At 64.5% G+C, this 132987-nt stretch overlaps 5 protein-coding genes and 1 non-coding gene across 13 annotated transcripts in view; 5 read left to right on the forward strand and 1 right to left on the reverse strand.

Moving 5' to 3' along the window:
* The first annotated feature begins 5117 nt into the window (after positions 1–5117).
* Positions 5118–24561, forward strand: LOC133762745 (tumor necrosis factor receptor superfamily member 10A-like). 4 transcript variants are annotated; one of them, XM_062195635.1, is made up of 12 exons: positions 5118–5252; positions 12653–12752; positions 14305–14433; positions 16463–16577; positions 16919–16974; positions 17730–17803; positions 18379–18453; positions 18560–18674; positions 18754–18779; positions 19411–19680; positions 21150–21192; positions 23149–24561. In XM_062195635.1, exons 1-12 carry the CDS (start codon positions 5217–5219, stop codon positions 23466–23468), a joined length of 1359 nt encoding a protein of 452 aa, XP_062051619.1. In that variant the 5' UTR covers positions 5118–5216; the 3' UTR covers positions 23469–24561. The 4 variants fall into 4 exon arrangements, with proteins under 4 accessions (XP_062051619.1, XP_062051620.1, XP_062051621.1 ...); XM_062195636.1 differs by lacking the exon at positions 16919–16974 and having other exon boundaries at positions 5119–5252; positions 18552–18674; XM_062195637.1 differs by lacking the exon at positions 16919–16974 and having other exon boundaries at positions 5120–5252; positions 18576–18674.
* A 587-nt stretch (positions 24562–25148) lies between these two features.
* Positions 25149–66871, forward strand: CARS1 (cysteinyl-tRNA synthetase 1). Of its 2 annotated transcripts, XM_062195639.1 has the most exons (23): positions 25152–25223; positions 29143–29391; positions 33056–33147; positions 35303–35391; positions 36323–36419; positions 36788–36886; positions 37410–37559; positions 44840–44980; positions 45447–45535; positions 46081–46202; positions 49869–49981; positions 51069–51197; positions 51814–51943; positions 54062–54165; positions 54319–54416; positions 54870–55059; positions 56042–56110; positions 58428–58509; positions 63458–63538; positions 64168–64235; positions 64846–64905; positions 65096–65179; positions 65265–66871. In XM_062195639.1, the coding sequence occupies exons 1-23, from the start codon at positions 25199–25201 to the stop codon at positions 65397–65399; spliced, it is 2496 nt and encodes an 831-aa protein (XP_062051623.1). In that variant the 5' UTR covers positions 25152–25198; the 3' UTR covers positions 65400–66871. The 2 variants fall into 2 exon arrangements, with proteins under 2 accessions (XP_062051624.1, XP_062051623.1); XM_062195640.1 differs by lacking the exon at positions 29143–29391 and having other exon boundaries at positions 25149–25223.
* Positions 66872–72667: 5796 nt separating this feature from the next.
* Positions 72668–110186, forward strand: NAP1L4 (nucleosome assembly protein 1 like 4). Of its 4 annotated transcripts, XM_062195642.1 has the most exons (16): positions 78105–78179; positions 80855–80885; positions 81391–81449; positions 82549–82648; positions 87675–87816; positions 88015–88101; positions 90371–90502; positions 93594–93665; positions 98168–98307; positions 100018–100163; positions 103753–103775; positions 104209–104328; positions 106059–106088; positions 106374–106427; positions 107511–107548; positions 109427–110186. In XM_062195642.1, exons 2-15 carry the CDS (start codon positions 80872–80874, stop codon positions 107514–107516), a joined length of 1125 nt encoding a protein of 374 aa, XP_062051626.1. In that variant the 5' UTR covers positions 78105–78179; positions 80855–80871; the 3' UTR covers positions 107517–107548; positions 109427–110186. The 4 variants fall into 4 exon arrangements, with proteins under 4 accessions (XP_062051627.1, XP_062051628.1, XP_062051625.1 ...); XM_062195643.1 differs by lacking the exons at positions 78105–78179; positions 107511–107548 and adding an exon at positions 72668–72751; XM_062195644.1 differs by lacking the exons at positions 78105–78179; positions 107511–107548 and adding an exon at positions 76332–76481.
* LOC133764974 (small nucleolar RNA SNORA54) lies at positions 94077–94202 on the forward strand. The gene has a single exon (XR_009866539.1). It is a non-coding gene; the product is annotated as a small nucleolar RNA SNORA54 (small nucleolar RNA).
* A 7523-nt stretch (positions 110187–117709) lies between the features above and the next one.
* PHLDA2 (pleckstrin homology like domain family A member 2) lies at positions 117710–118491 on the forward strand. The gene is made up of 2 exons (XM_062195645.1): positions 117710–118127; positions 118238–118491. The coding sequence occupies exon 1, from the start codon at positions 117734–117736 to the stop codon at positions 118118–118120; it is 387 nt and encodes a 128-aa protein (XP_062051629.1). The 5' UTR covers positions 117710–117733; the 3' UTR covers positions 118121–118127; positions 118238–118491.
* Positions 118492–119583: 1092 nt separating this feature from the next.
* The window catches only part of SLC22A18 (solute carrier family 22 member 18), a 15499-nt gene continuing 2095 nt past the window's right edge, over positions 119584–132987 (reverse strand). The window contains exons 3-11 of the mRNA XM_062195646.1: positions 130283–130380; positions 129877–130037; positions 129510–129642; positions 124787–124905; positions 123936–124043; positions 123262–123362; positions 121301–121402; positions 120961–121081; positions 119584–119808 (exon numbers count right to left, since the gene is read on the reverse strand). Of these exons, the coding sequence (XP_062051630.1) occupies positions 119627–119808; positions 120961–121081; positions 121301–121402; positions 123262–123362; positions 123936–124043; positions 124787–124905; positions 129510–129642; positions 129877–130037; positions 130283–130380 (1125 nt within the window). The 3' untranslated portion in view covers positions 119584–119626. The remainder of the gene's footprint in view (positions 119809–120960; positions 121082–121300; positions 121403–123261; positions 123363–123935; positions 124044–124786; positions 124906–129509; positions 129643–129876; positions 130038–130282; positions 130381–132987) is intronic.

The raw sequence follows: 132987 nt of genomic DNA on the forward strand, positions 1-132987 counted from the left end.
GATTCTGTCCCAGTTGCCCCTCTTCCAGGCCAGCTCTCTGCTGTGGCCCGGGAAGGCAGTGGAGGATGGCCCAAGTGCTTGGGCCCTGCACCCCATGGGAGACCAGGAGAAGCACCTGGCTCCCGGCTTCGGATCGGCACAGCGCTGGCTGTAGCAGCCATTTGGGGGGTGAACCAACAGAAGGAAGGCCTTTCTCTCTGTCTCTCTCTCACTGTCTAACTCTGCCTGTCAGAAAAAAAAAAAAAGAATTGTGTGAAAGTGTGGAATCAGCACTATGAAAACAATGTAACAAAATTAAATATTACTACGTTGAACCCTTTCCTAATTTTAACTCAAAAATAGAAATCATGAATCTTCTATAACATTTATTTTACAAACACACTGACGTGAAAAGTGCCGTTTTTCAAAAAGCACAAATTTCCCTCCTGTCCAGCACACGGAATGACTTCGGTTCCCTGCACTAGACGCCGGCCGTTTTAACCAGCAGGGCTTCTGCTCCGGCTGGACCCTGATTCACCTTCGGACTCCTCGTTTGCCTCCGGGACCTTTTGGTTTTGGGAAACCCTGCTTGTGTGCGTGCTGCTTGGGCTGCCGTCTTCGTCAGGGAGTGTGCGGTCAGCTCACCCCCACCCCCACCTCTCTCCGTCTCTCTCAGCCCCCCCCCGTCTCTCTCTGTCTTCTCGCTCACCCCTCATCTCTCTCTCTGTCTCTCTCAGCCCCCCCACCTCTCTCCGTCTCTCTCAGCCCCCCCCCGTCTCTCTCTGTCTTCTCGCTCACCCCTCATCTCTCTCCGTCTCTCTCAGCCCCCCCATCTCTCTCCGTCTCTCTCAGCCCCCCCATCTTCTCATTCACCCCCCATCTCTCTCCGTCTCGCTCACCCCCCCGTCTCTCTCCGTCTCTCTTAGCCCCCCGTGTATCTCCATCTCTCTCAGCTCACCCCCCCGTCTCTCTCCGTCTCGCTCACCCCCCCATCTCTCTCTGTCTCTCTCAGCCCCCCCGTCTCTCTCAGCTCACCCCCCCATCTCTCTCAGTCTCTCTCGGTCCCCGTCTCTCTCAGCCCCCCCCTCTGTCTTCTCGTTCACCCCCCATCTCTCTCCTTCTCTCTCAGCTCGTCCCCCGTCTCTCTCAGCCCCCCCCCGTCTGTCTCCGTCTCTCTCCATCTCTCTCAGCTCACCCCCCCATCTCTCTCCATCTCTCTCGTCCCCCGTCTCTCTCCATCTCTCTCAGCCCCTCCCCCCATCTCTCTCCATCTCTCTCAGCTCCTCCCCCCCGTCTCTCTCCATCTCTCTCAGCTCGTCCCCCGTCTCTCTCAGCCCCCCCATCTATCTCTGTCTCTCTCAGCCCCCCCTCTGTCTTCTCGTTCACCCCCCCATCTCTCTCCATCTCTCTCAGCTCGTCCCCCGTCTCTCTCCGTCTCTCTCAGCCCCCCATCTCTCTCTGTCTTCTCGTTCACCCCATCTCTCTCCGTCTCTCTCAGCCCCCCCATCTCTCTCCGTCTCTCTGAGCCCCATCCCCGTCTCTCTCCGTCTCTCTCGTCCCCCGTCTCTCTCCGTCTCTCTCAGCCCCCCCCGTCTGTCTCCGTCTCTCTCCATCTCTCTCAGCTCACCCCCCCATCTCTCTCCGTCTCTCTCGTCCCCCGTCTCTCTCCGTCTCTCTCAGCCCCTCCCCCCGTCTCTCTCCATCTCTCTCAGCCCCCCCCCCCCCCCCCCGGTCTCTCTCCGTCTCTCGTTTCCCGCGGAGGGCTCTTGATCTGGAAGGCAGCGCCCGTTCTCTGTCGCGGCACGTGCATCCAGGCATGGAGTGGGTGACAACTATGGCCTTAAAGAGCTCCCTCCTGGGATGTTCACACGGAAACGGTCGCGTGCTGAATCCCTAGGAATCCTCCTTGGCAAGTCTTTTAGCTCTGTACTTGTGTTGGCCAAAACGCTTACTTCATTTCTGTGTCCGTTTCCAGCGGCGCACAGCTCAGCTGTCCGTCATTCAGCTTCCCCAGCGCTGACAAGCTCCTGGAGAACAGGACACGCCTCTCCCGCGGTGTCGGGCGCTGAGTCCCATCCGCCGTAGCCCTGCGCCGCCGTCCGTGGGGCAGCGAGCGTTTCTGTACCCAGGTGAGCGCCTTCTTCCCTCACTGCTCCAGACACTGTATGGCCACGTGGCCACCTGCAAACCCCTTTCTCAAGGCTGCTCTGGGTGCTGCACACAACACGAGAACGGCCCGGGAGCAGGCGGGGAGCATCCACTCCCATCCCTGGGCGTTCTGAGGCTCTCACCTGAATAAGGAGCAAGGCCGCTTGTCCTGCAACAGGGAGAAACAGAAGGATCAACATCCTCACCCCAGGAGGCAGAGAGAGAGAGAGAGAGAGAGGTCTTCATCCGCTGGTTCACTCCCCAACTGGCTGCAACGGCCAGAGCTGAGCCCATCCAAGCCAGGAGCCAAGAGCTTCCTCTGGGTCTCCCACACAGGTGCAGGGCCCAAGCACCTGGGCCATCTTCCACTGCTTCCCAGGCCATAGCAGAGAGCTGGATTGGAAGTGGAGCAGCCGGGACTTGAACCGGCGCCCGTATGGCATGCCGGCACTGCAGGTGCAGCTTTACCCACTGCACCACAGCGCCAGCCCCATCCTGTCAGTTTCTATTCACTGAATAGGTAGACAGAGAGGGCTCGAGACGACTGCTGAGCTGGACAGTCCCGTCCCAGGGACTTGTAGACATAGGCCCTCGGGGAGGACCTGAGGGGCCAAGCTCTTGAGGAGGGCAGAGAGCTCATCTAAAGTGTGGATGGTTTACTAGTCTGTCCACCCACCCGGGACTCTAGTCTTGGACATTTAATGAGCACCCCCGGCCTCCTGGCAGAGCGTAGGCGCTGGTGTCCAAGGAAAAGGCACAGCCAGTCTGGCAGGAGGTCAGCCACGTGGGGCTGGTCCTCACCTCCAGGAACAGAGCCGGCCCCAGACAGGACACAGGCCGCCCAGCACACGCCCCCTCCCACAACCTCAAGGCAGCGCTGGCATCTCTCACACTAACCGGCTGTGGGTCCCTAGGTGGGGAACAGCAAAGCTCGGTACCAGGCTCTCAGGGGCCCCTCCTTCGAGAAAGAGAACCAAACACAGCCTCTGCCAGGGAGAGGCCGCCACGGCCAGGGCCCCAGGGATGGCTGCCAAGCGCAGGCCTTCCGGCAGGCGGGCCCCAGCCATGCCGACTGCTGCCCCAGGGGCCTCCGTGCCACGCTCCAAGAATGCCGGCTCTGGGTCGGACTGGACAGGCACAAGCCATATTCGCCGTTTCTTGGGTGAGGCCAGACAACTCCAGGACCAGGCCCGACAGGGCTGAACTCCAGCCTGGCACTGGGCCATGGACATTCTGGCTCTTGCCTCTCCACGGCCCCGTGGCTACCTCACCCTCTTCATTCACTCGCTCGTCTTTCTCTAACAGAATACTGGCTGTCCAGCCGCAGACGCACCCGTGGGAACATGTGACCAGCCCGCTGGACTGGGCGAGACGGACCTCCGAACCCCGCAGGGCGGACAGCAAGAGAGCGCCCAGGCCTGCTCTACCCCAAGTGAGGGAGCCCAGAGACGGCCCTTCCCCCACGCTGCCCCGGGGTTCGGCTTTCTCTGGAGGGGGTGTCAGGTAGCTGGGCAGCAGTGCCCACGTGTCAGAGGGGCCGAGGGAAACGGGGGTTTCTGTGTGGCTGACTGAGGGAGGCGCTCAGCAGCCAGCCCCCCCCCCCGCCCGGCCGGGGACAGCTTGGGGGGCTCTTCCCCGAGTTCTGCAGGGGTTCAGGAATTCCGTCCCAGGAAGGGGGGCTGGGGCGAGACGGTGGGCCAGGCCCAGTTTCTCTAACAGCCCCAGCCCGAATGCAGAGGTGGGCCAGGCCCAGTTTCTCTAACAGCCCCAGCCCGAATGCAGACTGCGGCCTCGACTTCTGCCGCGCTGAGACAGGAACTGAACACCTGCCCAGAGCCCCGCCCAGAGCCCCACCCAGAGCCCCGCCCAGAGCCCTGCACAGGCGGAGCCGGCCGGAGGACAGCGGAGGAGGTAGGCGCTCAGGTAGCCTCAGGGTGGAAGACAACTCTCACCAAACGCGGAAACACTTGTCCCGGAGGGAACCTGCTCTCTCTGTTACCGGAGAAATTGCAGGGTTCTTGTCTTCGCGCAAGAAAGAATTCAGGCGTGAGACAGAGAGTAGTGGGAAATAAAATAGCAAGGTTTATTAGGTAGGGACATCTGTAAGGACGGATGGGCACCTCTCCAGACAGGGCCTGAGAGACTGGGGTGGGGGGGAGGAAGGAGGGAGGAGGGAGGTTTGAGTGGAGAGGTTACACCTGGCCAGGCCAGGCGGGCGGCTCAGCAAAGATGCAGAGAGCTGAGCGCGCAGTCCAGTTGAGGCTGGGGGTTTTAAGGAGATGGGTCTTGCTTCCCCCACCTCTGCTCCTCTTGGAACAAAGGGCTTTTTGGATGTAAATAGAAAAACTTCTCTTGAAGGTCTGACACAAAGGACTTTATGGATGCAAATGTTATCAGACTGGAGGAAGCGAGTGGGGTGTTTGAGATGCAGATACTGGGCTGCACCTGGGAGATGGTGGAAGATTTGTCAGGTAGAAGGGGCGGGGACCCCCACCTGGCAGGTTATCAGGTAGAAGAGGGCAGGGCAGGGTGCGAGGGCCAGGCTGCCCCTGAAACATTACCGGGATGACTTTGAGATGCAGATGCATATGCTGGACATAGGCCTGTTACACACACATAAGCTCATAACTGACTTCCTACCTAACATCTCCACCCCAGAGGGGCTCCAGCTGGGATGCAGAAGCCCAAGGGTCCAGGGCTGCCCAGGGCCCCTCAGCCCTGCTCCTGTGCGGCACCGCGGCCAGCCACCGGCCACGGCGGGGGCGGGGGTGGGGGTCCATGTCCCCTCACCCTTAGAAAGGGGAGGGGGCGCTTGGACACGGGGAAGAAGCCACAGGCTGTATTTATAAAGATTTATTAAAAAACCAGACTTTACTGACGTGAGCGGCAGGTGCACGCCCCCCTGGCGACAGCGGAAGCCGGGAGCCTGGGCGGGAACTTTCTCGGGCGCCTCTCCCAGTCGGGGCTGGGCCTGGGCAGCGGCCATTTCTGCCCGCAGTATTTCCCGGGCGGCGAGGCGGCAGCGCGTGACTTCCCGGAACCGCACTGGCCGGCGCGGGCCCCTGGGCGCCTGCTCCCGCGGCCGGGCCATGGCGCGCGCGGGGCTGCTGCGGTTCGCGGCTTTGGTGAGTGCGAGTCGGCCGCTCGGGCCGGGGGTGCGAGTCGGCTGGGGGGGCGCTGAGCACACCCGGGAGGAGCGGCCGGGACCTGGCCCTGGGGGTGCGGGGGACCCCCGGGAGGACCCGCGGGTCGGCTGGGGGGGCGCTGAGCACACCCGGGAGGAGCGGCCGGGACCTGGCCCTGGGGGTGCGGGGGACCCCCGGGAGGACCTGCGGGTCGGCTGGGGGCGCGGGGAGCGGCCGGGACCTGGCCCTGGGGGTGCGGGGGACCCCCGGGAGGACCTGCGGGTCGGCTGGGGGCGCGGGGAGCGGCCGGGACCTGGCCCTGGGGGTGCGGGGGACCCCCGGGAGGACCTGCGGGTCGGCTGGGGGCGTGGGGAGCGGCCGGGACCTGGCCCTGGGGGTGCGGGGGACCCCCGGGAGGGCCCTGGGTCGGGGGCCGGAGGAAGGAGTGGGGAGAGTGGGACGGGGCAAGCCCGGGCAAGCTGGAAGTGCCCAAACCAAGCACAGCCTGGTGAGAGGTTGAATTAAAGTCTGCGGCCGAAGCTGTGGCGTAGTGGGTAGGGCCGCTGCCTGCAGTGCCGACATCCATGTGGGTGCCATTTCAAGTCCTGCTGCTCCACTTCCGACCCAGCTCTCTGCTGTGGCCTGGGAAAGCAGTGGACAGTGGCCAAGAGCTTAGGCCCCTGCACTGCGTGGGAGACCTGGAAGAAGCTCCTGGCTCCTGGGTTCAGATTGGCTGAGCTATGGCCTCTGCGGCCAGTTGGGGAGTGAACCATGAACTGGCAGATAAAAGACCTGTCTCTCTCTCTCTCTCTCTCTGCGCCTCTCTGCTGTCTCTCTCTCTCTGTCTCTCGGTCTCTCCTTCTCTGTGTAACTCTTTCAAATAAATAAATCTTAAAAAAAGATACGTTTATCTGGTATAAAAGATTTCTAAAATCCATGTGTAGAAAATATATCTTAAGAAATCAATGAATTTAAAAGTTTTGGGCACCAAAATAAATGTATCTTTTATCTCTGTTTTCCATGATTTTTTTAAAAAGTAATTAATTTGAAAGGCAGAGGAAGAGAGAGAGAGAGGGAAAGAGAGGGAAGAGGAGAGAGAGAGAGAGGGCGGGGGAGAGGGAGGAGGAGAGAGAGGAGGAGAGAGGGGGAGGGGGAGAGGGAGGAGGAGAGAGAGGAGGAGGAGAGAGGGAGAATGAGTCATCCGCTGGTGCATTCCCAGGTGGCCACAACAGCCAAGGCTGGGCCAGGCCAAAGCCAGGAGCCAGGAGCTTCCCCTGGGTCTCCCATGCAGGTGCAGGGACCCAAGCCCTCGAGCCATTTTCCTCTGCTTTCCCAGGCCACAGCAGGGAGCTGGATCGGAAGAGGAGCAGCCGGGACTCTCATGAGGGCTGCAGGCGGTGTGGTGCCTGGGTCTCGAGCTGGGGCTTAGGTGGCTTTAACTCACCGCTGGCCCCGGGGACTTGACTTTTCTTCTCTTTTTATTTTCTTTCTTTTAAGACTTATTTATTTGAAAGGTAGAATTACAGAGGCAGAGTTACAGACAGAGAGAGGTCTTCCATCCTCTGGTTCACTCCCCCAGATGGCTGCAATGGCCGGAGCTGTGCTGATCTGAAGCCAGGAGCCAGGAGCTTCCTCCAGGTCTCCCACGTGGGCGCAGGGGCCCAAGGACTGGGGCCATCTTCTACTGCTTTCCCAGGCCACAGCAGAGAGCTGGGTTGGAACTTTTTCAAGCCACCGTTTCTGAATATCAGGATTTTTCAAATGTAGCTATTTTTCAAAACTACAGTGCCACAGAGCTTTCCCATTGTCCCAGCAAGATCACCCGTTTCAGAGAGCGGGGAGGTTTGGTTAACCTCAGATCAGAGCGATGTGAAGCTGGTCCCGTCCCTGGCTCCTCCCGTGGTCGGTGAGCAAACCCAGCAGCCGCATCCTTCCGCCGGCCGCGGTGTCTTGTCTTCCTTCCTTCCTTCCTTTCTCTCTCTCTCTTTCTTTCTTCCTTTCTAAGATTTATTTATTTATTTGAACGAGTTACAGAGAGGGTGAGGTGGAGGCAGAGAGAGAAGTCTCGCATCCCCTGGTTGGCTCCTCAAGTGGCCACAGCAGCCAGGGCTGGGCCGGGCCAATGCCAAGAGCTGGGACTGTGTCCTGGCTTCCTACGTGGGTGGTGGGGACCCAGGTACTTGAGCTGGAGGGGTGGGGGAGCTGGCCCCCCCAGGCAGCGTCTTCACGGGGGTGTCCAGCGCCTCCCCGGGCTCTTCACACCCCGGGCCGTGTGTGGAAGTCCCAGTGGGTCTCTGCTTGGAAGGCGCTTGGCTGTTTCTCCGCCCTCCGGGAGGTGGTTTGTTCCGGCTCATTGCCCCTGCTGCTCTGGGATCCCTCCGTCCCTCCCCCTGCCTGCAGCCTCGGGCTTCCTCCGTGCACCTTCCGGCCCGCCTGGGTGCGCAGAGAAAGCCTGCTGTGGCCCGAGCTCCCCGGCCCCAGCGGGAGCCCCTGCTCTTTCCCCAAGTTGAGTGGCCGAGGACCTCCAGCCGGTGCTGGCCCGCAGAGCCTGGGGCCTCCGCGGCTCTGCAGGCAGCACTTGTCGCCTGGGCTGTGACTGCCGCGTGGCAGGTGGAGTCTAGGGCGAGTCTCCAGGGATGTTGGGGGGGCGGAGGAGGGGCTGATGGCCAGGAGCCCTGGAGGGAGCGGCAGAGCCGGGACGGCCCCTTGGGCCCCACAGGGCGAGGGTTACCAGTGAGAGGTGGGCCTTGGGGGGATGGTGGGGGCAGCAAAGAGGTGAGCAGGGGTCCTCGTCTGGTGTAAAATTTAAGGAGGAACCCCCAAAACATCCCTCAGGTATCAAGATAAATGCTATTTATTTATTTGAAAGACACAGAGAGAAGGAGAAGCAGAGAGAGAGAATGAGAGACAGAAAGAGGTCTTCCATCTGCTGGTTCACTCCCCAATTGGCCGCAACGGCCAGAGCTGCACCAATCCAAAGCCAGGAGCCAGGAGCTTCTTCCGGGTCTCCCATGTGAGTGCAGTGGCCCAAGGACTTGGGCCATCCTCCTCTGCTTTCCCAGGCCACAGAAGAGAGCTGGATGGGAAGTGGAGCAGCCGGGACTAGAACCAGTACCCATATGGGATCTGCAGTGCCGGCTTACCCACTACACCACAGGGCTGGCCCCAAAGCTATCTTTTTTTTTTTTTTTAACGTTTATTTATTTATTTGAAAGAATAAGAGAGAGGTCTTCCATCTGCTGGTTCACTCCCCAGATGGCTAGAATGGCCAGGGCTGGGCCAGACTGAAGCCAGGAGCCAGGAGCTTCCTCCAGGTCTCCCACGCAGGTGCAGGGGTCCAAGCACTTGGGCCATCCTCCACTGCTTTCCCAGGCCACAGCAGGGAGCTGGATGGGAAGTGGAGCAGCCGGGAACCGGGGCCCTATGGGGTGCTGGCACTGCATATGGTCGCTTAGCCCGCTACACACAGCAGCAGCCCCCGGTAGATGCTACCTTTATACTGTATCTTGAAAGATGAGAATCCATGAGGAAAAGGAACCGGGACGTTTTCCCGGAAGACGGAATGTGGCCTGCACTGTGCAGTCCTGGTTTGCACGCCGGCCTGCGTTCGCCAAAGCTGGCGCAGTCAGCCTGTCTGGACTTCCGTACTGTTTGTCTGGTGGGCGGGGGAGTCGGCCTGCCAGGCGGGGGCAGGGTTCCAGTGGGTGCTGGCCAGGCCTGGTGGAAGGAGCAGTGCTTGGTAGGGGCTGGGCTGAAGTGGCCGGAGGCTGGGTGGGTGGTTCCCGTGGGGAGGAGAGGCGCCTCCACCAGTCCAGCCACAGGAAGCCACGCCTACTCGGCTGATGCAGCCCCATTGTGTGGGCCGAGCTCCCCGAGAGACAAACTTCCACCGTCTGAGATTTATCTCTTTTGAGATTTTATTTATTTTAAAGGCAGAGTTACAGAGAGAGAGAGAGAGAGGTCTTCCATCCTCTGGTTCATGCCCCAGATGGCCACAACAGCCAGAGCTGGGCCAGGCCAGGAGCCAGGAGCTTCCTCCGGGTCTCCCACGCGGGTGCAGGGCCCAGGCACTTGGGCCGTCTTCCGCTGCTTTCCCAGGCCACAGCAGAGCTGGATCGGAAGTGGAGCAGTGGGGACAGGAACTGACGCCCATGTGGGGGCCGGCGCTGCAGATGGAGGCTTTACTGCTACGCTACAGCGCCAGTGCCTCAGGGCTTTTTCGTTTTTGTTTGTTTTTTTAATTTAAGATTTATTTTATTTATTTGAAAGAGTTACAGAGAAAGAGAGAGACAAACATCCTCCATCCTCTGGGTCACTCCACAAATGGCCACAATGGCTGGGCTGGGCCAGGCCAAAGCCAGGAGCCAGGAGCTTCATCTGTTCTCCCAGGTGCATTAGCAGGACCAGGAGCCCGGTCAGAAGCAGAGCTGTGGCATAGTGGGTAGAGCCGCCGCCTGCAGCACCGGCATCGCGTATGGGCGCTCGTTCGAGTCCCCGCTGCTCCACTTCCGATCCAGCTCTCTGTGTGGCCTGGGAAAGCAGTGGAAGATGGCCCAAGTGCTTGGGCCCCTGCACCCCCGTGGGAGACCTGGCTCCTGGCTTCGGATTGGCCCAGCTCCGGCCGTTGCAGCCATCTGGAGGAGTGAACCAGCAGATAGAAGACCTCTCTCTCTCTCTCCCTCTCTCTCTCTGTCTGTAACTCTGCCTTTCAAATAAAATAAATAAATCTTTAAAAAAGAAGTGGAGCAGCCAGGACAGGAGCCGGCACCCATGTGGGATGCCGGCATTGCAAGTGGTGACTTCGCCTGCTATGAAAGGCTCTTAGTGGGAGCTGGAGCTGGAGGAGGAGCGCCCCCTGGTGGCCCTCGGCGGCGCGGTGCCTGTCGGGCGACAGAGCTCTCTGGACTCCGGATGGCCACAGAACTGCTGTGGCCTTGGGGCTACCGGTACATTGTGTCCAGAGAGTGGGTGCCCAGTCACAGAGCCCTGGGGGCAGCTGTCCCACCCGCTGCATCTCTGCACGCGTCGTGGAGTCGGGGGCAGTAGTGGGGGTGGTGGGATGCGGAGCCTGAATCCTGGGGTGACCAAGTGCTGTGCTTCCCAGCGCCCCCTCTTTGTGTGCGAAGGCTGCGGGGAGACGAGCGAGGGGAGTGCTGTGTGCGCTACAGCCGGGGGCTCGGGTCCAGAGCAGAGCGCCTGGCCTGCGGAAGCTGCCCATGGGGAGCAGCACGCAGCGGGGAGAGGCGCGGCCGCTCCGGGAAGGCGACGTCCAGGCCGCAGTGGGAAGACCAGAAAGGCCGGGAGCGGAGCTGTGCCGTCCCGTGAGCTCCTCCGCTCCCCCGGGGGAGGGGCGTCCGCGAGTGACCCCTCCGTGGCGGTAACTCTGCGGCCTGCGGGTGACTGGACTGCAGCCCCAGCCAAGGCCGGCCCCTGCGTGGCCGCCCAGAGTGTGGGTTCCCCGCGGAGGATCATGCAGACCACAGGGAGCCCTGTGCTCCCGCTGGAGGCGTGCACGTGGCCCGGGGCGCTCGCCTGCACCGTGGGAGGCCCCCAGGTCACCCGACACCCGTGTCCCCCGTGCGTGGAGCGCCAAGTCCACGCGACGTTTGTGCGAGTTGGAGCCGTGCTGTCCGGTCCGCCTCCGGAGGAGAGCCCTGCTCTGTACCTGAATTGTCCCCACCGCGTCCTAAGGTTCCTGCAAAGAATTCCGCACCTGGGCTGGTGCCGGTGGAGGCAGTGGCGCTGCCTGGGTCCCCCGGGCAGCCCCGTGCGGGCGTGGCACTGAGGGGGAGGGAGGAGCCTGGAGGATGTTACCTGTGACAGGAAGGCCACTTCCTGCTGCTTCTAAGCGGAGAGGGGGATGGCTCCCTGCCTCTCTCACTTGTCCCCGCTCCGCATCGCCTGCGGTGTGCTCATGACGGGAAGAGGGGCCTGCTGTGGGGTTGGCAGGCTGTGTGACTGACAGGTGGCAGGCTGTGTGACGGTACAGGTGACAGGCTGTGTGATGGGTGACTGGCTGTGTGACAGGTGGCAGGCTGTGTGACGGTACAGGTGACAGGCTGTGTGACAGGTGGCAGGCTGTGATGGGTAACAGGCTGTGACGGATGACTGGCTGTGTGACGGGTGACAGGCTGTGTTACAGGTGACTGACTATGTGACAGGTGACAGGCTGTGATAGGTGACAGGCTGTGTGACGGATGACAGGCAGTGTGACAGGTACAGGCTGTGTGATGGGTGCAGGTGGCAGGCTGCGTGACTGACAGGTGGCAGGCTGTGTGACGGTACAGGTGACAGGCTGTGTGACAGGTGGCAGGCTGTGTGATGGGTGACAGGCTGTGACGGATGACTGGCTGTGTGACGGGTAACAGGCTGTGTTACAGGTGACTGGCTATGTGACAGGTGACAGGCTGTGACGGATGACTGGCTGTGTGACAGGTGACAGGCTGTGTTACAGGTGACAGGCTGTGACAGGTGGCTGTCTGTGTCACAGGTGCCCCCAGGCCTGGTGCCTAAAGTCGGGAGCCTGTCCTCGGCCAGGGCTGTGTGCCGTCCCCTAGGTGTTGCGTGGCTGCCCACGCAGTGGAAGACGGCGGCTCCCCCCACGGTTTCTGTGTTTGTGTCCTAATGCGCGTTTTAACACAGCAGACGAATGCGCTGTGTAGCCCAGCTTTCCGGGAAACTCATCTCTAGGAATTGTTTTTCAGGTCTTCAATACATTTTGCAAGTTTACTTTTAATTTTTTTTCTTTTTTTTCCGTCTTTTTGATTTTTTTCTTTTATTTTTTAAATTTTTAAAAAAATTTAAAATTTTTTGTTTTTTCTTTTTATTTGTTCTCTTTTTTACTTTGTTTTTAAATTTTTGCTTGTTTTCTGTCTTTTCATTCATTTTTAAAGTTAAAAAAGAGCCACGGCACTGTGTCTGTCATAGCTTTGAAACACGAGAAGCAGACACAGTTTTGTGGTGGAATCCGTAAACCCATGTTGCTAGGTTTTCGGGTACCGCAGAGCCCCTCAGTCACGCAGACAGAGCAATCGGTGGTCAACAGGCACTGGAGCGTGTCTGTGAACACGCGTGTGTGTACACACGGACTCAGAATCCCAGCTGCCGCGGGACGGGCTGGCTCCTTCCTGGGACAGACCACGCTGTTCCCAGGGGACGCTGTGTGAGGACACATCCCGCGGTGTGGGCAGGGGAGTGTTGGTGCCGAGGGCGGTGGGCAGAACCACACGGGTTTGGACCTGGAGAAGTCCCCAGAGCAGTGCCTGCAGGGCAGAGCATCCAAGTGTCCAGCGCATGTCTCGAAGGAAGGCCACTTGTGGCCACCGCCCGTGTCTCCTCCTGTGCTCAGGCCCTGTGTCGCGGCACCCTGGGTAACACCTGTCTCTCCTCTCCATTGGAAGGTGGCTTTGGCAACCGTGGCAACCGTGGCAACTGGTATGATTGTCTGTGAGCCCGATGAGTATCTCTCTGAGGACCACTGCTGTAGATTCTGCCCAGCGGGTGAGTCCAGGGCGTCTTCTAGAACCTTCCAACCTGGAGAGCCTTAGGTGGGGGAGCCCGTGGCCGAGGAGGGCTGGGCCGGCCTCTCCCGAGCAGCCGCCCGCCCGCCGTCCCCCTCACCCCACCTGGGGAGGAGTTTTCCCTGGGCCCCTGCTTGGAGGAGCACCATGGGACCAGGGAGGGGGATGTGGGCTTGGGGACCAGGGAGGGGCCCAGGCCAGACTGGGGTCTCCTGCTGAGACAGGGCTTGACCTCACACTCCTCAGGATGCTTGGAGCTCCAGGTCAGCCCTGGAGAGCAGGTGCAGGTCAAGGGCTTTGCTTTCCATTGCCTGACGGCCAGTGACCACCATTAGCACCTGGGCCTTCCTGGAGAGTCTGAGGCCCAGACACCTGCAGCCCTCCCCCAACCCCCATCAGCACCTGGGCCTTCCTGGGGACTCTGAGGCCGGACACCTGCAGACACCTGCACCCCTCCCATACCCCCCAGACCTGTGTGCACCTGCAGACACCTGCACCCCTCCCCCACCCCCAGACCTGTGTACACCTGAGACACCTGCACCCCTCTCCCACCCCCGGACCTGTGTGCACCTGCAGACACCTGCACCCCTCCCCCACCCCAGACCTGTGTGCACCTGCAGACACCTGCACCCCTCCCCCACCCCCAGACCTGTGTACACCTGCAGACACTCCCCCACCCCCAGACCTGTGTGCACCTGCAGACGCTCCCCCACCCCCAGACCTGCGTGCACCTGCAGACACCTGCACCACTCCCCCACCCCTGACTTGTGTGCACCTGCACCCCTCCCCCACCCCAGACCTGTGTGCACCTGCAGATGCTCCCCCACCCCCAGACCTGTGTGCACCTGCAGACACCTGCACCCCTCCCCCACCCCAGACCTGTGTGCACCTGAGACACCTGCACCCCTCCCCCACCCCAGACCTGTGTGCACCTGCAGACACCTGCACCCCTCCCCCACCCCAGACCTGTGTGCACCTGCAGACACCTGCACCCCTCCCCCACCCCAGACCTGTGTGCACCTGCAGACACCTGCACCCCTCCCCCACCCCAGACCTGTGTGCACCTGCAGACGTTCCGTCACCACCTCAGTGCTGAAACTCCTTCACAGCTGTCCCTTTTTTTTTTAAGATTTTATTTTATTTTTTGAGAAGCAGAGTTACAGACGGTGAGAGACAGAGACAGAGAGAGGTCTTCTATCTGCTGGTTCACGCCCCACATGGCCACAATGACCTGGGCTGGGCCAGGCAGAAGCCAGGAGCCAGGAGCTTCCTCCGGGTCTCCCACGTGGGTGCAGGGGTGCAGGGGCCCCCTCCCCCGCTGCTTTCCCAGGCCGTTAGCAGAGAGCTGGGCCGGAAGTGGAGCAGCCGCAGCCGGGTCTCACCTTGCTCATATGGGATGCGGCGTTGTAGGCGGGTCCAGAAAGTTCCGAGGAGGACGGAGGCTGAGGAGCAGGCACTGTGGTGCTGTGCCTGCCTCTGGGGCGGACATGATGGGCCCTGGCCCCCTCACCTCTGTCCCACTTGTCACACAGGCCACTTCGTCAGCGGGCTGTGTTCACAGAACCACAGCATTGGAGAGTGCGAGCCGTGCAGGCCTGGGACGTTCATGGCCTACCCCAGCGGTGAGGCGTCCTGCTCCCCGTGCAGCCCCTGCAGGCCCGGTAAGTGTGCAGCCTCGCCTGGGGGCACTGGCTCCACTGGTTTTTTGTTTTTTTAAAGATTTATTTATTTGAAAGGCAAAGCGATGGAGTTCTTCCATCCCCAAAAGGCCGCAACAGCCAGGTCTGGTCCAGGCCACAGCTGGAAGCCAGGAGCTCCGTCCTGGTTTCCGGCATGGGTGGCAGGGGCCCAAGTACTTGAGCCGTCGTCGGCTGTGTTCCCAGGTGCACGAGGAGGAGGCTGGATCGGAAGCAGAGTAGCCAGGACTCGAATCTGCGCTCCCGTGTGGGATGCCAGGGTCGCAAGCGTCCGCTTACCCTGCCACACCCCAGTGCCAGCCCCTAACCGCTTAGTTGCTGCAGACGGTATTAATATATGAGTCGTTGAGTTACCATAGCAACGACAGATCGTTTTGTTTTTGCTTTTAAAGGTGTATTTGTTTATTTGAAAGGCATAGCGTCTTCCGTCCTGGTTCACTCCCCAAGTGGCCACAGCAGCTGGGTCTGGGCCAGGCCGGAGCCAGGAGCAGGGAGCTCCTTCCTGGCCTCCCAGCTGGGTGGCAGGAGCCTAAGTGCTTGGGCCATCGCTGTCGCCTACCCAGCGCGTGAGCAGGACGCCGCACTGCAGAGCAGCCGGGACCTGGCCTGGCACTCGGGTACGGGATGTGGGTGTCGCCGGCAGCAGTGTAACCCACTAGCCACACGCTGGCTCCGGTAACTTGTTCCTTAGAAAAGATACTGTTTGCGTTAGCAAACAAGCAAACAGCCCGCGACACCTGGAACGAAGCTTAGTAAGGGGTGCATAAAATGTCCCCGTGGACAAGCAGGTGAGACCCCCAGCACGTAGAGGGGCAGTGGGCGCTCGGCCGTGTCCGTGGGGGAGTGCCTGGTGCAGCCCCCAGCTCTGACTGTAGCTTCTGCGGTGCTGGTCGGGGAGGCAGTGGTGCCGGCCCCGCGTGGGAGACCTGGACGAGTTCCCAGCTCCCGGCTGTGGCCCCGGCTGTTGGGAGCAGCTGGGGAATGAGAGCACTGCCATTCGGTTCCCCTCTCTCTGCCTCTCTCTCTGCCTCTCAGATAGAACAAGCTAATAGAAATGCATATGATGCAAAAATCATGAGTCTAAAAAATTTTTGCACCAAAATGAACTTACCTTGTCAGTCCGTTTTTCCGCGAACTTTTTGAAGGAACCTTGTCAGCCTGCAGAGTCGCTGGGAGGGCGCGGCACAGCGGGGAGGAGGCGCTGGGGCTGCCTGCACCCCGCGTCCGAGCGGCCGGGTTTGCCCTGGCTCTGTTTCCGACTCTGGCTTCCTGCTGATGGGCACCCTGGGGGCTCAAGTCCTTAGGTTTGTGTCGCCCGTGTGGGAGACCCGGACTGTGGTCCCGGCTCCTGGTTTTGGCCGGGTCCAGCCCTAGCTGTCGCGGGCATGGGGACTGAGTCAGTGGTCGGAAGATGGCCGTTTGTCTCTGTCCCTTTGCCTTTCAAAGACATGAAAATGAATAAAGGTTCACGGCGAGCGTCCACAAGGACCCTGACAGTAGGGGCGAGCGGGGATGGGGCGGCCAACTTGGAAAATCTAGAATGAGGAGACATTGCACAGAGGAGATGGAGGCTGAACCTGGGGGAGGGGTGTGGATGGGGCCTCCTGTCAGTCCTCTGTCTCGGGTGTGATCCCGCAGGTGGGCGGAGGTGTCTGCCGGCAGGTGTGCAGGGGGCGGTGCCGCCAGGACGGGAGCCCTGGGCGCCCGGGGCCTGCAGAGGGTGTGCGGGCGGCGGGCAGGGAGGGCCCAGAGACTCTGCAGCCGCCTTCCAGCTGAATTCTGCTCTCACAGAACACGCACTGGGGGGCTTGTCCCTGGGGGGCTCCTGAGAGGTCAGCCCTGTCGCCCTCAGCCCGGGCTGCAGGCAGGGGTCCCGGTAGAAGACAGGGCAACGGCAGACCCTACGCCCAGCCTGAGGGCGGGGACAGGCGGCCTGCTGCCTCCAGCACGAATCCACACCTGTGTGTGGCCCTGGGCCTTCTCTCTGCGACAGACCAGGAGGTGGTGGCCAACTGCGCTCTGACCAGCAACACCCGGTGCCAGTGCCGGCCGGGCCACTTCTACTGCGACTCTGAGGACTGCGTGGAAAACTGCTTCCGCTGTAGCAGGTGCCGCCCTAACTCTCCCGCTGCTCGTCCGGGTCACTTAGAGCCCAGCCTTGGCCTCCCGCGTGTAAGACGGGCTAGTAGGGCAGCCTCTAGCGGATCACCCGAATGCCCTCCCGGCCGCCTGCCCGGAGTCTGCTCACCGGTCATTCCTTCACTCTTTGAGCAAATTGTCCCAAGCCCCACTGTGGCCGCAGGCAGCGCCGCAGGCCTGGGCCCCGTCTGGCCCTGAGGGCTGTTGGGTGGGGGGGGGCGGCCCCCTCCGTGGGGCAGGGAGTTCCGGGGAGAGAGCAGGACGCCTGTCACTCACACAGCGAGTCAGACCGGTGCCTGTTCTTTCGCAGTTCTGCAGAGCGACGTCAGGAGCGAGAGGCGCCCCTCGCTGCCTCTGCTGGCCCCGGTAGCGGCCCTCGGCGTGCAGACGCGGCGCTCCAGTCTCGGCCTCCTGTCCTGTGTCTGTCTCTGTCTTCACGCAGCCTCCTCTCTGTCTGAGTTTCCCAAGCTCTCCTCTTCCTCCAAGGACGGCACCCACTGGGTGAAGTCCGCCGCCCCGCCCAGTGCGGCCACCCCATCTTCAGTCCTTGGGCAGTCCAAATAAGATGACGACAGAGCCAGAGGTCTTCCCTCCCCAGATGGCTGCAGCGGCCGGGGCCGAGGAGGCTGGGACCCTGTGCGGCTCTCCGCGTGGCCCTGAAGCCATCTTGCGCTGCTTTCCCAGGCGAAGCAGCAGGGAGTTGGATGGGAAGTGGAACAGCCGGGGTGCCAACCGGCGCTGAAACGGAGGCCAGGGTGCTCTCGGGGTGCCGGTGTCGCAGGCGGCAGCCCAGCCTGCTGTGCCCCAGCGCCGGCCCCTACGGTAAAGCCGCCTGAGAACGAGCTGGCGGCCAGGGGCATGCTGGGGGCTCCTCGGCGGCCTCAGGCCCTGCTGTCCCGCCTGACAGGTTCCCGGGGGCTCCTCGGGGCTCTCGCTGCTTCTGCACTCGCTTTTCCTTCCTGCGTGGCCTGGCTCCGTCTCTGAGCTGACTTCCCTCGTGGTGGGCATGCAGCCGGTGCAGGCCTCGAGCCGGGCGCCGCTCCCCGAGCCCTTGCAGGCGGCCCCCCAGTGGGCCTGGGCCGAGCCTGGGCCGGGAGCGTGACCGCGGGCTTTCCCCTCAGGTGCCCCAAGGACAAGGTCACCCGCAGGCCGTGCACACCCACCAGGAACACGGAGTGTGCCGACCCCTCAACAGGTAAGGCCGCGTGGGGCGTGCACCCTGGGAGCGGGCCTTTCTGGAAGGGTCAGCAGCTTGGGCTTTGCCTCCACGGCCACTCAGCTCCGCCGTGGTCGTAAAAGCAGCCGGACAGCGGCCGAATCTCACACAAAACCCACTGTCCACGGCGCGCGTCTGCAGTGGGCAGCGTGCTGGGGTTGGCTGTGGCCCCCCACCCTGCCCTAGGGCCGCTGTGTGGAGTTAGGGTCCAGTGGGCCGGGCTGCAGGCAGCACGCTGAGGTGTCCAGGACACAGCGCTGTTCTCAGCTGGCCGGTGTCCACGCAGCCTGCAGACCCCCCCCCCCCCCATCGCTAGCACGCCCACGTCCTCTCTCCCTGCGCGCTGCCCTCCTGCTGGGTTAGGGATGGAGGTGGCCGCACTCTGCCTCCGCCAGCCTGGCTGCGGGTCCTGAGTCAGGAGTTCTTGTGGGAGCCTGGCCACCAGTCTTCCGGGACCTGCGCGCCCCCCAGCCCCGGGGCCTGCAGGAGTGTGCCGCGGGCGCAGGCCGGCTGGCTCTGCCCTGCCTCACCCTGCCTGCCGTGCCTCCTTCCAGGGTGGTGGCCCCTGGGCTTGCTGGCCATCCCGATCGTGCTCATCTCACTCATCCTTTGCTACTGCAAAAGCAGAGGTAAGTGAGAGCCCGGCTGCCCCAGGACAAGGTCGCAGCGTGGCCTCGCCATGGCTCTGAGCTGGGTGGGCGGGGGCGGCATCTGACGAGGCCCTCAGCCTCTCAGGGGGCGTCTCCTACAGGCTGGAGTCTCGGGCAGCCGTGCTGGGCAGCCAAGGGCCTCGCCGGCCTCCCGTCCCCCGTCCCGGGTGTACTGCGGTCGCTGGCCAGGATCTTTAAACGTAAGTGTGCTCCCCCGCGGGGATCAGGTGCCCCCGCCCAGGAAGGCTGCACTCACGCCGGTCCCTTCTTTGCTTCCAGGAGAGTCCAGTGAGCCAGGTGGCCATGTAAGTATCGCCTGGGGTTTGGGCACGCACTCCCCTGCCCCCGGCCCCGGAAACGGCTTGATGGTGGCTGGGGTCCCGGCCCGGAGCTTAGGGAACAGGCTTTGGCAGCATGACGCTCCAGGAACCTCCAGGAGTGGGTGAGGGGCAGGCACCATCCCGGAGCCCCAGCTGTGTGCTGCCGGAAAACCTGCCGCGCCGAAACGGGCCGAGTGGCGGCCAAGGGCTGCTGGGAGCTTCTAGGGCCACCTTCCCAAATGACCCCAAGCCGGGCTCCCCACAGCGGGACCGGGCGTCTGCAGTCGGTGGGACCCCCTCCGGGCGCTGGCCCCAAGCCCTGCGTGATCATCACGTGGTCTCCTGTCCTGCCTCTGGTCAAAGCACCGGTCACTGGTGCCGGCTCCACCCCACGGCAGCGTGGCCTCCTGCTGGTGGCGACGGCTGGCAGGGGCGGGAACAGGGATACGCTTCTGGGGGCTGCAGCACACCCGCTGCGGGCTTGTCCTCGGCCCTGCAGGGAATGGTGGTGGAGTGGGCCTGGCTCCAGGACTGTAGGCGTTGGCTTCTCCACACGTGGCTGGGGCAGGGCTGGGCTGCGGGCTCCTGTGAGCACAAGGGGTGGTTTTTCCTCCAGGCACTCGGGCCCCTGGAGCCCACTGAGGCACTGCTGTCCGCGGAGACCAAGGGCAGCGAGCTGGGCCCTGGGAGGGAAGACGTGCTGCTGGTGATGGAGGAGGAGACCTCAGCCTCAGCGCCCCGAGCCGGGCCCTGCCCTGCGCCCACAGGCCCTGGGGGGAGCCCCGAGCCGCAGGCAGCAGCGCCTGGCCCTGGGCAGGCACCGCGCCTGGATCCTGGGGCCCGGAACCAGACTAAGGCGGCAGCCTCCCTGGAGGAGCTGGAGCAGGTGAGTGAAACGTGTGGGTGGGTGGGAGGAGCTGGGAAGTGTGCACTCACTGAGCACCTGCTGTACGCAGGGTGCTGGGGCTGGCCCTCCCCCCGCTGCGAGGGAGCCGCCCCCGGCCTCTCCTGGCTGGAGGCCGTGCCTGCCCTCCTGTGGGGTGTCGCTGTGCAGACCCCCTGGTCGGGAAGAGCCCGTCACACAGGGCTGCATCCTGTGACTTCATCCTGTGGATGCGAGGGCCCTGTTTTTTTCCTGAGGTTTGTTTGTTTCATGTGAATGTAAAGTAAAGAAATCTTAGATTTACAGAGAGAGGGAGAGGCACAAAGAGAAAAATCTTCCGTTGGGCTGAGCCAGGCGGAAGCCAGGAACCTGGAACTCAGTCTGGGTCTCCCAGTGCGCAGAGGCCCGGGCCCCTGGGGATCGTCCGCTGCCTTCCCAGGCTGTAGCAGGGAGCTGGGTTGGAGGAGGAGCGGTGGGATTTGATCCGTGCTCAGAGGCGATGCCGGCATCGCAGGGGGTGCCTCAGCCCGCTGCGCACGGCCCCACCGCGGCCCCACCATGGCCCCACCGCGGCCCCACCACGGCCCCTGTCCTAGACAAGGCCGCAGTCACAGGCACTGGCACTTGGGCCTCAGCATCTTGGTGGGGGCACAGTTCAGCCCGGGACAGTTCCCCAGCCCTGCCTGCTGTCCCTGAGGGTGCCGAGGCCCTGGCCTGGCTGCCGGGATGCAGCAGGAGTCGGGGGGTGGGGGCTTGCCTGCACCAGACCGCGGGGCACTCTCTGTGCCGGGTGGCGGGGGGCAAGGGAGGGAGGGAGGGGCGCGCACACACATGTCCGCGGGGACAGAAGTGGGTGCCACGTCCAGCCCCACACAGGGCACAGTGACCCTCTCCACTTTCCATCCTGGGGCTCTGTCCCCAGCTGGTGACACTTGAGTGGCTCTGGCAGGATGGGCAGACACCTGCTAGGGTGGGGGCACAGCGTGTGCAGCGTCTCCAGGATGCCTGCGGGGCCGCGGGAGCCCCTGTTGTGGGTTGTGCGGGCAGGCGCAGAGGCGTCGGCCCTGGGCTGGAACTCGGAGCCGCTCACCCGGGGGCCTGTGTCCGTGCAGGGACGCGGTCTCTGACACATTGGCCAAAGGGCCTGAGACAAGTGAGTAACACAAAACCCAGGAGGGCTGGGCTGGGAGCTGGGCTCCGTGGAGCCGGGCGGTGAGGGCGGGAGCCGCCTTGTCCCCGTTCTCAGGGAACGCACAGCCCGGACGGCAGCCGGCACTGCAGAGCTGCGGCTGAGCCGTGGGGCCTGGCTCAGCCCTGGCTGCCGCGGGCATGGGGCAGTGAGCGGGCAGAGGGCTCTCCCAGCTCCCATCAGAATCTTCTGGAAAGAGGGATCACGTCCCAGGGTTTCTGTGGCCTTGCCGGGGCTGCGCGGGCGACCCCGCACTCACCGTTCCCTTCTCTTCCCCGCTCAGGAGTATGCAGAGCAGTACGTCCTGACGGACACGTCCGGTCCAGGTCAGTACTGGGGCTGGGCCTGGGGTGTGGGTGCGGGGCAGGGCGGCTGTGAGGGTCCTGGGCACGGGGCCAGAGGGGGCGTTAGCGGCACGGCTGTTGGGTGTGCGCTGCAGGGCCTGGTGTTTCTGAAAAGCCTGAGTGGGCGCCGGGGGTGCGTGGACCCAGGAAAGTAGCGACTTTGTTTCTCAGCAGGTTTCATTCATTCCTGTGACTCTGTTACCTAAAAGGGGTTACTGTGTGAGCTTACAAAAATGGGACAGGCTGGCGCCGCGGCTCACTAGGCTAATCCTCCGCCTGCGGTGTCAGCACCCCAGGTTCTAGTCCCGGTCGGGGCGCCGGATTCTATCCTGGTTGCCCCTCTTCCAGTCCAGCTCTCTGCTGTGGCCCGGGAAGGCAGTGGAGGATGGCCCAAGTCCTTGGGCCCTCATCCGCATGGGAGACCAGGGGAAGCACCTGGCTCCTGGCTTCGGATCAGCGCGGTGTGCCGGCCACAGTGGCCATTGGAGGGTGAACCAAAGGAAAAAAGGAAGACCTTTCTGTCTCTCTCACTGTCCACTCTGCCTGTCAAAAAAAAAAAAAAAAAAGGCGGGGGGAGTCCCTGGTGGAGCTCCTGGCTCCCGGCTCCGGCCTGGCCCAGCCCTGGCTGTTGCCGTCATTTGGGGAGTGAGCCAGTGGATGAAAGATTTCTGTTTCTCCCTCTCTCTTGGTAACTCTGCCTTTCAAATAAATACATCTTTTTATTTATTTTTGTTTCTTGTGTTTTAAAGGCAGAATTACAGAGAAAGGGAGAGACAAAAAGAGACAGATCTTCCATCTGCTGGTTCACTCCCCCAAGTGGCTGCCATGGCTGGGGCTGGGCAAAACCCAAACCAGGAGCCTGGAGCTCCATCCGGGTCTCTTATGTGGGGGCAGGGCCCAGCACTGGGGCCGTCTTCAGCTGCCTTCCCAGGTGTACCAGTAGGGGACTGGATCAGAAGTGGAGCAGCCGGGACTCGAACCTGTACCCACGTGGGATGCCAGCACTGCAGGCGGAGGATTAACCCACTGCGCCACAGCGCTGGCTCTGAAATCATTCTTTTGGAAAGTTAATGAAATTGAGTGACAGGAAATACGAGTGAGAGGGGAAAGGTGAGGCAGGAATAAAATTAATCGCAGAACGCGTCCTCTGAGGCTGCATTCGCAGGGGACACTGCGCGGGGACAGTTTTGGCCCTGTCTTCCATTCTTCACTCGGGAGACTGAGGATGTGTCCACGTTAAAGCTAACGACGTGTCCCGGGCACGTGCAGGACAGAGCCGTGCTGGCCAGGGGAAGGGAGGCTTTGCAGGCCACGGGGCTGCGGCCCGGCGCTCCCACATCCTCGCCAACACGGCAGGAAGCCGTTCTCATTTACAGACTGGCCCGGGCCTCGGCCCTAGCGCTGGGTGACCCTAAGGCCAGGCGGGAGGAAGGGAGCTCGGACTTCCCTGGGTGCCTCTGTGCCTTCCCCCGGAAGGCCGCAGCCACATGGTGCATGGTCCTTCTAACCGGCAGCTTTTCAGGGGCACAGCCAAATATCCGAGGCAGCTGACCGAGGGAGAAGAGGTTGTTCAAGTATGAGGTCGGGCAGCCCCACAGGTTGGGCCTCTGGGCGGGCAGTGGATGGCAGCAGCCAGAGGCAGCAGTCAGCCTGGCTTTCACAAAACCCTCCCCCGGGGAGCCCCGTCCCAGGGCATGCCGGGGGCGGGGGGTGCTGGATTCGGTCTCCACCCTCTCGTGCCATGAGCTCACCCTTGGGGGTGTCTGCGTGAGTTCAGGGACCCAGCCACGCTGAGTGGTGACCAGTTGGCAGGCGGGGGTCAGGCAGGTCCCAGCCCAGGCTCGGGCTGCCGGGAGCCGCCGGGGACGCTGCCGAGGCAGCCGGTTCCGGTGCCCCCTGGCGCGTCGGTGACCTGTCTCTGGTTTTCCTGTTTCCCAGGCATCTGTAGGTGTTACTACCACTTCGCGTGTGAAGTTCCGGGAGACAGATGGAACATGCTTATGCGGTTTGTCGGGCTCCAGGAAAACGAGATTGGCAATTGTGAGGAGGAGAACCCCAGGAACGTGGTGGAGCAGCGCTACAGGATGCTGGTGCTGTGGCGGGATAGGCAGGGCAGCCGTGCCACGGTGTTCCGGCTCATGGCCGCCCTCCAGAAGCTGCAGGCGGACATGCCTCTGCAGAACATCCTGAACAAACTGGTGGCTGACGGCATTCTGGAGAAACGCCACGGCGGAGACACGCCACCCGCAGCCTCGTGACACGAGGCCGTGTTCCCGGGACCTGGGTCCGAGCTCCGCGGCCCCCTCCCCGCGGCAGGCCTTCCTCCGGCTTCCACAGGGACATCCATGCCGCTCTGCTTGTGTCCTGCGTGGCCTCCGGGGGCCCCGTGGTCCTCAGAGCACCTGCTGTCCCGTGTGTGTGGTGCTTGCGTGGCCTGGGTAGCTGTGAACACTCGGTACTTCCCACACGCGTGTTCTGGCATGGCAGGCAGGCCACCACTTGCGTGCCAGCACTGGTGTAGGAGGGCCGGTGTGAGTCTTGGCTGCTCCACGTCCCGTGCCAGGGAGGTGGCAGCCGATGGCCCCATTTCCCACTCGGGAGACCTGGCTGGGCCTCAACCACGGTGCCATTTGGGGAGTGAACTGGCAGGCGGAAGCCCTGTCTGCTGCCTGTCCTGTGCGGGACTGGCCCTGTGCAGTGTGCGTCCCAGAACTCATCTTCCTAGTTTATTTATTTCAAAGAGTTAGTGAGAGCAAGCTTCCACCCACCGGTTCACTGCCAAGTGGTCGTGTTAGGAAGTTAGAAATCCAGCCTGTGTGTGTGTGTGTGTGTGTGAGAAGCGCCTGAAGAGAGGTCTTCCATCTGCTGGTTCCCTCCCCCAATTGACTGCAATGGCCAGAGCTGCACGATCCGAAGCCAGGAGCCAGGAGCTTCTTCCGGTTCGCCCATGTGGGTGCAGGGGCCATCCTCCACTGCCTTCCCAGACCATAGCAGAGAGCTGGGTCAGAAGTGGCGCCCATATGGGATACCAGCCCTGCAGGCGGCGGCTTTACCAGCTATATCACAGCGCCGGCCCCACAGTTTGCACTTTAATTCCTGCCCAGGTAGCCCTTCCCCCAAGGAGAGCTCCCAAGAGAACTCTCTCCCAGGAGCAGATGGGCTACCTGACCTGATAACTTGAGCAGTGAAACCTCAGGTGTCCGGCTCTGACCACACACCTGGGGAGGAACTTGCTCGTCTCCACCCCGCAGTCCCTGCCAGGCGGGGCCAGGAGGCAGGAGCCGCTTCTCTGATCCTGCACGTAAGAAATGCAGGAAAGATGTGTAGCTTCAATAAAATATATTTGTCATAGAGTTTCCTCTCATTGCAGGGGGGTACAGAAGCCTGGTGGGGGGGGGAGTGCGCCCACGGCCGGGGACGTCACGCCCAGAGGAAGCAGGAGCCCGTGTGCCGGCTACTGCCCGGCAGGCCCGAGAGCCCTGGCTCGCCCCGCTCCCCCACCGCCGGCGCAGGCGTCATCAGCTTCGGGCTCCCGATCCCGAGCACGGGCCAGGACCCCCTGCCAGTCCTGGAGCCCGGGTGCCGGCCCCGGCGCGCCCCACAACAGGCAGCCTTCGGGAGCGCGGCTGTCCAAGATGCCTGCACTCCGCTGCTGCCCGGCGGGCCCCCCAGCCTGGGCCGCCGCCCCTGTCGCTGTGCCTGACGCGGTGGGTCCTCCGTGCCGGTGTCACCGTGCCCGGACTCTTCCGGGGCCTGGCCTCCGCGTCCCGACCCGTAGTGCGGGGTCCCGGGGCACCCGGGAGGCGATGAGGAGTAAAAACTACAACTCCCGGCGTTCCCTGCGCCGGCGGCGTCCGAATCCCGCGACGGTTGCCTAGCGACTGGGCGTGTCCCGGAAGGCGGGCTCGGCGTGGGGCGGGACTTCCGGGGCGGTGGTTGCATCAGATTCTGGGAAGTGTCCGGCGGGCTGCGCGTCGGGTCTCTCGCGATGGCAGGTTCCTCCGGGGAGCAGGGTGAGTGGCGGAGCCGAGCGGGGCTGGGGGCCGCGGGCGTCGACGTCCCGGTGCGGGGCTGGCTTGCGGCGCGAGGCCGGGCTGTGAGGGGCCCCCGCCGGCGCCGCCTCCCCTGGACGTTCCCGCGCGAGGCGGCTGGGGCCGCGCCGGGGAGACCCGAGGCCCGAGCGGAGCGGGTGTGCGCCGCGCCAGGCCCGGCCCCGGCGCCCAGGTGACAGCGGTGGCCCCGGCCCGGCCGTGCGCCCGCCGGGGCTGAGCCCTGCTCGGCCTTCCCGGAAGGCGTTTCCGGCTCCTCTGGTGTAGACGCCGAAGCGGCTTGTTCTGTTGGAGTGGCTGCTAGGCGCTCAGTCTGGTCGGCGTGGCCTCGCTTGCGGAGCGTTGCCGTGCGCCGGGGTGAGCAGGGGTCTGAGTCCGAAGCCCCGGGCCCGCGGCTCCAGCCAGTGCTCCGTCGCCCTCGCCGCGCCTGGTCCCCTTCCTTTGCTCGCGCACACACGGGTGCACACGCGCCACAGTGCACCACGCACATGCTTGCACGTACACGCGTGCACACACATGCACACGCTTACACACATGCGCATGCACACACATGTACGCGGGCACACGCGTGTGAGCTCGCTCGCCCTGATCGTCCTGATGCAGGACCAGAGGCCGCTCTCTGAGGAAGAGGACGGACGCCCGGAGGCGTCACGTTGCCACCAGGGTTCTGTGGCCTCCAGTTTCTGGCTTTGTTGTGGTCCCCAAGGTTGAGTTCAGGAAACCCCTGTGCTCCCAGATCTCTCTGGCCGCGTCTTCCATGTCCTGACTCGGAGCGCGTGTGTCTGCCCCGGGGTCTCCCGGGGTCCACGGCCTCTCCTGGGTCGTCTGGACCCTCCAGTGGGGAGCCCCTGGGACCCTGCAGGCTGGGGTGCGGCGCGGCTGGCTCACGTTTCCACGCGGTTCAGTGGAGCGAGTCTGGTGGGCGCTGCTGTGTCTCCCAGCCGGGGAGTTGGGCTGCAGCGGGGCCCCTGCCCCCGGCGCGGGTGCCCTGGGTGGTTCTGTTGGGAATGACCCAGACAGCGCCAGTTCCCAAGCAGGAGGACAAAGCTGCTGCTGGCTGGGCTCCCGCCAGCGAGATGGGACCCACGTGTGCCCCCTGCACACGGCCGCTCGTCCCCCAGGCCGAAGGAAAGTGGGTGCTGCTAACCAGTCGCCTGTTGCCCCCTGGGGAGGAAGGGGGTGGTGCTCAGGGGAACTGCGGTGCCCGGCCTGTGCCAGGAGGCTCCGGCTCCGGGGAGTGGGCAGCGTGGCCTCCCAGGGGCTGAGAGCAGGGCGCGCAGGGCTGTCCCCGCCAGCTCCGTGGGTGAGCGCTGCAGGCCCCTTCCTGAGGGCAGTGCCAGTCCGTGCGGGTGAGTGGGAGCCGGCACAGGGCGCGTGGGGCCTGAGGAGCAGGGGCGTGTGCGGGACGGGGCTGTGTGGGACCTCCGCTGCAGCGGGCTCAGTGGACGGAGGCCGGGGGGGGGGGGGTGCAGCCCCACACGCGGAGGCCCACAGGTCTGCTAGAAGGGCTGTGTTTCAGCAGGCGCTCGCGCGGGGCTTGAAGACCCTGGTGCAAATGCCAGAGTCCCCCGGGGCTGCCTGGCTCTGGCTCAGCTCGGAGACTACTCTGGCAGGGGTCGGGGGCCCGTGAGTGGCGGAGCGGCCGGTGCAGGGCGGGCATTCGGCTGCCCGCGTCCGTAGGGCGTGCCTGGGAGTCAGTCCTGCCTGTGCCAGCCACACAGCGCCCTGCTAATGCAATTCTGGAGGCAGCGGAAGATGGCCCAAGTGCCCGCGTCCTGCCACGCACGTGGGAGACCCAGAAGGAGTCCAGACTGGCTCTGGCTGGCCCAGCCTGGCTGCTGCAGGCATGTAGGGGTGAGCCAGAGCATGGGGGATCTCTCCCTGTGTCAGGCTGCCTTCAGATACGGACGCAGAAGCGGGTGCGGAGGCCTGGGAGGGTGGTCCCGCTGAGGCACGTGCGTGGCTGTAGTAAGCGCTGTGAGAGCTGCTGTCCAGCCTTGGGAGAGTCGCCCGTCGGGGTGTCCACCCTGGACGGAATTGCACGGACCTTCCCCCGCAGGCAGAGCAGGGGGCTCCACGGTGAGCGGGGGGTCTCACACCCTGGAGGTCGGGCGAGGGTCCCAGGAGGGGGTGTGCCCTGGGTGCGCTCCTGCCACCTCCCCTCCCCTGGGGGTCGGGCCCAGGTCTGGCCTGAGCCTGTGACCACTTGAAAGCTGGCTGTTTGATGTGTTTCCTCCAGACACGTCAGTGCTGCTACCATATTACCCGAATGACCGCCTCCGTCGCCCGGGAGCCTGCGGCCACCTGCGCTTCCCCCGCTGGTCTGGTCCCCTTTGGAAGGGCTCGGCCACTCAGACGGCGCCCCAGGCACCTGTATGAGCAGGGAGCCCCTGGAGTGACCCAGCAGCGCCGGCTGTGCGCCAGGCAGTTTACGAGCGGGCGTCCTACACAGGAATGCGGGCCACGGGGCGCTGGGCCCGCGCCCAGCGACACAGCTCCTTCCTCCCGCTCCTGGCACTTTGAAGCCGGCGTCGTCGTTAGAACTTTTTATGTGTTCTCCCCACGATAAAAATAGCAGCAGCTTACCAGAGACTCGGGAAACGCGGCACCTGCTTCCCCGCCCATCAGGTCCCTGGGTCCCTTCCAGTGCGGGAAGCCCCTGCGGGTCCTGGCTGTTGGGGTTCAGGACGCCGTGTCTCCGAGCGTCTCTCCACCTCGTCAGCCTCGCCCGATGTGGGGAGGCAGCCTCTGGTGGATGGCCTGAGCCACGAGGTGCTGTAGCCCTGGCGAGTGTGGCCCCAGCTGTGAGGGCACCGTGCAGGCGGAGGGCAGGCGGAGATCCGGCCCTGGCCGGCTGGTGCTCAGGAAACTCGCCCCATCCGGGTCTGCTCGCGGGTGCCTGGGGCTTGGCGGCCCCTCTGCAGGAGTCCCGGCAGTGCTGGAAGAGCCCCGCTGGGTCTCCAGCGTGACCTCACCTGCTCGGGGTGAGGTCGGGGACCCAGGGGAAGCTTCAGGCACCGGCCTCGCCTCCGAGGCCACCTGCCAGGTGTGGGGAAAAGCCGGGGGTGGTGCAGGTGAGGGGACGGGGTGCTAGGTCCCTTTGAAGCCGGACAGTCTGGCCCTGGGGGTCACAGGGTGTGAGGGGTTGAGTCAGGCTCGGGGTAGGTGCGCCGAAGCCCTGCGCCCCCCAGGCTGTGCGGAGGAGTGGAGTCAGGTGTCTCGGCCCCCGGCCGTCGCTCAGCCTTCCCCCAGCACAGCACCCACCCTGAGTTCAGGAGGTTTCTCCCCACACGGGGGCTCTGCAGCGGCACAGGCAAAGATCAGGTGCCAGGACCGGCCTGGGGCTGGGCGCGGGCAGCGTGGAAGGCCGGGGAGGAGCTGGCCGAGGGCGCCGGGAGGGCCTATCTCTGCCGACACGGCTGTGTGCGGGGCGTTCCCGAATTGGCGAGGAGAGGTCTGGGTGGGATGGGTGGCAGTGAATGTGGGGGAGAAGGACAGTGTGGGGCACTGGACTGTGTCTTCCCACTGCAGGGCGGTGGAGGCCCACGTTCACAGCTTGCCCCTCGTGGTGGACGCACCGGGGAGGGGTCAGGTACCGGAGCTTTTCAGGCGGGCTGGGATGCGGCCCTGAGCCTCTGGAAGCAGTGGGAGAGCCTGGCCATCTCTGGGGCGTGGACAGCCTCGGCCTGTGCCGACCCCTCACCTCCCAGCGCCGCTGCAGAAAAGGGGTTGGCCTTGGTCTTGGTTTTGAGGTTCTCAACGTTGAGGCGCCATTCACGCAGCATGCAGTCGACCACGCTGACGTGCGCGGCTCAGGGGCTCGGCGCTCTCGCCGCCCGCCCGCGCTCTGCCGCCTGACGCCCTGTCCCCTCTGTCTTTGCAGCTCTCGCCTACACGTGCCTCCTGAGCATTAGGGACGAGGCAGCCCGGGCGCGGGCCCTGAACGAGCACCTCAGCACGCGTAGCTATGTCCAGGGGCACACGCTGTCCCAGGCAGACGTGGACCTGTTCAGGCAGCTCTCGGCCCCGCCCGCCGACCCGGGGCTCTTCCACGTGGCTCGGTGGTTCAGGCACATAGAAGCGATCCTGGGTGACCCCCGGGACAAAGGCCAGCCCTGTGGGCTCCACGCAAGTGAGTAGCAGCGGCCTCCTGCCGTCCAGACCTCCCCCACCAGCGCGGGCCGAGGCCGGGCGGCATCGCCCTGTGGAGCTGCGTCTTGGGAACTCCGCGTGCCCATCGGCACGGGTGGCCGGGTGCGGGGGCCGTGTCCAGGCTGGGGCTGTCGGTGGGCGTCTCGCCTGGCTCTGCCTGACGCCAGACTGCGGGGCATTTCTGCCCCAGACCGGGAGTGGTGCTGGTAATCGGGTCGGCGTGGAGCTCTGTAAGTCGGGAAGAAGCCGCTCCGCGCAGCCTGGTGTGGTGTGTCTCCAGAGCACTGGAGAGAGTCCCGGGCGCTCACGGCCTCCGTGGGTGCCGGCTCCCATTGCACCCCTCCCGTGGCTGCTGCAGGCTGTGGGCGTTCACCCTCCGTTGTGTGGGGCAGGCTGCCTGGCTTCTTCTGCCCCCACCCCGGGCCAGATGGCCTCCTGGGGCTCCCAGGACTCCACTAGGTCCCTTGGACTGGGGCAGGCGTGGCGTCGAGGCTCCTGGGGTTGGAGGTGTTTGGTTTCTGGGTGACCCTGCAGCAACCACCCCTCCCCCAGCGCCATTCCCACCTGTGACATCCGCGGCATGAGGTGGGCCCCTGCCAACCCTAACTGAGGTGCAGCCAGCGGGCCTGAGCCCATCCCCGGGCGAGAACCGTGCGGCGTGAGGTAGAGGAGGGCTCCCTCGTAGAGCCCAGGACGGCCGCCCCAGCAGGGCCACGCGGCCACGGCCCAGGCTCCAACACACACTCAGGGGCAGCCACAGCCCAGGCTCCCACACGCACTCAGGGGCGGGCAGGGCCCAGGACGGCCGCCCCAGCAGGGCCACACGGCCACAGCCCGGGCTCCCACACGCACTCAGGGGCGGCCACGGCCCGGGCTCCTACACGCACTCGGGCGAGCAGAGTGGTAGACCACGGGTGGCACCAGCAGGATCAGCCCAGCTCCTCCCTCTCCAAGTTCCCTGGTTCTCAGGCTGCCAACGAAGCCGCTGGAGCCCACGTGTAGACAGGAGTGACGAGCCTTAGGTGGGCGGCCCTCCAGCCAGGCGCGTGGCGGACTGGGGCTCTAGGCAGAGTAGACTGGTGCCCAGGACTGCCACTCAACCTCTGGTGGCCGTGGGTGGGTGGCCCTCGAAGTCCCCTGTCCTCACTGTGTGGGTCTCGGCTGCCTCTCATCCGGGGTTCCAGCCCCAACGCTGCCTACAGTGCCCACCTTCCCCGCCTGTGAATGGGGAGTAGCGCCTGCCCCTGCTGCCGTCCCGCCCTGGCTGCACCTGTCTCCAACCCCGCCCCAAGGCCCCAGGGACCCTCAGCGAAGCCAGGATGTCGCTCGTGGCTCTGCTTCACCCCTGGCCCGGCCCTGTGCAGCCGGGCCCCTTCTGAGCGCCTGGGCTCTCCTGGCCTGCAGTCGCTTCCTCTTTCCACCCCTGCGCCTGAGCTGGGACTCACCCGCCTGCCCCTCCGGCTCCCCAGGAAGGGGGTCGAGGCCTCGCCTGCAGGATTGTGCAGGTAGCTCCGTGCTGGGCCCGGCCAGGCCAGGTGAGCGCCCCTGGGTCCATACCTCCTGTGTCTGTCTCCACCCATTTCCCTTCAGTCTCCCCATCTCTGTCGTGCAGGGGTGTCCCCCTGCAGGGCACAGCCTGTCGGGTTGGACGTCATTTCCCCGTGGTGTCCACATGTCCACGTGCCCAGGCGGGGTGGGGTGCAGAGCCCCTGCTGAGAGAGGAGGTGGTGGAGGGTGGGAGACACTGGCTGAGGTGAGCCGGGAACCTGAGGGAGGGGAGGAGCCGAGCGATAGCTCCAGCTGTCCCCTCGGTGCCGTCTGAGTTTGGGGGCCTGGACTTCCCTGAAACCTGCGGTGCTGCAGGCGTCCTGGAGCCCTGAGCTTCGTGTCGGGCGTTCTGGGATTTTGACGAGGACTGGATGGATCACAGGGGCAGGAGCATCGCCTCCCTGGAGACTTCCTGATCCTGGAGGCAGAGTTAGAGAGCGAGCGAGCGAGCGAGTCTCCCCGCTGGGGCACGCGGGCCAAAGCCAGCAGCCTGGGGCTTCCTCTGGGTCTCCCACCCAGAGCGGCAGGGGTCCAAGTACTTGGGCCGGCTTCACTGCCTTCCCAGGTGCATCAGCGGGGGCCGGGTCAGAGTGGAGCCGCCGGGACCCGAGGTGGCGTTCGCCTGGGATGCTGGGGCCGGGCGGGCAGCTTCCAGCCTCTGGCCTCGTGCTTTGCCGTGGAGTTGGGGTTTTCCCTGCATCAGGGTCTGTGGCCGCGTGGGAGTGTCCTGGGGGAAGGTGCTGCTTCGGCCCCGGCTGGCCCACGTGTGTGGCTTCCCCTCCCCTCCCCGCCCTCCTAACTTTCTTACCTCCTAGCCGTTGGTTACCAGCACCCTCCGTCTGGGCCCCCGGGGACGGCCAGCACCCGGGGCTGGCTCCACAGCGGCTCTCCGGGTGGACTTGGTAGGAATGAAATGAATGCTGGCCACTGTGTTTGAGGCTCCGGTGGCGCCCGGTCAGGATGTCCCCTGAGGACGGAGCCTCCCCTGCACAGGAGGTGGAGGCAGAGGGACAGGAAGCGAGGTGCCTGGCCGTGAAGACGGGCAGGGCGTTCCGTGTGGCTGGCAGGCGCTGTGCTGGGGTCGAGGCACATCGGTGTGTAGTGGGTAGCTGCAGTGAGGGCCTTGCACACAGGTGTGCCCTGGGCGCGGACCCAGGGAGCCCCGCTTCCCTGCCTGCCACACGGGCGCAGGAGCTGCCTCACCGTGGAGTCGCTCCCTGTCTGTCCTGTCCGGTTCGTGCAGAGGCAGCCGTGTGAGGACACCTGCCTGCTTCAGCGGGATGGAGCCTGGGCGTGGCTGGGCAGCCTGGCCCTGGCCACCTGCTAGGGGCGCACAGTGCCCTGTGGTTGGGCAGCCTGGCCCCGGCCACCTGCTAGGGGCGCACAGTGCCCTGTGGTGGCCTGGGCAGGGCTGCCCCAGCCAGTGAGGACCCAAGTGGGACCTGGGGGCCCCGGGGCTGTTTCTGAAGGCAGGAAGAAGCGATGTAGATGAGACTGGGGGCTGCAGCGTGTGGGTCAGCGTCAGCCGGGCTGAGGGGACCCGCTCCGGGAGCCAGCCCCCTGCACTCCACAGAGGACAGAGGTGTGGAGGGCTGGGTGGCCATGGCTGGGGGAGGAGAGGAGGGCGCCCCAGGTTGCCACGCACGGACTGTCGGGGTCAGTGAGCCTGACCCACAGGCCAGGGGCGGCATGGCGGTGGGAGGATGTGGGGGAACAGTGGAGCAGGACAAGCAGGGCTGTCTTCCTGCCCCAGCTGGGCTGGTGTGGTGGCCGGCGGGAGCCGCTCTGCTCGGCCTGCTTGGCGCCGATGTCGTTAAAACAGAAGTTCCTGGGCAGCCTGTCGGGTGCGGTCCCTGGGAGGCAGCACGGTGGTGGGGTCCCTGGGAGGCAGCACGGTGGTGCAGTCCTGGGAGGCAGCACGGTGGTGGGGTTTTGACGCCCGAGTAGGAGGCGGTTGAGCTCCCAGCTCCTGGTCCAGCCCTTTCTCTGCCTCTCAGATAAGTTCTTCGTTCATGAGAAAATGAGCAGTTGCATTGCTGAGGGGGCTCGAGATGGGGTGCAGCTCACGTGACCTCACAGATTCCTTGTGCCCCCAGGTAAGGGCCGCCGGGTGCAGCCTCCGTGGTCTCCTCCCGCCGGGACGGCGCCGTGCCAGCTGCGCCTATACAACAGCCTCACCCGCAGCAAGGTAGGCGCCGGCGCCGGCGAGCGGGGGCAGGCAGGAGCAGGCCTGGCCGTGGGCGCGTGGGCGCCAGACCGGGCTCCCTCTGTCGCTCGCTGTGTTACGGTCGCTGCGGCCCTCTGGCACCCAGGGCCCCAGGGAACAGGTTGCCCTGAGCAGCATCTCGGCTCTGCCCGAGCGGAAAGGCTGGGGCAGCCCACACGGGCTCCCGGGCAGCGTGGCTGACGCAGCCCACATGGGCTCCCGGGCAGCGTGGCTGACGCAGCCCGCACGGTCGGGTCCTGGCTCAGTGGGCTTCGCTGGCCTTGCTGTGCGGGCGTGGCCAGGGCTCCGGAGCTTTCAGGGAGGGCCGTGGGCTGCTGGGACTTTGGATCTGCGCACAGCAGGCGCACAGGGAGGAGAGCGCCCGCCTGCTGGCCTTGTCCCTGGAAGGGGCCGTGGGCAGTCTCACTGGGCTCCAGCAAAACTGTTGGGACGGTTAAGTTTGCCTTTCAGTTCGTTTTCATTGTATTTGAAAGAGACGGGGCTGGCGCTGTGGCGCAGGGGGTTAAAGCCCCAGCCTGCAGAGCCAGCATCCCATATGGGTGCCGGTTTGAGTCCCGGCTGCTCCACTCTGGTCTGGCTCCCTGTTGATGCACCTGGGAAAGCAGCAGCAGATGGGCCAAGTCCTTGGGCCCCTGCACCCGCGTGGAGACCTGGATGGAGCTCCCGGCTCCTGGCTTCGGATCGGCTCTGCTCTGGGCATTGTGGCCATTTGGGGAGTGAACCAGCGGATGGAAGACCTCTCTCTATAACTTTGCCTCTCAAATAAATAAAATAAATCTTTCAAAAGAGAGCGAGTGACGGGCAGTGAGTCTTCCATCCGCTGGTTCACTCAAGTGCCTCGACAGCCAGGGCTGGGCCAGGCACTGGAGCTCCATCCTGGTCTCCCAGCGTGGACAGCAGGGACCCAGGCACTGGAGCTCCATCCTGGTCTCCCAGCGAGGACGGCAGGGACCCAGGGACCTGGAGCTCCATCCTGGTCTCCCAGCGTGGACGGCAGGGACCCAGGGACCTGGAGCTCCATCCTGGTCTCCCAGCGTGGACGGCAGGGACCCAGGCACTGGAGCTCCATCCTGGTCTCCCAGCGAGGATGGCAGGGACCCAGGGACCTGGAGCTCCATCCTGGTCTCCCAGCGAGGACGGCAGGGACCCAGGGACCTGGAGCTCCATCCTGGTCTCCCAGCGAGGACGGCAGGGCCCAGGGACCTGGAGCTCCATCCTGGTCTCCCAGCGAGGACGGCAGGGACCCAGGGACCTGGAGCTCCATCCTGGTCTCCCAGCAAGGACGGCAGGGACCCAGGGACCTGGAGCTCCATCCTGGTCTCCCAGCGTGGACGGCAGGGACCCAGGGACCTGGAGCTCCATCCTGGTCTCCCAGCGAGGACGGCAGGGACCCAGGCACTGGAGCTCCATCCTGGTCTCCCAGCGAGGACGGCAGGGACCCAGGGACCTGGAGCTCCATCCTGGTCTCCCAGCGAGGACGGCAGGGACCCAGGGACCTGGAGCTCCATCCTGGTCTCCCAGCGTGGACGGCAGGGACCCAGGGACCTGGAGCTCCATCCTGGTCTCCCAGCGAGGACGGCAGGGACCCAGGGACCTGGAGCTCCATCCTGGTCTCCCAGCGAGGACGGCAGGGACCCAGGGACCTGGAGCTCCATCCTGGTCTCCCAGCGTGGACGGCAGGGACCCAGGGACCTGGAGCTCCATCCTGGTCTCCCAGCGAGGACGGCAGGGACCCAGGGACCTGGAGCTCCATCCTGGTCTCCCAGCGAGGACGGCAGGGACCCAGGCACTGGAGCTCCATCCTGGTCTCCCAGCGAGGACGGCAGGGACCCAGGGACCTGGAGCTCCATCCTGGTCTCCCAGCGAGGACGGCAGGGACCCAGGCACTGGAGCTCCATCCTGGTCTCCCAGCGAGGATGGCAGGGACCCAGGCACTGGAGCCAGGGTCTCCGTCAGCAGGAAGCGACACTGGAAGTGCAGAGCAGCACTGGGGCGTGGGAGTGGAGGCCTGCGTGGTGACGCGCCCAGAGGCCTGTGGCTCCTGCCGACCACCGTGCTGTTGGGCCCCGGGCAGTGCTTCTCTCACCTGCCATGATCCCCCCTTCACCCTGCACAGGATGTGTTTGTACCTCAAGATGGGAGGAAGGTGTCCTGGTACTGCTGCGGGCCGACCGTGTACGACGCCTCGCACATGGGGCACGCCAGGTAGGCCGGCGTGGTCGCGGCTGCTGTAGCACGGGCAGAGGCCGGCGGGGCCGCGTGGCTCTGCCCTGGGGACCTGAGGTTTGCAGGGAAATTGGGAAACCCCGAAGTTTCCTTCTCTCATTTTTAAGTTGAAAAGGTTTTAATTCCACAAATGGAACGGTAACCCAAAAGAGAAACACTGAGATCCTGGGTTGTAGCCAGACGCCCCTCCCTCCCTCAGGCCGGGGGAGGGCAGCGGGGTGCTGGGTGCTGCGTCCTGGCCACGAGCCCCACAGAGGGTGGCCATGGCGTGGGGGGAGGGCCACAGCCGTACACTGCCCGCGGCTGCACCCGGGGCTCGGAGGGGCTCAGGTTTGGATTTGGGGATTAGGCACGCAGCAGGGAAGCACTTGGCACTGGGACCATGGACGTGTGATGAATGTACTTCACACACGCCACACGTGTGTAGCTGCTGGTGACTTCCCACGTGTGAGACAAAGTTTCTTTTTCTTTAAAGGTTTTATTTATTTATTTGAGAGGTAGAGTTACAGACAGTGAGGAAGAGACAAAGAGAAAGGTCTTCCTTCCTCTGGTTCACTCCCCAAATGGCCGCAACGGCTGGAGCTACACCAATCAGGAGCCAGGAGCTTCCTCAGGTCTCCCACATGGGTGCAGGGGCCCAAGGACTTGGACCATCCTCCACTGCCTTCCCAGGCCATTGCAGAGAGCTGGATGGGAACAGGAGCAGCCGGGACTCGAACCGGCGCCCATGTGGGATGCCCGCACACAGGCAGAGGATTAACCTACTGCGCACGGTGCCGGCCCCGTAACACAGTTTCATGGAGTCTGGTCTCTGGCCTTCACAGAGCTGGGGTGTGGGGCACTGGGGCTCCCGCTGTTTGGGTCGCGTCCACGCATTCCCGTGGGAGACACTGTTTTCCTGTGGTCCCAGGTCCTACATCTCTTTCGACATCTTGAGGAGAGTGTTGAAGGATTACTTCAAGTTTGACGTCTTCTACTGCATGAACATCACCGACATCGACGACAAGGTAAGCGAGGCTTCGAGTCGGTGGGGGGACTCGGAGGCAGGGTCTCGGGCTGGCAGGGTCTCGGCGGGGTGGAACCCCCTCGGGGGTGGCTGGCGTCAGGGCCAGATGGGGTGTCTGTCGGCGCCCCGGCAGCGCCACAGAAGCGGGGTGGCTCTGGGCGGGAGCTGGGCCTGGGGCCTGGGGCTTAAGTGTCCGGAAGCTCATGGAAGACCTTGGCCCTGCTTGGTGGTGTCAGGGAGGGCAGTGTTCGTGGTGACGACGCCTCGTGTGTGTGTGTGGGGACCCCCCTGTTGTCCCGGGCGTGAGGGCGGCCGGGGTGGGTGGAGCCCCCGCCTCCCCGTCCTGGATGGCGCCCCCTCTCCCTGCAGATCATCAGGAGGGCCCGGCAGAACCACCTGTTCCAGCAGTACCGGGAGAGGAAGCCGCCGGCGGCACAGCTGCTGCGTGACGTCCACGCCGCCCTGAAGGTGGGCCCCTGGCCGGCTGCTCGGGCTCCGCGCCCTTTGCCTGTCCCCGTCCCCGGGTGCTGTGTGTCGTGGCCTTTACCACGCGTCCAGCGCTCAGGCCACTTCCGTCGGGGTGCGGAAGTCTGCAGAGGTGTGGCCCTGGCCTGCGAGAGGGTTTTCTCTAGAGTAGTGTGTTCTTTCTGACAAGCATGACTGGGAACACGGGGCGTCCTGTGCCGCGCACCGGGACCACAGTGAGCCGCTGCGCTGCCTTCGGCCCTCGCTGGGCCGGCCCGTGAGCTTGGAGCTCAGCAAGGCCTCCCCGGCGGGGCCGGCCCGGGACCCGCCCTGCACGGGAGGACCGAGGCTCGCAGAGGCTGAACGCCCTGCCAGTCACCTGGGAGGAGGGCTTGAGTCCAAGCCACTGGCGCAGCTTCTGTAGTGCCGGGGCAGTGGGAAAACCCAGTGCGGCTCCCGCCTGGGCAGCTGTGCGCGCTCGGGCAGCTGCACGGCCGGTGCTAGCTTTGTCTCCTCGCGGCTGCAGCCGTTTTCCGTGAAGCTGAGCGAGACCGTGGACCCAGACAAGAGGCAGATGCTGGAGCGGGCTCAGCAGGCGGTGAGGCTTGCCACTGAGCCGCTGGAGAGGGCGCTGGAGGCGCGGCTGGCCGAGGAGGAAGTCCAGAGCTGCGTGCAGGTGAGCGCCGAGCCGGTCCCAGCCCGTCCTGCCGCGTGGGTGCCGCGTCGGCCGCAGGACGGGTCTGCACTCCAGCACAAACTGCCCCGAGCCTGCCAAGGCCAGGTGGCAGAGCTGGGTCCCACCGCAGTGAGACGTGGGGTACCCGGGAGTCCTGCTCCTGCCCCCCGGGCCCCTCCCTCACTTCCAGCACACAGGCGGCGCCCATGGGACGGGGGCGTGGCCTTTGCGGGGGTCACCCCAGAGACAGGAGCAGAAGGTGTGGCTGGAAAGGCCTCCCACGCCCTCCCCCAGCTCCCGTCTGTGCCGGGGTCCCCCGCTGTTGAGGGAGGCTGCTGGGCCAGCAGGGGCAGGCAGGGCACCTCTGTCCTCCCCTGAGGGCTGCTTCCCCGTCTCCCTCCCCAGGCGTCCCCCGGCAGACACGGGTGGTGGGGCATGATGGGAGTTGTGCGCACGGCCTGCAGGCCTGCCCCGCTCAGAGCACAGGTGCCGTCCACCTGCCTGCCTGGGGCCGTGCCGCTGGTCTGCTGTCCTGACGCCCCTGGGCTCTCTGTCCTCCGGCTGTTCCACTGAGAGCCTTTCTTTTAAAACCATGGTAAAATGCGTATACAATTTGCCATCGTAGCTGTTTTTCTAAGTGCAGGGTCTGGCAGCATTAAGCACGTTTCTAGAACCTTCTCCTCTGAAACTCTGTCCCCATCCAGCCCTTGACTCTAGCCTCTGGCACTCCCCCAATCCCATTCCACTTCCTGTCTGCGGATCCGACTGCTCTAGGACTTCCTGTTGGTGCGCTCAAGGGGACGCGCCCTCCTCTGTCTCGTGTCACTCGCTGCGGTGTCTTTGGGACCTTCCTGTGTTGTAGCAGGTGTCTGCCAAGCTGGGTCACACTGTCCTCTGCCTCTGTGAGGACACCGGGCCCTCGGCTCCTGTGAGTGACTGCGTGCGCGTGTGTGCAGACCCGGCTCCTGTGCGTGCTCGTGTGTGCAGACCCCGGCTCCTGTGTGCGCGTGTGTGCAGACCCGGCTCCTGTGTGTGCGCGTGTGTGCAGACCCCGGCTCCTGTGTGCGCGTGTGTGCAGACCCGGCTCCTGTGTGTGCGCGTGTGTGCAGACCCCGGCTCCTGTGTGCGTGCGCGTGTGTGCAGACCCCGGCTCCTGTGTGCGTGCGCGTGTGTGCAGACCCCGGCTCCTGTGTGTGCGCGTGTGTGCAGACCCCGGCTCCTGTGTGCGTGCGCGTGTGTGCAGACCCCGGCTCCTGTGTGTGCGCGTGTGTGCAGACCCCGGCTCCTGTGTGTGTGCGCGTGTGTGCAGACCCCCGGCTCCTGTGTGCGTGCTTGTGTGTGCAGACCCGGCTCCTGTGTGTGTGCGCGTGTGTGCAGACCCCCGGCTCCTGTGTGCGTGCGCGTGTGTGCAGACCCCGGCTCCTGTGTGTGCGCGTGTGTGCAGACCCCGGCTCCTGTGTGTGCGCGTGTGTGCAGACCCCGGCTCCTGTGTGTGCGCGTGTGTGCAGACCCCGGCTCCTGTGTGTGCGCGTGTGTGCAGACCCCGGCTCCTGTGTGCGCGTGTGTGCAGACCCCGGCTCCTGTGTGTGCGCGTGTGTGCAGACCCCGGCTCCTGTGTGTTCTCGTGTGTGCAGACCCCGGCTCTGTGCGTGCGCGTGTGTGCAGACCCCGGCTCCTGTGTGTGCTCGTGTGTGCAGACCCGGCTCCTGTGTGTGTGCGCGTGTGTGCAGACCCCCGGCTCCTGTGTGCGTGCGTGTGTGTGCAGACCCCGGCTCCTGTGCGTGCGCGTGTGTGCAGACCCCGGCTCCTGTGTGCGTGCAGATAAGATCTGTTTATTTTTATTTACCCAAAAGTCAGAGTGACAGAGACTCACCCTCCACCCGCTGTTCACTCCTGTTTCCTGCAACAGCCAGCGCTGGGTCAGGTCAAAGCTAGGAGCCAGGAGCACCACTGGGGGCAGCCATCCTGTGCTGCATTCCCAGGTGCAGTAGGAGGGAGCGGATTGGAAGCAGAGCAGCCGGGACTTGACCCGGCACTGACGCTGCAGCATGGGATGCTGGCGTCACAATGGTGGCTTAATGGACTGCACCACAGCCCCAGCCCCGACAGTTCTGTTCTTAGCCTTCTGGGGAGCTGGTGTTGGTCCCACGGTGTCTGTACCATGAAGCCACTCCCACCCGTGTACCAGGGCTCCGTCTTTTCCACCCAGATGGGCGGAGCCGCTACCGCTGTGGCTGTGGCTTGCGTTCCTTTAATGTGAATGGTGAGCTGTGAGCTGAGGAGCCACATCTGTAAGGCTGGACACCTGGGATTCAGGGCACAGCCGAGTGGCCGTGTCCGTGTGGCCTTTGTGTCTGGGATTCTCCGGAAGCACTCACAGGACTCGGCACAGCGACACAGCAGGGACACATAGCAGGGGAAGAGCCTTCTAGATCCACACACAGGTGTCTGAAGCTCTCTTACATGAAGGACCCAGCCGCCAGGGGGTGTCCTGCCCGGGCCGCATGGTCACAGCCGCCAGAGAGGTGTCCTGCCCGGGGCCGCATGGTCACAGCCGCCTGGGGTATCCTGCCCGGGGCCGCATGGTCACAGCCGCCAGAGAGGTGTCCTGCCCGGGGGGTGTCCTGCCCGGGGCCGTGTGGTCACAGCCGCCAGAGAGGTGTCCTGCCCGGGGCCGCACGGTCACAGCCGCCAGAGAGGTGTCTTGCCCGGGGGTGTCCTGCCCGGGGCCGCACGGTCACAGCCGCCTGGTGGGTGTCCTGCCCGGGGGTGTCCTGCCCGGGGCCGCATGGTCACAGCCGCCAGGGGGTGTCCTGCCCGGGGGTGTCCTGCCCAGGGCCACGTGGTCACAGCCGCCTGGTGGGTGTCCTGCCCAGGGTCGTGAGGGGCCCTTCAGCTCACAGGAGAAGAGCTGGCACAGCCTCTTGGAGTCGGGGCGGCACAGCGCCCAGGTGCCGGGGCCACCCTGCCACAGACCTCTCTCAGGCGCGCTTCGTCTTGCTCGAGCCTTCCGGGCGTCCTGACTGTGCGTGTACCCCCCACGTCAGCGTCGGTCTCTCCTGATGACCGTGAAGGGAGTGGGCGGTGGCGAGCCAGCGCTCTGGGCGTGCCCGTCTCGCCTCTGGGGCGGAGCCGCGGCAGCTGCCCGTCCTGGCTGGTCTCCCGGCTGGTTTGCGGCTGCCCGGTCCACTTTCTCAGAACGAGGTGCTGGCTTCCAGGGCAGAGCCGCCGTCTGCTGCTGTCCTGGGAGCGCTTCTGGGCCTGAGTGCCCACGCCGAACGTGACTGCGCTCCTGTTTTCTTCTAAAGCTTTACAGACGCGCTGTCACGTGTTCGGTCTTCTGAAAGGCACACGATCTTCCATCTCGGGGTTTATCGCCCGCGTGCCCTCGGCAGGCAAGGCTGGGCCAGGCTGAAGCCAGGGACAAGGAACTCGGTGGCAGTGAAGCCGTGGCCCGCCGCCCCGCCGGGGTGTGCGTTGGCGCGAAGCTGGGCTTGGACCTGGGACGCAGTGTGGGCTCCAGGCCTCCTGGTGCTGTGCCAGACACCACGCCTCAGGGCTGGAGTCCTGTGGCTCATGGTGAGGTCCTCAGGCCCCTCGAGGGTCTTGAGTGGCGTGAGCAGGGGTCTGCCACGTGTGTCTGCTCGGTGAGGGAGGTGGTGGTGCCTCTGTGCCCGCAGGCACATGGCTGCCCGACGCCCCCTGGTGTTCTCCATGCAGTGGCTCTGAACCTTGTCCCTCTGGGGTTTCATGGTTTATGGCGTCTTTATCACCCGGGTCCACATGACGTCAATGACCATAGGTGATCAGCACCACTCTCGGCCCCTCCCTGTCCCAGAAGGCTGGGGTGGGGCTGTGGACCCTGCCTCTCATCCCTAGGCTGGTCGTCTGGGCAACCAGCCCCACCCCGAGGTTGCCGGGAGCCCAAGAGCTGCTTCATTAGGACGAGGGATGCTCCTGTCCCCCAGCAGAGTCCTAGGGGTCTGGGGTCTGGGAGCCGGGAGCAGAGACGGCTGTGGTCCCACGGGGCGGGCTGCCTCCGCGTCGTTCGGGGCCCGAGAGCGCGTTTCTCTGGCGCCGGGCACCGCTCCACGCCCATTGTCGGGATGTCCTCGCCATCCCCTCACCGGAGGGCGCCTTGGTCGCTTCCCTTCCCAGCAGCACCCCGGGTGGGGTTTTGCCTGGGTCCGACTTCTCAGCTCTGAGTGAGTGCCCAGCAGCGTGGTCACCGGATGGCGGGGCCAGAGCGGGCGGTCTCGTGAGAAGCGGCCGAGCCGCCAGCGAGCGCTCCTGTTGCTCGGCGTGCAGCTGGCGTGCGGTCGGCGTTTCGACCACTGTGATAGCGCCTGGTGGTGTCCGGCTGTCAGCCTGCGTCCCCTGACGGCATGTGATGTGAGCCGTCTTTTGGTGTGTTTGTTTGCCCAGTGTTCATCTTCGCCAGGAGCCAGGAGCCTCCTCCGGGTCTCCCGCGTGGCTGTAGGGGCCCAGGCACTTGGGCATCGTCCACTGCTTTCCTAGGAGCGTTCCAGGAGCTGGACCAGAGGGGAGCAGCAGGGACTTGAACCTGTGCTCACATGGGATGCTGGTGTCCAAGGCAGTGGCTCAGCACCGGCCCCGGTATCGCGTTAACTTTGAATTCTGCCCGTTCACTGGTGGGCGACAGGCAAGCGCTCGGGGTACGTGAACCTCAGTGCGCCACGCGGCCTTGTGTCTGGAGGTCTGCTGGCCCGCCCTGGGGTTTCCGGGGAGACGCGCCGCTCGGCTTCCTGCGGGCTCGCCCTGGCCTGGTCCCGGCCCTCGCAGGCGCCACATGTCACCGCCCTAATGCCAGGCCGAGGAGGTCGCCGCGTGCCTGCTGTACTCGGAGCGTCTCCTGTGCAGGAGAGGCAGGGCTCTGCCGGCTGTCTTCCTGCCGCCGTTTGCTAACGGGGCTGCCATGGACTCCGGGTGTGGATGCTCCCGTGTTGAACCAGCCTCGCGGTCCTGGCAGTTCTTGCGGCGTCACCGGGCTGGTGCCCGGCTGCGGGTTTTCGCTCGTGGTGTTGTCTTCTTGTTGGGGTCTGGTTTTGCTGTGAGGGCGATGCTGGCCTCATTGATGACTTAGGAGCTGCTCGATTTTTATTTGCATCTTATTTATTTTTAATTATTTCATTTTATTTGGAAGGTAGAGAGAAAGAGACAGAATCTTCTGTCTGCTGGTTCACTCCCCAGATGCCCACAGCAGCCAGGGCTGGTCCAGGCCCAGGCCAGGAGCTCCATGCACGTGTCTCACGTGAGTGGCAGGTGCCCACACACTCGCGCCATCACCCTGCCTCCCAGAAGGCCGGATTGCAAGTAGAGTAGCTGGGACTCGGGCCAGGCCCTCTGACGTGGGCTGTGAGACCCCGGCGCCGAGTGGCTGCCGGCGACATCTCCTGACAGATACGAGCGTGTTCGATCTATTGCTGCTGTTTTAAGTGTTTCCTATTTTCATTTCACTGGAAAGGCAGAGAGAGGGAGAGAGCGAGGGATCTTTCATGCCTCTCCCCAAATGCCTGCAGTGGCCAGAGCGTGGCCAGAGCCAGGCCAGCCCGAGGCCGGGAGCCGGGAGCTGCACCTGGGTTTACCTCTTGGGTGGCAGGAACCTGAGTTTGTGGGTCGTCATCAGGTGTGCCCAGGTGTGTTAGCAGCTGGAGCAGAGGCGTGCAGTGGCTGGGCCCCGAACCAGGCGCCCAGGCCACGCCACGGGGCCTGCTCCCCCGAGCAGCGTCGTGACTGCTGGGCGGGGGTCTGCTCGCTGTGTCTCCTAAGTTTTGGGAGACGCGTCGAGAAATCGTCCCGGGGCCGGTGTTGTGGCGGAGCGGGGAAGCCGCTGCCTGCACTGCCAGCTTCCCAGGTGCGCGCTGGTTGTGTCCCAGCCGATCCACTTCCAATCCAGCATCCCGCTCCGTCTCTATTGGGAGCCCAGCGAGGGGCGTTATCAGTGTTTTGATTTATTTGCTTATTATTTGAAAGGCAGAGTGATAGGGAGAAGGAGAGATCTTCCGTCCTCTGGTTCACTCCCCAAGTGGCCACATCAGCTGGGGGCAAGGCCGGGCCAAAGCCAGAACCAGGAACCCCATCCAGGTGTCCACGTTGGTGGCAGGGGCGCAGTTACTGGAGCCATCGTCTACTGCTTTCCCAAGCACGTTAGGGGGAGCCGGATCAGAAGCAGGGCACCGGGCATGGTCCTTGAGGTCTCTTCACCCACCCGGGCCCCCCACCTCCTGCCACGTCTCCTCTGAAGCTTGCCCTGTGCCTTCGAGCCACTTTTTCCCCTCTTGGGGTGTGTCGCAGGATTTTCCTGGTAGACAGGAGCTACTGCGAGCCGCCTTGGATTTGTGGGGGTGGGAGGCCGGCTCTAGCCTCTGGGTTAGGTTGGTCTGAGCGGCTGTGCCCCTGGGCCATGCACCTCACAGCCCTCCCTCCCGCCTCCCCCCCCCCCAACCTGGAGCAGGGCATGGGGGCTCCCCTGCCCCTGAGTGGAGGCCGCAGCTGGCTGCAGGTGGGTTTTGTGCTCAGCTCGGGCAGCGCCCGGCAGAGGAGGCTGTGGCTCCACGGTTCTGGGGTCGGGGGCACTGATGAAGGACGGAGACTTGTTTGCTGTGGTCCCGCGGGCTGCCACGCCCACGACGGATGGGTCTGTGTCTGCCGGGCTCTTCCTGCATTGTGGGGTGGGGGCAGGGAGCAGGTGCAGGGGATGCAGCTCGCAGCCTCGGGTCCCCCCTTGGTTTTAGAGCGTCTCTCTCTCTCTCTCTCTCTCTCTCTCTCTCTCTCTCTCTCTTAATTTGAAAGATCTTGATAAATCAAGATCTTCCACCCACTGGCTCACTCCCCAAATGGCTGCAATGGCCAGGCTGGAGCCAGGAGCCACGAGCTCCCTGCCCACAGAGTGGGAGCGTGTGTGCGTAGACGTTTGGGGGGGTCCCAGCCTAGGAGGTTTTATCGTGGGGCGTTCGTCGTGTTTCCGGCCGCAGCCACCCTGTCCCCTGACTCACCTCGGACCTCGGGCCTCAGACCTCGGGCTGCGACCCTGACCCGGCTCCAGGTCATGCAGAGCCACAGATGCCGGCGTGCATGGTGGGGGACTGGTGTCTGCCTTCCAGCGGGAGCGCCGTGGGGACGCCTGTCACACCCACAGCGCCGGCTGGGGGCGGCTGTAGCTATCCAGCCGGGAGCTGGCGACTCTGGCTGTGCGTCTGTGGGCTCGGTGTGCCGGCGTGGGGCGTGGCGCCCACGCCCGGGTGTCTGCTTCTCTCTAGGTGCTGCTGGAGGAAGCCAAGGACCTGCTCTCCGAGTGGCTGGACTCCAGGTTTGGCAGTGAGGTCACTGACAACTCCATCTTCTCCACGCTGCCCAAGTTCTGGGAGGCAGAGTTCCACAAGGACATGGAGGCCCTGAACGTGAGTGCCTCGCTGTGCTGGCCTTGGTCCGGCCCCTGGTGACGTGGGGCCTCCGGTGGGCTACACCCACTTCCCTCGGCCGGCTCGGTGGAGTGGCTCCGTCCGCCCTGAGCCTGAGCCACGAGGCAGGAAGGCTTTTCCTGTGTTGTCTCCACGCCTGGCCCAAGTGGCTGCCCAGAAGCTCGGGGCCCAGGGCTCCCACAGGGCCCAGTCCTTACTGTTCCCGGGGGCCTCTGGTGGGGCAGAGGGGAGAGATGGCCGTGAGGCTGGGGCTGTTCCCTGAGGCGGGCACCACCACCCCCCCCTTAGCCAGGGGACCTGGCTCGGGGGCTCGGGTGCCTGCAGGGCTGAGACGCCCGAGGACCACGGGGGCTCCCTGCTGTCCGAGTCCGTGCGCCCTGCGGCGTGGTTCAGAGGTCGCAGGTTTCGGAGGGAAACCCCCAGGACACTGCCTCACCACCCACAGGTTCTCCCCCCAGATGTCTTAACCCGGGTGAGCGAGTATGTGCCGGAGATCGTCAGCTTCGTCCAGAAGATCGTGGACAATGGCTACGGGTGAGTGCTGGGGCCTCCTGGGCCTCAGGCTCCCGGCTCTGCCGGCTCGGCCCGCGCATCTCTGCAGCTGGCGTTCCCAGCAGTGGTCACAGGTAGAAGCGCGGGCACAGCCCAGCGTCTGCGGCTCTCAGCTCCTGTTTGCTGGACCCTGCTTGGGGACAGCACCCGGTGAGGCTTGGGGGCCTGCCACCCGGCCGGGGGATGAGGCAGGCAGGAGCTGCAGTGACCAGCACCCGTGCGTGCTGCCCAGAGCAGCTCAGGCCTGGGCCGACGGTGCGGCTCTCCCCCTCGATGCAGGTCTGCTGAGTGGCACAAGGCTGTGTGGGCAAGCCAAGGCCAGAGGGGACCGGTCAGCCAGGGCAGAAGTGACAGCCCAGCGCTGTGCTGGGCCATGCAGGGGCAGAGGACAGACTCAGAGGCGGGGCGGTCAGGCTGGCTGGTCCCTGCTGTCTGTGCCGCCGCGGAGAGCAGGGCGCAGCCGAGGTCTCAGGGCTCCGCAGGCTGCCCCCGCCGTCCCGCGAGTCCCCGTTCTTCGTGGTTTCCAGCTACGTTTCCAACGGCTCCGTCTACTTCGACACGGTGAAGTTTGCCTCCAGTGAGAAACACTCCTACGGGAAGCTGGTGCCCGAAGCTGTGGGCGACCAGACGGCTCTTCAGGAAGGCGAAGGTAAGAGAAGCTGTGTGCGTGAGCTGTGGGGCCTCCTGGCCGCAGGGATCTCCTGGCCGCGGGGGCCTCCTGGGCGCGGGGGCCTCCTGGCCGCGGGACCTCCTGGCCGCGGGGACCTCCTGGCCGTGGGGCCTCCTGGCCGCGGGGACCTCCTGGCCGCGGGACCTCCTGGCCGCAGGGATCTCCTGGCCACAGGGACCTCCTGGCCGCGGGGCCTCCTGGGCGCGGGGGCCTCCTGGCCGCGGGGCCTCCTGGGCGCGGGGGCCTCCTGGCCGCCGGGGCCTCCTGGCTGCCGGGCCTCCTGGCCGCGGGGACCTCCTGGCCGCGGGGACCTCCTGGCCGTGGGGCCTCCTGGCCGCGGGGACCTCCTGGCCGCGGGGGCCTCCTGGCCGCGGGACCTCCTGGCGTGGGGACCTCCTGGCCGCGGGGCCTCCTGGCTGCCGGGCCTCCTGGCCGCGGGGACCTCCTGGCCGTGGGGACCTCCTGGCCGCGGGGGCCTCCTGGCCGCCGGGGCCTCCTGGCCGCGGGGGCCTCCTGGCCGCGGGACCTCCTGGCCGCAGGGGCCTCCTGGCCGCCGGGCCGCACATCCCTGGAGCTGCCGCTTGGCGCAGGGCTCGGGAGTGGCCGAGTGTACGGCTGTTTGGTTTTGTGCTGGTGTCCTTTCATCGACTTGAAGGGCAGAGTCAGAGACACGCGGAGCCTGTGTCCACTGGCGCACTCCCCTGATGGCCACAATGGCTGGGGCTGGGCCAGGCAGAGCCAGGAGCCCAGAGCGCCGTCGGGTGTCCCGCGTGGGCGGCCGCGCCATCGTCTGCCACTCCCAGGACGCACAGCCGGGAAGCGGAGTCGGATTTATCGCACGGGAAAGGCAGAGCCACAGGGAGAGACGGTGCAGACGGAGAGCTGTCTGCCGGTCTCCCCAGGCGTCTGCCCCGGCCAGGACCGGGCCAGGCGGGCATCCGGGCTCCCACGTGGGTGGCAGGGTCCGGCTGAACCATCCGCTGCCGCCCCGCAGGGCCTGAAGTGCGGGAAGCCGGAGTGGGAAGCAGAGCCGGCGCTCGGGCGTCCCAAGCAGTGTCCTGTCCGCTCTCCACTCAAGGGTTTGAAACCCTGCCGGCGGCTTTTCCTGGGCCGCTCTGCCGAGTTCTCCGTGCCTGCTGCAGGGCGAGGTGGCACCAGTCCCCTCGGCGCTGCGGGAAGGCCGCCTGGCCGTGGAAACGCTCTGTTCGCTGCGCCTTCCGGGCTCTGGTTTAGAGAAGTCTCGGGAACACCGGGGGCAGAAGCACAGGCCCGCGCGCCCCGCCTGTGTCCACACGTGTGTGGGGCGCCGTGTGACGGGCACAGAGCACTGCCTGGGGCAGGAGGCGTGCGCCCAGGGCCTGCGGGGCTGCAGGTCTGTCCGCTGTGGAGAGCCTCTGCCGTTCCCGTGCCGTGCCTCGCGGGGCAGAGAGCTGGGTGGCGCCACTAAGTGCGCACCCAACCCGGAGGTCGCCTCACGCCAGCCGCGGCACTCGTGTGTCATTAAAAAGCAAGGATTGGCTGGCGCCGTGGCTCAACAGGCTAATCCTCCGCCTTGCGGCGCCGGCACACCAGGTTCTAGTCCCAGTTAGGGCGCCGGATTCTGTCCCGGTTGCCCCTCTCCCAGGCCAGCTCTCTGCTGTGGCCCCGGGAAGGCAGTGGAGGATGGCCCAAGTGCTTGGGCCCTGCACCCGCATGGGAGACCAGGAGAAGCACCTGGCTCCTGGCTTCGGATCAGTGAGATGAGCCTACCGTGGCGGCCATTGGAGGGTGAACCAACGGCAAAAAGGAAGACCTTTCTCTCTGTCTCTCTCTCTCTCTCTCACTATCTACTCTGCCTGTCAAAAAAAAAAAAAAAAGCAATGAGGCATGAGAAAGAAAAAAAGACTTCCACATTATGGAAATCAGTATGGACAGTCCTCAAAAAATTAAAAAAACAAAAAAACAAAAAAAAAAAAACCAAAAACAGGCGAGGATTGACGAGCCCAGTGTGCAGCCAGCAGAGCTGGGCAAGCAGCAGCTACCTGGGGAGGGAGAGGAGGAGATAAAACGCACGGCTCACGAGGCCGAGCGCTGTCGCGTCACGAAGACAGCGAGAGAGAACCGACAGCTCCCCGCTCGGAGCAAACCCGGGCCAGGCGTCAGCGCCGCCGGGGTAGCCGCACCCGCGCCAGAGTCCTGGCTCCCTGCTGGTGCCCCTGGGTCCCTGCCACCCTCAGGGGCCTGGGCTGAGTTCCAGGCTCCCGGCTGCTGGCTTGTAGGCACTTGGGGAGTGACCAGCAGAGGGACAGTTTCTCTCCCTGTCTTTCTGACCCTGCCTTTCAAATTTAAAAGAAAAAATCAGGGCACAAACTGCTCCTGACTTGCAATCTCGTTCTAAAAGCCCTTACTGAACGGAGAAGGCTCTGCGAGGTGAGAGCCGGGCAGAGGGCAGGCGAGGCGGGGCTGGGGCGGGAGGGGCCCTGGGGTCCGGGCAGGGGCCGCGCTGAAGGCCACAGGAACAGCCCCAGCGCCTCGCTGCCTGGCCCCAGCTGCGTTCTCGCTCTGAAACGCCATTTGCTCTGGGACCCGTTTGCTTGCCCACTGCCTGTAGGACAGGTGTGGCCAGGCAGCGAAGCTGCAGGTGGGCGGGACATTGCTCCCACCGTGTGACCACACTGTCCCCAGGGCAGCCAGGGAGCATGGTGCTGTGTGGCTGTGCCGCTGACTGGCACGGACGGGTGGTGGCAGGAGGCACCTGGCGGGCAGGGCTGAGCTGAGCACAGCCGTGGGGGCGGGGCAGGAGGAGCGACGAGGCTGGAGGAGAGGAGGGGCCGTGTGGTCAGTTTTGTCGCACAGGTCTGAAGTGGGCAGTGAGCATCGGCAGTGGCTGCGGGGGCTCTGGGTGAGAGAAGGGGAATGAGCCTTTGTCCTAACTTCTTGCAAAATACGTTTTTTTAAAAAAATCGGGCAGGAAGCTTCACGCGTAGCCGTGCTCACGGCGAACCTGCAGGCCAGTGCACAGAAGTGATACCCGTAATGTTCCTGGGCCCGAGGGCGATGGCGACTCCTTGGCCTGAGCGTCCTACGGCAGTGCACGCCTGTGTTTCCCAGTGTCGTCTCGGGTCTGATGGAGCCCGGCGCTTCCTGGAGGCCACAGCCGGGTCCCTGGCAGTGGGCTCGGCCCTTGCTGCTGCGGGGCTCCCCACAAGGGGACGCCAGCACACAGGAAGGGCCGCGCGGTCCCTTCCGGCGAGGGCTGGGCTCAGTCCTGGCCCCTGCTTGCCAGGCAAACTCCCTGTGACGACGCCACATCCCTTACAGGGGCTCTGCCCACCTTGCACCCCGCGGGCCGCGGGCCAGGCGTCTCGTGTCCGTGTGTCTCGCTCCTGTAAGAGCTGGTGCCAGGGGCAGCGGCGCTGTGCCCACAGGAGCTGAGTGCCCACTCTCCCCCGCGGCTCAGCTCCTTGTGCTTCCTGGAGCAGCCTCAGGGATCCCTCTGTGTGGGCCGGGGTCCCCGAGCCATGGCCCTGCGAGCTGCCCCCCGCTCCCGCCCGGCACACTGTGGCTCCTCGCAGAGCTGGAAGAGGCCACGGGGCCAGGGTGGGGCTGTGGCTTCCCAGGGCTCGCCCGCATGCCGGGTGTCCTGAGTCCCTGTCCCCCGCACAGGTGACCTGAGCGTCTCGGCAGACCGCCTGAGCGAGAAGCGCTCTCCCAACGACTTCGCGCTGTGGAAGGCCTCCAAGCCCGGGGAGCCGTCCTGGCCGTGCCCGTGGGGAAAGGTGAGCGGCACCGGGCCTGAGGGCGTTGCCCGGCAGAGCTGGGGCCTCTGGCGCTCGCCCGCCCTCTGGGCCACGTTCCCGGCTGTTCCCTGGGACGGCAGTGCCATCGCCAGTGCCTCGGCCGGGGGCTGGGGTTCTGGAAGTGACAGGCTGCAGCAGAGGCTGCTTGGAACTGTACGGGAGAGGGTTCCCCTTGGGTTCTTCTCTGCTGTTTGTTTAGACTTACTGATTTGAAAGGCAGAATGACAGAGAGAGGTCTTCCACCCACTGGGGTGCTCCCCAAATGGCTGCAGCAGCCAGGGCTGGGCCAGGCTGAAGCCAGGAGCTTCCTCTGGGTCTCCCACGGGGGTGCAGGGGCCCAGGCACTGGGGCCGTCTTCTGCGGCTTTCCCAGGTGCATCGGCAGGGACCTGGATTGGAAGTGGAGCAGCCGGGACTCGAGTCGGTGGCCGTGTGGGATGCTGGGGCTGCAGGGGCCGGCCCATCCCTTAGGTTTTCCGTTTGTGCGGTGTAACACCTGTTCCAGTGAAGTTCAGAGGGGTTTTAGTTTATTTGAGAGGCAGAGAGACAGAGCTCCTGTCTACTGATTTCCTCCCCAGATGCCCACAGCGGCCCAGCTGGGACCAAATCCAGGAGGCAGGACCCCAGGCACTGGGGCCACCCCTGCTGCCTCCCAGGTCTGCATTAGCAGAGCTGGGGTGAGGAGCCGGCCCAGGTGCCATGGGCACTGGCGGAGCTGGGGTGAGGAGCCGGCCCAGGTGCTATGGGCACTGGCGGAGCTGGGGTGAGGAGCCGCGCCAGGCGCCGGCCCAGGTGCCGTGGGCACTGGCGGAGCTGGGGTGAGGAGCCGGCCCAGGTGCTATGGGCACTGGCGGAGCTGGGGTGAGGAGCAGCGCCAGGCGCCGGCCCAGGTGCCGTGGGCACTGGCGGAGCTGGGGTGAGGAGCCGGCCCAGGTGCTGTGGGCACTGGCGGCCCAGCCCCCAGGCCAGACGCCGGCCCTGGGTCGCAGGGGTTAGGGTCACTGCCTTGGAGCAGCGGAGGCCTGGTGAGCCACGCAGGTCACCATGGGCCGCTCGGGTCTCTGCAGGGGCGTCCAGGATGGCACATCGAGTGCTCCGCCATGGCGGGCACCCTGCTGGGAGCTTCGATGGACATTCACGGAGGAGGGTTCGACCTGCGGTTCCCCCACCACGACAATGAGCTGGCACAGTCAGAGGTAGGAGGGGGGGCACGCTGTCCACCGCGGTGCCAGGCGAGAGCCAGCCCCGGCCTTTCTTTTTTTCTTAGATTTATTTATTTATTTAATCAGAGTCACAGAAAGGCAGAGAGAGAGAGAGGTCTTCCACCTGCTGGTTCACTTCCCAGATGGCCGCAGTGGCTGGAGCTGGGCCGATCTGAAGCAGGAGCCTGGAGCTTCTCCTGGGTCTCCCACACAGGGGAGAGGCCCAAGGACTTGGGTCATCTTCTGCTTTCCCAGGCCAGTAGCAGGGAGCTGGATCGGAAGTGGAGCAGCCAGGACTTAGCTGGCACTCACGGGATGCTGGCGCTGCAGGCGGCGGCTTTACCTGCTGTGCCACAGTGCCACGCCCTAGCCCCGGCCTTTCCTGATGGAACCTGACGCCTGCCTCTGGGTGGGTTGGTGGAATTCTGGTTTCCCACGGTGCAGACAGGCCGGTGTGAGCCAGCCGTGTCCGCTGCCCAGCCAGGGCGGCCCCACGCAGGCAGCGCAGTTCCTGGCAGGCCAGCAGGCGGAGGTGCAGTGCTCCCACCACGCCCCAGCTGGCGGTGGCCCTCGTGCCGCGGTGGCCGCAGCCTCCCCATGTCTCCTGCAGGCCTACTTTGAAAACGACTGCTGGGTCAGGTACTTCCTGCACACGGGCCACCTGACGATCGCGGGCTGCAAGATGTCCAAGTCCCTGAAGAACTTCATCACCATTAAAGACGCCTTGCAGAAACACTCAGGTGAGTGGGCCGCCCGGCGCCGCGGCGGCTGGGGGCCGGGCCAGAGAGTGAGGAGGCCGCGGCGGCTCAGGGCCGGGCCGGAGAGAGGCGGCCATGGTGGCTCAGGGCCGGGCCGGAGAGTGAGGCGGCCATGACGGCTCAGGGCCGGGCCGGAGAGTGAGGGCGGCCGCAGCAGCTCAGGGCCGGGCCGGAGAGTGAGGAGGCCGCGGCGGCTCAGGCCGGGCCGGAGAGTGAGGAGGCCACGGTGGCTCAGGGCCGGGCCGGACAGTGAGGGCGGCCGCGGAGGCTCAGGGCCGGGCCGGACAGTGAGGGCGGCCGCGGAGGCTCAGGCCGGGCCGGAGAGTGAGGGTGGCCGCAGCAGCTCAGGGCCGGGCCGGAGAGTGAGGAGGCCGCGGCGGCTCAGGCCGGGCCGGAGAGTGAGGAGGCCACGGTGGCTCAGGGCCGGGCCGGACAGTGAGGGTGGCCGCGGAGGCTCAGGCCGGGCCGGAGAGTGAGGCGGCCGCGGAGGCTCAGGCTGGGCCGGAGAGTGAGGAGGCCGCGGCGGCTCAGGGCCGGGCCGGACAGTGAGGGCGGCCGCGGAGGCTCAGGCCGGGCCGGAGAGTGAGGGTGGCCGCAGCAGCTCAGGGCCGGGCCGGAGAGTGAGGGCGGCCGCGGAGGCTCAGGCCGGGCCGGAGAGTGAGGCGGCCGCGGAGGCTCAGGCCGGGCCGGAGAGTGAGGCGGCCGCGGAGGCTCAGGCCGGGCCGGAGAGTGAGGCGGCCGCGGCGGCTCAGGGCCGGGCCGGACAGTGAGGGCGGCCGCGGAGGCTCAGGGCCGGGCCGGACAGTGAGGGCGGCCGCAGCGGCTGGGGGGCCGGGCCGGAGAGTGAGGGCGGCCGCGGAGGCTCAGGGCCGGGTTGGAGAGTGAGGCGGCCGCGGAGGCTCGGGGTGGGGGCCGGGCTGGACAGTGAGGGCGGCCGCGGAGGCTCAGGCCGGGCCGGACAGTGAGGGCGGCCGTGGAGGCTGGGGGGCCGGGCCGGAGAGTGAGGTGGACACGGCGGCTCAGACCGGGCCGGAGAGTGAGGTGGACACGGCGGCTCAGGCCGGGCCGGAGAGTGAGGTGGACACGGCGGCTCAGGCCGGGCCGGAGAGTGAGGTGGACACGGCAGCTCAGGCCGGGCCGGAGAGTGAGGTGGACACGGCAGCTCAGGCCGGGCCGGAGAGTGAGGTGGACACGGCGGCTCAGGCCGGGCCGGAGAGTGAGGGCGGCCGCGGAGGCTCAGGCCAGGCCGGACAGTGAGGGCGGCCGCGGAGGCTCAGGCCGGGCCGGAGAGTGAGGGTGGCCGCGGAGGCTCAGGCCGGGCCGGAGAGTGAGGCGGACACGGCGGCTCAGGCCGGGCTGGACAGTGAGGGCGGCCGCGGAGGCTCAGGCCAGGCCGGACAGTGAGGGCGGCCGCGGAGGCTCAGGCCGGGCCGGAGAGTGAGGCGGACACGGCGGCTCAGGCCGGGCCGGAGAGTGAGGGTGGCCGCGGAGGCTCAGGCCGGGCCGGAGAGTGAGGCGGACACGGCGGCTCAGGCCGGGCCGGAGAGTGAGGGCGGCCGCGGAGGCTCAGGCCGGGCCGGAGAGTGAGGGCGGCCGCGGAGGCTCAGGCCGGGCCGGAGAGTGAGGCGGCCATGGTGGCTCAGGGCCGGGCCGGAGAGTGAGGGCGGCCGCGGAGGCTCAGGCCGGGCCGGAGAGTGAGGCGGCCGCGGAGGCTCGGGGTGGGGGCCGGGCTGGACAGTGAGGGCGGCCGCAGCGGCTGGGGGGCCGGGCCGGAGAGTGAGGGCGGCCGCGGAGGCTCAGGGCCGGGTTGGAGAGTGAGGCGGCCGCGGAGGCTCGGGGTGGGGGCCGGGCTGGACAGTGAGGGCGGACACGGCGGCTCAGGCCGGGCCGGACAGTGAGGCGGCCGCGGAGGCTCAGGCCGGGCCGGACAGTGAGGCGGCCGCGGAGGCTCAGGCCGGGCCGGAGAGTGAGGAGGCCGCGGAGGCTCGGGCCGGGCCGGACAGTGAGGAGGCCGCGGAGGCTCAGGGCCGGGCCGGACAGTGAGGCGGCCGCGGAGGCTCGGACCGGGCCGGACAGTGAGGCGGCCGCGATCTCCTGCAGCACGGCAGTTGCGCCTGGCCTTCCTCCTGCACTCCTGGAAGGACACACTGGACTACTCCAGCAACACCATGGAGTCGGCGCTGCAGTACGAGAGGTTCCTGAACGTGAGTCCAGCCGCCGCGCGCGGAGCGTGTCCACTGCGGCCTGCACCTTCTCTCCCGGACCACACGCGTGGCGTTGGGCACCGCAGTCTGGGGCGGGGGCGGGGCGGGGGCGAGGCGGGGGCGCCTGCCTGCTCACGAGTCTCCCGTCTCCAGGAGTTTTTCCTCAACGTGAAGGACCTCCTGCGAGCCCCGGTGGATGCTGCTGGCCAGTTCGAGAAGTGGGAGGAGGAGGAGGCCGAGCTGAGTCACAGGTAGGGTGGCAGCACCGTCTCCTGGGCACCCTTCCTCAGGCCCGCCCTCTCCCTGGGGCCGACCTCTCACCAGGCCTTCCCTCCCCCTGGGCGCCCTCCCCCGGGTGCCCTCCCTCCCCCTGGGCGCCCTCCCCCCGGGTGCCTTCCCTCCCCCTGGGCGTCCTCCCCCGGGTGCCTTCCCTCCCCCTGGGCGCCCTCCCCCTGGGCTGCCCTCCCCCAGGTGCCCTCCCTCCCCCTGGGCGCCCTCCCCCGGGTGCCCTCCCTCCCCCTGGGCTGCCCTCCCCCAGGTGCCCTCCCTCCCCCTGGGCGCCCTCCCGCTGGGGCTGCCCCACTTGCTCTGCTCTGGGGGCCCTGGTGGCGCGGGTGCCCCGGGCAGACGCCGCTGGACCTCGTGGAGGGCGTCCGCAGTGCGGTGTCGGCCTGACCATTCGTGCTGCTTCCTGGCTCGCTCAGCTTCTATGACAAGAAGGCGGCGGTGCACAGAGCCTTGTGTGACAATGTGGACACTCGCACCGTCATGGAAGAGCTGAGGGCCTTGGTCAGCCAGTGCAACCTCTACATGGCAGCCCGGAAGGCCGCGAGGAGGAGGCCCAACCGCGGCCTGCTGCAGAGCGTCGCCCAGTACCTGATGCACCTGCTCAAGGTGAGCCGGGCCCCGCCCAACACCTGTGCAGCGTGACTCCTCAGCACCTCTGTGTGTGCCGTGGGCGGCTCCCCGAGGCCTGTGGGACCACAGGTGCCTGCTGCCTGGCCCTCTGCCTGTTGGGCTCTGGCGACCACAGCCTGGGGAGATGGCCGGAGCTTGGCCCGGACTTGTCCAGCAGTCCATGAGGAAACCTCGGGCCTGCGTTCTGGGTGTTCAGAGCTGTGCTTTTTAAAGATTGATTGATTTATTTATTTGAAAGGCAAAGTTACAGAGAGGTATAGGGGGAGAGAGAGAGAGAGAGAGAGAGAGAGAGAGAGAGAGAGGTCTTCCACCCGCTGGTTCACTCCCCAATTGGCCACATGGCCAGAGCTGTGCTGACCTGGAGCCAGGAGCTTCCTCCAGGTCTCCCACGCAGGTGCAGGGGCCCAAGGACCTGGGCCATCTTCTACTGCTCTCCCAGGCCACAGCAGGGGGCTGGATCGGAAGTGGAGCAGCCGGGACTAAAGCTGGCGCCCACGTGGGATGCCGGCATCACAGGTCGTGGCTTTGCCCACTCCACCACAGTGCCGGGCCCAGAGCTGCACTTCCCCTTCCCGGTCGTGGGCTCACGGGCTGTGCTCGTCCCAGGACCTGGCCCTGCGTGCGGCTGAAGTCTGTTTCTTTCCTTTTTTAAGACCTTTATTTATTTTACTTGAAAAGGCAGAGACAGAGAGAGGTCTTCCCCTCACTGGTCACTCCCCGCATGGCCATGCCGGCTGGAGCTGGGCCATCCGAAGCCAGGAGCCAGGAGCTTCTAACAGGTTTCCCACGCGGGTGCAGGGGCCTGTGTGCTTATCTACTGCTTCCTCAGGCCGCAGCAGGCAGCTGGATTGGAAGTGGAGCAGCTGGGACTCCATCCCACGTGGGACGCCGGCACTGCAGGCGGTGGCTTTACCGGCTGTGCCACAGCGCCGGCCCCTGAATCTGCTTCTTTTCCTAGATCTTCGGGGCCATCGAAGAGGAAAGCTCCCTGGGTTTCCCCGTCGGAGGGCCTGGACACAGCCTGGACGTAAGTAAGGCCGCCTGGGCCCAGGGGCTGCTCCGGGGCCTCGGACCCCGCCCGCAGGTGCACCTCCCTGCTCCGGCTCCCCTGGCGTCTCGTGGGCGTCTCTTACTCTCAAGCCTTGGACATACGGAGAGGGTGCCGGGGCCCTGCAGCCCTAACCCTTGCAGCCTGAGCCTCTGGCTGAGTCTCAACCCAGCTCTGGGTGCGGAGGGTGGGGTCAGCGTGGGGCGGGGGCATCGGTTGCTGACTGTCCGCGCCGTGTGCGGCTCCTCCCCGGGACACTGCCCGGCTGGGCGGCCTCTGCTGCTTGGGCTGCAGCCGTGTGGCGTCAGCAGCTCTCCACTCCACAGGGCATCGCTTCAGGGCCCTCTGCTGGAATTCTCACATGCCAGGTTCCCCTCGTGTAACTATTTTTTTCTTTTTAAAGATTTATTTATTTGAAGGGCAGAGTTAACAGAGAGGCAGAGAGAGAGAGAGAGAGAGGTGTTTTCCATCCACTGGTTCACTTCCCAGATGGCCACAACAGCCAGGCTGGGCCAGGCCAAAACCCAGGGCTGGAGCTTCGTCCAGGTTTCCTGCAAGAGTGCAGGGGCCCAAGCACTTGGGCCATGTTTGGCTGCTCTCCCAGGCCATCAGCAGGGAGCTGGATTGGAAGTGGCACAGCCGGGACATGAACTGGCACCCAGCACCCGTGTGGGATCCTGGCGTTACAGGCAGCAGTTTTGCCCACTAGGCCACAACACCAACCCCCTTGGTGCATTACAGAAAGGAATCTACACAGCTTCTGTGTCCTCGTGCAGGCGGCCCCAGCATGTGTCTTAATGTGAAGTGCTGCCATGGCGTGGGCGGCACGTCAGACCCCTCTTCCCCACGTGCCCTGGTGGCCCCCCGGAAGTCAGCCATGAGGCCCAAGACAGACGTTTCATGGCCACGGTGACTCAGATGAAGCCACATCTTGGGCCTCTGGTGTTACCCACATAGCCAGGTGCCCGAGCAGGGCCAGTTTGATGGCCAGGGGTCACCAGACCCAGGCCAACTTGGAGAGACCCTTGTGGCCCTCCTGAGAGCCCGAGTGGCTGTAGGTGGGGACCTGAGGCCAGTGCAGCGGCTGTAACTCCACAAGGCTGGCGGCCTCTGTGCAGGTGCGAGGTTGGGCCCCAGGGAGCTGCACCCTGGGCTGGAGGCGCCTTGGCCCTGGCAGCTCCCTCTCGGTTCCTGTTTCAGCCTGCTTGGCCCTGATGGACGGCACACGCAGGGAGGGGGTGGACCTGGGGCTCAGTGGGAGCTGTGATGCCAGCATCCCAAGTGGGCCCCAAGTGGAGTCCTGGCTGCTCCACTTGCAATCCAGCTCCCTGCTGTGTGCCGGGAAGGCAGCAGAATGTGGCCCAGGTGCCTGGGCCCCTGCACCTGCGTGAGGGACCTGGAAGGAGCTCCTGGCTGTGGCCTGGCCCAGCTCCAGCCATTGCAGCCACTGGGGAGTGAACCAGCGGATGGAAGATCTCGATTCTCTCTCTCTCTCTCTCTGTTACTCTGCCTTTCAAATAAGTAAATCTTTTTTAAAAAAATTTTTAAAAGATAAAAAAACAGCAGAAAGCCTGTTTTGTCCCCTGAGCAGTGAGAGAAATGTAATTCAAAGGCTTTTCACAGATTCCGACTCCCGCTGGGCTTCTGCGCTCGGCAGCGTGACTTTGTGATGGGCACCTGGTCCCACTGTGGCTGTGGGAACCGGTCTCTGTGTCGGTGCTGTGTGTCCAGGCAGCAGGCAGCGCATGGACGTGCGTAACGTTAAAGATTGCTCCATTGATGTGCTGGAAGGGCAGAACGAGAGAGCGAGCTTCCGTCCACTGATTTCACGCCCCACACGGCTGCAGCAGCCAGAGCTGGGAACCAGGAGCCTAGAACTCCAACTGCGCCTCCCTCGGGGTGGCAGGGACCCGAGTATTTGGGGGCCGTCTTCGCTGCCTCGCAGGCACAGTTGTTGGGAAGCTGGGTGGAAGGCAGAGCGGCCCACAAGCAGCTGGCACGGGGCGCGGCTTAACCACAGCCCCACACGCCCCCAGGACACAAGCACAGGTGTGGCCGCTGACCAGACGCTGACACGGCCCGGCTTTGCGTCCAGCCCGTGCTCCTAGAGAGGCCCCCCGAGACCGCGCGTCCCACCGCAGGTGCACGGGAAGCTCTGTCGGGCCCGCGTTCCTGAGCTGCGCGTCACTCGCACGCCAGTGTGGACCTGTGCCGTGCCGCGTGCTGCCGGGCGCCAGTCTGAGCGTAAGTACAAGGCGGCGCACTTCCCTGCGTGAACCTGAGCCTCTCCCCACAGCTCGAGGCCACGGTCATGCCCTACCTGCAGGTGCTGTCGGAGTTCCGGGAAGGAGTGCGGAGGATCGCCCGTGAGAAAAAAGGTGAGGACCGGCGCGGCCATGCCTGGCAGCTGCCCCTCCCCACGGCAGTGGACACTGGGCGCAGCGTCGCGGCGGGACCTCCACACCCCACCAGCCCAGCCGTGGCAGCCACAGATGCCCGCTGTGGGCAGGACCCCGACGAGGAGCTGCTGAGTGGGGTGGGGCTGGGGGCGTCTTTGCCTGCAGTCGTTGGTGGCAGAGGCATGGGACGAGGCCCCGGCCTGCTCAGCCTTGCCCCTGCACCGGGTGTGTGCTGCCCTGCTGGCCTGCGTTCCCGCGGGGAAGCCGGCGCTCCTGGGGTCACTGCCCACAGCTGTAGCGGGCGAGCGCCTTGAACTTGGTGTTGCCGAGACGTGCCTCGCCATCCCTGCACAGCCGCCCCTTTGCCCTCTGACGTCCCTGAGGTGCATGTGCCGTAAGACTTGGGAGATGCTGCACCGAAACTGCCTGGCTCCCTCCCCGAGGGGCCTCCCTGGTGTGGGGCTGGGAGCAGAAAGGTTGGCCTGGGCTGGGACTGGTGGTCAGAGGGAGTGCAGCGCGTGGTGTCCACTCGCAGAGTCCGCTGTGGGGCTCCCCTGGCCCCAGCGCTCCCTCTCCTGACAACAGCAGTCACAGCGTCTTGAGTGCGCGGGTCCTGCCATGTCCAGGGACCATGGCCAGGACAGCCTTGCTTCCGCTGGGTGCCTTACCTGTCGGCAGGGATTCTTGCCCAGAGGCAGCCGTGCCTGGGCTGCCCCCTGTGGGAGTGCCCAGTGCTCCCAGGGTGGAGCCCGCCTCTCCCCGGGCAGAGCCCGGCTCCTGTCCAGGGCCCGAAGGAGGCTTCCTCTGCCCCAAGACCTAGCAGGCAGCAGAGGACGCAGGTCCACACTGGCGTGCGGGTGACACGCAGCTCAGGACGTGGCCTAACAGCTTGCCATGCACCTCAGAGAGCAACAGTCACTCTGCCCCAAGACCTAGCAGGCAGCGCTCTAAGCCTGAATGTACGTCCTAGCGGGCAACCTCCAGAGGCCTCGGCTCCGCGCCTGCCAGCAGAGCCTGTCCTCGGGGACACCCGTGGGAGACGCGCAGACTCCCCGCTCGGCTCGGTTTAAGGTTGTATTTGCTGTCCTAAGAGCTTTGTTTTTTTAACTTACTTGAAAGGTAGAGTCACAGAGAGAGGTCTTCCATCCGCTGGTTCGCTCCCCAGATGGCTGCAACAGCTGAGCTGGGCCAGGCCAGAGCCCGGAGCCAGGGGCTTCTTCCAGGTCTCCCGAGGGGTGCAGGGGCCCAGGGATTTGGACCCTCGCTCTCTGCTTTCCCAGGCCTCGGGGGTGCTGCTGTTGCGGGCAGTGGCGGAACTCCGCACGTGGCGGCCGTCTGGGGAGTGAACCAGCGGATAGAAGTCTCCCTCTCTGTCTCTCCACCTTCAAATAAATAAATAAGTCTTGAAAACAAACAAACAAAGAAACAAACTAAGTAGAAGCAGCTAGCACATCCCGTATCTGAGTACCTGGGTTCAACATCTGGTTCCACTCTTTTTTTTTTTTAAGATTTATTTATTAATCTATTTGAAAGGCAGAGCGACAGAAAGGAGAGAAAGCGAGGTGTCTTCCACCCGTTGGTTCATCCCTGACGAAGCCAGGAGTGGGGGACTCCACCCAGTCCTCCCCGCGGGCGGCGGGGCCCAGGCACCCGGGCCGCCCTCTGCTGCCGCCCCACACGCGGCCGCAGGGAGCCAGGTCAGAGCTTGAACCAACAACACTGTGGGTGCCGGCGCCAGCAGCAGTGGCTGAACCCGCACCCAGCGCGGCTCCTGGCTGCCCTCTGACCCCGGGCCCTGCTGGTTCAGACCTGAGGGCTGTGGTGATGGCTCAGCTGGTCGGAAGCCTGCCAGCCACAGCGGAGACCCAGACGAAGCTGTGGGCTTCCGGCTGCGCCCTGGCCCCGGCTCAGCGGTTGTGGGCATTTACCAGTGCATCCAGCAGGCGGAAGTGTTCTCTGTCGGACTCTCCCTCGCTCTCAAAGTTTTAAAAATGTTTTTACAACTTCCAGGAGAAGCACAAGTGTTTGGCACAGTGGTTCAGCTGCCTCGGGGATCGCCCGCATCCCACACAGGGTGCCTGGTGGGTGGGAGCTGGCCTCACCCCCGGCTGGTGCACCCTGGGAGGCAGCAGGTGGGCCCTGCCACCGCACAGGAGACCCAGGATGAGTGCCTTGCTCCTGGCTTCAGCCTGGCCCAGTGGATGGGAGAGTTCTCTCTGACTCTCTTTCAAATAAAAATTTTTAAAAATTAGGGGTCTGCATGGTGTAGCGGGTAAAGCCACCACCTACGACACTGGCCTCCCAAATGGGCATTGGTTCGAGTCCTGGCTGCTGCACTTCCCGACCCAGCTCCCTGCTAGTGGCCTGGGAAAAGCAGAAGATGGCCCAACGGCTTGGGCCCCTGCCACCCATGTGGGAGACCCGGATAAAACTCCTGGGTTTGGCCTGGCTGAGCCCTGGCCATTGTGGCCATCTGGGGAATGAACCAGCAGATGGAAGATCTCTCTCTACGTAACTCTGACGTTCAAATAAATAAAATCTGTAGCAAAAATGTATTTTTCTTTATCTGAAAGGTGGAGCAGTAGAGATAGAAGCCACTCAGTATACTAATGTGTTGGAGTTGGTCCCTTTAAAACGGTCAGCTTTATGTGAATTCCACCAAATTATATTCCTCACATCTTAGGGTTAGGGTTAGGGTTAAAAAATGGCCACAATGGCCGGGGCTGGGCCGGGTGAAGCCAGGAGCCAGGGGCTTTGTCTGGGTCTCCTGCGTGGGGGCAGGGGCCCAGGCACCGGGGCCACCTGCTGCTGCTTTCCCAGGCCGTCAGCAGGGAGGGAGCTGGAGCGGAAGTGGAGCAGCCACCTGGGACCACAAGGCTTCCCCCCCTGCACCACAGCCTGGCCCCGTGATGAGGATCACAGAAAGTGGCATTGTTTAAAGATCTATCTTACTTATTTGAGAGGTAGAGGGACACAGAGAGAAAGGTCTTCCGTCGCTGGTTCACTCCCCAAATGGCCCCGCAGCCAGATCTGGGCCAGGCCGAAGCCAGGTCTCCCACACGGTGCAGGGCCCGGCACAGGGCCGTCCTCCACAGCTCTCCCAGGTGTGCCAGCAGGGAGCTGGAGCGCAAGTGGAGCGGCCAGGACACGTGGATGGCAGTGTTGCAGCCGTGGCTTAGCCCGCTGTGCCACAGCGCCCACCCTCCCCGGCACCTTCACTGGCGTGCCAGGCAGCCGCCCCAGCTCCAGTGAAAGCCCCAACCCGGGAAGCCTCTGCTGACTCGCACGACCCTGGGCGGGCCTGTCCGCCTGCCTCCTTTGGCAGCACCGCGGCCCCTGGCGGCTCTGCTGAGCCAGCTCGTGTGTCCACCGCTCAGGCCCGGCAGGACTTGGCTGCTCTCCAGCTTGGGCTGTGAGCTGTGCCGCTGTGGCCCTGGGGGAGCCTGGACCTGTGCGTTCCTGTGGTCAGGCCTATGAGAGGGCTGTGGGCAGTGGCGAGTCTGTGTTGAAGAACCTGTGTTGTGAGAACCTTTGAGGCCAGGTGCCCAGAGGCCCACGGCGCCGGGCGAGGCAGCCCCCTCCCCACTCTTCAGAGGCCTGATGCACGCGACCCCCTGGGCCCCATTCCTCCAGGGAGTGTGGCTGGTTGGGGGAGGCCTCATGGGGCCTACCCTGAGGGTCCTGTCACTGCAGGGCTGGGGTGGCACAGGCCTGGGGTGAGGCCATGACCTCCCAGGAGGCGTGTCACCGTGGTGCTGGGTGCAGTCTTGCTCCCCTCCAGTGGTTGTGCTGTCTGGGCCCCCACCTCAATGTGTGCCCCAGGGTCAGGCCCTCCTCGGGTGGCTGGGGCAGGCCTGTGCCCATGAGCGACTGCCTGGGGCAGAGGAAGGAACCCGACATGAGGGGCACTGCTCCGTGGGGAGCTCGGACTTGGGGAGACGCTCAGGCATGGCTGCTGTCGCGGTCCTGGACCTGTCACAGGGGTGGTGGCTGCTGCCCAGTGCAGGGTCCTGCAAGCTGGGGAACCAAGGTCAGGTTCCAGAGTCAAGGCCACTCCTTGGAGAGCAGCGGCTGTCGGGACAGAAGGCTTTGTTTCCTGTCCTGATGCACTAGAGGCTCTGGGAGAGGGACCCGCCTCCACTCGGACACGGGGGGCCAGGGCAGTGAGGGCCCCAGAGTCCCCCCAACCCCATCAGCCCTGAGGCTGAGGTGGAACCTGAGCCCCCGGAGAAGCTGGGAGGGCAGAGGGCGTGGCTGGGGCCCAGGACCCAGGACCAGGGGCTTGTCGGGGGCCGCGTTCCCTGACCACTGCTCCCGACAGGAAGCCCTGCTCCTGGTGGCACTGGCCACTGGTTCTGTCTCTGACGCACACAGAGAAACTGGCCTGGAGATGAGAGTGTCCCCCACGGACCGAGGCCCCCGCCGGCAGTCTGGGTCCCACCCAGGCCTTTGGCGCAGTGCGCGGACCTTCCTGGCAGAGCCACTGCAAACCCTGCTGGCCCTGCGCCCTCTCAGGCCATCTGTGTGTGGGCCCCGTGTGAGGGCAGCCGCCTCCCACGGAGCCAGGCAGCCACTGTGAGGGTCAGCCCCAGTCACTGGCCAGCTCTCCTGCCCTCGGGGGTCCTGGGACAGCCCCAGCCCCGACCCCATGGAGCTCTCAGTCCCGGGACCAGGCTGGCCTGGCCGTGCTGCGAGAATAGCCAGGCCTGCGGGACTCGGGCAGCACCAGGCACCTGGGGGCTGCCCCCGACTCTCAGAGCGACCAGGGAGCTTGGGGCTCTTTCTGACGGCGCATCAGGTGGCGTCCTGGCCGAGGTGCTGGCTGGGCGCCTCTGGTGCTGGCCTGGCCCGGCTCTGGCTCTGAGGGCTGTGCCCGGCCCTGGCCCTGGGCCTGCCGTGTCTGACAGAACTTGTCTTCTGCCCGCAGTCCCCGAGATTCTGCAGCTCACTGACACCCTCCGGGACGAGGTCCTGCCCGAGTTGGGGGTGCGGCTGGAAGACCACGAAGGTGGGTGAGGCCCTCGTGCTGTCAGCTGTGTTCCAGGGAGCCCGGGTGACCGAGGAGGACATGGCGGAGGGGACAGGCCGTGGGGAGAAGTCTCAGGCCATTCTGATGTTGTGAGGAGTCCCAGAGTGGAGCCCCCAGCCGGGTCTCCACAGTGCCCCCGCCGCTCACCGACCAGCAGCCACCAGGGCCGCCTCTGGTGTGCCCTGTTGGAGATGCAGAGTGGCCGAGAGCGAGAGAGCTTCCACCTGGGCTTCCATGCTGAGCCAGTCTGGAGCCAGGAGCCAGGAGCTCCATCCGGGTCTTCCACTGCCTCCCCAGGCACATTAGCAGGGAGCTGGACCAGAAGTGGAGCAGCCAGGACTGGAACCGGCTCTCCCGTGTGTTCCAGGCTGCGGCCTAGCCCGCTGCGCCGCGGGGCCTGTCCTGACTGCCTAGCGTGTCCATCCTCAGCTGAGGTCTTCCCCGTGACCCTGCCTCCTGTGGCCGGCCCCACAGCACCAGTGTCCCCGTGTGCCCCACCCCCCGTGTGCAGGAGGCCTGTGTTTTTGCCTTCGCCCGAGGGATCTGCCTGGAGCTGGTGCTGGCGGTGAGGGCGGCCCCGGGGCTCTCACAGGCCGTCTGCTCTGCAGGGCTGCCGACCGTGGTGAAGCTGGTGGACAGGAACACCCTACTGAAGGAGAGAGAAGAGAAGAGGAGGGTCAGTGAGCCCGGCCGCGCTCTGCCGGGGCCTGGTCCCCCGGTTTCTCGTCTAGGAGCTCATTTGCCGTCCCAGTGTCTAGCGCCAGATGGCCCCCAGGAAGGAAAGCCGTCTTCTCGAGCGGGCCCCCCTGAGCTCCCCCCACCCCAGCTCAGAGATCCTCACCTTCAGCAGCTGGTGCAGGCGGTGGGACAGTCCGTGAGAGGGGCCCTCGGGGTGCAGGCCCTGCCCCTCCGCCACCTGCAGGTCTGGGGGCCCTCTTCCCTCCCTGGTGGCCTCATCCAGTCCACCGCCTGTCACGTTCTCCCAAGACCCTCCTGTGCCCAGAGCAGTCCGACACCAGGACGTCCCGAGGGGCTGTGGCGTCTGCCCCCCTCCTGTCTATGCAGTGGCTCCCCTGGGCCGGGTGCCTGGGGTCAGCCGGTGCAGAGCTGTCTCTGGCCGCCACGAGACTCCGTCCCTCCCAGGATGGGCTTCCCTGCCGTCCACCGTGTCCAGAGCAGGGCCAGCGAGAGTCCTGGGAGGAGTGGGTGGGCGGGGAGGGCCCAGTGAGGTCAGCCTGCACCGGGCCTTTGGTGAGGGCCCTCGCCGTCCTGTGCTGCTGCCCTAGGCTGAGGAGGAGAGGCGGAGGAAGAAGGAGGAGGCTGCCAGGAGGAAGCAGGAGCAGGAGGTAGCGCGTGCGTTGTTCCGGGGTGGGGGCTGCCCGGGGCACGTGACCCCTGACCTCCTGCCCCACGGCTCAGCCGGCTACACGGGGCCTCCCCAGGGGGCCCCCTGCCCTGCTTGGGACGGGCGTTGGTGACGGGGGAGCAGCCCGCGCGTGGGGCCTGGGGGCCGTGACCCTGCATCCTGTGTTCCAGGCGGCAAAGCTGGCCAGGATGAAGATCCCGCCCAGCGAGATGTTCTTGTCCGAAAGTGACAAGTACTCCAAGTTTGATGACAACGTAAGGCCTCCCTCCTTCCCGGGCTGTGGGAGTGCTCAGGCCGGCTGGGGTGGGCGTGGCTGACGAGGGGCCGCCCCCGCTGCAGGGTCTGCCCACTCACGACTCGGAGGGCAAGGAGCTGAGCAGAGGCCAAGCCAAGAAGCTGAAGAAGCTCTTCGAGGCGCAGGGGAGGCTGCACCAGGAGTACTTGCAGATGGCTCAGAATGGGGGCTCCCCGTGAGGACCGGCGGGGCTCCCTGTGCGGACCGAGGCCCTGGAGCCAGCGCGGCCGCTGGCTCCGGACGCTAATAAAGCCTTGTGAACGGTGAGGCCCAGCCGCCCTCCCTGCGCGCCGCTCCGCCCAGCCAGTGGAGGGCGGCCCCACGCTGATGGCGATCGGCGAGTCCCCGGTGTGGGTGTGGGAGTAGGAAAGAGGCTGCTGAGCCTGGCAGATCCCGCCGAGCCCCAGACAGAGGCCGCTCAGGCCGGCCTGGCTCTGACAGCGCCTGCAGCTTCTCCCCGGGCAGCCCCGGGGCAGGCGCCACCCCGCCGGGCCCCTGGCCTGCTGCTCACGACTGCCATCCGTGACAGCAGGCTCAGGATCGGCATGGCTGGTGGGGGAGATGGGGGGCCTCAGCCCCGCCCACGCCCAGACACGCCTGACCGTCCTGGGTTGTGGCGGAAGCAGAAGCCAGGACCTGCCTCATGCCTGCCGAGGCCTGGGCCAGGACCTGGGTGCGGGGCCGGGCGGGGGTGCTGTCCACCTGCTGTGTGTGCGCAGCAGACCCTGCGCCCCGGTCCTGCTTGTGCGAAGCTGCCCTTGGTCAGGCAGTGCCGTGTGAGGGCCCAGGGCTAGGACGCGGGCGCTGCTTCACGCCTGTGCCGGTGACGCACGGCTGCGCTGTGGCAGAGCCGGGACCCAGCCTGTGGTCAGGGGGCGCTTGGTGCAGCGAGGGGCAGCAGTGTGGCCTGCGTTGGCGAGGACGGTCTGGGCACCTGTGTGGTGTGTGCAGTGCCCGGCCGGGAACAGCGTCCCCAGAACCAAGCGCCTCCTGTTCCGGCGTCAGCACTCGGTACTGGGCTGGCGAGGCCGGCAGGCAGGTCCCAGACAGGCTGTCACACCCTGCACCCGGGTCCCGAGAGGGAGGCCTGTTAAGACCTAACCTGCGGGGTGGCGATGACCCCCCGCCTCCGTGAGCGTGGGGGATGAGACGTCTGGTAGCTGTTCCAGAAAGTGCCACCTGCCGCGAAGTCACTTGTCAGAGCAGTGACCTCGGGGAAGAGGGCGGCTTCGCTGGCAGAATCCGCCGCCGTCCTAGCAGGGTTTGTCCTGAGGTCGGAGAGTCAGGAGGGTCCCGTGGAGCCAGCAGCTGTGTGAGTAGCGGCTGGCAGAGTTGTGCTTGCGCGCCGTGGGCCGTGGCAGAGCCCGTGAGAGCCCTGGTGCCGGCCGCCGGATTGATGGGAGGTTGGGGAGGTCCCTGCTGCCTGCCCGCGGCCGGCGTGGTGCCACAGCGGGTCAGCCCACTGCCCGTGACGCCGCAGCTTCCCATCGGCTCCCTGGGGCTGCCACAGAAGACGGCCCACATGGGGCTGCAGGCTCCTGGCTTCAGCCTGGCCCAGACTGGCTCAGTCTGCCGTCCGGGGCGTAAACCAAAGGATGGAAGATCTGCTGTCTCTGTCTCTCCCTCCTTCGCTGTCACTCTATCCAATAAATAAATGGTTTTTAAAAAATTTAAATTGTCATTTTCTTCTAAACATCTTTTAGTTACTTGAAAAGCAGAGAGAGACAGACGCTCTGTCCCGTCCGTCCACTTGCTCGCTCCCCGAATGCCTACAGCAGCGGGGCTGGGCCACGCCACGCCACGCCACAGCTGGGAGCCGGGAGCCGGGAGCCGGAGCGCTGTCAGGGCAGGTCTCCTGGTGCCCCAGCCAGTGCTGCTGCCTCGGGGTCTGCCGGAGTCAGAGCGGAGCAGGAGCTGAACCTGGGTGCTCGGGGGGGAGTGGGCGTCAACCGCAAGGCTAAGAGCTGCTCCCTGATCTGTGACTTCTGAAAACATAATTTCTTCATTGTACAGGTGGCAGAGCACAGAAACCCTGGTAGCTGTGAGCACCCCAGGGCGTTGCCCATCGCCCTGGGAGAAGCAGGGGAGCCGGGGCCCCCTTGTGCCCAAGAAGGGCCGCTCTGGGAGACAGAGTCGCGACAGAGGACGCAGGGGGACCGGTGACAGGAGCTGGCAGGTCATGGGACTGAGTGGACGAGCCACCGCTGCAAGGCTCTCATGCACCCTGGGGGCAGCGTCCCTGGGGGCGGCTCTGCGCCCTCACCGTGAGTGAGCCAGGTGTGGGTGCACCCTGCGGCCCAGGAGGCCAGTGCAGGGCTCGGGTACATGGCTGTGCACACATGGCAGAGCAGGGCGTCTCCTCTCCCCTGGGAACTGTTTCAAGGCCACCAGGGGGCCCTGCTGGAAGGGGAAATCACTCAGCCAGGACAGGGACACCGACTCGGCCAAGGGTGTCTATGAGCCTGGGTGGACGCGGGCATCAGCAGAGAGCTGATGGACTCCCAGTGTGGGATGCAGTGTGACAAGCACGAGGCCTCACACTGCCCCACGAGTTCCCACACTGACCCACGAGGCCTCACACTGCCCACGAGTTCCCACACTGCCCCACGAGGCCTCACACTGCCCCACAAGGCCTCACACTGCCCACGAGTTCCCACACTGCCCACGAGTTCCCATGCTGCCCCACGAGGCCCCAAGCTGCCCCACGAGGCCTCACACTGCCCCACGAGGCCCCACGAGGCCTCACACTGCCCACGAGTTCCCATGCTGCCCCACGAGGCCCCATGCTGCCCCACGAGGCCTCACGCTGCCCCACGAGGCCCCATGCGGCCCCACGAGTTCCCACACTGCCCCACGCGGCCCCATACTGCCCCACGAGGCCTCACACTGCCCACGAGTTCCCATGCTGCCCCACGAGGCCCCACGCGGCCCCATACTGCCCCATGAGGCCTCACACTACCCATGAGGCCCCACACTGCCCCACGAGGCCCCACACTGCCCCACGAGGCCCCACGCGGCCCCATGAGGCCTCACACTGCCCCACGCGGCCCCATGCTGCCCCACGAGGCCCCACACTGCCCACGAGGCCCCATACTGCCCCACGAGTTCCCACACTGCCCCACGTGGCCCCACGCTGCCCCACGAGGCCTCACACTGCCCACGAGTTCCCACACTGCCCCACGCGGCCCCATACTGCCCCACGAGGCCTCACACTGCCCATGAGGCCCCACACTGCCCCACGAGGCCCCACACTGCCCCATGAGGCCCCACACTGCCCCACGAGGCCCCACACTGCCCCACGAGGCCCCACGAGTTCCCACACTGCCCCACGAGGCCCCACGAGTTCCCACACTGCCCCACGTGGCCCCACGCTGCCCCACGAGGCCTCATACTGCCCACGAGGCCCCACACTGCCCCACGCGGCCCCATACTGCCCCACGAGGCCTCACACTGCCCATGAGGCCCCACACTGCCCCACGAGGCCCCACACTGCCCCACGAGGCCCCACACTGCCCCACGAGGCCTCACACTGCCCCACGAGGCCCCACGCGGCCCCACACTGCCCCACGCGGCCCCACGCTGCCCCACGAGGCCTCACACGGCCCCACGCGGCCCCACGCTGCCCCACGAGGCCTCACACTGCCCCACGAGGCCCCACGCGGCCCCACACTGCCCCACGCTGCCCCACGAGGCCCCACACTGCCCCACGCGGCCCCACGCTGTCCCCCTGAGCGCCCCCCTCCCCCCCCCCGCAGCTCCAAGAGTCAGATCTACTAGTCCCTGAGGATGCGTCTTCGCCGTTTTATGAAGAAAACGTCCTGTGGGCATTATTTGCCAATCAAAAGGCAGCAGGAGGTAGCAGTGGGAGGCCCTGCCTCCCGCAGGTGGCGAGCCCCTCCTTCCAGCGCCTCCCCTCGGCGTGAGGCTGGCCAGGCCCTGCCCGCAGACAGCCCCTGTTTCACCCTGCCTGTGTCCCTGCATCGTCCCCAACCATGCAGCCATGGGTAGGGAGTTTCTGTGGCATGGGGGAGGGCCAGGAAGCCAGGCGGTCTGCCGGGAGGACACAGATGGCCATACTGACCGCCGGGTGCCCAGCACGAATGCAGACGGTGGCGGGCGGAGTCCGTGCGGGCGAGGACAGGGTGTCCAGGTGAGGGGCCTGCACTAGGGGCTGCCAAACAGGCGGACACGGCCACAGGCTGTGCTTGGACAAGGCAGAGCCTGGCTGACGGGGTACGGAAGCCGCCAGGTGTCAGGGATCCTGGCGCCACCCTGGGAGTTGTCAGCCCTGCCCTATTCTGACCTCACCGGCGGGGTGGCGAGGGCACAGCTCAGTGTCACGATGGGCAGAGGCCCCGGGGGCCTGACGGTGCTGAGCCTGAGCAGCAGGGTCTCGGTCCAGTGACCAGAGACACGGGCTCGCGGTGTCGGCGTCCATCCACGGGGACAGGGGACACGGCTTGTGGTGTTGGCATCCATCCACGGGGACAGGGGACACGGCTCGCGGTGTCGGCGTCCGTCCACGGGGACAGGGGACACGGCTCGTGGTGTCGGCATCACCTAAGCTTGGGCCAGAAGTGAGTGGGCCTCTCCCAGCTCAGGGGTCTTCTGGGAGGAGAGAACATCTCTGGGAGGAGATGGGGCCCCACGGAAAGCCCCTCAGGACCTTGGGAAAGTCTCAGGGGATCCCAGCAGTGAAGGGCCCTTGGCGGGGCGGCTCTGTCAGACACAGACGCTGGGAACGCTGTCTCCAGGCACTGAGGGTGGCCTCACCCCTGCTCCTTGGGGACGTGCCAGGAGGACAGGGCAGACCAGGTGTCACGCGTGGGGACTGGGTGGAGGCCTGTCCCCGCCCCCCCCCCCCCCCCCGCAGTGCAGGCCCGGCCTCTGCCCCGCCCGGCCCTAGGCTCTTAGTGGGGCCCCGTGTGTGGCGGGAGCCACCACGAGCCACGCTGCCACCAGCGGAGGAACCTGGAAGCTGGCAGAGGCAGGAAGGACCCTCGCCGGAAGCCTCGGGGGCGCTGGGCAGCCCTGATTCTGACTCTCGCTCCAAGCAGCCACGGGGCCGCAGGACACGGACCGCATTCTCAAACCATTTCTCTGGCACAGAAAAGCACTTTGGGGCGACTCGGGCGGGGCCCTGTTCCGGTCCGTCCCCCCAGCCGTCACCGTGCAGGGCTGCCTCCTCCCCCTTCTGCCGGGGAGTCCCAGGCTGGGCCGGGGCGTGCTGCCACGGTGCCGCAGGCCTGCTCTGGGCGCCTCCCCGGGCTCCCCTGACCTATATTTGGGGGTGTGAGGCTCCCTGAGCTATTGGAGGCTCCCGGATGCCCTGGAAGGCTTGTGCCCCGCCACCCCTCCTTCCTTGCCGTGGCCCCTGCCAGGGCTGGGGGGAAGCAGGGAGTGAGGCCCGGACAGTAGCAGAGCTGGGGGGTCAGTGGCAGCACTGGGGGAGGGGAGGGCACTTCGCTCCCCTGAGATGGGGTTTCCAGGGGGGAGCCAGGCGTGGCCAGGTGGACTCCACCATGCCGGGCCCGGCCAGGGCAGGCGACAGACCCAGCAGTCTGGCCACCTGGCCTGGTGCCAGCTCCGGGCCCTGTGGGCCGAGTCCCCGGGCAGTGTCCCCACCGCGCAGGGCCGCCCTGTGGTGCAGGAGTCACGAGTGCCCATTCCACAGATGGGGACAGAGGCCCAGGCATCGGCCCAGGGGCGCCCAGCAGTCCCTGTCCTGTGAGGCCACCGCCCTCCGCACAGGCCGTGGGCGAGCCAGGACGGTGTGTGCTGTGGGCCGCGGCAGTCCCCCAGATTCCGTGCAGGTCCTGACCTTCGGTGCCTGCGGGACAGGGAAAGAGGTGAGCCCGGGATGAGCGCGAGTGCCAGGACCCAGTGACCGGTGACCTTTATTATTTCTCCTTTTTAAAAGGATTTATTTATTTATCTGAAAGAGAGAGAACACCCACTGGTTCACTCCCCAGATGGCTGCAACAGCCGGAGCTGGGCTGACCAGGAGCCCCTTCCTGGTCTCCCACGTGGCTGCAGGGGCCCGAGGACTTGGGCCATCTTCCGAGACTTTCCCAGGCCACAGCAGAGAGCTGGACCAGAAGCGGAGCAGCCGGGACTTGAACCAGAACCTGTATGGGACACTCGTGTCACAGGTGGCAGCTTGACCTGCTCAGCACTGGACCCGTACAGGTTCTGGTTCAAGTCCCGGCTGCTCCACTTCAACCCAGCTCCCTGCTAACGGCCTGGGAAAGCAGTGGAGGACGGCCCAGGTGCTTGGGCCCCTGCACCCACGTGGGAGACCCAGATGGAGTTCCAGGCTCTGGCTTTGGCCTGGCCCAGCCCTGCAGCCATCTGGGGGTGAAGCAGCAGATGGAAGACCTCTCTCTCTCTCCTTTTGTTCTGTAGCTCTGCCTTTCAAATAAATCTTTAAAACAGGAGAGAGAGGGGCAGACACACGTGAGACCAGGTGAAGCGACAGGGCCTCAGCCCAGGACACCTGGAGAGCAGGCGGGACCCTGCCCAGCCCTCGGCGCGAGCCTCCCCGGCCCTCCAGAACCAAGGACGCGTTTCTGTTACCGAACCCGCCGCAGGGCCACAGGAGACCCACGGGCCGTGCCCACAGCGGGCGGGCGGACGTCTCCCCGCGGGGTGACCGGGGTGGACAGAGCCTCCCCGCACGGTGACCGGGGTGGACAGAGCCTCCCCGCACGGTGACCGGGGCGGCTGGGGTGGACAGAGCCTCCCTGTGCGGTGACCAGGGTGGACAGAGCCTCCCCATGCAGTGACCGGGGTGGACAGAGCCTCCCCGCGCGGTGACCGGGGCGGCCAGAGAGGCGTCCCAGGCCGTGCCCTCGGCCCAGGGACCCCGGGAGCGCGGGGGGGAACGAGCCGCGGGGAAGTGCGCCCGGACGCAGCCGTCTCGGCCGACGACCCCGCCCCAGCTGACCCTTCGCGGCTCCTCTGGGGTTCACGTCCCCGCCTGCAGACAGCAACGCGCGTCCGCACCCCGCCGCCCCCAGCCCTCGGCGGAGCGGAACCGACCGGCCGCGCCTGCACGGCTCCAGGCGGCCTCGGTCCGATCCGGGGCCCCGCCCGAGCCGGGCTGCTGAGACCCCGAGACGCAGGCGGTGCCCGGGGCAGGGGGCGCGACCCCCACGCCCACCCCGGACGAAGAGGGGCGCGCGGGGCGTCCGGAGCCCGGGGAAAGGGGCTGCAGGGGACCCCGCCGCGCCCGGCCTCTCCCAGCGGAGCCCCGGGACCGCGCGCTGCGCGCCGGGGACGGCGTCACACGCTTCATTTGCATACGCCTCGCGGGTCTGCGCGCGGCGCGCCCTCCGATTGGTCGCCGCCCGCCGCGCTCAGGCGCAGTTGACTTGCGTGGCGCCCGTCCAATCGCAGCCCGCTTTGCTGGCGGAGGGCAGGGCCTGCAGGCTCAGCCAATGGGAAGCAGCGTTGTTGGAGGCCACGGCGGCGCAGCCCCCGGAGCGAGCGGAGCGAGCGCCGCAGCCGCCACTGCCGCAGGAGGCGTGAGGTGCGGGTCCGCGGGGCTCGGCCTGCGGTGGGCGGGCCGGAGCGGGGCCGGCGCCATCTCGGGGCAGGGCCGCGGCGGCGGGGCGGGGCGGGCGCGGGGCTCGGCCGGGCGGGCTGAAGGTCGGGGCTGCTCCGTCCCGCGCCGCGGCCCGGGGACAGCGCGGAGTGGCGTCCGGGCTCTGCGGGGCGCCGAGGGGACGCACCCCCGCCGAGGGTCGCGGGCTCGGCCCGGGGGCCGCGCCGCTGAGCGCCCTGCGCGCCCGCAGCCTGCGGAGTCGGCGGCGCGGTCTCCAGAACGCCCCGGGGCCCGCAGCGGGCCGCCCCGGAGGGGAGGGCGCCCGGTCACGTGACGCCGCCGCCGCGCAGGCGCGGGCCCGGGGCGCTGCGGGGGTGGGGGAGGTCGGCGGGAGCCCCGGGCGGGCCGAGGGTCGCAGCTCGTTGGGGCTCTCGGCGCCGCCGCCCGGCGGTGGGAGCGGGAGCTCCCGGAAGTGCGTGTCCTGCGCGTGTCGGGGGCCTCTTGTTTGGGGCGAGGGGAGGCCTGCTGGTCTGACCCGGTTTCCCGTGCGGTTCGCCCGGCGGCGGGTCCGTGAGGAGGCCGCACAGGTGCCCCGGGAGCCGCCGGGCGGTGGCCTCCCCGCCCACTGGCGACCCAAGCTAAGGGGTCGCGGGCTCTGTTGAGGGGACCCCCGTGTGGCCGGATAAGCGGCAGGGAGGAGTTCGGCGAATCCGACTTGGCCTGCAGGCTCAGGTGCACCTGCTCTGTTGGAGAGAAAGAGTGAGCCGCCTCGCAGGGGGCTGGGCGCCGGGCGCCGTGTGCCTCTGCCCCTGCCCTGGGGGGAGCCGCCCCGACTCTGCCCCTGCCCCCTGTGCTGGGGGAAGCTGTGTGGGAGCCGCCCCGACTCTGCCCCTGCCCCCTGTGCTGGGGGAAGCTGTGTGGGAGCCGCCCCGACTCTGCCCCTGCCCCCTGTGCTGGGGGAAGCTGTGTGGGAGCCGCCCCGACTCTGCCCCTGCCCCCTGTGCTGGGGGGAGCCGCCCCGACTCTGCCCCTGCCCCCTGTGCTGGGGGAAGCTGTGTGGGAGCCGCCCCGACTCTGCCCCTGCCCCCTGAGGAGCCGCAGGAAGCCGCCCTCGGCGTGCCCGGCTGTCTGTGGAAGGCCTTATCGCCGGGTAGAGAAGCATCCTGGGTTTGGCTGTCAGGAAGCTGGGCCGCCGTGGGGAGGGAGAGGTGTTCCGTGGCGCTCACTGGTGGTCCGGCCGCTGGTCTCTGGGTCCCTGGGAGCTAGAGGTCCTGTTTCCGCTGTGCAGAGAGCCCGCTTGTGTGTAGCTTCTCCCTGCTCAAGTTCAGGTGAACTCTGCACTTCATTGTTACCCAAAAAAGCCTGTTCAGAAGCAGATAGTATCGTCTTGGTCTGATGGTTTTGTGCAGGGTCCGTTGGGGCTGCACCGACTGGGTTCTGGCAGGCAGCTGTCTGTCGCTTCGCTCGCAGCTGAGCTGGGCACAGTTGTGGGTGAGCAGCGGGATCCAGGGCGCGTGGCGTGGCGTGGGAGGAGGTGCTGCTAACAGGGCAGTGTGGCCTCTTACTGGGTTAGGAGCACTTGGGCTCTAGTGCTCGCTTCGTCGTGTTCCAGTGAACTCCCCAGAAGACAATGTGGGGTGGGGGTGGAGACAGGCCACTGTGCCCCACGTGGAAGTAGAGGGTTTGAGTTAACTTCTTCTAGGCCTTGGCTTGGCCTCCAGCAGGACTCTGGAGAAGTGCCCCGTTCCTGTCACCCAGCTCCAGCCGCTATTTGCCAGTCTTACCTGGAAGTCTTTTTTTCCAGTTTTTTTTTTTTTTTTTTTAAAGATCTGTTTGAAAGAGTGACAGAGAGGTTCTCCTTCCACTGGTTCACTCCTCAAACGGCTGCCATGGCTGGAGCTGGGTCGATCCAAAGCCAGGAGCTTCATCCGGGTCTCCCATCTGGGTGCAGGGGCCCAAGCACTTGGGCCATCTTCCACTGCTTTCCCAGGTGCATCGGCAGGGAGCTGGCAGGTCTCCCACGTGGTGGCAGGACGCCCCCCCCACCCCCCCAGTGCCTGAGCTGTCGGGAGCTGCCCCTCGCCTGTGCGTTGGCACAAGGCTGGATCCACAGCAGAGGAGCTGGACCTGAACCAGGCACTGCAGTGGGCATCCCACAGTGTCCCAGCAGCTCGTCCACGTGCCGGGCCCTGTAGGCTTTTATTTTTTTAGGGTTTATTTATTTATTTGAAAGGGAGAATTTCAGAGAGAGAGAGGTCTTCCATCCTCTGGCTCCCCAGGTGGCCACAACGGCTGGAGCTGCGCCAGTCTGAAGCCAGGAGCCTCTTCCCGGTCTCCCTCATGGGTGCAGGGGCTCAAGCACTCGGACTTACCCTCTGCCTTCCCAGGCACATTAGCAGGGAGCTGGGCCTCCATGTGGAATGCTGGCATCACAAGGGCCTAGCCCACGGCACCTGCCCTAGCTCCTGGCTTTTTAGTGAACATGGCTAACTTCTGGTACTGGGAGTGGCATGGCTGACCGGGGTGATAGGAGAGACACCGGCTTGGGACAGTGGCCAGGTTCTGTGGGTGACACCATTGGACTGCCCTACAGAGGTGTCTCGATTCCTCCTTAGCTCATTGCTTGCCCCGTGTGATGTGGCTCTCATGGAAAACATGCTCATCACGCCTGAGGGTGCACCCCTGCACCCGGGCTGCGCGACTCCCGCCGGGGTCGGCAGGCTCAGGCTGCTTCCCTTAGAGGTCACCACCCCTGGTTTAATACAGGAGACTCATCAAAACGTAGTACTTACATTTAAATGAATTTTTGAAAAATATTTCTTGTAAAGAGAGAGGCAGAGAGAGAGATCATGCACTGGTTCACTCCCCAGATACCTGCAGATGGCCTGGTCAGTCTGAAGCCAGGAGCTTCATCTGGGTCTCCACAGGGGAGTTGTTGCTTTGCCAGGCACATGAGCAGCCGGATCGCGAACCCGGTGCCCGTATGGGATGCTGGCCCTGCAGGCGGCAGCTTTACCTGCTACCCACAGCGTGGCCACTCAGATGATTTTGTTGTTCAAGTATCTCAAAGACGTTGAGGGCCTTTGACTTTCTTGCAGCAATCCTGCCCGTGTACGGACTGTGGTTTTGTGAAGTGTGACCGTACTCCCCAGCTGACGCCGTCTTAGAATGGTTCATAGGTGGCATTTGGCTGAGACGTTCAGACACCCACACCCCGTTGGACAGACCCCTGGCTCGGCTCCTCCCAGAGAAGGCCTCTGGAGATGGTGGCGATGGCCGAGGCGTTGTTCCTGGCCCCAGTTTTGCCGGGTAGAAGCTGTGCATTGTAGACTTGTAGACCCAGCTGAAAGTGTCTGACTCTGAACCACTACGTTCTTTTGAAAATGTATTTATTTACTTATTTTGTTATGATTTGCTTCATTTGGAAAGCTCATATGGTTTCCCAGGGGTATTAGGGAGCTAGGCCAGAGTGTAGCTGCTGGGACTCGCAGCAGGGTTCACCTGGGATGCTGGCCGGCGTCCCCGGCTGTGGCTTAACCCCTGCGTCACAACACCGGCCCCTCAGCTGCCTTCTGAAGACGTCGAAGAAGGTAGACATTGTGTCCTGGAGATTGAGCCTCGCCCGAGACGCCTGCATCCCTGCCAGTCCTACACAGCCCCAGCTGCTGCTCTGCCTCCACTCCAGCTTCCTGGGAGAGCACCTTGGAGGCAGCAGGTGAGGCTTAAGGACGTGGGCTCCTGCACCCACGTGGGAGACCCAGGTGGAGCTCCTGGCTCCTGACCATCCCTGGCCGTTGGAGCCAACTGGGGAGTGCACCGGCTGATGGAACGTCTCTCTCAAATCAATCATTCGATCTTGGAATAGAAGTGGAAGAACCTTCCGATGAAGCACGAACTGTGATTTCATAAACTGACATTCGATTTCAGTGGGTGGTTTCTTCTGACTTTCTTTTTTTTAAGATTTGTTGAAAGAGAGGAAGAGACAGAGTGATCTTCATCCACTGGTTTGCTCCCCAGATGGCTGCAGTGGCCAGGGCTGGTCCAGGTCAAGGCCAGGGGCTCCATATGGGTCTCCCATGTGGGCGGCAGGGACCCACGCACTTGTACCATCTCCTGCTGGGCCAATAGAGGGAGCTGGATGGGAAGTGGAGCAGCCGGGGCTCAGCCAGCGCCAGGACTTTATTGAGCAGTGCTAGGGGTTGCTGGCCAACAGAAGTAAACGACTGTGGTGATACACTTGGAAGGATTGAACTCGAGCTGTTACAGTCCGTCACACCCACCGCAGTTTTCCACGTGTAAAGGGAGCAGTGTTTAAAGCACCTCTGTGTTGGTTTCACATCAAGCAGCACATAGAATGGGCCAGAAGCATATTCTAACGGACAGGAGTGGAGAGCTTGGGTTAGCCCTCGCAGCTGTCTGCACCAAGGGAGGCCCCGCCTGGTGGGGTTGCTGGAGTGTGTGCCTGCGCGACGTGGGCCCTGCATGTGTGGTCGGTGTTGGAAGTTACACGTGTATGGCTCTGAGGGATTGGTCATCCGGTGAGGACGAGTCTAGCAGTGACGCTGCTTCCGGGGCGGTGGGCTTCTCTCAGCAGGGACAGTGTGGTCTAGGGGAGGGCACTGTTAGCAGCAGACGATGGAGTGTTTTCGTTGTGTAGCCAGATCTCAGTTGATGTCCGTGTGTCCAGCTCTGTTCAGGTCTCTGGCCCAGAGATCCCGCTGCGAAGGTCCATTGGGTAGGAGTGAGGAATGGCGGAGCTGTGGCTGGGAAGCCACACAAACTCACGGGGCCGTGGTCAGCAGTATTTAACGGGCGGGCATTCAGCACGGTACACGGTGCGCGTGGAGTCCGGCAAGCCGTGTTGCAGTGCCTGCTTTAAGTCCCCGTCTCTCCAGTCCCCGGCCCCTGCACCCACGGGGATGGAGTTCTAGGCTTCTGGCTTCAGCCTGGCCAGCATTCGTGCGGTGAACCAGCAGGTGGAATATATCTGTCTCTCTGGCTTTCCAATAAAATGAAAATAAGTAAGATTTTGAAAATACAATAACAAAGGAAAACACGTGATAACAAGCCCCTCCATGATTAACTGTTAGTGGGAGACGCTAGCGGTCGGGATGCTGTCAGAGGTGGGCGTGGTCGTGAAGCTCTGCCTGTCTCACCCTTGCGTGCAGGGAGCAGGAGCCAAGCCCTGGCCTCCGTCCGTTGGTTCACGCCCTGAGTGCCTTCGGTGGCTGGGGCAGAGCCAGGTCTCCCATGGGTCAGGATCCCGGCGCTCTTGGTGGAGACCTGTGTCTTACTTCTAGGCTCACTCTACCTCACATTCCCAGTGCGGGAAGAAGCCGGCCTCAACCTGGGAGCATTGTGACCGCCCACACGGGGCCTCTGGAGGAGGGGACAGAGCAAAGACCTGCGTGGAGTGAGCCGGGGTGCAGGAGCGGTGGGGGCAGGGCCTGTGGACGCTCGGGTGGGTGACGGCACGATGGCGGTGGTGGCAGCCCTGCGAGGATTTGTCACATTATTTCTTCCCTTCTGATTGTAGTCTGTTTCCTTAGATAATATTTTTTAAAAGATGGATTTTTATTTGTAAAGCCAGAGTTGGAGGGAGGGAGCGCTCTTTCATTCTCTGACCCACTCCCTCTTGGCCGTCTCCAGCTGCTTTCCCAGGCCTGTTAGCAGGGACTTGACCCAGCGCTCATGGGATGCAGCGTTCATCCACTGGGCCACAGCTCCGGACCCAATTTAGATTTTTTGGAAAAGAAAAAAAATAATGAAAATAATTAGCATATTGTGTTTTGAAATAATAAGAACACAATAAAGAAAACTGCAATTGAGTTAAATACAAAACAATTGTGGATCATAAATTTGATTGGAAGGGCTGGCGCTGTGGCCTAGTGGATAGAGCTGCTGCCTGCAGCGCCGGCTTCCCATGACAGCACTGGTTCGAACCCTGGCTGCTCCACTTCCAATCCAGCTCCCTTTTTTTAATTTTATTTTTTTATTTTTTGACAGTGGACAGTGAGAGAGAGAGAGACAGAGAGAAAGGTCTTCCTTCCGTTAGTTCACCCACCAAGTGGCTGCTGCGGCCGGCGCACTGTGCTGATCTGAAGCCAGGAGCCAGGTGCTTCTCCTGGTCTCCCATGCAGGTGCAGGGCCCAAGCACTTGGGCCATCCTCCACTGCACTCCCGGGCCACAGCAGAGAGCTGGACTGGAAGAGGAGCAACTGGGACAGAATCTGGCGCCCCAACCGGGACTAGAACCCGGAGTGCTGGCGCCGCAGGCAGAGGATTAGCCTAGTGAGCCGCCTCAACTCCCTTCTAATGCACCTGAGAAAGCAGTGGACGTGGGGCCCCTGCACCCCCGTGGGAGTTCCGGGCTTTTGGCTTTGGCCTGGTCATTGTGGCTGTTTGGGGAGTGAATCAGGAGATGGAAGACCTATCCTCTCCCTCTCTCTGCCTCTGCCTCATGACATTCAAATAAATAAATCTTTTTAAAAATTCTAATTGGAGCCGGCGCCGTGGCTCAACAGGCTAATCCTCCGCCTTGCGGCGCCGGCACACCGGGTTCTAGTCCCGGTTGGGGCACCGATCCTGTCCCGGTTGCCCCTCTTCCAGGCCAGCTCTCTGCTGTGGCTAGGGAGTGCAGTGGAGGATGGCCCAAGTCCTTGGGTCCTGCACCCCATGGGAGACCAGGAGAAGCACCTGGCTCCTGCCATCGGAACAGCGCGGTGCGCCGGCCGCAGCGCGCTACCGCGGCGGCCATTGGAGGGTGAACCAACGGCAAAAGGAAGACCTTTCTCTCTGTCTCTGTCTCTCACTGTCCACTCTGCCTGTCAAAAAAAAAAAAAAAAAAAAAAAATTCTAATTGGAGCCGGCGCCGTGGCTCAACAGGCTAATCCTCCGCCTTGCGGCGCCGGCACACCGGGTTCTAGTCCCGGTTGGGGCACCAATCCTGTCCCGGTTGCCCCTCTTCCAGGCCAGCTCTCTGCTGTGGCTAGGGAGTGCAGTGGAGGATGGCCCAAGTCCTTGGGTCCTGCACCCCATGGGAGACCAGGAGAAGCACCTGGCTCCTGCCATCGGAACAGCGCGGTGCGCCGGCCGCAGCGCGCTACCGCGGCGGCCATTGGAGGGTGAACCAACGGCAAAAGGAAGACCTTTCTCTCTGTCTCTCTCTCTCACTGTCCACTCTGCCTGTCAAAAAAAAAAAAAAAAAAAAAAAATTCTAATTGGAGTGATTTTCTCAAATACATAGTTTTTGTTGTTTAGAGTGGTTTGGCTTTTGCTCAGGTACCTGTGAGGCAGGTCCAGCTGGACAGCCTGAGAGAGGCCCTCGGTGTGGCGCCGACGTCACCCTGACACGTGCAATGCTTGGTTGAGGAAGGGCCTAGGAGGCTCAGGCGGCTCTGCGCTGAGTGTGCGCCAGTCTCCTCGCACAGCAGTGCTTCAGTGTCGAAGGACGCTCGTCCTGGGAGTGAGCCGCGGCTTACGTTCGCAGTGCTTGGGCTAACGTTGCCGTGTGTGCTGCTATACAAACGGTCACGGAGAGAAGGCAGATGAGACGTGTCTTGTCCTGGAGCTTGTCCTCCTGGGGAAACTCGTGAGTAGAACTCGCGTGCGGTGAGATGACTTCCTAAGTGAGCGGCTGCGGCAGCTCTGGCGGTGAGTGTGCCCGGGTAACCGAGCCAGGGTGTGAGGTCAGGGCCAGCGTCCCGCGTGGGCACCGGTTTGAGTCCTGGCTGCCCCACCCTTTCCAGCTCCCTGCTGTGGCCTGGGAAAGCAGTGGAAGATGGGCCAAGTGGCTAGGCCCCTGCGCCCGCACGGGAGACCCGGAGGAAGCTCCTGGCTTCGGATTATGGCATTTGGGGAGTGAACCAGCAGATAGATGGAGGATCTGTCGCTCTCCTTCTCTCTCTGCCTCTCAGATAAATAAGTCTTCAACTTGCGTTTCTTTAAAAAGCAAAGTCAAGTCTCTCCATCACCCTGAAAGTTCCCTCCTGCTCCTTCAGGGGACTGCGTCGTAGATACTACCCAAGAGTACGCCTAAGCAGATATTTTTGTTTCTGAATATAAATTCTTTTTTTTTTTCATTTGCAGGGAATAAAAACATTCAGATGGCAGATAACAGGTAAGCCAGATGGACTTTGTTTGTTGGAGTTGAACATCCAGTGGGAGAGCAAGCTGTATCAGTAGTCGTCGTCATTGGCATCAAAGCTGAAGATTCCGGCGCTTGAGCCATACAGAACGTGCCTCAGCTGGGAGTGGCGTGGCCAGCAGACCAGCGGCCAGCACCGTGCTCCCCGGGCGAAGGCACGGCATAGCTCGGCGTCAGACGGTCGTGTCGACTGCTGGGTGGGGGTGTGATTTGATGGAGGGCCTGTGACCACCCCCCCTTTCTCTGTGGGGCTGGCTTATGCCTGCGCCGGGACCACTTTGCTTTGATCCTGGGAGCGGCCGGCCACACAGTAGCCAGTTTGCGTGCTGGGAGCAGGTGGTTAGAAGAAAGCGGTTGTAAATGAACACTGTAGGCAGCCCCAGAGGGCGCGTTTGCGTTGGGGTGGGGTGCAGGAGCGCAGGCGGTCGGGCGTGACTGGCGTGTGCTCTGTGTGCGGTAACTGGGCGTGCGGCTTCAGTTTTTCAGATGGGGCTCCTTCAGACTCCACGGAGGCCGCGAAGAGCACGAGCAGCGCAGGTCAGTGCACGGCACGCGCGGTCGTTCCGGGAGAGCGGACTGCTTCGGAGGTCGGAGTGTCCGCCAGGACGCAGGCGGCTTCAAGTGTCCTGCAGACGAAGGCCCGCGGTGCGCGCGCCTCCCTGCGCCTGCTGTCCCTCGAATCCTAGTCACGGTGCCCCCATTTTAAAAACGTGCGCCCCCTCCCTAGGCTGTGAGGGCGCAGGCTGTAGACGTCTTCTCGTTTCCTTGAAGCAAGGCCGGGCTCTTGGGGAGCGTGCTGCGCCGCGGCCTGCGGCGAGCCTGCTCCAGGGCCGGCTGTGTCCAGTCTGCCTCCCGCACTTGTCACGCCGTGGGCTCTGGGGAGGTTCCCGGAGGATGCCACGGCTGGTCTTTCCCCGGGGATTTCAGGGCAGGTGTTTTGACAGGAAGGGTGCCCTGGGCGGCACAGTGGGGGGCCCGTGGTGTCAGCTGTCTGCCAGGTTTCTCAAGGCCCTGTGACCTCGAGTCTGTCAGGCAGGGGGACGCCCCCTCCTGGCTGTCACATGGGGGTTTCTGTGCCCGTTGGTCTCCCCTGGGTCAGTAACGACATGGGTGGCTTCAGAGGGGTGCTCTTTGGTTTTTGCCAGTCCTGCACGTCACAGGTGCACGTCACGTCACCCCCTCTGCCCCGGCGCCGCAGACGCGGTCTTGTGCTCTGTGTTGTCATGTGCACGTCGCCCCTGTGGTCGGCGGAGTTCTGAGGACGGCCTGTGAGCCCTGTGGACGTGTTCCCTGCGTGTTTTACTGGAGCTCAGTGTGACGTTCCGCCGTTTACCCAAGGGGCCCTGGAGGGCTGGGGGACGTGGGGAGAGGCCCTCAGGTGCACGTTCTCAGGAGGCCGGGGCTGCCCGAGTCCAGGTGAGAGCCAGGAGCCTCTAGGCATCCCGCACCCATCCAGGTGGCTAGGTGTCCCATGCTTCTCACGTGGGTTTTCGTTATCTTCCAAACCTATGCTTTTAAGAAGTCACTTGCCGCGTCTAGGAGTTCCGGTGTCTAAGCAAGGCCGCGTGTTGGTGACTGGCTCTTGGCTGTTCCCCGGCAGGCAGTTTTGAAGCTTGGTTTTGTTTCTGACTCTTAGAACAGCTCACAGACCAGGTGATGCAGAGTCCTCAGGTCTTGGCAGCCTTGCAGGAGCGCCTGGACAGCGTGTCCCACACTCCCTCCAGCTACGTCGAAACGTAAGTGCCTGGGGGGCCGGGTGCAGCTTTCAGAAACGGAATGAAAGCAAGGTGAAGCCCCTGTCCAGTGCCCTCCAGCAGGAACGAGTGTGTGTCCCTGTGCGGACCTCGCCTGCGGGGAGCCGTGCCCTGTGCTTGAGCCTAGAGGCTGTGGGGGTGGTTGTCTGGGAGGAGGGGCACAGCACTGCCTGTGGCGCCCGGGAGTGTTGTTGTTGAGTTCTCCACAATGTTGCAGTGGGTTCGTTTCTGAGAGGAGCAGCGTGGTGGGGGCAAGAGGCGCAGAGTCACCACACAGACCCCCGGAGTCCGGTGAGAGCAGGCTTGAGGCGAGCAGCCTGCAGACTTGTTTATTACAGTTGGTACAACAGCTTATATAGCCAAGACCAGCCAATCTGGTCAAGGGGCGGTCCATACCCCAACCAATCACAGCCTGTCGCCAGGCAGTTTCCACAGCCATCCAATCACAGCCTGTCGCCAGGCAGTTTCAAAGCCATTCCTGACTAACTGACGCTCACTTGCCAGTGGCCACCTTCACATGGCCTTCTCATTCCACTACACGGGAGGACTCCCCGGTCAGCTGAGTTGGACAGAACCACGTCGGGACATCCTCCTTGGTTCACATGTGAGCCTGCGTTACCGACACCTTTGCTTTTTCTGTCCTCGCCGTCCTGCTTGGTAGGTGGACAGTGGCAGTCAGGATGCCCGTCCAAGGGTCTGTCCCAGCCCCTGTCTGAGCCATGGCTGGGGCTCCCCTGCACTCACAGAACATCCCACCTGATTCAGGGATCGCTGATGGTCAGTTCTGTCATAGGGAGGGACGCTTCGGGGGTTTCTCTGGGGATTACTTGGTGGGTAAGTTTTTTGTTTGCTTTGTTTTTGGAAAGGCAAAATGACAAATGACAGAGGGGAGATAGAGTGATCAGTGGTCACTCCCAAATGGTGGCCGGAGCTGGGCCAGGCTGAAGCCAGGAGCCTGGAATTCCCTCGGGGTCTCCCACGTGGATGGCTGCCTCCCAGGAGTGTTAGGAGGGAGCTGGATGGGAAACAGAGCCAAACGGAGTTGGTTCTCTCGTCCAGTACGGGGTGCTGGCATCACAGCAACCACAGTGCCCACGCCTAGGATCGGGGTTTGTGGGGTTTTGCAGACTATCAGTGCGATGTAGCAGTGCTGAGTGAGCGAGTGGTGGATTCTGGGGTGTGAGGGTGGGCATCTGGTGCCTGGTTAGATGCCTGCACACAGAGCTGGAGGGCCTGGTTCAAGTCCCCACTCTGCCTCTGACCCGGCTTCCTGCTGACGCACACCCTGACGCATTGGTCCGCGCCACCCTCCCAGGAGGCCTGGAAGGAGCAGTCATTTAGGAGTGAGCCAGTAGATGGAGCATCTTGCTCTCATTCTTGCTGTGCCTGTCAGATAAACTTGTAAAACTTTGTAAGTGTGAATGGGGTAGTACTCACCAAGACGAGCAAGTGACGTGGGATGGAACTGGGCCACTCTGGCTGTGTTGTGGGGCACCTGCTGAGGAGGTGGGTGTGCTCCCTGTCAAGGCCTGGAGGACACCAGGGCCCAGGGTCCTGGACTCCCGGCCTGTTTTTTGGGTTTTTTTTTGTTTTTTTTTTTTTTTTTGTAAGATTTATTTCTTTTTTGAGATGCAGAGAGAGAGAGAGTCTTCACTCCCCAAGTGGCCACTAAAGCTGGAGCTGGGCCAAGCCAGAGCCAGGAGCTTCTTCCAAGTCTCCCACGTGGGCGCAGAGGCCCAAGGACTTGGGTCATCTTCTGTATTCCCAGGCCACAGCAGAGAGCTGGATAGGAAGTGAAGCAGCCAGGACTTGAACTGGCGCCCATATGGGATGCGGGCACCACAGGCGTTGGCTTACCCACTACGCCACAGCGCCACCCCCCCACCCCCACCCCCCCGCCATTTTTACTCTAGTGGGATGACTTTAAAAATCGGAAACTAAAGTTGTGTGCTCAGGGGGAGCGTTTGTGTCTAGTGAAGACACCAGTTGGGGTGTCTGTGGGCTGTGTCGGGCTCCCTGCTGCAGTGCCCCTCCAGTGCGGACCTGGTACCTGGGTCCCTGCCACCCACCTGGATTGGGCTCCCAGCCCTGGGCTTCAGCCCAGCTACTACAGTCATTTGGTGAGTCAGTCAGCAGATGGGAGCCGTCTCTCTGTCTCCCTCTCTCAGCCTCTCAAATAAATGTATTTTAAATGTGAATAAATGCAAGCTTGCGGCTCAGAAGAGAGGGCGGTCCACGTGCCACTTGCAGTGAGTCCTTGCCCTGCTCTCCCTGGTTCTGTCCGGCCAGTGGCATTCCTGGAGTGCTGAGCACTGGCTGGCAGCGCTGGCTGTAGGACCTGTGGCTCCAGGTCACTGTGGCCGTGCACATCCACACCGTCATTCTAAACATGCATCCTGGCACAGGAGTGTTGGAGGACGAGTTCGGTCCTCGGGCTGGGCTGCCTTGTGCTCAAGTGCTCAGAGCTGCACCCAGGGTCTCCTCTGTCCCACCTGATTGTGACCGAAGATTTTTTTTTTTAAAGATTTATTTATCTGGCCGGCGCCGCGGCTCACTAGGCTAATCCTCCGCCTTGCGGCGCCGGCACACCGGGTTCTAGTCCCAGTCGGGGCACCAGATTCTGTCCCGGTTGCCCCTCTTCCAGGCCAGCTCTCTGCTGTGGCCAGGGAGTGCAGTGGAGGATGGCCCAAGTGCTTGGGCCCTGCACCCCATGGGAGACCAGGTTAAGCACCTGGCTCCTGCCATCGGATCAGCGCGGTGCGCCGGCCGCAGCACGCTAACTGCGGCGGCCGTTGGAAGGTGAACCAACGGCAAAAGGAAGACCTTTCTCTCTGTCTCTCTCTCTCACTGTCCACTCTGCCTGTCAAAAAAAAAAAAAAATGATTTATTTGAGAGTCAGAGTTACACAGAGAGAAGGAGAGGTAGAGAGAGTGAGTGAGAGAGAGAGAGAGAGAGAGAGTCTTCCATCCACTGGTTCACTCGCTGCTTGGCCGCAACGGCTGGAGCTTTGCTGATCCAAAGCCAGGGCCAGGAGCTTCTTCCGGGTCTCCCACGTTGGTGCAGGGGCCCAAAGACTTGGGGCATCCTCTACAGCCTTCCCAGGCCTTCCCAGAGAGCTGGATCGGAAGTGGAGCAGCTGGGACTTGAACCAGTGCCCACATGGGATGCCGGCACTGCTGGTGGCGGCTCTATCCACTGCCCACTGCGCCACAGCGCTGGCCCCCTCAGATGTTCTTAAAGTTGTACTGTATTTGAAAAGCACAGCAGCACAGATCTTCCACCGGCTGGTTTACCTCCCAGATGCCTGCAGCAGCGAGGGCGTGGCCAGGCCAAAACCAGGAGACCACCATCCAGGTCTCCCCCAGGGGTGCAGGGACCCAAGCACTTGGGTCCTCTTCCACTGCCTTCCCAGGCTTATTAGCAGGGAGCTGGATCAGAGGTGATGCAGCCGGGCCTCACTCCAGTGCCTGCCACGCCTGGTTAATTGTCACCACAAAGCTGGCTCCTAAACAATTTTGATGGATTTTTAAGATTGATTGATAAGAAAGGCAGTGTTACAGAGAGACAGAGAAAAGTCTTGCATCTGCCTGTTCACTCTCCAGATGGCCACAATGGCCAGAGTTAAGGCAGTCTGAGCCAGGAGCTTCTTCCGGGTCTCCCATGCGGGTGCAGGGGCCCAAGCATTTGGACCATCCTCCACTGCTTTCCCAGGCCATAGCAGAGAGCTGGATCGGAAGTGGGGCAGCCAGGACTAGAACCAGCGCCCATATGGGATGCTGGCACTGCAGGCGGTGGCTTTACCCACTACGCCACGGCGCCAGCCCCAGAAAGAACATTTTCAAGGTCCTTGTCTATCCTTAGGAAAGTGACTTAGAGTTGGACCCCTGCATCCCGCGTCACAGTGCCTGGGTTCTGGTTCCGGCTCTGCTTCCTGCTAATGTGCACCAAGACCTGAACTAAGTTCTTGGCTCCTGGCTTTGTCCTGGCCACTACTGCAGGCCTTTGGGGGGTGGACCAGCAGATGGGAGAGTGCTTGCTTGCTCGCTCTCTCTGCCTTGCAATTGAAGATTTAAAAATTAGGAGTCACAGAGCTTCATTGCCCTCTGCCTCGTCAGACTTAGGTGTTTCAGTTTTTTATTTGCCAATTTGTTAAGGAAGAAATGATGGGGGCCGGCACTGTGGAACAGCAGGTTAAAGCCCCATCCCATTATGGGTGCAGGTTCCAGTCCCAGCTGCTCCACTTCCGATCCAGCTCCCTGCTGTGGCCTGGGAAAACAGCATGGGATGGCCCAAGTGCTTGGCCCCCTGTGCCCAGGTGGGAGACCAGGAAGAAGCCCCTGGCTTCAGATCAGCGCAGCTCTGGCTGTTGTGGCCATTTGGGGAGTGGACCAGCGGATAGAAGACCTCTCTCTCTGTCTCTACCGTCTCTGTAACTCTCTTTCAGATAAATTAAATCTTTTTGGGCCCCTGCACCCACATGGGAGCTCCTGGCTCCTGGCTTCAGCCTGGCCAGTGCTGGCTATTGTAGCCATCTGAGGAGTTAACGAGTGGATGGAAGATTTCTGTGTGTCTCTCCTCTACTCTTTCTGTAACTCTGACTTTCAAAAAAAAAAAAAGGCAGTTGTAGAGAGAGTGGGAGAGACACATCGTCCACCCAGTGGTTCACTCCCTAGATGGCCGAGGTGTTGAGGGCGAGGCCACACTGAAGCCAGGAGCTTCTCCCAGGTCTCCCTGTGGGTGCAGGGGCCCAGGCACTTGGGCCCTCCTCTGCTGCTTTCCCGGGCATGTTAGTAGGGGGCTGGATGGGAAGTGGAGCAGCCTGGACATGAACTGGTGCCCATCTGGGACGCGGCACTAAGGTGGCTTAACCTGTGCCACGACGCCAAGCCCGCGGGAGCTCTCTTTCATACTAAGGTGTTAATTCTGTTAGCCTAGACCTATTTAATAAAACTGGGAAGCACGCTGCCTTCTCTTACAGGCGTAAACATTCCATTTCTTGTCCCATTAGCTTACCGAAAGCAGTGAAAAGAAGAATTAATGCCTTGAAACAGCTCCAGGTGAAGTGCGCGCATATAGAAGCCAAGTTCTACGAGGAAGTTCATGACTTGGAAAGAAAGTACGCGGCTCTGTACCAGCCTCTGTTTGACAAGGTAGGCGCCCTGCCGTGGCTGGCTGTGTGTGGTAGACCAGCCAGCTCTGCCTAGCGGGTTACTTCACGTTCTTCAACCCCTCAAACCTAGCACGTTAGAATGACAGTTGGGAAGTGTCCCGTCTGGAAGCGTCCCTCCCGGGCTCAGGTGCCGAGGCTGCAGGCAGCCCAGGTGCTGACGGGGCTGTCTTTGCTGCAGAGGAGAGAGTTCGTCACTGGGGACGTGGAGCCCACGGACGCGGAGTCGGAGTGGCACAGCGAGGAGGAGGAGGAGGAGAAGCTGGCCGTGAGTCTGGAGCCGTGGCGCTCGGGTTCCGCTCAGGGCTGGGGGTGGTTCTGCCTCTACACTCCAGAGAAGAGTTCTCGGGACGTGCCCCTCCTCGCTGGGTTGGGGGTTTGGATTCCTTTAATCGCGGGAATCCTGGCAGGTGTGTGTCGGGCAGGCGCAGCCAGTCTCAGGTCCGAGAAGGCAGTGGCCAGCAGAGGGAGCTGCTCCTGCACAGCAGGGTCAGGGCACGGGGCGGGAGGCTGCCTGCAGACGTCCTGCCTGGCCACGGTGAGGCAGTGTGGGCTGAGAGGCCTGTGGCCAGAGTGGCCTCCCACTCGTGGCGTGCCCTGCTCGTCCCCGTGCGCAAAGCCTTTGGTGGCAGGGCTGTGGGCAGTCGCAACATCCCACAAGGTTCACCCTGGTAGCCCAATTGTGTGTTTGTATCCTGTACCATTACCTAATAGGGATTTTTTGAAGATATGTGCTAATTTTGTTAGCCATTTTATATGTGTGTGTGTAATATGTATGTATGCATGTATGTGTGTGTGTTTGTTTCATCTGTTTGAAAGCCAAAGCAGCTAGGTTGGTGTCTTCCATCCCCTGTTCAGTCCTCAAATGCCCGCAGCAGCCGGGGCTGAGTCAGGCTGAGACCAGGAGCCTGGAGCTGCACCCGGGTCTCCCACGGCTGTCAGGGGCCCAAACACTTGAGTCCTTGTCTGCTGCCTCCCAGCATGCGTTAGCAGAAGGCCGGATCCCAAGCAGAGGAGCTGGGACTCCAGCACCCTGGTGTTGGATACAGGCGTCACGAGCTGCCCTTCAAACCGGTGTTCCACAATGCCCACCCCAACCGTATGCTTTTGATCTTTAAAAATACGTATAGGGGGCTGGCGCTGTGGCATAGCAGGTAAAGCCGCCGCCTGCAGTGCCAGCATCCCATATGGGCACCGGTTCAAGTCTGGCTGCTCCACTTCTGATCCAGCTCTCTGCTATGGCCTGGGAAAGCAGTAGAAGATGACCCAGGTCCTTGGGCCCTTGCACCCATATGGGAGACCTAGAAGAAGCTCCTGGCTTCGGATCGGCACCACTCCAGCTATTGTGGCCATCTGGGGAGTGAACCAGCAGATGGAAGACCTCCCTCTCTCTCTGCCTCTGTCTCTCTCTTTTTTTTTTTTAAATTGTTTATTATATTTATTTTTATTTTTTGACAGGCAGAGTTAGAGAGAGAGAGAGAGAAAGGTCTTCCTTTTCCATTGGTTCACCCCCCAAATGGCTGCTGTGGCCAGCGCGCTGCACCGATCTCAAGCCAGGAGCCAGGTGCTTCCTCCTGGTCTCCCATGCTGGTACAGGGCCATCCTCCACTGCCTTCCCGGACCACAGCAGAGTGGTGGACTGGAAGAGGAGCAACCAGGACTAGAACCCAGGGTGCCAGCGCCATAGGCTGAGAGGATTAGCCAAGTGAGCTGTGGTGCCAGCCAAAGCCTCTGCCTCTCTATAACTCTGACTTTCAAATAAATAAGTAAATAAAATCTTTAAAAAAAAAAAAAAAGAAAGTATAACCTGTTCTAGTTGAAGCCGAGGCTGTGGATCTGTGTAGGTGCGAGTCAGTTCTTTGTTAATTAAAACTGTATGATGGTGTCATCCTAACAACCCCACGTGGCCGCGCCTGGAGTCTCCCCAGGCCCCGCTTGGTGCTCGTGCGAGCCAGCCTTGGTGTCCTCCCCGGGGTCCCCTGCACGTTGTCCAGCGTCCTGCTGTCTCCCAGGGGCTAGGCTCACATTACTGTGGCAAACATTTCCAACTTCAGCTTTCTCCTCCCAGCCCCTGACCTCACAGATGTTAACCGCGGTTGAGGCCAGATTCTTAGTTCAAGTGAACTTTTCCCTCTGTAATGTTTTTAAGATTTGTGTATGTGTTACTAAGGAGTGTGACAGGTCTTCCAAGTGCCGGTTCACTCCCCAAGTGGCCGCAGCGGGCTGGAGCCAGCAGTCTGGAGCTCCAGCTGGGCTTCTCACGTGGCAGTATCCCAGGCACAGCAGCAGCAGAGCGCCGGGACCCTGCTGCCACTGCAGTTTGTGTGCGGGAGACCCGGCTGGCGGCTTGGCTCACTGCGCCGCCCGGAGCAGCAGTGGAGCCCTGCACAGACGTGGGAGCTTTGCCGCGCGTGCGTTCTTCCCCTTGATGTGAAGGTGTATGATGGAACCACCTCGGGCGGGGTGCTCCAGTGGAACGTGCCCGCGTGGCGGGGCTGCTTTGGCCGAGCGTCCACGCTGCGTCTCTGTCGTTCCAGGGAGACATGAAAAGCAAGCTGGTCACAGAGGAGAAGGAAGAAGCCGCGGCAGAGGAGCCGAGCCCCAGGGGGATCCCGGAGTTCTGGTTCACCATCTTCAGAAACGTGGACATGCTGAGCGAGCTCGTGCGGGTCAGCAGCTGGCCGGGCGGCCCGGGGCGCTGTGGGGGCGGCGCCAGGGAGCCTTTCTCTGCCAATGGCCGTTCTGTCTGCGACGTGGCTCCCAGTGGCCGTTCTGTCTGCGACGTGGTTCCCAGTGGCCGTTCTGTCTGCGACGTGGTTCCCAGGCAGACCACGAGCTGGAGCGTGAACCTGCCGTGCAGTGCGTTTCCAGTCCCCCGCAGCCGCCTGGGCAAGGCCAGACCAGCGGACCTTGTGGGGCGCACACACGCACAGCCACACACCTACACCCACACGGCCATACCCATGCTCACGCGTGTATATGGACACACACCCACACGCACACCCACACCCACACGTGTGTATATGGACACACACCTGCACCCATGCACACCTACACCCACACAGCCATACACGTGTGTATACGGACCCACACCCACGCACACCTACACCCACACGGCCACACCCATACACGTGCGTATACAGACACAGCTACATACATGCACGCTTATGGACATACACCCACGCACACACGGCCACACCCATACTCACGCGTATACGGACACACAGCTACATACATGCACACCTATATGGACACACCTACACCCATACACGCATGTGCGCACGCACACAACCGGTGTAGATGCTGCTTACTGGGTGCTCCCATGTTACTTGCGGTGGGTGCAGAGACCCCTAGGGAGGGTCTGCTCTGGTGGGGCCTTAGTGCTCTTTGGCAGTTCTTGGGCAAGACGGGCAACTCGGCTGGAGCTGGTGCGCTCCATTCCTCAGCCTCTGGGCTGTCCGCTGCCCTCTGACAGCACGCCATCCCACTCCTCCGTAATGGCGCCGAGGGGGAAGGGTGGGCTTGGGGGCACAGGTGCGAGGTGCTCTGCCTCCGGTGTGGGTGCCATCTGGGAGAATGCGGATTTGGTCGTGTCTGGCTTGGCCGCCAGGTTTGCATCGGGCACTGCTGGGTGGAGGCGCCCTCAGCGCAGTGGGTTTGGTGCCTGTTAGGTGCCTGGAGTCCTTTTGTGTGCATGTGTGGCCACGTGGCCAGCTGCTTTGTAGCTGAGGCTGGGGGAGGTACTCAGCGTCCTCTCGGCTTCGGGAGCGCAGTGGTGCGGGTAGCTGTGGTACAGGGTGTGCTCGCCCCAGCACCTCTGTGTTAGTGTCAGGTGTCTTGACACTTGTTTTAAAAGCAGTAGACAGATGTTGGCATTTGTGGCATGTGCATGTGACGTGTGGAGAGCGGTAGGCATAGCCTGGAAGCGGGGGGCGGCTGCAAGTGCCATCTGCTTAGATGTCAGGTCCTGATGACGGAGTGACTGGGTCCGTCGGCTCTGCGTCTGTGGTCAGAGTAGTCGAGTTCTGAACGTCGGCCATGGCAGTGTGAGGCTCTGCGGTGCCTGTTGCTGTGGCCGTGGTCCCTGGATTGGCTGCCAGTGTGGCGCAGCGGGGCGGGCCGGTGAGGAACCTGTGCGTTACTTTTTTTTTTATCATTGTATTCGAGGCCTTTGGATAGTTCTTTTTATTTTCAGATGGGGTGATAATGTTTCTTGGATTCAGCATTTGATGAGCCTACCTAGTTTTCTATGCAAGATGAGCTGTAATGTTTGGAGTTGGGATGCCTCAGCAAGTTGAAGATGCGTGGTTGTATACCGGTATTTCTCAGAAAACAGTGACGATGGAAAAAACATGGAAGACCTCTGGAGTTCATCCAGACTTCTCCATCACCAAAGCTCAGAGAAATGCAGAGTTTGAGGTTGCACAGACTTTGAGTAGAAATGGAACTGGGTAGCCCTAGGGTTTGGGTATGATCTGTCCCTGCCAAAACTCAAGTTGAAATTTAATTACTAATGCAACAGGACTGAGAGTGGTGGGGCTTGGAAGAGATGTTAGGCTGTGGGAGCTGTGCCCTCATGAGGGCTTCCTGGCCTTCCCATGAGAATGGCTTAGCTTTCTTGGGAGTTGACCCCTCTTTGCTTTTCTGCATGCATCCCCATGTGTGTCTCCCACAGTGTGGGAGCCTCACTGTGGCCTGGAGCTGACAGTGTGGTCGCCGTGGAGGCTCAGCATCCGTGCCTGGTGCTGAAGGTCTGACCTCGTGCTAGAGGGGCTTTCTTTCAAAACTATCTGGGTTTTTATTTTTTAACAAACTTACCTTTGGATTCCTTTGTTTTGTGACTTTTTGTTTTTTGTAAAGATTTATTTATTTGAAAGGGTTACAGAGAGAGAAGGAGAGGAAGAGAGGTCTTCCATCCACTGGTTCACTCCCCAAATGGCTGCAATAGCCAGGGCTGGGCCAGGCTGAAGCCAGGAGCTTTGTCCGGGTCTCCCCGTGGGTGCAGGGGCCTGAGCACTTGGGCCCTCTTCTGCTGCTTTCCCAGCACATGAGCAGAGAGCTGGATGGGAAGTGGAGCAGCCGGGACTCCCCCTTGTGGGATGTTGGCATTGCAGGCCGTGGCTTTACCCACATGTCACAGCAGTGGCCCCACAAACTTTTTTTTTTTTTTAAGATTTGTGTATTTATTTACTTGAGAGGCAGAGTAACAGAGAGAGAGAGAGATCCTTCATCTACTGGTTCCCTCCCCAAATGACTCAATGGCCAGTGCTGCACCGGTTCGAAGCCGGCAGCCCACAGAACTCCATCCTGGTCTCCCACGTGGGTGCAGCGGCCCAAGCACTCGGCCCGTCTTCCGCGGCTTTCCCAGGCGCATTAGCAGGGAGCTGGATCAGGAGCACCCGTTTGGGGTGCCAGTGGCTCAGCCCAGTGCCACAGCACTGTTGCCCGTTGGCTGCTTTGGCGCGAGACTTGCTCGGCGCCTTGTTGGTGTTCTGTTGCTGTGCTCAAAACTGCTGGGAGTCCAGGGAGGCGCAGGGGCCTCGCAGGAGGGCTTCGCGGGGTTTTCTCCCGGGACTTTGTCTGAGCTCTTCCCGTGCCTCCCGCTCCTCTCAGCTGTGCTGTCTCCGTGCCGAGGAAGGGGCTGAGGCTCGGGGTCTGGGGGCTCAGTAGCTGGTCCGCACGTCGCCGAACTTCCCCGCTCCTGCTCGTCAGGGTTTGGTGAGGACTCTGGTCGGCAGCTTCGGTTCTGTCTTTAATTAGGAGCACGACGAGCCCATCTTGAGACACCTGCAGGACATCAAAGTGAAGTTCTCGGACCCTGGGCAGCCGATGGTGAGTACTGACCAGTCTCCTAGTGGGGTCAGCGGCTCGACCCCGAGGCGAAGGAACCGAGAGCCAGGGGCGAGCACTGTGGCTCCTTGGCTGGGCGGCCCCGGGTAGGACTGCCTGCGCGGCCCTCTCCCTCGCGGGGCTGTTGCCGGAGTCCGAGCTGCACAGTCGCAGGAGGAACCAAGGAGTCCTGGGTTTTACCTCCGGGCCTGTGGTGATGCTCACCGTGCCTGGCCTCGCGGAGATGAGGACACCACACCTCCTGTGTGCCGCACAGCAGGTCACGGTGATGGGAGGCCTGGCAGAGACCGCGGTGCAGGATGCTAACTGCCCTAAGGCGCTGTGGCCGGGACGGAGCGCCGTTTTCCTGTTCTTGACGGGCAGGTCCCACCTGGCCCAGGCGGCTGCCCTTGGGGGCACTGTTCGTGACCCGGTAGCCTGGCTGTGGCTGACGGGTTCCATTCCAGTGCCACAGCATTGCCATGGATTGACACACGACTGACTGCCTGGTGGCTTCCGGTTTCAGTCCTGGAGACAAACGTGGTGTGAGGCTGTGATGGGGACAGGGACACGGAGCACGTCCCCCCCAATCTGTGATGGACAGGGACACGGAGCACGTCCCCCCCCCCATCTGTGATGGACAGGAACACGGAGCACGTCCCCCCCAATCTGTGATGGACAGGGACACGGAGCACGACCCCCCCCATCTGTGATGGACAGGGACACGGAGCACGCCCCCCCCCCCCATCTGTGATGGACAGGGACACGGAGCAGGCCCCCCCCCCAAATCTGTGATGGACAGGGACACGGAGCACACCCCCCCCACACCCGTGACGGGCAGGGACACGGAGCACGTCCCCCCAATCTGTGATGGACAGGGACACGGAGCACACCCCCCCCACACCCGTGACGGGCAGGGACACGGAGCACGTCCCCCCCCCCCCACACCCGTGACAGACAGGGACACGGAGCACGTCCCCCCCAATCTGTGATGGACAGGGACACGGAGCACGTCCCCCCCCCCACACCCGTGATAGACAGGGACACGGAGCACGTCCCCCCCAATCTGTGATGGACAGGGACACGGAGCACGTCCCCCCCCCACACCCGTGACGGACAAGGACACGGAGCACGTCCCCCCCCCAATCTGTGACGGGCAGGGACACGGAGCACGTCCCCCCCCCCCACACCCGTGACAGACAGGGACACGGAGCACGTCCCCCCCAATCTGTGATGGACAGGGACACGGAGCACGTCCCCCCCACACACACCCGTGACAGACAGGGACACGGAGCACGTCCCCCCCAATCTGTGATGGACAGGGACACGGAGCACGTCCCCCCCCCACACCCGTGACAGACAAGGACACGGAGCACGTCCCCCCCCCAATCTGTGACGGGCAGGGACACGGAGCACGTCCCCCCCAATCTGTGATGGACAGGGACACGGAGCACGACCCCCCCACACCCGTGACGGACAGGGACACGGAGCACGTCTCCCCCACACCCGTGACGGGCAGGGACACGGAGCACGTCCCCCCCCAATCTGTGACAGACAGGGACACGGAGCACGTCCCCCCCCCATCTGTGATGGACAGGGACACGGAGCACGTCCCCCCCCCCCAATCTGTGATGGACAGGGACACGGAGCACGTACCCCCCCATCTGTGATGGACAGGGATACAGAGCACATCCTACCCTCCCCCCCATCTGTGACGGACAGGGACACGGAGCACGTCCCCCTCTCCCCGGAGCCATCAGGTGCCAGGTGAACAGATGAGGGCCTCAGGTGGTACCTGATAGGTGGGACTGGGTGTATCTCTTCTGCTTGGGTGTGTGTGTGTGTGTGTGTTGGTTTGAGAGTCTGTTTATTTGAAAGGCAGAACCGTAGAAAGAGAGGGAGACCGAGAGACCAGCACTTGGGCCGACTCTGCCGCCTTCCCAGGTGCCCCAGCAGAGGGCTGGGTGGGAAGTGAAGCAGCCAGGATGCAAACTCGTGCCCGAGTGGAGTGCCGCGTCACAGCCTGCGGCCCAGCCCACCGTGGTGCCTTCTCCCCAGCCCCGGGGTGTGCGTGTATGTGTGTGTGTGATGCCACGTGTGATGCCATGCGTCTTGCTGGCGTCCACGCTCAGCTGCTGGCCCTGCGCTGGGTCTTCCCGGTTCTTCCTGTGCTCCTGTTGGACACCTGCTTGCTGACCCTGGCTCTGGGTTCCCTCTCGCTCGGCCCGTCCTCCTTTTTCCTCCACGTCCCCATGGCCTGTGCTGCAGTGGCCATGACTGGTCGCCCTTACTCCCCCGTTGCGAGTGTCCTGTGTGCTTAGACCAGGAAGCCAGGCACGTGCAGGCAGATGGGAGACAGGCACTCCTGCTCGGGCTGCAGGCTGCCCAAGCAGCCACCTGTATCCACTGTGCCAGGTGCCTTCCTCTCCCCTCCCTTTGATGCGAAAGGCAGACTTAGAGAGAGAGGGTTCACTCCTCAGATGGCTGCAGCGCCCAAAGCTGGACCAGGCCCGAGCCAGGGGCTTCCTCCAAGTCTCCCGTGTGGGTTCAGGGGCCAAGCACTTGAGCCATCTTCCGCTGTTTTCCCAGGCTTCAGCAGGGAGATGGGTTGGACGTGGAGCAGCCAGGACTTGGACCTGCGCCCGTGTGGCTTGCGGCATTGCAGGCGGTGGTGGCTTTACCCACTGTGCCACAGCATGAGGCCAGCTCCCCAGGTGGCTTTTCTTCGGGGGGTCAGGTGCATTTGGGGTGTTCCTCTTGACTAGGCAGGGAAAGAGGAGAAATGGTAGGGGAGGGAGATGGGAGAGGAGGAGCACGGTGACAGACGGCACGCACCGGGGGGAGGCAGGCCCCTCGGCCGCAGCAGACTGCCTGCCCGGTCTTTGAGGTGCTCTTGTTGCTTTTGGACCTCTGGGGCACGGGGAAGAGCGGTGGGATTCCACGGAGGCCGCCCGCCCGCCCGGACACGGGGTGGCCTCGGGGTGCCGACTTCTCACCTCTGCTTGCCTGCTGCCTGGCCGGGGGCGTCTGACGACCGGCTCAGCCCTCAGGCTTCCTCCACTCACTGCTTCTTGGCCAGGTTCTCTTTTTCACCTCTTTGTGGAAAGGGTTTGTTTAGATATCTTACATGTTTAGTTTTGTTTTCCCTTTTTTGGGGAAAGTCTTGCTATTCACGTTTTTACGTATTACCGTTCTTGTTGTACCACAGTAAACACGGAAATAGCGCTGTTGAGCAGCCTTGGCTGTAAGCCTGTCTGTGTCCTCGGTGCTCAGGGGAACAGGGACCCGGAGGGCCCCCCTGCAGTGACTGCTCTTCCCGGTGGGGCCGGGGCAGGGTCCAGGCGGTGTCTGGCCAGGCCTGTCCTGTGCGTTGTCCTCACGCCTGGGGCTGAGGCAGGTGTCTGCACTACCCAGAGAGAGTGAATCCCTCCACGTGGCGAGTGAGAGAGAGTGCCTTTCTCCTCGTCCTGTGCTCCCAGGACGCCCGGGGGTCTGCTCGGTCCCGCGTCCCAGCACCAGCCTCTGCTCTGTGCCACCCCAAAAACGTGCCTCTCAGTTTCCTTTTTGTTACTGGTGAGCATGAGTCTCTTTTTGTTGACCATTTTCATCTGTTTGAAGAACAGAGAGTTCTTCAACCCCCACTTACCTTCCCAGACGCCTACGATAGTCAGGGTTGGGCTGGGCCAAAGCCAGAAGCTCAGAACTTACTCTGGGTCTCCCACATGGGTGACAGGGCCCAGGCGTTTAGGCCACCATAGGCTGCATCCCAAGATGCATTTGCATGAAGCTGGATTGGAAGCTAAGTTGTGGGGCTCAGACCAGCACTGATCCGGGACGCGGGAGTCCCCAGTGGTGGCTTTACGTGCTGTGCCACTGCGCCAGCCCCCGAGTGCAGGGTGCTGTTGTCCTCCTGGACCCAAGGTTTGTCCTCTTCTCCCTCACAGCCCAGAATGTAGACTCGGGTTCTGACAGCACAGAGGGGGCCCACGGCCTGTGCTGCTCTCTCTGGGGCACTGTGCGGGCCCCCCGTCCACTGAGGGTGGGGCCCACGGCCTGTGCGCCCCTCTCTGCAGTGCTGTGCGGGCCCCCGTGCACTGAGGGTGGGGCCCACGGCCTGTGCGCCCCTCTCTGCAGCGCTGTGCGGGCCCCCGTGCACTGAGGGTGGGGCCCACGGCCTGTGCGCCCCTCTCTGCAGCGCTGTGCGGGCCCCCGTGCACTGAGGGTGGGGCCCACGGCCTGTGCGCCCCTCTCTGCAGCGCTGTGCGGGCCCCCGTGCACTGAGGGTGGGGCCCACGGCCTGTGCGCCCCTCTGCAGCGCTGTGCGGGCCCCCGTGCACTGAGGGTGGGGCCCACGGCCTGTGCGCCCCTCTGCAGCGCTGTGCGGGCCCCCGTGCACTGAGGGTGGGGCCCACGGCCTGTGCGCCCCTCTGCAGCGCTGTGCGGGCCCCCGTGCACTGAGGGTGCTTCTCTGATTCTAAGCGGCGCTCCCCGTTTCTGCGTTGCAGTCCTTTGTGTTAGAGTTCCACTTTGAACCCAACGACTACTTCACCAATTCAGTCCTGACCAAAACGTACAAGATGAAGTCAGAGCCAGACAAGGCTGACCCCTTTTCCTTTGAAGGCCCTGAAATCGTTGACTGTGACGGGTAAGAAATGTCTTCTTCATTTCTCTTTTGTCTTAAGATTTATTTGAGGGCCAGCGCCGCAGCTCACTAGGCTAATCCTCCGCCTTGCGGCGCCGGCACACCGGGTTCTAGTCCCAGTCGGGGCACCAGATTCTGTCCCGGTTGCCCCTCTTCCAGGCCAGCTCTCTGCTGTGGCCAGGGAGTGCAGTGGAGGATGGCCCAAGTGTTTGGGCCCTGCACCCCATGGGAGACCAGGAAAAGCACCTGGCTCCTGCCTTCGGATCAGCACGGTGCGTCAGCCGCAGCGCGCCAGCCTCAGCAGCCATTGGAGGGTGAACCAACAGCAAAGGAAGACCTTTCTCTCTGTCTCTCTCTCACTGTCCACTCTGCCTGTCCAAAAAAAAAAAAAAAAAGAAAAGAAAGATTTATTTGAAAGGCAACATTACAAAGAGGAGAAAGAGCTTGCATTGCTGGTTCACTCCCTAAATGGCCACAATGGCCAGGACAGAGCCAGGAGCCGCCTCTGGGTCTCCCATGTGGGTGCAGGGGCCCAGGGACTTGGGCCATCTTGCACTTCTTTCCCAGGTGCGTTAGCAGGGAGCTGGATCGGAAGTGGAGCAGCCGGGACTCGAACCTGTGCCCATATGGGATGCCGGCACTGCAGGTGGTTGCTCAACCCATTACGCTACAACTCCAGCCCCTTCATTTCTTTTTTTGAAACAAAAGCAAGGGATGATTTTAGACTTCACAGGTAAGGTAGAAATTGGTAGTTCTTCAAAGTCCTGACTCTGCTTAGAAGTCTAGTAGACAAGGCTGCCCGTGTGTAGGCCCCTCACCCGAGCGAGGGGCCGTCTGGGCGCCAGTGCCTGAAGCTGTGGCAGTGGAACTTCTAAGTCGCTCCCAGCACACGAGGGGTCAGTGCAGGCCGTGTTGGTCCAGTGATTGCACAGCCTACGGTGAGCGATGGTCTGCGTGGACCCCAGGAGCAGCGTTTGTCTAGAGTTCATTTCCCTCAGTTGTTTGGGAAATGGTTCTATCTTTAAATTGAAGTCATTGCAGACCTGGACTGGAATGGCCGGAGTGGTTTGGGAAGACCACCGCTGTGAGCAGTTGTGTGGGTGCTGCCAGAGCTACCTCTGTCCCTGGGGTCCACGCAGGTGTCCGTGTTCACCGGGGTCCACACGGACGTCCACGTGGGCGTCTGTGTTTGCCGGGCGTCCACGCTGGCATCCATGTTCGCTGGTGGTCCACGCAGGCGTCCGTGTTCTCCGGGGGTCCACGCGGGCGTCCGTGTTCACCGGGGGTCCATGCTGGCGTCCGTGTTCTCCGGGGGTCCACACAGGCGTCCGTGTTCGCCGGGCATCCACGCGGGCGTCCACGTGGGCGTCTGTGTTCGCCAGGGCCACCGCGACTTCTCCAGCTCATCCCACTTGTGTAGTTGCCTGGAGGATTTGGATGCAGTGGTGCGGACCGTGGTCACTCAGCAGGTGGCGAGCAGCCTTGGGGCCCTCAGCGAGGCGTCCTGGGGAGATAGCACCCACCGTTTCAGAGTGCGCTCCAGGCAGCGCTCATGCCCCGGGAGGGGCCCAGGCTGTTGCTGCGGACCCAGCCTCAGACGCGCTGACAGGTCTCTCTCGATGCTCGGTTTCCACGGAGAGCTGCGATTTCTTCCGTCTGCCTTTGGGACCGTCTTCTCAGGGAGTGGTCCCTGACGGCTGCCCTCTGCCGCAGGTGCACTATCGACTGGAAGAAAGGAAAGAACGTGACGGTCAAGACCATCAGGAAGAAGCAGAAGCACAGGGGCCGGGGCACGGTCAGGACGATCACCAAGCAGGTGCCCAACGAGTCGTTCTTCAACTTCTTCAGCCCCCTGAAAGGTGCGTTGCTGATGTGCGCTGTGCGTACCCTGGAGTGTTCCAGACCCATCTCAGCCGTATCCTGTCCTCAGGGTGCTGGCCACGGCGTGGTGCCGGGACAGGGCGTTGTCAGCCCCACTAGGAAGGGGGACCTTGACTCACCTGGACACAGAGCACCCCAGGACTCTCCCCCCGCCCTTGCGCCTGTGCCACGCCCCCCGGCGTCCTCACGCTGCACAGCCTCTCGGCCGTCCAAACCCTCTTCGCTCCTGAGGTCGGGTCTGTTCTGCTTCTGTGTGCACGGTGGAGCGCAGGGGTCTGCAGTTTACAGATGGAGTGTAGGAAGCTGGATTTAACGATGCGGCCTTAGAACGAGTGAAGATCCAACAGCTGAGTTATTTCTTTTTAAAATTCATTTATTGATTAGAAAGTCAGAGGTCTTCTATCCAGTGGTTCACTTTCCAGGTGGCTAAAACATCCAGGGCTGGGCCAGGGTGAAGCCAGGAGCTTCTTCCTGGTCTCCCACGTGGGTGGAGGAGCCCAAACACTTGGGCCATCTTCCACTGCTTTCCCAGGCCGTCAGCAGGGAGCTGGATCGGAAGAGGGGCAGCCGGGATGCAAACCTGCACCCATGTGGGATGCTGGCACCATGGGCAGCGGCTTAATGCAGTGTACCACAGTGCCAGTCCCAACTTTTTAAGAGTAAATTTCTTAACATTCTTAACGTAGCTCTCTGATCGTGATAAATACGTGTATCAGGCCACGTAGCAGTGTTAAAGGCACCGGTCCCAGGCCTGCTGGGTCATCTTCGCCCTGTTCGTCTAGCTGCTGCTCAAACTTTAGTACTGGTGGTTCTCTGATTTAATTTTGAGCCTAGAAGATGCACACACATATCGGTTTGGGGCCAAGAATAGCCATAAATTTGGGGAGATCTCTTTTGGAGTCTGCATTGAGCATATTGGCAGGTAACTGGCTTCACCAGCAGGTACACATGGCTTTGGTGTGGTTTTTGTTTCTAAGATTTGTTTATTTGAAAGACAAAGGTCAGAAGAAGCGTTAGAAGACAGAGAACACGAGATCCCCATCTGCTGGTTCACTCCTCAAGTGGTGGCAACAGCCAGAGCAGGGCCAGGCCCAAGCCAAGAGCCAGAAACTCCACCCTGGGCTCCCACACGGGTGGCCCAGACACATTATCCAGGAGCGGGGTCAGAGGTGGAGCAGCCGGGTTCAAGCTGGCACTCTGTGGGATGCCAGTGCCACACAAACGGGGGTCTACTTTTTTTTTTTTTTTTTAAAGGCAGAGCTACAGAGGCAGAGGGAGACAGAAGTCTTCCATCCGCTGGTTCACTCCCCAGATGGCCGCAACAGTCAGAGCTGTGCCAATTCGAAGCCAGGAGCCCATTCTTCTGGGTCTCCCACGTGGGTTCAGGGGCCCAAGGACTTCGGCTATCTTCGGCTGCTTTCCCAGGCCATAGCAGAGAGCTGGATCGGAAGTGGAGCAGTCAGGACTCGAACTGGTGCCTGTATGGGATTCCAGCACTGCAGGTGGCGGCCTTACCCAGCTACGCCACAGTGCTTATGGCCTGAGAGCAATGAGAGATGGCCCAAGTCGTTGGCCCCTACACCCACATGGGAGACCTGGAAGAGGCTTCAGGCTCCTGGCTGCAGATCGGCACAACTCCAGCCGTTGTGGCCATCTGGGAGTGAACCAGCGGGTGGAGGACCTTCTCTGTCTCTCTCTGCCTCTATAATTCTGCCTTTCAAATAAATAAAAATAGGAGGCAGGGCCCCGGGAGCTGGCTCAGAAGTGGAGCATCCACGAGTTGAACCGGCTCTCATATGGGATCTAGCATCACAAGTGGTAGCTTAGTCTACTGTTGGCACAACAGTGGCACCGGTAGCTTTGATTTTTATATAATTTTTAGGATAAAAATATAATTAGTAGTGAATGTGAGAATTATAGGGTTGTTATTTGGTGTTCTAAAACTTCGTTGATGGGGCCGCCGCTGTGGCGTAGCAGATAAAGCCGCCATCTGAACCAGCAGATAAAAGACCTCTCTCTCAGGCCGGCGCCGTGGCTTAGCAGGCTAATCCTCCGCCTTGCGGTGCCAGCACACTGGGTTCTAGTCCCTGTCGGGGCGCTGGATTTCTATCCCGGTTGCCCCTCTTCCAGGCCAGCTCTCTGCTATGGCCCGGGAAGGCAGTGGAGGATGGCCCAAGTGCTTGGGCCCTGCTCCCGCATGGGAGACCAGGAGAAGCACCTGGCTCCTGGCTTCGGATCAGCGAGATGCGCCGTCCGCAGCGGCCATTGGAGGGTGAACCAATGGCAAAAAGGAAGACCTTTCTCTCTGTCTCTGTCTCTCTATCTACTCTGCCTGTCAAAAAAAAAAAATCTCTCTCCCCCTCTCTCCCCTTCTCCCCATCCCTCTCTCCCTCTACCTGTGTAACTCTGCCTTTCAAATAAATAACTCTTTTAAAAAAAAAAAAAGCAAAATTTGTTGGTGTTGGTTACATAGCTCTTAAGTATTATTCTTCGTCATTAAATTATACCTTTCTGAGATATGTAAATTATACTTTAGTAGAAAGATGCTTTTTCTTTTTTTTTTTTAAAGATTTATTTTATTTGTTTGAAAGACACAGTTACAGAGAGAGGTAGAGACAGAGAGAGGTCTTCCATCCGCTGATTAACTCCCCAGATGGGCACAATGGCCGGAGCTGCGTCAATCAGAAGCCAGGAGCTCCTTCCAGGTTTCCCACGTGGGTGCAGGGGCCCGAGGACTTGGGCCATCTTCTACTGCCTTCCCAGACCACAGCAGGGAGCTGGATCGCAAGTGGAGCAGCCGTATCTCGAACCAGCACCCGTATGGGATGCCGGCACTTCAGGCCAGGGCTTTAACTCACTGCGCCACAGCACCGGCCCCAAAAGATAGTTTTTCAAGTTAGTAAGTGATGTGATGTTGGGCACTCACTGCTGTGGACTAGAGCAGAGGCTGAGTCCTGGGCTGCTTGAGAACCACCAGGACCCCGAGCCAGAGCGCCCCACGCAGAGGGACTCCCCAGAGCGCTGTCTTGGGTGCTGCCCTGCGCCTCGAGGGTGCTGTGCACACAGCCAACATTGGCAGCTGTGTGGGGAAAGCCGTGTCGAGTGAGAGCTGAGAGAGGTGTCCACAGGCAGGGCTTGGGATCCTACCTCTTCCTACACGTGCTGGAGCCGGGGCGTGTGGTGGGTGTGGGGAACTTTGGCCCTTCCGCCCGTCTCCCTCACACACGAGACAGGAGAGCGGCAGCAGCGTGTAGGGCTGCCTGGCCCCAGGCTCTGTGGGCACGTCCAGGTGAGCAGCGTGTGGCCTGTGGGTTCCTCCCGAGCACAGAGCAGAGTGGCTGCAGCCTGGGCTTGGGACCGCCTCCGGACCGCCTCCTTCCTGAGTGCCCCCCAGACTTCACTTCGCGGGCGGCCGGCAGGCGGTCAGGGGCAGGGAGCGGCGTGGAGGCCCTGGGCTAGCTTCCGCGTGAAGTGGCGGCTGGGAGTTGGGGCCCCTGGGCGTGCCCCAGCAAAGCCCTGCAGGGTTCTGGGTGTCCGTGTAATGTGGATGTGTTCTGTGTTTTCTAGCATCCGGGGATGGAGAGTCACTGGTAAGCTCTGAACCTTGCTTTTCCTGGTACAGTTTGGTTTCTGAGTGAGTGTTCACTGCGTTGTGATCCACTTCCACCTCCTGGAGACCCTCAGGTTCATTAGAAATCCTCTCCCTTGGGGCTGGAGTTGGTGGGAAATGGGATTTAAAAAGAGGTTCGTTATGTAAAATAATAAGCAAAATTTGGAAGTCCCAGCATAGTTTTCCCATAGCACTGATTTTGCACAACTGTGTGAAGAACCCTTGGATTCCGTGCGGCTTCAGTAGTGCGAGTCTTAGCTCCCGTGTGTCCTGCGTGGTTGAGACCCTGGCTCCCGTGGGTGTAGCGCCCTGAGCAGCCAAGAGCCGCCCCTCAGCAGGGTGCCGGCTGCTGTCAGGCGCAGGGAGGGCGAGGGAGGCGTCCGCTCAGGTGACCGTGGCCTTCCCTCCCTCAGGACGAAGACTCGGAGTTCACGTTAGCGTCTGACTTTGAGATCGGACACTTCTTCCGTGAGCGGATAGTGCCGCGGGCTGTGCTCTACTTCACGGGGGAGGCCATCGAAGATGATGACAATGTATGTGGCTGGGCTCGCCCTGGGGGAGCTGGGAGGAGCACCCGGGGCGGCCCTGTCTGTGACTCACCTGCTAGGGGCTTGCCGTGTCCGGTGTCCGGAGCAGAGCGGCCTGCCAGCTTCAGGGCCTGTGGGCGTGAGGACATCCTGCTGCTGCGGGCCTGGCCCGGCCAGCGTCCCCGGCTCCCTGTGCTTTGGCGTGCCCTGAGCTGCACTGCGTGTAGCTGGGCTGCCGCGAGCCCCGCTGGCTGGGTGAGGATTCTCTTGCTTGTAGAGTCACGTTTTGAGGGGAGAACTGTTTTGAAGTGGGGTGGCAGAGGTGTTAAGTGGGTGCCATGGCCTGTCCCCGAGACCAGCGGGCTGGCTTGTCCTGGCCCCCGCTCCGCCCCAGCGGTGCTGCAGCTGGCTGGCGTGGAGCCGCCAGTCCTTGGACGTCGCCCCGGGCTGCCCCGGCGAGTCGTGCGGGGCTCCAGTGTCCAACGTGAGGGCAGTGCGTGTGCAGTCGAGGGCTTGAGAGGGACTCATGGCAGCAGGCGGTGGGGCTGCGTCTGCCTGGGGGCCACGCTCCCGTCAGGGTCAGAGGCCCCTCGGTGCCAGCAGGACAGGGCCTGGTCTGTTGTGCATCAGTGCTTGGGCTCTCGCTGCACGTCCTGACGGGGTGTGTGCGGCTTCAGGGATTCCAATCAGAAGGCAGAGACAGGTCCATCCACTGGTCCACTCCCCAAATGGCCACCACAGCTGGGTCAAGGGCCAGACCACAGGCAGGACCCTAGAGCTCCATCCAGGTGTCCCGCGTGGGTGCAGGGGCCCGAGCTCTCGGGCCAGCGTCTGCTGCCTGCCTGGGTGCGTGAGCAGGGAGCTGGATCAGAAGCGGCGCTGCTGAGGCTCAGGCCGAGCTGCAGTGGGTGCCAGAGTCGCAGGTGGCAGTCCAGCCCCTGGGAAGCTTTCTCAGCTGCAGTTCGGCGTTGTCCTGGAGCCGATGGAGGCGGCTCTGGGTGACTGTCGGTCACTTCCCCTCAGTAGGCGTAATGTGACAGGTGTGTGTTGGAGAGTTGTTGGAGGGCCATGTGGGTCTGGGAGCTCTGGCCAGGTCTCCTGCACACCTGCCCACACGTAAGGTGCGTTGGGGTCATCCTGGAGCCCGCGGGAGGAGACTGTGGGCCTGCTGGGGCTAGTCCAGATCACCTGCGGCCTGGGACAGTCTCGCTGCCAGAGGCCGCCGGGCTGCCTGCGCCGAGCCAGGGGTGTGAGTGCGGGAGCCGCCGTGAGGGCTCCTGCCTCTGCCGGTGCGAGGCTCGCTGTTCTCGCACCGGGAACCAGCCGGCTGGGATGTGGGCGGCTCTCAGCACCTCAGGGTCGCTGCTCTGGAGATGGAGTACCGTGGAAGGGTTTCTTTTCCCGGGAGCCCACGGTTCAGCGTGGAAACACAGCACAGCTTCCCACGCCCCCTCCCGTCTTCACTTCGAGTGACTCGCTTCCTGGTGCCGCCTCGGGCAGGCTGGGCCCACAGGTTCTGCCCAGAAAGCCCTGGGCTGGCTGACGGGCAGCCTGCTGTCACGTTGTACTAATTTTTTTTAAGGATTTGCGTATTCATTTGAAAGGCAGAGTGAGAGACAGATCTTCCCTCCCCCGTCACTCCCCCGGTGGCCGTGCCAGGTTAAGAGCTGTGCCGCAGCGCCAGCCCAGCTGTCGGGCTGTCAGCTGCGACCCTGACTCCTGTCTTTCTCTTCCAGTTCGAAGAGGACGAGGAAGGTGAAGAGGAGGTAAGAGCGGCTGCTGGGCACGGTGTTGCCCGCGTGGCCTTGCTTAGCCTGGAGGAGTGGAGTCCCAGGGCTGTGCACACAGCAAGTCCCGCAGCTGTGGCCGCGTTTCTGACCCTCGCAGGGTCTACAGAGCGCCCGGCTGAGGGCCAGCTGCGAGTGGGCGGGTGTTGACGTCACTTGGGCGCGGGTGGCTGGCGGCGCGCGGCTCTGAGCTGCCTGCTACTTCGTTTGCTTGTGGGTCGCGGCCTCTGCAGTCTCCAGCTGACCCTCAGTCCTCTCGAGCAGGAACTGGAAGGTGACGAGGAGGGAGACGAGGACGATGCCGACGCCAACCCTAAGGTTAGTTCCTTGGTGTGCTGTGCCCTGGGCTCCTCCAGGTGTCCCACTTGGAGAGGGAGTGTCACCGTTCAGACGCGTGGTTTGAGGGTGGGATTGCGGCTGCCCCGTCCTCAGGACCCCGGAGAGCAGCTCCGCTCCCCAGATCTCTGGTCTCGGAAGGCGGTGGTTCGTGGGGCAGCGCGGCCTGCACCGCGGGGACTGGGGGGCTCAGGGGAGTGGGAGTGGCAGGTGGGACCTCGGCCGCCCGGGGTCGGGGCGTGGAGATGTCTGGACGCCGCAGAACCTTGGCCTCAGGCGTGGGTGGCCCCGAGGAGGGGTTCTTACTGTGGTTTCAGAGTAGCGGAAGTCAGAGAACTTCGGCGTTCGACGTGCAGCGTTCTCTCTGAAGTGTCATGTTCGACAGCTGCCCAGCCTGCGGGTCACATGGGTCCTGGACTGTCAGGACACTAAGCCTGCCTGGCGCTGTCAGAGTCTGTGCTCTGTGTGTGTTTACCTGAGAGGGGCGTGCACTGCAGGCTGTCGGTGTGGTACACGCGCGTGCACAGTGTGGCTCCTCGGGGAGAGGCTGTCTCACACACCCCGCTGCCACCTGGGGGTGGGTGGGAGGAGCTGGCGGGGCAGAGCCCGAGGTCTCCACCCACGCTGGATTAGAGTGGAGGTGGGGCTGGGAGGCTCGGTGACCCCTGAAGCTGCCCCGCACTGCATCTGCCCAGTCTGTGGGTGCGGTCAGGGAGCAAGGACGGGGACCCTGGCCCCTGCGTCTGCTGCGCGTTCCTGTCTCTCCCCAGCCCTCGTGTGTGTGCTTGTTGCCTGTGGGACCTCCTCCTGTCTCCTCGTGTCCCGGTTCTCCAGGAGGGCGGCCTTCCGCCTGTCCTGTCGGTGGAGGTGTGGGGCGTGGCCAGGCCCCGTGTAGGCTGAGCGCAGGCGGGCAGGGGCAGGGGGCCAGAGCGGCCTGCTCGCGGGAGCAGCAGCTGCTGGCCGAGGCCCCTGTGTCAGGAGCAGCGGTGGCGTCTCCGCCTGTATGTTTCGTGCATTTCATTTTCTTTCATGCTGACAGTTCCTTTCAATTTTTTCCCCATTTAGGTGTAATTTTTGTCTGTTAATCATTCATGCATTTCTAGGTAAGGTGGAATTCCGTTCATACCTAACTTCCAAACTCTGGTCTCTGCGCTGTGTCCGAGTCACACGCAGGTGGGGGGTGACAGCCCGGGAGTGAGCGGCCTGTGCCCACACTCCGCACGCAGGAGCGGGTGCGGCTGAGGGCCGAGCGCGCCGAGGGCGTCCCGTCCGCAGGGAGCCCGCTCGAGGCCGGGTGTGCAGGGCAGGTGCCGGGCCTCCAGGTGCCCGTATTCTTCACCCAGAAAGCTAGTGGAGTCGGCTTTGTGTAAGCGGTGAGAGTGATGAGAAAGCCAGGCCGAGCTGTGAGTGCCCTTCAGGGTGTGTGGGCCACCCTACCCCACACGTTCCGTGCTGGGAGTTCTGGCCAGTCGCGCGTGCGCTGCTGGCCGCGAGGGAGGCCGTCCCGTCACAGGGCCCTCGCTCGGGACGCTGGTTGCCTCTGCAGGTGTGCTGGGGGAGGAGTGCGTGACGCCTGTGTCCCAGAGTGGCAGCACCGTGCCGCTGGGGCCCTGGGGCTCACCACGGCACCTCCCGTCTCCCTCGTGGGCATAGATAGGGCAGAGCTGGGCCCACAGAGCCGCCTGAGGGAGCTCAGAGTTCCCAGGCCCTCGGTCTTCAGGAACATTTCCCAGGGGTGACTGGCCTGATACTCAGGACGGCGTCCGACCGCCTCGAGCCCTGGTGCCTGCAGCACCCTGGCCGGAGGACCTGTAGCCGGTCAGTGGCCAGGCTTTTGCTGTCAGGGTGCAGTGTGCTGGTGGCGTGCAGACTCCAGCCACCCCCGGGCAGAGACGCTTCGTGCGCGTTGCTGGCCTTGCTGCCTGGCGGGGTGCAGGTGCCTGCCCGGCTCCTGCAGCTGCACCCCTGAGGGCCGCGGTCTCCAGGGCTGTCCTCCAGCTGCCAGGGTGTTGTGCTGTTAGGCTTGCTGGGCGGCCACACGGTGCCCTGTGCCACAGGCTGGTGTCATGTGAGCTTCCTGCGTGGGACCGGGAGGTCCCCTCCGCCCTCCCGTGGTGCGCTCACTCCCTCTCCTGGGCACACGGCTTGTCCTGCCCCTGCCCGCTCTGGGCCCTCTGGTCTGCTCAGAGTCAGGGTGCAGGACTCCCTCGCGTCTCTGGGGTCTGTGGTTCCTCTGCTGGGCCGGCTGCAGGCTCCTGGTCTCCCCCTGTCCCCTCAAGGCTCCGCAGTTTGACGTGATTTTAGGCTCCCTCAATTCCTGATGCCCTCAGTGTGTCCCCAGACTGTGCCCTGGGGCCCGTCTCGCGCCAGAGGTGACCGTGCCACGAGATGCTGATCCCAGGCTCCTGTGGCTCGGAAGGCAGCAGGCCGCCCGCTCAGTGCCAGGGAAGAGCTCTGCGCCTCTCCTGGAGGCGTCCGGGGCCCCTGCCCGGGACGGGGCCCCTCATGGTCGCGTGCTGCTGGGCTCTGTGCCTCTGGGCACCGGGCGCTCTTCCATCTCAAGGAGCAGAGCTGCCCCTGCCTTGTGAGCACGGGGACAGCCCCGGGGACAGGCAGAGCCGGGCTGGCACGCAGGGCTCAGGTGGGGCCGGATGCATCGGCGCCCGTGGCAGAACCCGGCCGGCGTCCACGCGCCGCTGCCTCCCGGCTCCCCGCGTGGAGTCTCCTGGGCGGCTCAGGAGCTCTGCAGCCCCCAGGCGCCCTCCCTGTCCCCAGCCCTTGCTGCGGCGTGAGCGCGAGGTAGGATAGCGCCACGGTCTGACGCCGCAGGGCAGTGCTGGGAGTGGCCTGGGAACTTAGCTGGAGAGGTGCGTCGTGGTGTGCGGTGTTGGCTGTGGGCGCAGTGTTGGCTGTGGGCGCATGGCGCCTGGCCTCGGCTTGCTCACTGCAGCCCCTCTCTCCCTCTCTCCCAACCCCGACAGAGAGAGCCCAGCCAGCCAGCGGAGTGCAAACAGCAGTGAGGCAGCCACCTGGTGGCCTGCGGACGCAGTCAGGACCCGGCCTGCGTGTGGGGCCTCGCCCTCGCCACAGCCCCGCCCCGGACGTGGGCGTCCCAAGTGCATGGTTTCACTTTCACTTTGGTTTTCCTTCCTTTGCTTAACTCTACAGTGGCAGCTGAAACGCGTTTCAGAGTAGGAGCTTAGTCCCAGCACCCTCTAGAGCCTCGGCGCCCGCAGCCCTGGGCCGGCCCTGCCCTGGGGCGGGGGCAGAGCCTGGCCACGGCCCAGCACCCCGCGCCCGGGGCCGCTCTGGCCGAGCCCTCGTCCTGGGGGGCGGCGGGGGCTTCCGGCTTCCTCATATTTATTTTTGCATTCATGCTCGCGCCCTCACCTTTCCCAAACCACGGCGGTGACTTGGCCGGGAAGACGTGCGGTCTCCCGGCAGGAGCCTGTTGTCCCGAGAGGCCACGCGGCGCTCTGGAGGGGTGGCCAGGCCGCGCTCCGCTCAGCTCTGAGTGGCCATGCTGCCCCTCAGCTACCCCCCCCCCCCCCGCAGTCATCCTAAGAGCCCTGGGTGCGGCTGGCGGGTGGGAGGGCTCGGGTGTGTGACAGCCGGGGACGCCTTGTCTGCTGGACCGGGTGTGTAGAGCGTGCTCAGCCTTACTATAACACATTTGTAACTGAATCCGGTGTTTTCGATTTGTACAGAAGTTAGAATATTCTATTAAAGTTGTGAAACCAAGGCTGGCTCTGTGCTGTGCTCCTGTGGGTTCTCAGTGTCCATCTGGGACCTGCGGCTTCTGGGTTTGTTTCATTGTCCTTGGAGCTTCGAAAGCTGTTTTAGGAAGGGGCTGCCGTCTGCTCCAAGCAGGCTGCGTCTCCACTCCGCATGGAGCCCGCTCCTGGGTGCTTCTCCCACGTCTCCCATTGGGGGAAGGGAGGGGCGGCACCCAGAGGCACCGGCTGCACAGGCTCTGCCAGGTTCCCTGCCCGTGGGAATCCCGGCCTTGGCAGTGCCTGGGAGTGGGGGTGGGCTGTGGAGGCGGGGCGCCCTTCTCCCTGAGAGCGGGGGAGGCGCAGGCCAGCTTAGTCTCAGACAGCGTGGCCGCAGGGCTGAGCGGCACCCAGACCTCGCCTGGTGCCCCGGATGCAGCAACGAGGTTGGGGGCCAGTGAGGATCTCGCTGTGGCTGCCCAGGCCCAGGGGCTCGGGGCAGGCCTCCCTGCCCTACTGGGGTGGTCAGGGCCCTGGCCCAACTCTGCTGGGAGCAGTCCTGAGGCCTCCTGGCTGGCCAGCCACACCTTTGTCCCCAGTGACCCTGCACAGCCCCAGGCTGGAGTGGGAGCCAACAGCCACCCCCCCCACCCCCCCACGGTGCCTGCTGGTGCTCTGACCCTGAGTGGGGGCTCAGGTCCTGCGTGGGCGAGCTGAGCCATGGCAGTGGCTGTGCCTGCCCTGACTGTGGACGCACCACGGAGCTGCTGTGGTACGTCTGTCTGAACCCATCAGACCCAGAGTCTGCTTTTGCCTTGAGGTGGGCGCTATACCCACCCCCAGGCCTGACGCTGACCCCTGGCTGCTGTCTGGCTCAGCAGGGGGGCACCCAAGAGTCAGCCATGCAGCCCGAGCACCGCCACCCCCTTAGCCCATGGCCCATTTGTCTAGGGTGGGGGCCAAGCCGAGGCGCCCCTGGCTCCTAGGGGCCACCAGCCACCCCTCCTGTCACTCATCGACACCCCAGGCCTGGCCCCTGCCCCGTCACTGGACAAATCTTAAGTCGGTTAGGCCTCCAGGACCCAGAGCTGACCCCCACTATTGGTGGGTGGAGCCCTGGCCCTCAGCCTGGCTTGTCCAGGCACACCTAGGGTGGTGTTGCTGACCCCTGGCCTTCTCCGGGGGTCTACACACAGCAGGTCTCCTGCCACTGCTCAGGGCTGGCACGTGTCCACCTGTGACCTGCCCCTGTGGCCTCAGTGCCGGTGGGGCTCAGCCACACCTGAGGGCACAGTCCCTGCTGTGCTCAGCCCGGGCTCCCTGCCAGCCACCTGTGAGCCTGGCTGCGGCCTCAGGAGGCGACTTCCTGGCCGCCCTCCTGGAGGCAGGCGCCCCTGCCCCCCCACACACACCTGGGGGCGGAGCCACACGGGCTGGGGGCCCAGGAGACAGGTGGGCCCTGGCCCAGCTCGCGAGCCCAGAGTCTGGCCTGCTTCCCTGGCACCTTGTACACCGGAGTCCCCCAGCCTGAGAACAGGAAGCTGCTGCCACGTGTCACCCAGAGGCAGGAGGTGACCGGGGGGCGAGGCCAGGGCAGGCCCTGCCAAGGCCCAATCACTTTGGTGTTCCCTGCTAGGCTGTCACCTCTGCCCGTCGCCGGCCAGCCTGGCCTCGCTGACTCACAGGGTGGTGGCCGGATGTTACTTCCCATGACAGTGCCACAGGCCTGGCCCAGCCCTGCCAGAGACCACACAGGTGCACCCCAGGCTCTGTCGGGGAGAGGGCTGCCCCGTCCCGGATCCCAGGCACGCTCACCAGCGCCTGCCTGCTGCCCCACTGGGGGTGGGGTGGGGCTGCCTGTCTCAGTGTCCCAGCGCATTGCTCAGGGGGCCCTGGAGGGCCAGGACAGCCGGAGACTAGTGCTGCAGCCTCGAGGGGCCCAGTCCTAGTACCCAGAACTGTGGGGTTGGCAAAGGGTCTTTGCAGGTAGGAGGGGGTCCTGCGAGATGTGGGATGGTGGAGAGAGGCGGCCCTGGGGTCAGGGGAGTGGTGGCCTCAACCCAGGAGTTGGACGCCGGGGCTGGCCAGGACGCCTCTTCTCCCACGGTGCCGGGATCTCTGTGCGTGCTGGTCTCCTGGGTCAGCCGGACACGGTGACCACACGCTGGGGCCTTGGCCGGATCTCTGTGGGTGCCGGTCTCCTGGGGTCAGCCCAACATGGTGACCGCACGCTGGGGCCCTGGCCAGATCTCTCTGCGTGCCGATCTCCTGGGGCTAGCCCGACACGGTGACCGCACGCTGGGGCCCTGGCCGGATCTCTGTGGGTGCCGGTCTCCTGGGGCTAGCCCGACACGGTGACCGCATGCTGGGGCCCTGGCCGGATCTCTGTGGGTGCCGGTCTCCTGGGGCTAGCCCAACACGGTGACCGCACGCTGGGGCCCTGGCTGGATCTCTGTGGGTGCTGGTCTCCTGGGGTCAGCCCGACATGGTGACTGCACGCTGGGGCCCTGGCCAGATCTCTCTGCGTGCTGGTCTCCTGGGGTCAGCCTGACACGGTGACCGCACACCGGCACCCTGGCTGGATCTCTGTGCGTGCCGGTCTCCTGGGGCTAGCCCGACACGGTGACCGCACGCTGGGGCCCTGGCCGGATCTCTGTGGGTGCTGGTCTCCTGGGGTCAGCCCGACACGGTGACCGCACGCCGGGGCCCTGTAGGGTTCGTGAGCTCCCAGCACTCTGCAGGTCAGGTCCACGCCCTGAGGGCTCCCGAGAACACCAGGCGGCCTTTGCCTGTAGCCGCGTTGCCCCAACCTCTCCCTTTTGGTTTTGGTTTACAATTGATTTTTATTTATTTAAAAGCCAGAGTTAGAGATTTTCCGCCTGCTGGTTCATTCCCCAAGTGGCCACAGTGGCTGGAGCTGGGCCAGGCCAAGGTCAGGAACCTGGAACTCATCCAGGTCTCCCACGTGGGCCCAGGGCCCCAGCACCTGGGCCATCTGCGGCTTTCCCAGGCTGTAGCAGGAAGCTGGGTCGGAAGTGGAGCAGCCGGCGCCCACCTGGGGTGCCGGCCCCGCTGTTGTGGGTTGTTAGGGAACACGGGCTGTGCACCTCAGGAGTGTGGTCCGTGTGGGGGCTCTGAAGCTCCATTCTTCCCCGCTGGCCCACCGCGGATGGTCGTTGGTGGTGGTAGCTAACGTGTTCAGTTTAGAGAGCGACAAGCAGAAATAGTGTGGTCCCATCCATTGGTTCCCTCCCCAAACGCCCACAGCCCCTGGGCTGGGCCAGGCCACCGGCAGGGGCAGGGAGCCCCATTGCCCTCCAGGTCTCCCTGCCGCCTCCCAGGCCGGCGCTGGCAAGGAGCTGGAGCTGGTGGTGGAGCCGGGCACGGGGCACAGCTAGACCAGTGCCTGCCCCGTTGTGAGTGGGAAAAGACTTAACGGCCACTTGTGACGGGGCCGTCCCAGGACCTGCTGCTCGCGATGTGTGGGGTCAGGTGGGCAAGGGGCCCAAAGCCTGACCACCACTCACAGGGCAGAGGCCCTGGGCGCCTCTCGGCCTTCTGCATTTTGTCCATTCATTCAAGCCGCTGGAGAGGCCCCACGAGCCAGGGGACGTTGGGTGGCTCCTTCCTTGTGCTGTGACAGGAGGTGGTCGTGGTGGGCTCCCTCGTCTCTGCCTTGGTGCCCAGCGCCTGCCTGTCAGATCCTGGCCAGGCCTCCCGGAACCAGACAGGCGGCAAGCACCTGAAACCAGGTGGGGCGAGGCCGGCTGGCCTCCCCGCCTCGGGTTCTGGGGCTGCAGCTGGGAGGAGAGGGGTGGCAGGGCCGGCCTGAGTCAGGGTGACTCAGTGCCCCCGGGACTCACCTGCAGGCCCCGGACAGAGCAGGCCTGGACACCGGGGCCTGGCAGGCGGGCAGTGGTGAGGAGGGGTCTCAGCGTGTACAGGAAGCAGGACACCCCTGGGGGCCATCCCTGGGCACGGCCACCCACGGGAAGAGGGTGGGATGTAGCCGTGACGCACGGCTCCCTCACAGGCTGGCCCCATCGCCAGACTGGCTGGGCGAGTGCCTGGAGGGTACTGCCAGGGGGAGGTGACCTCACCGGTGAGTTTCCCAGAGGAGCCGCATCCGGCCTGGCACAGCCAGGCTCCGGGCGGGAGCTGGGCGAGTGTCAGTGGCCTCGGCTCCCGAGAGCCCAGCAAGGGTGGGAAATGGGGGCAGCCCCCCTCCTCAAGACCCCCACGCCACGTTCCCGGGGTGCAGCCCGAGTCCCCTGGAGCCACAGTGCCCGGCGCTCAGCTGGGAAGGGCCTGGCCCCACGCTTGGCCTGCCCCGGGGCTCCCGTGCCGACCCCCCACATCCTCAGTGTCCCCTGCAGGGCAGGACTGAGGCGAGGACGCTGGGGCCCCCGCTCGGCCCCTGGGGGAGGCCTGCGTGTGGAGGGCCAGGAGTTGGTGGGTCCAGGGGTGGGTATGCTTAAGGCCCTCGATGTCGGGAATCAGCCTGTGTGTGTGTGTGTGTGTGATGTGTTAGGAAGTCGGGAATCGGCCTGTGTGTGTGTGTGTGTGTGATGTGTTAGGAGGTCGGGAATCGGCCTGTGTGTGTGTGTGTGTGAGTGATGTGTTAGGAGGTCGGGAATCAGCCTGTGTGTGTGTGTGTGTTAGGAGGTCGGGAATCGGCGTGTGTGTGTGTGTGTGTGTGTGATGTGTTAGGAAGTCGGGAATCGGCCTGTGTGTGTTGTGTGTGTGTGTGTGATGTGTTAGGAGGTCGGGAATCGGCCTGTGTGTGTGTGTGTGTGTGTGTGATGTGTTAGGAAGTCGGGAATCGGCCTGTGTGTGTGTGTGTGTGTGTGATAGGAAGTCGGGAATCGGCCTGTGTGTGTGTGTGTGTGTGTGTGATGTGTTAGGAAGTCGGGAATCGGCCTGTGTGTGTGTGTGTGTGATGTGTTAGGAAGTCTGGAATCGGCCTGTGTGTGTGTGTGTGTGATGTGTTAGGAAGTCGGGAATCGGCCTGTGTGTGTGTGTGTGATGTGTTAGGAAGTCGGCAATCGGCCTGTGTGTGTGTGTGTGTGTGATGTGTTAGGAAGTCGGGAATCGGCCTGTGTGTGTGTGTGTGTGTGTGATGTGTTAGGAAGTCGGGAATCGGCCTGTGTGTGTGTGTGTGTGATGTGTTAGGAGGTCGGGAATCGGCGTGTGTGTGTGTGTGTGTGTGTGATGTGTTAGGAAGTCGGGAATCGGCCTGTGTGTGTGTGTGTGTGTGTGATGTGTTAGGAAGTCGGGAATCGGCCTGTGTGTGTGTGTGTGATGTGTTAGGAAGTCGGGAATCGGCCTGTGTGTGTGTGTGTGTGTGTGATGTGTTAGGAAGTCGGGAATCGGCCTGTGTGTGTGTGTGTGTGTGTGTGATGTGTTAGGAAGTCGGGAATCGGCCTGTGTGTGTGTGTGTGTCTGTGTGATGTGTTAGGAAGTCTGGAATCGGCCTGTGTGTGTGTGTGTGTGTGTGATGTGTTAGGAAGTCGGGAATCGGCCTGTGTGTGTGTGTGTGTGTGTGTGATGTGTTAGGAAGTCGGGAATCGGCCTGTGTGTGTGTGTGTGTGTGTGTGATGTGTTAGGAGGTCGGGAATCGGCCTGTGTGTGTGTGTGTGTGATGTGTTAGGAAGTCGGGAATCGGCCTGTGTGTGTGTGTGTGTCTGTGTGATGTGTTAGGAGGTCGGGAATCGGCCTGTGTGTGTGTGTGTGTGATGTGTTAGGAAGTCGGGAATCGGCCTGTGTGTGTGCAGGGGTGCAGGGCCCCGGGGGGCCACTCCTCTGCCCGCACCAGGTGGGCTCCCAGCCTGAGGGCACTGAGCGGTGAGACCTGGGGAGGAATTCGCCCGATCCTCGCCCGGGCACCCTGCGTCCTGGGGGGGAGGAGGAGGGGGAGACACACGGGAGAACTGACCCTGTGCCCTTATAAGCCCGGGTCTGAGCTCGGGCTGTGTGCCCAGCTCTCGGCGCTCTGCCACGTGTGTGCTGTCCACGGAACCACGCGGCCTCGCTGTCCCGGGCTGAGTGACTGGGGCCCTCGCTCAGATTCTGTCTGGAGAGGCGTCCAGCCGTTCTGACGGCCGCCCCGCCCCAGGAAACCTGCTGCCTCGATGCCCACTGCCGCCTCACGTCCGGGTTCTTTCCTGTGTCAGGTCCAGCACCTCCCCCGCCCATCGCCGCTAACACATAGACAAGGGCAGGAGCCTGGGTGCTGGGCAGGCAGCTGGACAAGGGCGCCCCAGGGCGGCGTCCACAGGCGGAACCCGGCTCCTCCTGGAGCCCCCAGCCCGTGTGTTACAGGCAGCCCCCTGGGCTCCTGGACCCCTGGCTTCCCCCGGTCCCCCTCCCCCACAGTCCACCAAGTTGGCCCCTGGCCCCCATGCCCCACCCTCACGGGTGCTCCAAGCCCCACTGAGCTCCTGGGGAGAGATGGGGTGCCCCTCCTCACCTGAGGCCCCAGCACACAGTAGGTGCTCAAGCAGTGCAAAGTGTGGGGCTTCCTGGAGGCCCAGGTGACACTGGCCTCTAGGCACCTGCATCTTTCTACCCCCAGAGGGGCCCCTGGCTGGGGCGTCCTCGCTGGCCAGCAGCCAGGCCCCACCCAGGACAGTGCCGGCCGGAGAGTGGGGAGAGCTGGCGGCTTCCCACAGTCAGGCTGAGGGCCCTCCCCCTCCTCCCGGCACCGGCCGGTGGGGCTGGGACAGGCCAGGGTCCACAGGGTCCAGCGGGGCGGGTCCCAGGGCTGGCTCCCTTCGGGGGTTCCACTGCCTCGGCACTTGTCGCGGCTGGAACTCTGGATCTCCGTGCCTGCGTTTCCGTTTGTGCGGCTCTGGAAACCACCCTGCGCCGGGTGGGAGCGTGGGAGGGGGCAGCCAGGGGTCCCCCTCTGCCGGCCCCACCCCCACCCCTGGGAACCTGGGAGGAGCTGGCGCTCGCTTCCTGCTCCCCATTAAACCCTTTAAAGGAAGAAGGCAAATAAACCCGCCCGCAGCCGGCAGGAAGGCCGCGATGACTCAGCCGCGCCGCGCCCCTTGCCGGCTCCGGGGAGGGGGCCGGCCTCTCCCGAGATCCCCTGGGGTCCTGTTCTAGCTCTTTCCCTGGCTACCTGGTCCAGCACAGGCTGCTGAACCCACTTCACAGACGGGGAAGCCGAGGCCTCGGAGGGGGGTCCCTCCTGCTGCGAGCGGAAGCTGGCAAGGTGGGGAGGGCGCGAGCGCATCCCCAAGGACCAGCGCCCTGGCGGACGGCGACCCTCCCTTCCCCCCAGGAGCCCTGAGGCCACAGGGACGGACTTCGGGGCGCGCGGAGGGTTGGGGGTGTCCCGCGGATGAGTCACGGCGGGCGGAGACCACGCGCGGGCGTCGAGGGGCAGCCAGGAGCCGACGCGCAGGGGTCGGGGCCCGAGGGACCGGGCTGAGCGAGGGGGCGCGGCTGGGGCCGAGGGGCGGGGTCGGTGGCCCGAGGGGGCGGGGCCGGCCGCGGGCGGGGCCGCTCTAAAGGCCGCGCCGGGTCGCGGCGGGCACAGCCGCCACCGCCGCCGCCGCCGCCGCCGCCATGAAGACCCCCGGCGAGGTGCTGCGCGAGGGCGAGCTGGAGAAGCGCAGCGACAGCCTGTTCCAGCTCTGGAAGAAGAAGCGCGGCGTGCTGACCCCCGACCGCCTGCGCCTCTTCCCCGCCGGCCCCGGCGCGCGCCCCAAGGACCTGCGCTTCCACTCCATCCTCAAGGTGGACTGCGTGGAGCGCACGGGCAAGTACGTCTACTTCACCATCGTCACCACCGACCGCAAGGAGATCGACTTCCGCTGCGCGGGCGAGAGCTGCTGGAACGCGGCCATCACGCTGGCGCTCATCGACTTCCAGAACCGCCGCGCGCTGGAGGGCTTCCGCGGCCGGCAGGAGCGCGCCGCGCCCGCCACGCAGCCCGACGCGCGGGCGCCCTGAGCCGCCGGTGAGTCCGGGCGCGGCGCCGGGGCGGGGGGAGGGCGCGCGGCGGGAGCCCGGGACCCCGCCCCGCGCCCGCCCTGGCGCAGCCCCCTGACCCGGTCCTCTCCCCCACAGAGCCGCACGCAGGACGAAGCAGGCCCGGCTGGCGGCGTGGCCACGACGGGCAGCAGCCCCGGGGACGCCCGCTCGCTCGGCTGGAGCCCGAGGCGGCCGCGGACCGGGACCTTGGCGCGCGCGCCGGGCGCGGGCGCGTTAACTTATTGCACGCTCCGGGTATTTATTGTAACGGCTGTTTGTCGTCAAACCGTTCTTACTATTTTGTTTTTGCACCGCTGTGTCCGTTCCGAATAAAGGACTGGTTTTTTCTACCGGCGCCTGGCACGGAGTCCTCTGCCCGAGGGCTGGGAGCGGGCGCGGGCGCGAGGGGCGCCTGCCCCCTCCACCCCCGCACCACCTGTCCCGCCGCTGACCGGAAGGAAGCGCCCCCCGCCCGCCCTGTTGGTCGTCCCGTCCCCCCCCCCCCCCCCCTCGCGCCTGGACCCTGGCAGCACCGACCCAGAGCGCCGTGGCCTGGGGTGTGCCGGCATAGGTTAGGGGAGAAGAGGCGAGAGGTCTGAGCGTCCAAGGCCGGGCCATGGACCTTGGGTGGGGGAGGCCCTGGGCCGCTTCCTGAGCCCCCCGCCGGGAGCCCGTGGCCTCTGCCCCTCCTGCGGCAGGGGGTTGGGGGGGCTCCCCGTGGGCAGAGCTAGGGGGCCTTTCTGGCCAGAGAGGAGTTGAGGTGGGAGAGGGTCTCTGCTGGACGTGGACGGGGCTGGCCCTCCGCTGGGTGGCCGCGGGGCCTGGGTGCTGAGTCTGGTATTTGCTTGTGAAGCCCCCGTGCCGAGGGCTGGGGCTCCTCCAACGCGGTGGAAGTGGGGAGACAGGACCCCCACCCCGGCCCACCCGGGGTCTCCCAAGCACGTGGGCTTTCTGAGCCCCCCGTCTGCGGCCTGGGGACTGTGGGCTCCTGAGGCCTGGGGGCCTTGTCTCTGCCAAGGTCCCCACTTGGAATGTGTTCACATCCGCCGCCGAGTGGCCGCCGTCCGTCCTGCGAGCAGTCACCCGAAGTCGCATCCCACCACAGGGCTGCCCACAGCCCCCCTCCCCCCGCCCTGTGCCAGGGGCCTTTCTGAGCGCCCGGAGCTGTGGGCTCGGGGAAGGAGCAGGCCCCTGGCAGTGGCCACCATGAGGGGACCCGGAGACCAGGGCCCCTGGGGCAGGCGTGGGCCTCGGGGCCGGGGCTCCCCGGCAGGTCTCCCTCCCACGCTTCCCTGGTCTGTTGAGCTCTCCCTGTGCCACTCAGGCGGGCGTGCTGGGCTGTGGGCGAGGGCAGCAGCAGGGGGCTTTGAAGCGGCTCTGCCCCTCCCCCCGTCTCCGAGCGACGCAAACACCTTTGGGGCCCGAAGCAGCCAGGCTTAGGGTGGGGTCCATGAATTTATTGACGGCCGTGCCCAGGGACAGCGGTCACTGCACCTTGTCCTTGTGTGCAGGCGCCCCCCAGAGCGCTAGCAGAACCAGGATGTTGACGGCGACCTGCACGTGGCCGAAGACAGAGACGCCAAAGCTTCGGTACAGGAGGCCGCCCAGCATGGGCCCCAGGGTGCGGGTCAGCGGCGGCACCGAGGCACAGAGGCCCAGCATGGTCCCTGTTGGGGGGCAGGGGGCAGGCACCCGTCCAGGTCCATCCCTCTGGCTGCCGGCCTCCAGGCCCCGCCCCTGCCCACCACCTAGCTGCACAGGTGTACCCCCGCCCCGGAAGTGGGTCTGAGCCTCCTCCCTGTCCCAGAAAGTTCCCAGGCACTGAGCATCCTGGGAATGGGGCCACAGGTCAGGGCAGCAGGCCCTGCCCTGCCAGACCTGCCCAGGGTGCCGGCGTCTGCCCCTGGGGAACCTGCCACCCAGGATGTCCGGGAGAGGCTTGGCCCTCGGGCTAGGGATGGGGTTGGGTGGGGAGGGTTCACCCACAGCACCTGCACCTCCCACAGCCACTCTGTCCCCAAGGCCCCCCTTCCAATGGACCCCCTTCCCAGGGCAGGGGGCTTCAGGGAGCTGGTGGGTACCCCCACCCTGCCTCTCCTGCAGCCCCGCCCCCTACCTGCCCCCCTACACCATCTGCTCAGCCATCCATCAACTCAATCAGGACTCAGTAGGAGCCCCAGCCAGGAGCGGCCCAGCGTGGGGATGTGACCAGCGGCCTCTCCCACTGCCCACGCGCCTGAGACACCGGGAGCCATCCCCGCCCCCGTGCTCAGGTTCCCAGACGGCCAGGGTGGGGCCCGGCAGGATGTGACGTGGCCCTGGCCCTGGCCCAGACCTGCCCCACCCTCGGCAGCCAGGGCCTCCTCTGCCAGGCCCGCCCCCCCGGGGGGGGCCTTATTCCCTGCTCTCTGCTCCTGGCCCACCTGCGTGGACACCTGCCATCCTAGCCACAGGCCTGGTCCCCAGGAGCCATGTGGGCCTCCGGACCTCAGCCTGCCCTCCCAGGCATGGTGGACATAGTGTCCGCCTGGGGCCCTGGAGCTCCCCAGCCTGGCCCTGGGGACTTCCAAGATCGCCCCTCCTCACTCGGTCACTCTATCCTTTAGGAGGACCCTGGGCACTCAGCTGTGCCTGTGCCTGTGCCTGTGCTGGGGAGGGGCCACCCCTCCCCCAGCGCTGCACTGTCTCCCAGACTGGCTCTGCAGGGGTCTTTAGATGCAGCCGCGCGGCCCCCTGCCCAGCCTCCTCTCCAGCGAGCTCCTGCCCGTGCCCCCGGCCTGCCCCGGGCTGGCCAGCAGGCCTGGCACAGGGGTCCTCACCTGTGTCGGAGGGGGGCACGGCCTTGGTCAGCATGCTGTCCGTGACCACGTTGAGGGTGCACAGGCTGAAGACCAGGCCGGGAGTCAGCAGGCAGAAGTGGAAGACGTTGGACATCAGCGCCTGCAGGGGCAGAGGCCGGGCCGAGCTGAGGGGCGGCCTCCCCTGGGCCCCACCCCCTCGCTCCGCACCCTGACCACTGCCCCCACGGAGTGGCACTGAGCAGGGCTGGGGGCGGTGGGGCCCCCGTGGGCAGGCCCGGGGCTCGGGCGCACTCAGGGCTGGGGAGTGGGCCTGGGAGCCCCTCGCTGTTGGGGGGCAGCCCAAGGAGGGGGCTCTCACCATGGCCAGGCCCACCAGCACGAAGACCAGCACGCTGGCCCGGAGCAGTGCCTCCTCCGAGAACTGGCGACTCAGCCGCCCGATGACCAGGCCCTGGACCAGCTGTGAGGGGCGAGAGGGAAGGGCGGCGGCGTCTGCACTGCGGCTCCCCTCCCCGTCCACGGCCCGTGGGCTCCCCGCCCTCCCCCAGGGCAGCAGCTGTGTCCAGGGCCGAAGACTGGGCCTGGGACACCTGTGCGGCCCCGGCCCCCGGAGAGGGGGCTCCTTCCGGCCGTGACTCAGCAGCCGGCCCAGCCCTCGGGCGGCTCCCAGGCCTGGCTCTCTCCTATCTGGTCATCACGGCTCCTCCCACGCCAGCCAGGAAGTGCCCGGGGCAGCCGCAGACCTGGCTGGGGGCCAGCTGGGGGTCAGTGGAGTCCAGGGCTGGGGCACCCTGTGCCGTGGAACCGGACCGGCCACTCTCCCCACTTCCTGCCTGGCTTAGGGAAACCGGTTCTGCCGACGGCGAGTGCCCCACGCGCCAGCACCACGCTCGCTTTCGCCCCGATTTCTACCACCAGACGCCTCTGGGGAGCGAACCCAGGCCTCGGCCTTTCCAGCCCCAGCTGCTGCTGGGCGCCCCGCTCCTCCTACAACTCCCACCTCCCAGCCGTCCCCCAGCCGCAGCCCAAGCGCCGCCCCCCCTGCCTTCCGTGGGTCCCCTGCCCGTGTCTGCTCCCCCAGCTCTGCCCTCTTCCCCACGGGGCCCCCAAGGCCATCTGAGGCACCCCGGTCCCGCCCCCACCCAGCCCTGGGTCCCGCTGGCCCCGGCTCCTTGGTGCCCTGGGCTCCCTCCTGGCCTCTGCTCCACGCAGCTCCTGCCCGGATGGCTCCCCTGTCCTCCTTGAGCCCTGACCCCTGACCCCTGGCATACAAGGGGACTTCAAGAAGTTCACGGACAACGGGCCCGGGCGACCTATGCAGTCATCCCTCCTGGGCCCGATTCCCGCGTTTTTCCACCGAAATAAACCTTTCCGTTCCATTTCCGGTGAGCTCCCGGCTGGGGGTCGGCACCGGAACCTCAGCTCTGCGGCACCCCCGCCCCCGGTGCTCCCTGAGCCACCTGTGACCCAGACGGCCCTGGGGAGGGCGGGTGGGGGCACCTCAGCCTCCTCGGGGGGCAGAGTGACAGTGACCCCGGCCCCCACCCACGGGGCGTGGGGCAGGAGATGGGTCGCAGCGGGAGCCGCAGGAGGCGCCCACAGAACCCAGCCAGCCCCCAGCCTCCTCTGCCCTGACCGGTGTTGGGGTCCCCAGTGCCCCGGGCCCTCCCCCGTCCCTGTGCAGCTTGCCCTGCGGTGTCCTGTTCACGTCCTGCAGCCCAGCTGCTCCCGGGCAGGGCGCCCTGCGGCCACGGCCGGTGTCCGTGGGAGGGGTTCGAGGGCCCTGCCTTCAGCTGGGGTTCTGGCTGCGCTGGGCGGGCCCTGGCCCCAGACAGGCTGGGAACAACCAGTGCAGAGAGGCCCATGGCCACCACCCTCGATTATCAGCGCGGCTCTCATTCCGCGGGGCCAGCGCCCACGACCTCTCCCTGGCCCCGGCAGTGTTGGGGCGCTGTTCCTCTCGGTCCTGGGGCTGCGGCCCGGGCAGCAGGAGGCTCAGAGGTACCAGGAGTGCCACCACTCACAGCACGGCCCAGCGCCCCTCGCCAGCTCCCCAAGCCTTGCCCAGGCTGTGCCTCCAGGCAGAGTGGGCAGGGCAGCCACACCCGTCCCTGCCGCAGGGAAACTGGGGGACAGTGTCACCCCGGGGCCAGACGGCAGCGGGAGGGGTCTCCCTCGCAGGACGAACACCCCCGGGGCAGGGGCAGGAAGCAAGGGCTCGCCCACCTCCAGCCCGGCCCAGCCTCCCAGGCTGGAGGCTGGTCCCGTCCGAGGCCCACCCCCTCCCCAGCCCCGGGCTGCACCGGGCACCCCGCTTACCATCTGCAGGACCCCGAAGAAGGACATGAGGTAGCCAGCCTGGGCGGCCTCCAGCCGGAAGAAGTCCATGGAGATGATGGAGAACATGACCATGAAGATGCCTGGGCGGGGGAGGGGACGGCACCGTGGGCTCCACAGCCCTGCTCCGGGCCGGGCCGGGCTACGCCAAGGAAACACTCGGCCAGGCTTCCCTGGGGTCTGCTGGGCTGGAAGGTGCTGGCCGGGGGAGCCGGCTGGGAGCCACCTGCACGGTCGGGTGGGGGCAGGGCTCTGGCCCTGGGGTACAGCTCCGCCCTGCTAGGCTGCAGAGCTGTCCACCTGGTGAGGGTGGGCCTTGGAGAAGCTGGGAGCTCCGAGGGAGCTGTCACGAAGGGGTCAGTGAGGGGACCCCAGGCAGGGCCGGGGCTGCGGGCAGGGACCAGTGGGTCGGCACCGTCGCGAGGCCTGGGATCCGCAGGCGTCCCCAGCTCCGGGGGTGGGAGAGGGCGGTCCTGGCTGTTGGTCCTTTCTCTCCCACACTTGCACCAGCCACCCCGGCACAAGCCATCCACGCCCCACCTCTCTGGGGTCACGGCGGGGTGGGGGAATGGACGAGAGGCCGGCTGGGGGCCCAGGGCGCAGGGCCGACCACAGAGCCCAGCCCCACAGCCCCGGGCCCCCGGCGCTGGGCTCACCTGAGGGCAGCCCGGAGACCACCTTGACCAGGAACACCCGCAGGACGCCGGGCAGCAGCAGCAGCCGGGAGATGGCCTTCAGGTCAAACACGCTGGCCGTGGGGCCGTCTGGGGTGCCAGAGACACGCTCAGGCCACCGGGAGGCCCCGGCCCCAGCGGCCCAAGCAGCCTCGGCCTGGCCCAGCCCGCCCTGGCACACCTGTCACAGCAGGGCCTGTGGACAGGAACTCCCCCGCCAGCAGCCCCCCCAGGCCGTCAGGGCCCCGCCCACTTCCCCCGCTCCCAGGGAGGCAGGAGGGAGGCCCTCCACCCCACGGCCAGGCCAGGGCTGTGAGCAGGAGGCACGCCCTGCCCGCTGGACTCCCCCGGGGGTGGGGCCTCTCTGGGCGGCTCCTCCCCAGCCTCCTGTCCCGGGGTCGGGGGGCCCAGCTGTGTCTCTGCTCCCAGACCCGGCTCCTGGTCACCAAGCAGGCCCACCCCACACCCTGCACCTGTTGCCCCTCCCGGGCCGGGGTGAGGGGAGGCCAGGCCAGCCTGCATGCTCCTGGCGGGCCAGCCTGGCCCGGGTTCCTTCCCCCACTGCGAGCCCCAGAGCTGGGCAGTGGCCCCGGCCCCCGGGGCACTCAGGGCTTTGCTGCCCACCGTGTCCATGCTGGTTCCCCGGGCCTCCGCAGAACAGGCTGGCTTGGTGTCAGAAGCCGGCAGGAGCTTGAAGAAGGCAAGGGGGGAGTGGCCCCCGATGCCCCTCCCAGGCCCCCCCTGGCTGGAGTAGACTGCCCTCCCCCGGAGGCTGGCCCAATGGGATGGCGGGAGCCTGCGCCCCGCACTGGCCCAGCACCTGGCGGGCTTACCTGGGCGGGAGGCCTGGGCACTGGCGCCGGCCCCTTTGGTGCTGGCTGGGATGCAGGTGAAGCTGAGGATGGCTCCTAGCAGGTTGGCCACGAGGGACACAATGGCCGGGCACTGAATCCTGGGGTGACAACGCCGGGCTGCACGGGCGCCTCCCACCCCGCCCCCACCTGCCCTCTGGTCTCGCAGGGTCGCAGTGGCTGGGAACAGCTCAGACCCGGGCTTGGGGTGCATTTATCAGGAGCAGATGGAGGGACCCAGGACGCTGCCTCTACCAGGCCCTCAAGGCCTCTGGGGACCGAGCAGGACTGAGCTCCGGCCGGGGTGGGGGGGTCCCTGGAGTCAGGGCTTCTGGGTTGCAGCACGGGGCTGAATTTACTTCCAGCCTTGCACCCACCGCGTCCAGGGCACACTGCCCTGCCCACCAAGGACTGGAGCTCAGTGGGCCCCTCCCACTTCCTAGAGGGGTGGGACATGTGGGGCCTGTGGGGGCTTTGGCCTGGGGTCTCAGAGCCCCAAAGTCCTGGCGCATCCCACAGCCACCGTCCCACTCACCCCTCACAGCAGAGAGGAGGAAGCCCCGCTGGGAGGCCTCGGGGCCCCGGGCCCTGCGCACACAGGACAGGGCTGGCCCAGTCCCTCCGGGGGACACGAGCAGGGCAGAGGGCTGCCCCGCCCCCCCGGGCAACCTCCCCTCGGGGCCCTGGGCATGGGCTCACCGGTTGGCCCCGCCCTGAGACCCTGGTGGGCAAACATGGGAACCCCTCCTGGCAGCCCAGACCTCACCAGAGCCCCCAGATCTGCCTCGGTCAGGCACACAGGTCAGCACCCGGGGGCACCCCTGTACCCAAAAACAGGCCAGCCCCAAGCTGCGAGGGCCCCTCCAGAGTTAAACAAAAGGACTCTTCCCAGTCCTCCCCACCTCACCCACGTGTGTGTGCACACAGATGCACAAAACACACACCTGCACACAGGACGCACATGCCTGCACACCCATCACACACACATGTACACAGGACGCCCACACCTGCACACCCATCACACACACCTGCACACAGGACGCCCACACCTGCACACCCATCACACACACATGTACACAGGACGCCCACACCTGCACAAGGACACCAACACCCGCACACATGACACACGTGGCACACACGCCTGCACACACATCACACACACCTGTACGCACGACACACACACCTGAACACACATGAGTGCACACCTGCACACAGGACACACGTGGCACACATACCTGCACACAGGGCACCCAGGCCTGCACACATCACACACTTGTACACATCACACACTTGTACACAGGACACCCACGCCTGCACACAGGGCACCCACACACCTGCACACACGACGCAGATCTGCACACACAACACACAGGACACGCCTGCACGGACACCCACGCCTGTGCACACATCACACCGGCCTGCACACACGACACACAGGTGCTTTCATGGTTTTTCTAAGTGGAGCTATGAGCAAGGGCAGGGCCGGGCTGCGTTATTTTGTCCACCCCTTGCTTCTCCTGGTGGAATAGATGGACAAGAGGTTGCAGATGGACACACGGACGCTGCTGAAAGAGGACCGGGGCCCTCCATCCTTCTATCCACAGCCCTGCCCACCCCACACCCTGCACACGTCACCCCTGTCCTGAGGCCCCCCGGGAGGGCACTGGGCCTGGAGCCCTCCCGGCCCGCCTGGGCTCAGCTCACTCGTCACTCCTGCTGGCTGAGAGGGGTCACCACGTGCCTGGCACCTGCTGCCAGGGGCCAGCCCAAAGTGGGGCTACGGACCTCCTGGGCTGCACCCCCACTCTGTCCACCTGCAGGTCAGGCGGGGCTCACCTGGCCCTGACTTCATGGACACTGGCTTATGGGGCGCCGTCACCCCGCCCACCCCGCCAGCACCCCAAGGTTCCGTGACTGGAGCCACCTCTCGAAGTGGATATTGGCCCCCTCTGGGCCTCTGCATCCTCCCAGCCCTGGGACCCCCAGGCCACAACCATGCAGACCGCCCCAGGGCCTTCACAGAGGCCGGGACACAGCCCCCTCCTCACCTGCTGCCCAGGATGCCCCCGCTCCCCCACCCCGCAGCACCGTGGAAGGGAGCGAGCGCCCGGCTACCCAGACAGAGGGCCCAGAGGACCCAGCCAGGAGGTGCTGAGTCACCCGGGGCAGGGGGCAGCGGTCACAGCAGGCACCACTCGCCGGCCAGCTTATGCCCAGGGGGCCGGGCAGGTGACCGCCAGGGTCTGTGGGTGGACGCTCCCCCAGCCCAGCCCGGGCCCACTCTGGGGCGGAGCCCGCCCCTCCTGGGACTCAGTGGGCTCACCAGGAGGGAAGGGGGGTCCGGGAGGCCCCCAGCCGGGCCACCTGCTCCGAGGTGGCTGCCTTGGCGCCGGCCCCACGCAGGCCGAATCCCCAGCAAGTGGGACTGGCCCTGTCCCAGCAAAGCTGAACCCACACGCGGCGCCGGCCTGGCCTTGACTGTGGGTCATGGCTGGCTAACCCGAGGCCGTTCCCCGCCGCTGCCCTCGGATCCACGGACGAGCTGCCCTCGGCGCTGAACCTGGACGACCCAACGCCTCCCGAACACAACGTGCCGGCTGCTGGACCCTGGCCACCCTGACTCCATCCCGCAGTGACCCCTCGGGGCCCCCGTCTCCACTCTCCCTTGCCCCCACATCTGTGCCCAGCAAACCCGGGCACTGCCCTCAAACCTGATCAGGGCTCCGGCTCCCGGGCCTGGCTCCCCGTTCTCCCCTCGGGGGGGACCCCACTACAGACCTCGCTCTGGCCCCCGTGGCCCCCAGGACAGAGTCCTCCAGGCCCCTCCCCGTGGCCACCCCGCCCTGCCTTCCTGGGCTCCAGGGCCTGGGCACCACGTGGACAGCTGGCGGGTACGCGGAGCTCCAGGCCCAGGTCCCCGAGCGCGGCTCCCGAAGCCACAGCAGCCATGCCCACCGCCTCCTCCCACCTGCTGGCTGGGCCTGGGCCCTTTCTCAGGGACAGGAGCCCCTGGTGGTGGGGTGGACAGAGAGGGGCAGCCAGGGGAGCCCACGTCGTGCCTGGGTTCCCATCGAGGAAGAAGGCAGCTGTGACGTAGCTCTCGCCTGCTAAGGGCTGGGGCTCGAGGTGGCGCCGTGGCAAGGCTGGCTGAACCAGGAGGGCGGTGGCCGCCAGCCCCTGCAACGCGGCCTCCCCGAGGGGCTGACACCCAGGGCCCAGGAGCACCTGGCGGACGAGGTGGCCCACAACCCGTGCACCCTGGGGCCTGCGCAGATGGCCCATCTCGTGGGACACAAGGCCAGCGCGTGGCCACAGGTCACCAGCACGGGCCCTGGCGCCTCTGCCTGCTCTGGGCAGCCCACCACAGGGGCTGCGGCGGCTACTGCAGCCACAACGCCCCTCCAGTGTCCCAGGCACAGCACAAAGACCTCCACGGGGTTCCCCACCCCCTCTGCCCGCAGCCCAGCCCTGGGCCTGGGTGGGACGAGGAGCTGGGGAGGGGGTCTCAAGTTCCCACTCCTCACAGGAACGTGGAGTCGGTCCTGTTCTGCACGGACGTCAACATTCTAAAGCACCTGGGACCTGGGACGAAAGGAGCCAGGCGAGCTGGCGGAACATTCTGGAAGGGGGGGGGGCTGCCGGGAGGGGGACACAGGGGTGTCTCCACGATCGCAGCTGGGATGGCGAAAAAGGCAGGTGAAGAAGACGGGGGACCGAGCGCCCGCCGGGAAGGCGGGGTAGCGTCTGGGCGAGGCCGTGTGTGGGCGCCAGACACCGGGCACCACCAGGGCCCACGGAACCTCGCGAGGCGGAGGGACGCAGCCCTGCGCACCGGGGCCGCTGTCGAGGCCAGCCTGCCTGCCCCGGCCGCAGGTGTCCAGCCCCTGTGGGTGCCGGCTCCCCACACTCCTGACCAGTGGTGACCCCCCAGTCACCTGCACCCCCCAGGCTGCCCCTCCTCCTCGTGCCCCCCCCCCCCCCGCCCCCAGCAAGGCGCTGCCCAGGCTCAGCTCCGCCAGCCACGTCTCGGCAGTGAGCAGAGCACGTGAGATCCCTCTCCGGCTGAGCGCGCCCTTCCTCTCCTCCACGGCAAAACCAAGGCCGACTCTGCCCTCCGCCCTCGTGGCCGCCCCGGTCCAGCTGCCCGGCTCCGTGGCCTGGGCCTGCTGGCCCCTGGCCCCGGCTGTTCCTGTGCCCCCGCACCCCACCCACTCCAGGTCCCCACGCAGAGGTCCCTGGCCCGGGCTGCTTCGTTCCCCGGCCACACCAGGCCCAGCTTGACCTCACGGCGCCAGGACTGGCCTGCCTTGCCAGTGTGCCGGCGCCCCAGGCCCCACGCGGCCGCCTGCCCTGGCGTCCTCCCCACGAATCCAGGTCGCCCCCAGAACCTCCGCGGGCAGCTGGAAAGGCATGCGCCCCAAGAGGAACCCCGAGAACTGAGGCCCAGCGACCCCGCCCCCGACAGCCCCTCGGGACGCTCGGGGTCCAGCAGCTGTGACCCCCGGGGGGGGGCAGGCTCCCGCCCCTACCCTGCCTTGATTTCCTGCAGGTAGAGTTCGACTCCCACGGGCGCTCGGACGGTCCAGCCGGGCCAGCGCGCGGGCCAGCGGCGCCCTCTGTCGGCCACGCCGCGGCGCGCTCCCTCCGCGGCCGGACCGACGCGCCCAGCGCGCCGACGGCGACGCCGGGGTCTCACGCCACTCACCCGTAGGACTCGCTCAGCGTCCCGCCGAGCAGCGAGCCGACGATGACGCCGATGCCGAAGCAGAGGCCGAGCCGGCCCAGGGCCTCGGGCCGCTCCTCTGGCGTGGACAGGTCGGCGATGACCATCTGGGCGGCTGGGGGCGGGAAGGCCGTGAGCTGCGCTGACCCCCTGGCCCACCCCCTCGCCGCTCCAGGCCTCGCCCCCTCCCACAAGCCACGCCCCAGCCCCCACTTCCCCTGCACCTTTGACCCGCCCCTTCGATAAGCCACGCCCCAGGCGCGCTTTCCCCTCGCCCAGGCCACGCCCCCAGCCCCTTCCCCCGGTCTGCCCCTGCCTCCGCGCGCCCTCGCCCACCCCCGCCGCCCACCTGTAATGGTGTGCATGAGCGCCGCGGGCAGGCGCGAGGCGAAGAGCAGGGCCACGCCGGGCAGCGCCGGGCTGCAGGAGGCCGCCAGCAGCGCGTAGAGCGCGCAGGCCGCCAGGAAGGAGAGCGAGAAGGCGGCGCGCGCCCCGCGCTGGTCCGCGAACCTGCGGAGGAGCGGCCCCCGCGTGGCCGTGAAGACTCGACTCCTCCAGGGGGCGTCCCCGCAGCCGCTCCGGCCCGCGGCCCCGGCTGTCACCCGAGATGTCACATCCTCTCCCTTGGTCGCAAGCCAGAGCGCCTGGACGTCGTGGCTGGGTCCCGGGGAGCCCAGGGCGGCCGAGGCGCCGCTGGCCTGGGTCCATGTGTGGGTGTCACCCTTGGGACCCCTCCCCCTCCCGGATCACGGTACCTGCCGAACACAGGCCCGCCCAGCAGCTGAAGCACCCCGAAGGTCGTTTGCAGGTAGCCGAAGGCGACAGGGTCCAGGCCCAGTTTCCGGGACAGATACTGCAACGGAAGAGGGCCCAGGCTGAGGGCTGGGGAAGGCGCCCAGGGCCTGCAGTGCGGGTCCCGGGGCTCTGCCTTCCTCTCTCTCGGCCACTGGCCTCCTGGCCCTCTGCAGGGTCACAGCGCTCGGGGCTGGAGAGGCGTGCATCTGCTCCTAGGTTTGTAGGAGCCCCTTAGCGGCCTCGGGGAGGTGGCCCGGGGCCAGCGGGGCGGAGCCTGGTCTGTGAGGCCCTCACGCCTCCTGGCAGGGTCCAGCGGGGGAGGAATGGGCCGGACAGTGTCCCCTGGGGGCCAGGGTCCCACAGCCTGTCCTGTCCCAGGTCCCTGGGGTTCACCCTCGCCATCGGAGCTCCCGGCCCGTGGATCGTGCCCCACCCCAGCCCCCGGTCCCTGCGCCCTGACTCCCAGGAGCTCGGTTCGTCTACCCAGAGATAACTGAGCGAGCCCGGGTCCTCAGGGCGGGCCCTCACCATGCAGATGTACCCTTATTAGAAGGGGGATTTGGGCCCCAGGCCCCCAGGGGGCAGCAAGGTGACAGCACACACGGTGCAGGCCCAGCCAAGGTGGGCCGAGGAGCCGACGGAGGCAGGCAGGGCCCTCCCCGCTGGTCTCGCAGGAGCAAGGCCCTGCTGTGGGGTGGGTCTCGGACTTCCGGCCACTGAGACAGCAGTGTACTGCCCAGCCTGCCTCGTGTCTGGACGCCTCTCTCTAGAGATTATGTGAAGGGCACAGCGCCAGAGACACAAAAATGGAGAGACCGAGAGAGAGGAAGGGACACACAGAGAACTCTGCAGTGCCTGTGACAGCCAGGGCCGGGCCAGGCTGAAGGCAGGAGCAGGGGCGCCGGCCGGGTCTCCCCTGAGGGTGCAGGGGCCCGAGCACTGGGCCATCTTCTGCTGCTTTCCCAGGCCATCAGCAGGGCGCTGGATGGGAAATGGAGCAGCGGGACTTGAACTGGCGCCCGTGTGGTTTGCCAGTGTCACGGGCGGCAGCATAACCTGCTCTGCTGTGCTCCAGTGGTGGCCCCATTTTTTTTTTTTAAGATTTATTTATTCGAAAGGCAGAGTGACAAGGTGGGGGAGAACGTCCCGTCACTGGCTCACCCCCAAGTGTGCGCAGCAGCCAGGGTGGGCCAGGCCGCCTGGGCTGCCATCGGCTGCCTTCCCAAGCGCACTAGCAGGAAGTGGGAAGCCGAAATGGAAGTGCAGCCAGACCCTCCAGGGTGGAACTGGCCGTCCCAGCTGGCGGCCTCAGCCGCGGCGCCCCAAGCCCCCCCCCCCCACCTCTGGAGCACAGGCTGCGGCATCCTACTCCCCCGCCCCCGCCCCAGGGCAGGTTCAGCCCCAAGAGCAGGGAGTGGTCCCCCGCAGGGCCAGCACTGCCCTCCGAGACCCAGATCGGGGCAAGTTCAAGTCCCGGCTTCTTTCCGTCCGTCCAGCTCCCTGCTGATGCGCCCGGGAAGGCGGTGGAGACGGCTCACATGCTGGGGTTCCTGCACCCCGTGGGATGTGCACAGTGGACAGGGCCTGCTGCTTCCCTGTCTCCCTCCCGGGGTCGCGCTGCCTTTCAGGTAAAATGAATCTCTTTTTTTTTTTTTTTTTTTGACAGGCAGAGTGGACAGTGAGAGAGAGAGACAGAGAGAAAGGTCTTCCTTTGCTGTTGGTTCACCCTCCAATGGCCGCTGCGGCCGGCGCACTGCGCTGATCCGAAGGCAGGAGCCAGGTGCTTCTCCTGGTCTCCCATGGGGTGCAGGGCCCAAGGACCTGGGCCATCCTCCACTGCACTCCCTGGCCACAGCAGAGAGCTGGACTGGAAGAGGGGCAAGCGGGACAGGATCGGTGCCCCGACCGGGACTAGAACCCAGTGTGCTGGCGCCACAGGCGGAGGATTAGCCTGTTGAGCCACGGCGCCGGCCTGTAAAATGAATCTTTTTAACCCCCTCCGCCACTCCCATGGACCTTCCTGCCCCCTCCTCACTTCAGCTGCACCTGCTCCCCAGGAGCCTGAGAGGCTGGAACCCGCTGTCTGCTGTGACCCTGCCCCGACGGTCATCCCGCATCTCCCAGGGAGTTCGAGCTGTCCCCACCTTCTCCCGAGCACCTGCTGCGCACACCTGCTCACCTGCCCACCTCAGTCCCCCTCCCCACTCACTCTTGGCTACCTGGGGGCACCCCCGTGGCTTCCCAGCTCCCGACCCCATCCCAGTGGCCCCCAGCTGCTCAGACGAGATGCCTCTTTGCCCTGTGTTCCCTGGGCCACTGCTGTCCCTCTAGCTGCCGCAGCCAGTCCTGTAGGCCTCCCACCTGCGACAGCTGCCTCGGCAGCCTCCCTGCCGTGTGACCCCGCGCTCGGGCTGTCCCAGGTTCCTGCCTCCTCCCAGCCCCCTCTGCCAGCCCCGACCTCCAGGACTGGCCGAATCGATGACCACTTCTGAGCCTTGGAGTCCCCGAGTGACGCGGGCACAGAAGTCCCGTTCCGAGTCGTCCTCAACTTGGCCTGTGTGGAACTGGGCTCCTGTCCTCCCCAGAGCTGGGGGGGGGGGGCCCTTCCAGCGCCTCCCCCCTCCCCCCACCCCTCAGCAGCCAATCCCGAGTCCAGCCCGACCCT

Source organism: Lepus europaeus, chromosome 7 (assembly GCF_033115175.1).
Source record: "Lepus europaeus isolate LE1 chromosome 7, mLepTim1.pri, whole genome shotgun sequence".
Classification (NCBI taxonomy): Eukaryota; Metazoa; Chordata; class Mammalia; order Lagomorpha; family Leporidae; genus Lepus; species Lepus europaeus.

Bases quoted from the DNA above. Each gene is read 5' to 3' on its own strand.
- LOC133762745 (XM_062195635.1), top strand. From the start codon at position 5,217: ATGGCGCGCGCGGGGCTGCTGCGGTTCGCGGCTTTG. The intron at 18,454-18,559 runs GTAAGTGAGAGC...TCAGCCTCTCAG, and splicing joins TTGCTACTGCAAAAGCAGAG to GGGGCGTCTCCTACAGGCTG. The intron at 19,681-21,149 runs GTGAGTGAAACG...TTCCCCGCTCAG, and splicing joins CCCTGGAGGAGCTGGAGCAG to GAGTATGCAGAGCAGTACGT.
- CARS1 (XM_062195639.1), top strand. From the start codon at position 25,199: ATGGCAGGTTCCTCCGGGGAGCAGG. The intron at 51,198-51,813 runs GTAGGAGGGGGG...TGTCTCCTGCAG, and splicing joins ATGAGCTGGCACAGTCAGAG to GCCTACTTTGAAAACGACTG. The intron at 65,180-65,264 runs GTAAGGCCTCCC...CCCCCGCTGCAG, and splicing joins ACTCCAAGTTTGATGACAAC to GGTCTGCCCACTCACGACTC.
- NAP1L4 (XM_062195643.1), top strand. The intron at 87,817-88,014 runs GTAGGCGCCCTG...TCTTTGCTGCAG, and splicing joins ACCAGCCTCTGTTTGACAAG to AGGAGAGAGTTCGTCACTGG. The intron at 88,102-90,370 runs GTGAGTCTGGAG...CTGTCGTTCCAG, and splicing joins AGGAGGAGGAGAAGCTGGCC to GGAGACATGAAAAGCAAGCT.
- PHLDA2 (XM_062195645.1), top strand. From the start codon at position 117,734: ATGAAGACCCCCGGCGAGGTGCTGCGCGAGGGCGAGCTGGAGAAGCGC.